At 38.6% G+C, this 121,896-nt stretch overlaps 2 protein-coding genes, 2 long non-coding RNA genes, 1 other non-coding gene and 2 pseudogenes across 5 annotated transcripts; 2 read left to right on the forward strand and 5 right to left on the reverse strand.

The window, feature by feature from the left end:
- Window positions 1-10,051: 10,051 nt before the first annotated feature.
- LOC122687044 (zinc finger protein 420-like) lies at window positions 10,052-36,736 on the reverse strand. Its single transcript, XM_043892468.1, is given in 6 exon segments — window positions 10,052-11,743; window positions 11,745-13,264; window positions 25,772-25,898; window positions 27,168-27,254; window positions 34,724-34,774; window positions 36,433-36,736. Coding segments are annotated over 4 exon segments (1,974 nt in total). The 5' UTR covers window positions 27,177-27,254; window positions 34,724-34,774; window positions 36,433-36,736; the 3' UTR covers window positions 10,052-11,425.
- Window positions 13,281-22,393, reverse strand: LOC122688446. The gene is made up of 3 exons (XR_006339460.1): window positions 22,257-22,393; window positions 17,081-17,165; window positions 13,281-16,691 (listed from the first exon to the last, which is right to left on the reverse strand). It is a non-coding gene; the product is annotated as an uncharacterized LOC122688446 (long non-coding RNA).
- A 19,732-nt stretch (window positions 36,737-56,468) lies between the features above and the next one.
- On the reverse strand, window positions 56,469-100,500 carry LOC122687439 (annotated as a pseudogene).
- LOC122692911 lies at window positions 62,272-62,378 on the reverse strand. The gene has a single exon (XR_006340725.1). It is a non-coding gene; the product is annotated as a U6 spliceosomal RNA (small nuclear RNA).
- On the reverse strand, window positions 82,596-100,545 carry LOC122687688 (zinc finger protein 345). Its single transcript, XM_043893241.1, has 3 exons — window positions 100,481-100,545; window positions 99,624-99,696; window positions 82,596-85,116 (listed from the first exon to the last, which is right to left on the reverse strand). Exon 3 carries the CDS (start codon window positions 85,036-85,038, stop codon window positions 83,578-83,580), a length of 1,461 nt encoding a protein of 486 aa, XP_043749176.1. The 5' UTR covers window positions 85,039-85,116; window positions 99,624-99,696; window positions 100,481-100,545; the 3' UTR covers window positions 82,596-83,577.
- Window positions 100,546-100,692: 147 nt separating this feature from the next.
- LOC122688419 lies at window positions 100,693-107,712 on the forward strand. Its single transcript, XR_006339444.1, has 3 exons — window positions 100,693-100,932; window positions 101,053-101,145; window positions 107,522-107,712. It is a non-coding gene; the product is annotated as an uncharacterized LOC122688419 (long non-coding RNA).
- A 4,058-nt stretch (window positions 107,713-111,770) lies between these two features.
- LOC122688396 lies at window positions 111,771-120,755 on the forward strand (annotated as a pseudogene).
- Window positions 120,756-121,896: the final 1,141 nt, after the last annotated feature.

Consider the following 121,896-nt stretch of genomic DNA (forward strand, 5'->3'; position numbering starts at 1 on the left):
GGATATTTGCATCCTATTCATTAGGGTTACTGGCTTTCAGGGTTTTTGTTTTTTTTTTTTCTAGTAGATTTTTTGGTTTTGTTTTTTTGTTGTTTTGTTTTTGGCTTTGAAATCAAGGTAATGTTGACCTCTTAGGATGAGTTTGTTAGTTTTCTATTTAATTCAATTTGTGGGAAGAGTTTAAGAAGTATTGGTGTTATCCTAAAATTCACCAGTTAAGCCATCTTGTCCTGAGCTTTTCTTTGTGATTGCTGATTTAATTGCTTTTTGTTGTTGTTACAGGCCTATTTATTGTTCTTGTTCAGCTGCTCAGTCATGTCTGACTTTTTGTGACTCTATGGATTGCAGCACACCAGGTTTCTCTGTTCTTCACTATCTCCTGGAGTGCACTCAAACTCATGTCCATTGAGTCAACGATGCCATCTAACCATCTTATCCTTTGAAGGGAGCCCTCAGGAGAAGGGCTCCTTCTCCTGCCTTCAATCTTTCCCAGCATCAAGATCTATTTCTTCTTGAACTGTTTTTTTGTAGTTCATGTGTTTCTAGGAGATTGCCTATTTCATCAAGGTTATCAGTATGTTGGTCTACAACTGTTTATAGTATTCCTTTCACTTCTGATTTTAGCGATTTTTTTAATTTTTAAATTTTTTTTATTTTAACAATTTAAGTCTTCTTTTGTTGTTTTTCTATTTAAGTCTTCTATCTCTATATATATAGTCATAGAGAAAGATTTGCTGATTTTGCTGTTAGTTTCAAAAAACCAGCTTTTGGGTTTATTGATTATTTTTATATAGAATTCTCAGTTTCAGTTCAGTCACTCAGTCATGTCCAACTCTTTGAGACCCCATGGACTGTAGCACACCAGGCTTCCCTGTCCATTACCAACTCCTGGAGCTTGCTCAAATTCATGTCCATCAAGTCGGTGATGCCATCCAACCATCTTATCCTCTGTCGTCCCCTTCTCCTCCTGCCTTCAATCTTCCCCAGCATCAGGATCTTTTCCAATGAGTCAGTTCTTTGCATCAGGTAGCCAGAATATTGAAGCTACAGCTTCAGCATCAGTTCTTCCAATGAATATTCAAAACTGATTTCCTTTAGGATGGACTGGTTGGATCACCTTGCAGTCCAACGGACTCTCAAGAGTCTTCTCCAACACCACAGTTCAAAAGCATCCATTCTTCGGTCCTCAGCTTTCTTTATGGTCCAACTCTCACATCCATACATGACTACTGGAAAAACCATAGCTTTGACTAGACAGACCTTTGTCGGCAAAGTACTGTCTCTGCTTTTTAATATGCTATCTAGGTTGGTCATAACTTTTCTTCCAAGGACCATGCATCTTTTAATTTCATGGCTGCAGTCACCATCTGCAGTGATTTTGGAGCCCCAAAAAATGAAGTCTGCCGCTGTTTCCACTGTTTCCCTGTCTATTTGCCATGAAGTGATGGGACTGGATGCCATGATCTTAGTTTTCTGAATGTTGAACTTTAAGCCAACTTTTTCACTCTCCTCTTTCACTTTCATCAAGAGGCTCTTTCATTCCTCTTCGCTTTCTACCATAAGGGTGGTGTCATCTGCATGTCTGAGGTTATGAATATTTCTCCCAGCAATCTTGATTCTAACTTGTGCTTCATTCAGCCTGGCATTTTGCACGATGTACTCTGCATATAAGTTAAATGAGCTGGGTGACAATATACAGCCTTGACGTACTCTTTTCCCAATTTAGAACCAGTCCGTTGTTCCATGTCCAGTTCTACCTGTGGCTTCTTGACCTGCATACAGATTTCTCAGGAGGCAGGTCAGGTGGTCTGGTATTTCTATCGTTGGAAGAATTTTCCAGTTTATTGTGATCCACACAGTCAAAGGCTTTGGCATAGTCAATAAAGCAGATATTTTTCTGGAACTCTCTTGCTTTTTCTATGATCCAACAGATGTTAGCAATTTGATCGCTGGTTCCTCTGCCTTTTCTAAATCCAGCTTGAACATCTGGAATTTCTCAGTTCACATATTGTTGAAGTCTTGCTTGAGAATTTTGAGCATTACTTTGCTAGCATGTGAAATGAATGCAATTGTGCAGTAGTTTGAACCTTCTTTGACATTGCCTTTCTTTGGGACTGGAATGAAAACTGACCTTTTCTTTTTTTTTCCATTTATTTTTATTAGTTGGAGGCTAATTACTTTACAATATTGTAGTGGTTTTTGCCATACATTGACATGAATCAGCCATGGATATACATGTGTTCCCCATCCCGATCCCCCCCTCCCACCTCCCTCTCCATCCCATCTCTCTGGGTCTTCCCAGTGCACCAGCCCTGAGCACTTGTCTCATGCATCCAACCTGGGCTGGTGATCTGTTTCACCCTTGATAGTATACTTGTTTCAATGCTGTTCTCTCTGAACATCCCACCCTCGCCTTCTCCCACAGAGTCCAAAAGTCTGTTCTGTACATCTGTGTCCCTTTTTCTGTTTTGCATATAGGGTTATCGTTACCATCTTTCTAAATTCCATATATATGCATTAGTAAACTGTATTGGTCTTTATCTTTCTGGCTTACTTCACTCTGTATCATGGGCTCCAGTTTCATCCATCTTATTAGAACTGATTCAAATGAATTCTTTGTAATGGCTGAGTAATATTCCATGGTGTATATGTACCACAGCTTCCTTATCCATTCGTCTGCTGATGGGCATCTAGGTTGCTTCCATGTCCTGGCTATTATACACAGTGCTGAGATGAACATTGGGGTGCACGTGTCTCTTTCAGTTCTGGCTTCCTTGGTGTGTATGCCCAGGAGTGGGATTGCTGGGTCATATGGCAGTTCTATTTCCAGTTTTTAAAGAAATCTCCACACTGTTCTCCATAGTGGCTGTACTAGTTTGCATTCCCACCAACAGTGTAAGAGGGTTCCCTTTTCTCCACACCCTCTCCAGCATTTATTGCTTGTAGACTTTTGGATAGCAGCCATTCTGACTAGCGGGAAATGGTACCTCATTGTGGTTTTGATTTGCACTTCTCTGATAATGAGTGATGTTGAGCATCTTTTCATGTGTTTGTTAGCCATCTGTATGTCTTCTTTGGAGAAATGTCTGTTTAGTTCTTTGACCCATTTTTTGATTGGGTCATTTATTTTTCTGGAATTGAGCTGCAGGAGTTGCTTGTATATTTTTTAGATTAATCCTTTGTCTGTTGCTTCATTTGCTATTATTTTCTGAAAACTGACCTTTTCTAGTCCTGTGGCCACTGCTGAGTTTTCCAAATTTGCTAGCATATTGAGTGCAGCACTTTAAAAGCATCATCTTCTAGGATTTTAAATAGCTCAGCTGGAATTCCATCACCTCCACCAGCTTTGTTCATAGTAATGCTTCCTAAGGCCCACTTGACTTCACATTCCAGGATGTCTAGCTTTAGGTGAGTCACCACACCATAGTGGTTATCTGGGTCATTAAGACCTTTTTAGTACAGATCTTCTATGAATTCTTCCTACCTCTTCTTCTTATCTTCTGCTTCTGTTAGGTCCATACCATTTCTGTCCTTTATTGTGCTCATCTTTGCATGAAATGTTCCCTTGGTGTCTCTAATTTTCTTGAAGAGATCTCTAGCCTTTCCCATTCTATTATTTTCCTCTACTTCTCTGCATTGATCACTTAGGAAGGCTATCTTATCTCTCCTTGCTAGTCTTTGGAACTCTGCATTCAGATAGGTATCTTTCCTTTTCTCCTTTGCCTTTAGCTTCTTTTCTTTTCTCAGCTATTTGTAAGGCCTCATCAGACAACCATTTTGCCTTTTTGCATTTCTTTTTCTTGGGACTGGTCTTGATCACCACCTCCCGTACAATGTCACGAACCTCTGTCCATAGTTCTTCAGGCAACTGTCTTATCAAATCTAATCCCATAAATCTATTTGTCAGTTTATATCTGCCCTAATCTTTAGTATTTCTGTTCTTCTGATAGCTTTGGGTTTAGGTTGTTCTTTTTGTTGTAAAAAGCTTGTTCCACATGTTGTAAAGTTAGGTTATTGGTTTGAGCTCTTTCTTAATATAAATGTTATAGCTATAAATTCCCCTCTGATTTGGATGCATCCCATAAGTCTTTGTGTCTTGTGTTTTTATTTCAATTTGTCTCAAGATATTTTCTAATTTCCCTTGTGACTTCTTATCTGATATATTGGTTAAGAGTACATTCAATTTCCACATTTTTTGTGGATTTCCCTCTTTCCTACTGCTACTGTTACTTCTAATAGTTTCATTCCATTGTGATTGGCAATTCTACAGCCCAACCAAAGCCAACAAACTTCCTTCCTGATGTACATAATTTGAACTGTAGTCCTTGGGCTACAGCAGCTTTAGGTGCCCACACATGAGATGTCAGTCACTTATGCCCTGGCAATTTCCCATGTCCCTTTCAATGCAGACACTGTTTTCTAAACCTTGTACCTGCACCTCAACTCGACCAGCTGCAATTCAGTTGTGTCCTAAAGGTTTGTCTCCTGCTTGCTCAATGACTATAGATCAGCTCTGGCCCTGGAAACCCACCAAAATTTTCCACCATCTAGTGGGGCTGAAACCACACCTTTTGTGAAATTTGAACTGAACCCCAGAGTTAAAAGATGGGACTCACCTTCAAATTTATCTTTCCTTTGATATTCTCCCTCGGCCTCTAGGTATTCTTCAGAGTTCTTTTGGGCTTCCCTTGCCTCAGTGGTAAAGAATCTGCCTGGTAATACAAGAGATGCTAGAGACGTGGGTTCAATTCCTGGGTTGGGAAGATACCCTGGGGAAGGAAATGGCAACCAACTCTAGTATTCTTGCCTGGGAAATCTCATGGACAGAGAAGCCTGGTGGGCTACAGTCCATGGGGTTGGTTGCAAAAGAGCTGGACACGACTTAGCAACTAAAACAACAGAGTGTTTTTATACCTTATAGTTACTTTTCTACCATAGTTTAACAATTCTTTATATTCCATCTTGGTCCAGAACCAGAAGTAAACTGTATCCACATTAAATATTTATTTTAACTGGAATTAATGATGCATTCAGATTTATTTCTATACTCATGGAAATTACTCTTTGAGCAAATGAGAGGAAAACTGTGTATCACTTCTGATGACATTTCACTTAGTCACAGGACCATAACTGGTAGGGGAGAATGGGAAAATTTGGGATAGGGCTTGGTAGCCAGGTTCCAAGGAAGAAAATGAGAATTTTGGAATTCTGCCAAAGTGCATCAACAAAATAATAATATACAGCTATAAGAATAATATACCACCATAAAAACAAACTCTTCATATCTGAGAGAATCTTCTGGACAAAATATATTTTCCAAGAATGCTACTAAAATATATCCCATCTTATATGCTTTCTTAAAACATGACACTCTCCCATTAAGATGTATCTGCCTGGTACAATCTCTGACATTGGTCTTAGCAATACTTTTTCTGATCTGTCTCCTCATGCAAGGGAAACAAAGGGCAAAATAAAACAAATGCTACTAGATTCAATTTAAAAGCTTTTGCACAGTGAAAGTAAAAACTATCAACAAAACAAAAAGGCAGACTACTGATAAAAGAAAATATTTGCAAATGATATCTCCAATAAGGGGTAAAAATCCAAAATATACAGGGAACCCATACAACTCAACATAAAAAAAAAAATCAACCTAATTAAAAAATGGACAGAGGACCCAAAGAGACATTTTTCCAAAGAAGACATACAGATGGCCAACAGACACATGAAAAGATGCTCAACATCACTAAGGGAAATGCAAATCAATACTGCAATGAGATACCACCTCACACCTGTCAGAGTAGCTGTCACAAAAAAGATAACAAATGGCCAAGTTTTAGCAAAAATGTGGAGAAAAGGGGACACTTGCACATTGTTGACTCGATTGTAAATTGATGCAGCTACTATGGAAAATATTATGGAAGCTCCTCCAAAAATTAAAAATAGAACTGCCATATGACCCAGCAATTTCACTTCTGAGTATTCACCCAAAGAAAAAACCACTAATTCAAAAAGATATATGCTCCCCAATGTTCACTGCAGCATTATTTACAAGCCAAGATGTGGAAGCAACCTAAGTGTCTAGTAATAGATGAGTGAATAAAGAATATGTGGTATATATCTATATATATTTATTCAACTCAGTATATATACTCAACGGAATTACTCATTTCATAAAAATGAAATCTTGCCATTTTAATAACGTATGCATCTAGAGGGTATTACGCTAAGTAAAATAAACACAAATACCATATGATTTCACTTATATGTAGAGTCTAAAAAACAAACAAAATGAAAACACTCATAGAGAACAAATGGGTGGTTGCCAAAGGGAAGAATGGGTATTTGGGGCAGGGGATAGGTGAAGGGGATAAAGAGATACAAATCTCCAGTTATAAAATAAATAAACCATGGGAATACAATATACATAAGGAATACTGTCAATAACACTGTAATAACATTGTATGGGGACAGATGTTACTAGATTTATCATGGCGATTATTTCATAATGTATGCAAATACCAAATCATTATGTAATATACCTGAAACTTAACATAATGTCAATTATATTTCAATAATAAAAAATGAGTGCTTCAGAAATTTTTTTGAGGGACTTCCCTTGGTGGTTCCGTGGGTAGGACTCCAAGCTCCCAATGCAGGGGGCCTGGGTTTGATCCCTGGTCAGGGAACGAGATCCCACATACTGCAACTAAAGATCTCATGTGCCACCACTAAGACCTGGTGCAGCCAATTTTTTTTTTTAAGAAATTAAAAAAAAAAAAAAAAAAGATGTAACTGCTTAAAGCAATGGAGAATGGCAGAAGTGAGATTATGTGACTTCCAAAGTTTCGTATGGAAGCATCTTTGTGGCATATTGTATTTTCCAAATATAGCACAATATATCTTATCCTACAAGCTCTATTTACTTTCTGATACTTGAGTTAAAACTGCCTCAACCAAAGGAGTATGATACAATGATGTTATGTGATTTCCAAGGTTAGATAATAATAATTGTTTGCACTTCCACCTTCTTTGGGATACACTTTTGGAACTCAAGTCACAGGTTAGGCAGCCACACAGAGACATCACATGTAGGTACTGTGGCCAACTATCCTGCGGTCCAGCTGACAGCCAGAATCAAATGCCAGGCATGTGAGCGAGTGAGTCTTTTGGTGATTCTAGCCTTTAGCCATCAGATGACTCCTAGCTTTCAAGTCACTCCACTTGAGATGTCACTGCCAAGTCTTATCCACAAATTTTTGTAGATGTGTGAGTTAAATGATTGTTGTTTTCTAAGTCAAGTTTGGGGCAGTTGTTAACACAGCAACAGAAAATTTGAACGATTGCCAAAGTAAGTGAAAAAGCAAAGCACATTTTTTAAAAAAGAATATATGTAATAGTTTATATATTTTAAAAACCAAATGAAGAAAGACCACATGAGGTATATATGTATATATTGTTTTCTTACATAGTTTCCTATGGACAATTTACATAAATGGATAACTTTCTGATGGGTTTGTATCATAGTCTAAGGACTGTTTGGGGGGTTTGAGTCAGACTGTGGCAGGCTAGGACTGGGTTTCATTAGCATAACAATTTCCTCAAAAACAGTAAGCTTTCAAACTAATTGCTACTGTTTAATGGCAATTCCAAAGATCTTGTGTACATATAGTTTTATGATTCTTTTTACTAGCCCCTTTGCCTTTTAATGTTCCTAATTATACAGTACATTAAAATCTCATTTTAGTGACTATTTCATATCTCTCTTCTTTTAAACCCCAAACTTATCTCTCATATTTCCAGCTAACCTTGCTCACCATTTCATGAATGCACTGAAAGGAGCAGAACAACACTTCTGAAGACTTCTACATCATTTACTCACTTCCCACCAACTGCACTCCATATTCTGCCATTTTATTGCCAGGAGTTAAGTCTCCCATGGTATCACCTAAATTAATCCTTCCATCCTCTAATCTTACTCCCTCTCACCTACACAAGGTCTTTGCTCCAGTTAAGTCTTTCTTCTTTGTCTTAAATCATCCACCCTTGCCCCTTATTGGATTATTCCAATCAGCATACAGAATTGCTATTACTTCTCCCATCCTGAAAACAAAACACTCCCATTCCCACTGCTACACTAATTATTAACTAATTATTATTTGTTTTCTTTTGCAGCACAACACCTCCAGTTATCTCTATACTCACTGTCTCCAATTTCTATTCTCTTATCAGGCTTTCATTTCACTCCAAAACAGAGACATCAGAAATAACCCTGCTCTTTTCAAGGTCAACAGTAACATCAATACTGCTAAATCCAACAGCCAATTCTCAAGCCTTACACAATTATGTAACTTGCCAAAGGTATCTGTATCTCTGATTATCCTTTCTTTGACTCAGTTTCATGTGGCTTCTGTAATGTCAGTCTCAGTTTTCCTTCCATCTCACTGGTCTTCCTTAGCATTTTTTTTTTTTTCCTTAGCATCTTTTATTGGTCTGTGCTTTTACCCATGAACTCTTCATGTTGGAACACACTGTGGATCAGTCTTTGCTATTCTTTCATTTACATGTAGGTCCTTAATAATCTTAACCTGCCTCCTTAATTTAAATAAACATAGGCAATGACTACTAAATTAATATAATCTCTAGACTAGTACAAGCTAGAATATCCAATTGGTTACTCAATAAAACTGGTGGAACTGTAGCTTTCCGCATCTCAGCAGATGGGAACATATATTGCCAGTTGCTTGGAACCAAAACCTTTGAGGTAATGTCACCTTGGGCTTTTCTCTTCCTCTCACAACTGACATCCTTTCCCTACACAGATTTTGCCTGCTCCATCATATTTAACATGTATCTATAATCCAATCACTTCTCACCATTGTTATCACTCTGGTCTGAGCCACCATCATTTATGTGAATTAATACCATAGCCTCATACCCACTTTTTTTTAACACAAGAGCAGCATGTCAAATTATGTCCTCTATTCAAAACTCTCCAAGGGCTGCCCATTTCCCTCAGAATAAAATCCAAAATGCTTACAATGACTTACAAGATATGGCCCTGTTATCTGACCTCCTCTATCAATCATCCCTTTACACAGACCTTTACTACAGCTTCCCCCATATTCCTCAAATATACCAGCAGAGTTCTACTGTGAGGCCTTTGCTCTAGCTTTTTCTGTCTAGTATGCTCTTCCCTTAGATAACCACAGACTTACTCCCTCACACCTTCAAATCTTGACTCAGATCTTTCCTTCTCCATGGTCTACTCTGGTCATTCTGATTCATACAGCAACAAATATTATCATATTCCTCCCAACTCCTTTTGAAAGGCCCCCCCCCCATACCATTTATGTTCTAACATACTCTACAGTTTATTATTCCATCTCCTTCTGCTAGAATTCTCATTAATATATCCTAAACACCTATGATAGTAGCTGGAATGTAGTAAATATGACTAATTTTAAAATGACTGGCTTGGGTGGGGAAAACATTTTAAAGTCTTTGCAAGGAGACTCAGTGTCCTTACATGGATGGGGCAATGGTCTCATTTTTTTGTTCAGACGCTACTGAAGACCACTCTAAAGTGGCTTCAGTTAGGAGTAGAGAATCAATTTTGTTATTTTGAATCCCACAAGTTACAAAATTAAGAAGTTACCATTAACCTGGATTGAGCACCTGCAGGCCTGAGACAGCATCTCTTAATAAAGCAATATTGCTTTCAATCTCTGCTAGCAGGCTCTCTCTAGCTAATTCTACACAGGATATCACTGAGAGAAAGCAGCAAAAAATACCCAACACACACACTCTGAGTCACTCCTACCATTTCCTCTAACATTAGAGCCTTAATTGGTACAAGACCTTTCTTGTAAGATGGTAAAGAGACTGCTCATTTCAGTTCTCTAGCCAGAATTGAGCATATATCCTCATTCCCCATCACTCTAAGTTAATAGCATATTTGAGATTTCTTTTACCCACAGCATTCCACTTTCAGGTACAAACTTTTATATGCATTGTAATTTTTAGTGTCAATAACAAAATGACAACAGCATCAACAAACAAGTTTAATTTTATATAAAGAAATACAGAAGGCAGGCAGACCCAAAATGGTATGGCTGTTCCATAAAATCAACATAAGTGCAGACATGTTCTGTATGTAATCCTGCTCCATCATCCTTAATACTCAGATACCATTCTCAAAGTTCCTACAGAATTGTCAGAGCTGCAGATTTAAATATCCACATTGTAGGCAGTGAAACAAAAAAGTGCAAAAGAGGAAATTATTTCTTAAGTGTCCTATTCATACAAACACTTCTTCCAGCTTATAGATCTGCAAGGGACGCTGAGAAAGTTTTTCAGCCAAGAATTCTATTACTGAAGAAAAAAGAATGAATTTGGGTAGGGAAATGGTCTCTGATACAGACTCACATCATTTTTCATTGCAAAGTAGCCTATAATATCAGTTTTTTTAGTTTAACTCAAAAGTTGTGCATTCAAATTTTTAAAAATTTCTTAGTAGAAAGATTTATTTTGGCTATCTTTTTTTTTTTTTCCTTTCTAAGTAACACTCTTACTTACTGGTCAGAGATGGCAGAAAATATGAGCTTTTGGACTTTGTTACAATTCAAACCTCTTCAACGATTCACTGATTAAATCTACAGAGTTCTTTTTTACATTATGAATTTCCTCTTATAGCATATGGGACAAGATGTAAATGAAAGCATTCTTGTATTCATTACAGCATACAGTGCCCTCCTCTCAAATAATCAAGGTTCAGTGCTAATGAAAGATTTCTCAATATTCATTATACTAATAAATGTCTTCTCGTGCAAATTATCTAAAATAACACGAGTAATATAATGATAGCTAATATTTGTAAGATGCTATGTTGAAGGCACTGGTCTAAGAACCTTACATTTAATAACTTATATAATACTTCTGGGAATCTTATAAGGAAGGTATTCTTCTTAGGTCTATCTGATAACTGAGTAAACCAAAGCAGCAGTTAATTATCATGTTAAACATCACAAAGAAAAGCAACTGAAAGAGTCAAGATAATTTTGAAAAAGACATATGTCTATGGCTAAAAGTCTTCCTATATTTACATGAAGAGAATTATTGTCTATTATAATTTGTTAAAGTTGAATAGGTTTCCAGTCATGACAGGTTTTTCTACATGGATTACATTAGCATTATCTTTCCCCCATACAAATTCACTGATTCTGAATTTTATGAAGCAAATGTGTTTACATGTTCACATTTTAAGAATTCTTGATGACAATGAATTAATGACCAGAGAAGGCTCTCTATATTAATTACAAGCATCAGGTAATTCATATATAAACTTGTGAGCCATGACTGAAGTCTATCCCACATTCCTTATATTCAAAAGATTTCTCACTGATATGAATTCTTTGATGTTGAGTTAGTTGTGAACCACGAGTAAAGGCCTTCCCACATTCCCGACACTGATATGGTTTCTCACCAGTATGAACTCTCTGATGTCGAGAAAGATGTGAGCTCTGAGTAAAAGCTTTTCTACACTCTTTGCATTCATAGGGTTTCTCACCGGTATGGATTCTCTGATGTAGAGTAAGTTGAGAACCGTGACTAAAGGCCTTCCCACATTCCTTGCATCCATAGGGTTTTTCTCCAGTGTGAATTCGCTGATGTTGAGTAAGTTGTGAACCACGAATGAAGGCCTTCCCACATTCCTTGCATTGATATGGTTTCTCCCCTGTATGAATTCTCTGGTGCTGTATAAGTAGTAAGCCACGAGCAAAGGCCTTCCCACATTCATTACATACATAGGGTTTCTCACCAGTATGAAGTCTCTGATGCTGAGAAAGATGTGAACTCTGCGTAAAGGCCATTCTACATTCTTTACATTCATAGGGCTTCTCACCAGTATGAATTCTCTGATGTTGAGTAAGCTGTGAGCCACGAATAAAAGACTTCCCACATTCCTTACACTCATAGGGTTTCTCACCAGTGTGAATTCTCTCATGCTGAGTAAGTTCTGAGCCACGACTAAAGGTCTTTCCACATTCCTTACACTCATAGGGTTTTTCACCAGTGTGAATCCTTTGATGTCGGGTAAGGAGGGAGCCACGATTAAAGGCCTTTCCACATTCCTTACACTGATAGGGTTTCTCACCAGTATGAATTCTCTGATGTTGAGTAAGTTGTGAGCCATGACTAAAGGTCTTTCCACATTCCTTACATTCATACGGCTTCTCATTGGTATGAATTCTCTGGTGTTGAGTAAGTTGTGAGCCACGGATAAAGGCCTTCCCACATTCTTCACATTTATAGGGTTTTTCACCAGTATGAATCCTCTGATGTTGCATAAGCAATGAGCCACGAATAAAGGCCTTTCCACACTCCTGACATTCATATGGCTTTTCCCCATTATGTATTTTCTGATGTTGAGAAAGCTGTGAGCCACAAATAAAAGCTTTGCCACATTCCTTACATTCATAGGGTTTTTCACCAGTATGAATTCTCTTATGAAGAATAAGTTGTGAGAGTTGTGTAAAGACCTTCCTACATTCTTTACATTCATAGAGTTTCTCACCAGTATGAAGTCTCTGGTGCAGAGTAAGTTGTGAGTTCTGAGTAAAGGCCTTCCCACATTCTTTACATTCATAAGGTTTCTCCCCAGTATGGACTTTTTGATGTCGGGTGAGTTGCGAGCTTCGAATAAAGGCTTTCCCACATTCTTCACATTTATATGGTTTTTCACCAGTATGAATCCTATGATGTAAAATAAGTTGGGAGCTCTGAGTAAAGGCCTTCCCACATTCCTTGCATGCATAGGGTTTCTCACCAGTATGAAGTCTCTGATGAAGACTGAGCTGTGAATCACGACTAAAAGCCTTCCCACACTGCTTACATTCATAGGGTTTTTCACCAGTATGAATACTCTGATGTTGAGTTAGGTGTGAGGCTCGTCTAAAGGCCTTCCCACATTCCTTACATTTATAGGGTTTCTCAGTAGAATGACACCGGGAATGTTGAGATAAATAAGCATGATGGTTGAAAATAGACATTTTGTCATATATGATCATTCCTTGACTGAAATATTCCTCCTGATTTTCTTGTTGCTTTTCCAATGTGCCTTTGACTTCCAAATAATCTCTGGAACTGGAGTTCTCAAGATCACAGTTTTCAAGTCTGGCACTCATTTCCCATTGGGATAATTCTATTTCATAAATGTCTTCTTTTGGAGATAACAGCTTGTTTGCCCCCCTTGAGGGCAAGTCTGAAAGGTAAGACAAAAATTTCTGTTGTCATTTCAAAAGAACTTCCATAGTAGCAAAGACTGTATATGAAAATATATATATGGAAATAATATCCATGGGAAGTAACCTCAGTGTTTTTCAAATATGGTGTACTACTTACCTTTCACATCAGAACCTGATATATATTTAGTTTTATAAAACAATACCTATTCTGTTTTCTATTCTATTCTACACTACACTATTTTAGTCATCTTTTTCCTCTCCACTCCACCTTCTCTCACACAGAATCAAAAACCACTAAACTGATTTCATGCCACAGTAATGTGTTGCTGGGGCTTCCCTGCTGACTCAGTGGTAAAGAACTCACCTGCCAATGCAGGAGATGTGGGTCAGGAAGATCCCCTGGAAGTTGAATTAATTACAAATGGCCAATGAGTTCATCAATCATGCCTATTTAATGAAGCCTTCATGAAAAACCCTAACAGAAGGGATTCAGAGAGCTTCTGACTCAGTGAATACACTGAAGTGCTAAAAGAGTGATATACCTGGAGAGGGTATGGAAGCTCTGCAACTCTTCTCCATACCTTCCTAAGGTATAAGCCTTACAGTTGGTGTTTTGTTTTTTTTTTCCTGTAATGCAAGAGTATGAGTTAAACTTTGATTGTCAAGGCATTCATTTCAAGCATGTCTGGACCAATAAACATGCTGCCAGCCACACAACTAGGTAAAGAGGCAGGCTGAGTCAGGCTGCATCCCCACAGTAAGCTCCTTTGTTTTAGAGACCTTAGTTGATTTCAATAACTGACCATCTGGGCCACTTGTTTTTTTATCTTCCCATGCTTTAGACTCCCAATTCCACCTTTTAAATTCACTAATGAATGGGCCTGTGAAATCCTCAACCCCAGTTAAAGCAGAACCCCAGGCTCACACACATGCCTGTGTACTGGCTGGCTCTCTTTTTCTCTCCTGTATTCTCTCTTCCCTAACAACCTCGCTGTGTGACCTCAGATGTGCTATGTAATTTCCAGGTCCTGTAAGTAAATAAACTTTTATTTTCTCAAAGTTTTCCTGATACATACTGCTGATACATACTTACTTGCAATCACCGTAAGAACTACAAGGGCTGGTCTGGCCACAGTATTGATTATTGATAGGCTGATTCCAACATAAACAGTAAAAACTAAGCATTTCTTTCATTTAGCTGCTCCTGAGTTGTATCCTTTATAATAAACTGCTAAGTGTCAATGTTTTTCTAAGATCTGTGAATCATTCTAGCAAATTATTGAACCTGAGATTTATAGCCACTGAGAAACCCTGATTTATAGCCAGTCAGTCAGAAGTGCCTGTGACAACTTGGAACTTGGAATTGTCATCTGAAGTGGTGGTCAATCTTATTGGACTGAGCCCTTAACTTGTGGTGTCTGTACTACTCTGCAGAGTTAGTGTCAGAACTGAGTTAACTGTAGAATACCCAGTTGGTGTCCACCAAGAACTAGAGAATTGCTTGGTATGGGAAAATTCACACATCTAGGATCAAAAGTGTTGTGTAAGTAGAAGGAAACAGTATCTTTCCCCCTTTTAGGACCTAATATAAACAGACAAGAAATAAAGACAGAGTAGACTGGAACATAAGATGGGTAGATGGGTAAAACCGATGACATGTTAACACATTACAATAAAATTAGAAATTACAAAAGCATGCAAAAAATATATAATGTAACTAAGATACTTCCATATGATTATCATAAAAGGAAAATGAAAGAAAACTAAAACTCACAATTTAAAACTAAATACCAAGAGCAACCTTGTGTGAAATCCCATGAGATTCAGCTAATGTACCACAGAAAACTTACAGCCTTAAATCCATTTATTAGAAAACAAGAAATAATTAAAAACAAGAAAATTAAGGTTCAACTCAAGGAGAGAAATAAAACAATTAGTTATCTAAAAATCAATAAACAAGTAAACTAGAATGCAGAAAGAATAGAAATGGCTAGCAAAACAACAAGTTAATTATTTGCAAACACCAATACATGATACAAAACTTTGACATGTAGGAAAAAAATCAGATTGGGCACAAATCCAAAACACTGGAAAAGAAAAGACCTTAACTCCCCCAAGTCCAAAGGAATTCAAAAGTGCTTATGACAAAAAAACTATATATAACTCAATAGTAAATTATAAAAGTAATGAAATGGATGAAAATAATTTTTAAAATGACCCATGAAGATAGAAAATCTGAATATACATCAATAACCACATTAGAATTTAAAATTTGAGTTCAATGTCTATGCTCCTAAAAGGCAGTAGATACTGATGACTGATAGTTTTACTGGCAAGATTACATATAACTGTTTTTGAACGTATAAAAATAGAGAAATCCACCCAAGTCATTTTACAAAATTAAATGAACTCAGGTAACAAAACTGGGCAAAGAAAGCTCAGGAAAACCAATCCAATATCACAAACAAACACAGGTAAATTTTCAAAAGTAAAATATTAGCAACAGAGAATCTAGCTGTGTAGTCTAATACATCATTACATCATTATCAAATAAGGTTTATCCTATAAACGCAGAAATAGTTCAACATCAGAAAATGTATTTTAAGACTGTATTAGAAACTCTAAGACCAAATGGCTTTTCCTTAACCTAATTAAGGGTATTTACCAGAAACCTATATAAACATATTTAATAGAAAATTTTAAAATTAAACATTAGAAGCACCCCCAATTAGTTTGAAAAACAAAAATAACTGTTTTCAAAATGTGATATACTCAAATACTCAGCTCCTTCTACTGATTAGTTTTCTTTTAATGGTACATATAGAAAAGGATCATACATTATATGTGGAGAGCAAATTATCAACCTAGAAATCCAAAATGATCCACTGAAAAACTATTAGATATTTTTGTAAGGCTATTATCCATTTATAGAGATGAATATTTCACTCTATGTATGTGTATTTATATCTATGAATTTTTTCACAGAACAAAATATTCCTATTTATAATATGAACAAAATTTATGAAGTACTAGGGAAATTACTTACCAAGAAATGTGCAAGATCTTTTAAAAAGGCAATGAAACTTTACAGAGGACATAAAGAAAAGTAGATATAGTATGTTCAAAGGTAGAAGGACACAATCAATACTGCAAGTATATGAACAGTGGTCAGATTTCACCAAAACACCAAGAAATGCTAGGTAATATATGACAAACATCCTTTTACAAGTATGCCACAGTTAAAAAAAAGTAAAGGAGATCCAAAGGGGGCAAAATGAAGAGATCATCAGAAGCCAGAGGTTAGCATGCTTTGAAGTCACAGCTACCCTTGGGACATTTGCTGACTTCACTTGCCTGTCTCTTAACGGTATGGAAAAAACCCAAGAGACAAAAAGGTCAAGGATTGGCACTGATTCTCTTCACAAAATCAGAACTGTCCAAGGCCTACAGAGAAAGGAAAGGAAAAAGATCCATCTGACCTCAAAGGAAAATGACAAGGAACATTTTTATCTTGCCTTAGACTCTCTATGAAATGAAAAAATGCTATGGATAATTCATCATTACACAAGAGCCCCCATGCTTGCAAGAAACTGAAGAATTAGACTGGTTTCACAGGAACTGTAATTATTAAATGATACATGTAATATAAATGCTTGAAATATATGGAAATATAAAATCAAAACGAGAGGAAGAGAATATATAGAAGAAATGACAAGTAAGATCTAAAGGAGAGGGAAAATAACAAAGTTCTAGAAATAAAGAAAGAAAACAATATAATCAATTATATTAAGATCTTAAGAAAATATCTTAGAGAGAAAATACAGATTACTTACAAAAGGAACAACAATGAGACAGATGGCAGACTTCTCAAGAGCAACAACAGAAGCCAGAAGACAGTGGAATAATATCTTCAGAGTGCTGAGAAAAAAATAATTTGTCAGTACAGAATTCTTTACCCACTTAAATCATCAGGTAAAAATAAAGGTGAAGCAAAACTATAAATGAAGAGTATTTACTAATAATTGGTCTTGCCTAATGTATTTCATAATAAAAAAAAAATCCCAGTAGGAAGGTATGATGGAAGAGGAACAATGTGCAAATAAAAGGATAATCATGTGAATAAATCTACAACCAAATACTACCACAATAAAACAAAATTAATGCCCACTGTGGGGGGTTAAAGGAAACAACTAAAATATTAGTCAACAATAACATATCAGATACGAAAGATTAATCAAAATGAAAGTATTCTAACATTCTTTATATTGTCCTGGGAGAAGGGAGATATTGTTACCTTTCTTAAGTTTGTATTTGTTAAGTGACACAAACAATAATGGTAATGATTCAATGACCAAAATAGAAATACTCCCAAAATATTTAAACTCATGTAATCATAAGTATATGTGATTCAATTTTTTATCTACAAATTGACACATATTTTTATGTCATGATTATCCAGTGTTCATCAAAGTGTAGAAAAAGAGTACAGTCACACACTGCTGGTACAATCCTGATAAGAATTTTGTGAAAATGAAATGTGTATTTGACATAGACATGTCAATTTCACATCTTTTTATAAATTTCTACTCTTTGCCACAGCAGCCATCAATTTATTTCAAGGTAGATAGCAAACACCCTCTTCCAACAACACAAGAGAAGACTCTACACATGGACATCACCAGATGGTAAACACCGAAATCAGACTGATTAAATTCTTTGCAGCCAAAGATGGAGAAGCTCTATACAGTGAGCAGAAACAAGACTGGGAGCTGACTGTGGCTCAGATCATCAACTCCTTATCGCCAAATTCAGACTTAAAGTGAAGAAAGTGGGGAAAACCACTAGACCATTCAGGTATGACCTAAATCAAATCCCTTATGATTATACAGTGGAAGTGAGAAATAGATTTAAGGGACTAGATCTGATAGACAGACTGCCTGATGAACTATGGATAGAAGTTCATGACATTGTACGGGAGACAGGGATCAAGACCATCCCCAAGAAAAAGAAATGCAAAAAAGCAAAACGGTTGTCTGAGGAGGCCTTACAAATAGCTGTGAAAAGAAGGGAAGCGAAAAGCAAAGGAGAAAAGGAAAGATATACTCATTTGAATGCAGAGTTCCAAAGAATAGAAAGGAGAGATAAGAAAGCCTTCCTCAGCAATCAATGCAAACAAATAGAGAAAAACAATAGATTAGGAAAGACTAGAGAACTCTTCAAGAAAATTAGAGATACCAAGGGAACATTTCATGCAAAGATGGGCTCAATAAAGGACAGAAATGGTATGGACCTAACAGAAGCAGAAGATATTAAGAAGAGGTGGCAAGAATACACAGAAGGACTGTACGAAAAATATCTTCATGACCCAGATAATCACGATGGTGTGACCACTCACCTAGAGCCAGACATCCTGGAATGTGAAGTCAAGTGGGCCTTAGGAAGTATCACTATGAACAAAGCTAGTGGAGGTGATGGAATTCCAGTTGAGCTATTTCAGGTCTTAAAAGATGATGCTGTGTAAGTGCTGCACTCAATATGTCAGCAAATTTGGGAAAATGAGCAGTGGCCCAGGACTGGAAAAGGTCGATTTTCACTCCAATCCCAAAGAAAGGTAATGCCAAAGAATGCTCAAACTACTGCACAATTGCACTAATCTCACACGCTAGTAAAGTAATGCTTAAAATTCTCCAAGCCAGTCTTCAACAATACGTGAACCGTGAACTTCCAGATATTCAAGCTGGTTTTAGAAAAGGCAGAGGAACCAGAGATCAAATCGCCAACATTTGTTGGATCATCGAAAAAGCAAGAGTTCCAGAAAAACATCTATTTCTGCGTTATTGACTATGCCAAAGCCTTTGACTGTGTGGATCACAATAAACTGTGGAAAATTCTGAGAGATGGGACTACCAGACCACCTGAACTGTCTCTTGAGAAACCTGTATGCAGGTCAGGAAGCAATAGTTAGAACTGGACATGGAAGAACAGACTGGTTCCAAATAGGAAAAGGAGTATGTCAAGGCTGTAAATGGTCACCCTGCTTATTTAACTTATATGCAGTGTATATCACAAGAAATGCCGGGCTGGATGAAACAAGCTGGAATCAAGATTGCCGGGAGAAATATCAATAACCTCAAATATGCAGATGACACCACCCTTATGGCAGAAAGTGAAGAAGAACTAAAGAGCCTCTTGATGAATGTGAAACAGGAGAGTGAAAAAGTTGGCTTAAAGCTCAACATTCAGAAAACTAAGATCATGGCATCCGGTCCCATCACTTCATGGCAAATAGATGGGGGAACAGTGGAAACAGTGGCTGACTTTATTTTTGGGGGCTCCAAAATCACTGCAGATGGTGATTGCAGCCATGAAATTAAAAGATGCATGGTCCTTGGAAAAAAGTTATGACCAACCTAGACAGCATATTCAAAGAAGGCACTGGCGACCCACTCCAGTACTCTTGCCTGGAAAATCCCATGGACGGAGGAGTCTGGTAGGCTGCAGTCCATGGGGTTGCACAGAGTCGGACATGACTGAAGCAACGCAGCAGCAGCAGCAACAGCAGACAGCATATTAAAAAGCAGAGACATTACTTTATCAACAAAGGTCCATCTAGTCAAGGCTATGGTTTTTCCAGTAGTCATGTATGGATGTGAGAGTTGGACAAGAAAGAAAGCTGAGGGCCGAAGAATGGATGCTTTTGAACTGTGGTGGTGGAAAAGACTCTTGAGAGTCCTTGGACAGCAAGGAGATCCAACCAGTCCATCCTAAAGGAAATCAGTCCTGGGTGTTCATTGGAAGGACTGATGTTGAAGCTGAAACTCCAATATTTTGGCCATGCGAAGAGCTGACTCATTTGAAAAGACCTTAATGCTGGGAAAGATTGAGGGCAGAAGGAGAAGGGGACGACAGAGGATGAGATGGTTGGATGGCATCACCGAGTCGATGGACGTGAGTTTTGGTAAACTCCAGGAGTTGGTGATAGACAGGGAGGCCAGGTGTGCTGAGGTTCGTGCGATTGCAGAGTCAGACACGACTGAGCAACTGAACTGAACTGAACAATCCTTTATATGTGTGATTTTTAGCTTGTTTGGCCCTGAAATCCTATGTATGAGAGTGAGGCATATAGTTTATTACAAGACCTCTGCAAAGCAGTATGCAAACCAAATATTATATGTGGAAAGAATAACTATGTTTTATTATTAATTAAAACAATTAATATCTAGTAAAATATTTAACCTTCCATTAAAATGTATAATTTTTCAAATATTACAATTACTGAAAACTACAAAACTGCATCTGCATTAAAATGAATAAAATGCATGTGATAAAAAATTAAAGATAACCAGTAAGAGCATATAAATGGTATATGTCTTCTAAACTAAAGAAGGGAAGAAATGGACTTAAAAAAATAACTCTACCCATCCCAATTAAGGAAAGATTTTAAAAGGAATCAAAGAAGATCAAGAGAGTAAGCCAAGGGAATTCCCTGGTGGTCCAGTGGTTAAGACTCTGTGCTCTCACTGTAGAAGGCACAGGTTTAATCCCTGCTGGGAAACTAAGATCTTGCATGCCACACACTCAAAAAAAAAAAAAAGAGTAAACCAAAAGCATTAAAACAGGAGAGAAATAAATCCAAACATATTCATATTGACAATAACATTTAAATATAAAAAATAAATTCTCAGATAATATCATATTACAGTAGTTACCAAACATGTCAGAACATTTATTTGAACAACCTAAGGAACCTTCAAAAAATAATATCAGTGTCCTGTACTCATTGATTTAATTGGTCTGGGGTGTGGCTTGGGACCTGAAATTTTAAGAGGACCCCTGCTATTTCCAAAGTGTATATAAGTTTGGAAATAATTTCTATATATTTTTCCAAAGTGGTTATGCCAGTTGATACCAACATCAGTAAGGTATAGAACTCTTAAAAGAAACAGATCTGCTCATGTATAATTCATATACCTACAGTTCATTCATTTAGCATACATGCAACTCAACAGTTTTTACTATATTCACAGAGTTGTGTGTGCAACAATCATCACAATCAAATTTTATAACATTTTTGTCACTTCAACAAGAAACCCCATATTGATTAGCAGCCATTTTCAACTTCCCCATTTTCATTTTTCTATCCACCCTCACCTCCCAGCCCCCACCCCAGTGCTGGGCAACGACTAGTACACTTTCTTTCTCTATGGATTTGTCTATTGTGGACATTTCATGTAACTGGAATCATATAAATAGTCTTTGTATCTGGCTTCTTACATTTAGCATGTTTTCAAGGTTCATCCATGTTGTATGTATCACAACTTCATTCTTTTTTAATTGCTGACTAATATTCCATTATAAGGGTATATCAGTTTTATTCATCCATTCAGCTGACAGACATTTGGGTCACTTCCATTTTTTTGCTATTGTGAATAATGAGGTATATAATACTTCTGCCTTAAATAGTTGTAAACACTTGACACTGTCATACTTCTTAATTTTTGCCAATCTAGTGTGTGTGAAACAATTATCTCACTGGTTTTAATTTGCATTTTCAGACTGCTAATGAGGTTAAAGTTTTTCATGATTATTGGCTATATGCATTCCCTTTTCCTTGAACTGTTTATAAATGCTTTTACCTTTTTCTTAACCATCTATAGAAGATTTTTATATTCCACATACTAATTTAATTCTTCTGAATATGCATTGCAAGTATCTTCACCAAATTCAAGGCTTATCTTTTATGTCTTTTTATAAAGAGAATAATTTCCATGCAGTCAAATTATCAATCTTAGAATGATTATTAATATTTTTTAAAAGAACTAAACAGAACCTTTAGAGTTTTCCTCCAAATCTGTTCCTTTATAAAAACCTTTTATTGCTTGTCATTTTTGTGATTCAGTTTATTTCTTCAAATATTTCACCACTAGTTTGTACTTACATTTAAAAATTCCAATATGTGAAATCATTTGCCACAGAATCTGTTGTTTCCTTAGATTATCTATCACTCACCTGTGACCTGTTTCCTTGTGAGTTTGATGATATTTGTGAGCTCATCTTTTGTTGATCTTAATTTGTGAGAATTTTAAAGCCCTCTTACTTTGCTTCAGAGACAATATGCATTTGCTTCGGCCAGGAATCAGAGGGCATCACCTTAGAGAATAAAATGTCAACTCTTTTTTTCTATTCTTTAACTATATTTCTTATTACTCTGTCATTCACTTTTCTTTAGATAAAATGTTTTCCTATTCTTCCTACAAAGTTAATGCCCACCCCAAGCCCTTTACAGTTACTATTAATACTCCATCTACCTGGAATACTGTTCCCCCTGACTCACGCCCTTATTTAGGTAAAGTCTTTCTTCAAATACTACTTTCTTAGAGAGATTTTTCCAAAATCTACCTAAAATAATGCACCCCTCCATTTGCCATTTAGTTATTTGCCTATTCTACTTTACCATTATTCATACTCTTTATTGCTACCTGCAATTGCTATATTTATTAAATAAATATATGTACACATACATATACACACATATTTTTGTTTCCTTATTTTCTTGTATTTCTCCCACAAGAATGTAAATTTCAGCAGAATAGGATCCTTGTTTAGATCATTATTTCTCCAGTGCCTACTACAGTCATTGGCAGAGAATAGTCTTCCCAATAAATAAATAAATTTTGAATAAACGAACATATTTTTTAAAATGGAGACAATAAATCTAAGTACAAAAAAGTCTGGAAAGTAACTGACCCTCACATTTATATAAAAGGGTTGTTATGGGGCGGGGGAAGGGGAGGGAAGAGGCAAGAGACAATTATATGCTAGTGACTTGAACAGTCCAAGGACGAAAGTCATTATTTAGGTAGGAAAATCACTTATTAAAGTTCTCATTGAAAATAAAATAAAGTTCTCATTGATATAGGCTCTGTTCCTTATTTTGCTATAGGAAAAAAATCAACTTTCTTTGACAATCACAGGTTCTTCCTGGGCTAATTTCCAATAAAAGGCAGTTCTAGCATATTCATTCTTTGTAAAATACGCAGTTCTTAAAATATGATATTCAACTACAGAACACAAATAAGATAATTTTTTTGTAATGGACTGTGTTCACTTGAATAATTAGTAAAATGCATTGATCCTCCGTCTCACTATATTAATTATAAGCTCTTCTGTTGTCAGAAAAACCATACATTTCTGCACCTATTTAAAAAAGTTATTAAAAAATATATTAAAAAATAGTTGCTTTGAAAGATCTAAATTGTAACAAGGAATCATAGCTTGCTTTTTTCTGGCAATACTGCAAGTGTCCCAGAATTCATTTCTCTCCCCTAATCATCAAGGAAGACAGAAGGAAGATAAGCAATTGTATTTAAAGGATAGAGGAGATAAATGTGCCCAATGAAACTATGGATGGAGGTTCACAACACCGTACAGGAGACAGGGATCTAGACCACCCCCAAGAAAAAGAAATGCAAAAAAGCAAAATGGCTGTCTGAGGAGGCCTTACAGATAGCCGTGAAAAGAGAAGTGAAAAGCAAAGGAGAAAAGGAAACATATATTCATTTGAATGCAGAGTTCCAAAGAACAGAAGGGAGAGATAAGAAAGTCTTCCTCAGCGATCAATGCAAAGAAATAGAGGGAAACAATAGAATGGGAAAGACTAGAGATCTCTTCAAGAAAATTAGAGATACCAAGGGAACATTTCATGCAAAGATGGGCTCAATAAAGGACAGAAATGAAAAAAAAAAAAAAAAGGACAGAAATGGTATGGACCTAACAGAAGCAGAAGATATTAAGAAGAGGTGGCAAGAATACACAGGACTATACAGAAAAGATCTTCATGACCCAGATAATCATGATGGTGTGATCACCTAGAGCCAAACATCCTGGAATGTGAAGTCAAGTGGGCCTTAGGAAGTATCACTATAAACAAAGCTAGTAGAGGTGATGGAATTCCAGTTGAGGTATTTCAAATCCTAAAAGATGATGCTGTGAAAGTGCTGCACTCAATATGTCAGCAAATTTGAAAAACTGAGCAGTGGCCCAGGACTGGAAAAGGTCAGTTTTCATTCCAGTCCCAAAGAAAGGCAATGCCAAAGAATGATCAAACTACCACACAATTACACTCATCTCACACGCTAGTAAAGTAATGCTCAAAATTCTCCAAGCCAGGCTTCAACAATATGTGAACCATGAACTTCCAGATGTTCAAGCTGGATTTAGAAAAGGCAGAGGAACCAGAGATCAAATTGCCAACATCCATTGGATCATCAAAAAAGCAAGAGGGTTCCAGAAAAATATCTATTTCTGTGTTATTGACAATGCCAAAGCCTTTGACTGTGTGGATTACCACAAACTGTGGAAAATTCTGAGATGGGAATCCCAGACCACCTGACCTGCCTCTTGAGAAACTTGTATGCAGGTCAGGAAGCAACAGTTAGAACTGGACATGGAAGAACAGACTGGTTCCAAATCGGGAAAGGAGTACATCAAAGCTGTATATTGTCATCCTGCTTATTTAACTTATATGCAGAGTACATCACGAGAAATGCTGGGCTAGTTGAAGCACAAGCTGGAATCAAGATTGCCGGGAGAAATATCAATAACCTCAGATATGCAGGTAACACCACCCTTATGGTAGAAAGCAAAGAAGAACTAAAGAGCCTCTTGATGAATGTGAAAGAGGAGAGTGAAAAAGTTGGCTTAACGCTCAACATTCAGAAAACTAAGATCATGGCATCCGGTCCCATGGGGGAATAGTGGAAACAGTGGCTGACTTTATTTTTTGGGGCTCCAAAACCACTGCAGATGGTGACTGCAGCCATGAAATTAAAAGACGCATGCTCCTTGGAAGAAAAGTTATGACCAACCTAAACAGCATATTAAAAAGAAGAAACATTACTTTCCAACAAAGGTCCGTCTAGTCAAGGCTATGGTTTTTCCAGTGGTCATGTATGGATGTGAGAGTTGGACAAGAAAGAAAGCTGAGGGCCGAAGAATGGATGCTTTTGAACTGCGGTGGTGGTGAAGACTCTTGAGAGTCCTTGGACTGCAAGGAGGTCCAACCAGTCCATCCTAAAGGAAATCAGTCCTGAATATTCATTGGAAAGACTGATGCTGAAGCTGAAATTCCAACACTTTGGCCACCTGATGCGAAGAGCTGACTCATTTGAAAAGACCCTGATGCTGGTAAAGATTGAAGGCAGGAGGAGAAGGGGACAACAGAGGATGAGATGGTTGGATGGCATCACCGATATGATGGACATGAGTTTGAGTAAACTCCAAGAGTTGGTGATGGACAGGGAGGCCTGATGTGCTACAGTCCATGGGGTCACAAAGTGTTGGACACGACTGAGTGACTAAACTGAACTGAATGAAACTATCCAATCTACTTCTAGCAATTTAAAACTATTCCTTTGAGAATAATACAAAATGCAGTTAATTACTTAAAAACAACCTTGAAATAATGGAAACGAAAGCAGCCATTCCAAAGATAGATCCTGAAATACTAGGGTAGATGTTCTTACCTAGTGACACCAAGTTACTGTAGTTCTCCAACATCACATCTCTATACAAACCCCTTTGAGCTGAGTCCAGGCAATCCCACTCTTCCTGAGAGAAGTCAATGGCAACATCCCTGAACATCACTGATCTCTGAAACAGAAACATAATAGTAGTTGTGAAAATAAAGAAAACACTTTTTTTAATGGAAGGGGAGATGACAGAGAGCTCTCTACAAAGAAGGGAACAGAGCAATTTGGCTGGGCAGTCTTTTACATGGATGAGACACTAAACAAATTGGTGCTTCTCAAGTTTCTTTTTATGCTTGTTGCTTTAGATAGAGTATCTATCTATGTTGCTGCATATAGAATATCTCATTATACACATAAATCTGGAAATTCATAAAGTAAATGCAACATCCCAATTAAAAAAAATAACACACAAAGTACCCTGTTCAACATGTATCTTATATACCATACATGCTCAATAAATGCAAGTTTCTCTTTCTTCTCCACGTAAGAAGGAAAAACATTTGGTAAATTTTTCTGTAAAATCTTATAAAATCTCCATAAGATTTGTATAAAATGAGATAATTTACTGAAACCTCAGGTTCATTATATTAATATCAGAATATTACATCATAAGCATTTGCCTATTACCAACAATTTAATAAATATTTAAAATAGGCTGTACAATAGCTCCATATAAAGAATATATCTGACTTAGTAAGTGTGCATCATTAAACACTTTAGGTTATATAAAAACCTCGTAAGCATTTCTTACTTCTGGGAGTTTATAAGTCTTAACAGCATCATCATATGAATAATGATCTTTCTTGTTAGTATTCATCACTTTAAAAACTCACCTTTTTCCTTATTCTAAGCAACAGAAAGGTGGTACAGATAATCTGAACTTACACATTCAAGATTAGCCCAACATGCTGAATCTCAAAATGATCCATGTTATTGGTACTGGTCAATCATGGATTCCCAGTAGATCCCTGATCCCTCTGTATTCAATCCCTAATCATGCTGCTAATCTTAAAAGCTCACAAAGCATGAGGTCTTGCTAAGTACAGACACTAAGCCTAGTCAAGAGCAAATCCTACCTTGTCTAACCAGGAAACTTAGGTCTAAGTATTTCAAAGTTTTCTCCTGTGTGGTGTGTAAACATCTGTGTCTCTGCCTTTGTTATATCAGTGCTCCCAGTCAAAGATGCTCATTGGATTTTTGCTTAAGTATGTGAGTATAAACTAGATTGGAAAGGCATACTTAGGGAAAATACTATCACTTATAACAATGGAACAAGCAGGAAAGCATATTCCTGAGTGGGGTGAGTCAGGAAGGAACTTTTCAGAATAAGCAATGCAAACATGCACATACTCTGTAAAAAAGTGATTATTTAAAGAGGGTACTGGTTTACCTGAGCCATGGTTTTTACAGCTGCGAGACATGGTTGATCATCTTCTAGATTCCTATTTTAGAGAAGCACAGTCTGGAAAAGGTAGTGCTGGGGAGGAAAAAACAAAACCATGAGCCCATGCTTTGTACAAAGCTCCATATGGATAAGTCAGAGTTATCTTTGTTGTTTTCCTCTTCCTGTCTCTTTCTACTATCCACAAAATACACACTAAGCAGGGGAGATACAGGTAGGTGATGGCTCTTACCCTGGCCAAACTCAATGCTCTCTCAATATACAAAAGAAAATATTTACAACTTCTCTGTTTCTAAAATGAAATTTGTAGGCAATAAGACACATTTATATACAGTATAGGAAATGGCAACCCACTCTAGTACTCTTGCTTGGAAAATCCCATGGACAGAGGAGCCTGGTAGGTTACAGTCCATGGGGTCGCAAAGACTCGGACACAAGTGAGCGACTTCACTCACCCGTACCAAAAATAGAGATAATGCCCACCTGTTACATTTTAATATGTTAATGATCATACACAACAACACAGAAGGCACAAACAGTTAAATACTTATGCTTACAACCACAGAAAACATGTTGTTGACATCGTTTATTTATAGTTGACATTTTAAAATAAAGGCCATGTGTGTGTGTGTGTGTCTGGGTCTGGGTCTGTAGAATCAAGGAAATACATTAACTACAAATAGAGACTTCTACAAGTATGTGATAATTGGCAAGTCAAACATCACAAGCAGTGTTGCCACCAGTGCTGTAACTTTTAAAAATGGTTTTTTAAAACTCAGTAAATTTCTGAATAAAACAAAGTACAATCTTTTATCAATCAAACTATGATAGCATTCCTGGAAGATTTAGCTAATAGTAAAACTATGCAATTAATAGTAAAAGAGAAATGTTGAACAATTTGAAAAGTATGTGAGAGGTTCTAGACCCAAATAATAATAAACACATTCCACCCCGCCCCCAGCTGTGGTCCTCATTTTGCAGGTCACTGAACAAATTTTTTTTGCTGTGCACTGCAGGACATCTAGATCAGAAGTTGGGCAAACTAATGCCCACCAACTATTTCTTAAAATAAAGCTTTACTGAAACACATCTATACTCTATACTCATTCATTTATATACTGTCTTTGGTGACTTCCACACTATAATGGCAGAGTTGAGAGCTGCAAGAAACCGTATGGCCCACAAAGCCTAAAATATGTACTGTCTAGCCCCATACAGAAAAGCTGTCAAACCTATGATGTAGATTCATGGTTTGCTCCAGTCTTTCAAAAGCCAGAAGCCTTCACCCTCAGTCCAGTTATCTTAACACTGACAAGCACCCAGTTATATTTCTAAAACATCCCTGCAGAAAAGTCACTGCCTCTATGGAGAATCACTGATACAGGTGCTCAACAAATAATTAGAAACTCCACTTCTTCCAGCTGCAATAGGTAACTGTGCCCATCATAACAATAAAAGAGAATTCTGGTGAAATGAAAATCACAATTAAAAATTCATCACAGAGCTAAAGACACAAATTTAAGTGAACTAATTAAACTCCAAAAAGTGCCAAGTTTTTCTTAAAAGACATATGTGGATGCTCCCATTCCTGGCAGGTTTAAACTAAATTTTGCTTACCTTAAAGGTAAATAATCCAATTATTTCAATAAAAGGACAATATCAAAACAAGACAAAAAGCAAATTCCAACTATATGCTATCTATAAGAAACACACTTTAAATACAAAGACACAGATAGGTTAAAAGTTAAATGGAGAAATATATATCATACAAACGCTAAGCATAAGAAAGCTGTGTACTCATATTAATATAAGGCAAAATAGATTTCAAGACAAACAGTAATACTGGAAATAAATGATAAATTTATCAAGAAAACATAGCCATCCTAAATGTGTAGAGACTTAACAAAAAAATATCAAATACTGAAAGCAAACTTGACAGAACTAAAAGAAGAAATAGACAAATCTACAATCAGATTTGGAAATTTTAACATCTCTCAGTAACTGATACAACAAAGATTTTTAAAAATTAGTAACAATATAGAAGATTTATTTAAAACTATCAGGCACTGTGATACAATTGCTATCATACCCAACTGTCAAGAACATCACACTCAACTGTCAAAAGCTGAGATGTGCTAGAGCGAGCTGAGCTGCCAGTTGTTAGAAAAGCTGAGGAAGACAACAGCCAGAATACAGTACCAGTCAAGCCTTTAATCTTTAATCACTTATTAATCAGCTAGTATAAGCAAGAGGCTAACCAAGAGAAAGTGCTGACTCCCCTACTGTTGTATTGAGTACCAAATCACAGTGGAGAAAAAGTATCAAGGTCTGCCTCCATATCCATGATACGGAACTCTTGGCAGAGGTGCCTGATAAAGAGGTACTGAAGGACTTCCCTGGTGGTACAGTGGATAAAAATTGCCTGCCCATGCACGGGACAAAGGTTCAATCCCTGGTCTGGGAAGGTTCCCACATGCCACAGAGCAACTAAGCACAGCGCCACAACTAAAGCTCTCTGCAACTAGAGAAAACCTGTGCACAGCAACAACCAAATAAATAATGTAAATGTATTCTTTAAAAAGAGAGAGAGATTATAATGGAGGCACTTGGGTTAGACAGGCAGGTGTGTGTAAGAGCATGACTGGCGAGGGGGCCTGAGTCCTGGACTGCAACTCCCTTAGGATAACCACAACCAAAGTACTAAAAATATTTTAAGTTTTGAGTCATTCAGAGTATATTTTCTGGTCTTGGTTCACACACAATTAAATCAGAAGCAACAATAAGAGTTCTAGTAGAAACTCCAAATATTTGCAAACTAAACACACTTTTAAATAACCCATAGAAGAAACCACAGGAAATTAGAAAATAGACTGAACTGAATGACTATGAAAACACAACTTATTGGAACTTCCCTGGAAGTCCGGTGGTTAGGACTCCACGGTTCTCTTACAGGGGGCATGGGTTCAATCTCAGATTAGGGAATTAAGATTCCATAAGCTGCAACTTACCAAATTTTGTGGGCTGTAGCAAAACCAGTATTTAAAGGAAAATTTATAGCTTTAAATGATAGGTAAAAAGGGAGGTATACCATCAGTGATTTAGGTTCCCATGTTCAGGAGCTGGCCAAAGAACAAATGAAGCTCAAAGTAAGAGGAAAAGAAATAAAGAAATAAACACAAAATCCACAATGGATTTAAAATGGATCCATTAAAATCCAAAATGGATTAATAGGGAATCAACAAAGTAAAAAATGTTTTCTTTCAAAAGATTAATACAATTGATAAGCTTCTAGCAAGTCTATGGAGAAAAAGAAATTACCAATATGGAGAATACACTACAGACTTCACAGGCATTAAAAGGATAATGCACCTCTATGCCAATAAACTTGACAATATGAATAATATGGACAAATACCTTAAAAGACAAATTATTAAAAGTCACACAAGAAGAAACAAAAAATAAACTGCCCCACATATATTACAGAAATTGAATTTTCAGTAAAACAAAACTCCCTGTCCACAGAGAGGACCCAGATGACCACCAGTAAATTTTACCAACATTTAAGGCTGATATAGTACTATTCTTTCATAAACTTTTTCAGAAAGTAGGAAAAAGAGTAAACATTCTTTTTTATATTTTTAGGCAAAAAACCCATAATACCAAACCTGACAAAAATATTACAAGAAAAAAAATTATAATTCAATATCTCTCATTAACACAGACACACGAAAAATTGTAAGGTAATATCAAACAGACTCCATTTGACTTTGGAACTGTGTTTCATATAAGACAAAATGAAATCAAACTGGAAAAAAAAATCCCTAAGAACCAAAAGCTAATTGAAACAAACTTATCTGTTCATAATACTAGCATGCTAAACACAGAAAGGAAGTGTTTATTTCAAGGAACTTTAAAATGTATACATTTGACATTCGATTCCAAGTGCAATATAACCTACAGATGAAATAACTATAAACTGTTTTTCAGCAGCTATACTGTTATTAATGATATTGGCATTGTTATTACTAAAACATTCACATTCTGAAATAATTATATCAGGTACACATATATTAATGAGAATGAAGCAAATATGTGATTAGCTTAATGTTATTAAGAATAAAGATTTCTAGAGTACAAAAAGAGATACAAATGTAAAAATTAAGAAAAACTATAACCTTTAAATTCATTGGAAATATCAGTATAAACTCAGGATCTATTTTTCTCCTTTTAAAAAATACATATGTAACCAGCTCTATAAAAACCTACAAGCAATAACAACCAGAAGCAATGAAAACTATTATCCTAACTGTGGCTTATTAAAACAGTTTACCACTAAAAGGAACCACAGCTCCATACAGAAGTGGCTGATTTCATACTTAACACAGGAAAATGTATTAGATGGGCCGAGAACATCTTGTTACACCAGAAAGTTTGGCATCTACCAAAGACTCCAAAAGCCATCATAAGGAATTCAAAAGGAGCCAAATCAGAAGTAGTAAAGAGGATCCCACTAATAAAAGATAATTTAAGTTTTAATAAGAATAACTGCTACAGACGGAACATACCAAACATATTGGCATCGACAAGTTCTTAATGGTAATTTAAAGGAAAACTATAGGATAAATTTTGAAAGATACTGAAAAATAATGAGATGTAAAATCAAGCTTTCATCCTGCTTTTCTTATGCCGTATTTTAGTTCTTCCACCAGGGACTAACCCTGGGCTTGGGCAGTGAGATCACCAAGTGCTAACCACTGGACCACCAGGGAATTCCCTATTCTACTTTTTTTGCATAAGCTATACTTCAGAGTAACTAAGACACTGATGACAGGATGGTTCCCTTTGTAGAAGTATCCCAGCTAATAAATGCAAAAGAAATGATAGAATTAGATAATATTCTGTAACTTCTGAAAAAATAATGGATTCTAAAGGAAAGATTATCAGTGGCTGCTAACATCATATAAAGGAAAACAACCAAATGTTATTCACTACTTCAGATACATACAAACACATACACTTATATATATATCACTTGAGAGAAAAGTAGAATAAAGGTAAGTCCAGGGAGTTATCTACAGAGAGAAGAAACAAGGTAAAAGGGACAGGAACGGATGCTAGACTTCTCTAAATTCACCTTGTTCTACAGTTTTGATTTTAGAAATATGTAAATATTTTATGTGATTTTAAAACAAAATTAAATCAAAGTGGTGGGAAGATAACCCCTAAAAGTAGAAAGCAAGGTGAAACAAAGGAGCCTGTGCCTCTCAAGTTGATGGTTTACCTATAAGAAAGGTGTTATTATAGGTGACTTAAAAAACACAGAATTTGATTATAGATCCTTTAGTGGGTTATGTCCTGTTGAACTACATGAAGTCTGGGCTGTTTTCTGTATTTATAAGATTAGTGAAAATGTTGACCTTGTTATTTTGAAACTCTTCCTCTCAATCCAAAAGGAAGCAGAAAAAAATGGAAAAAGAAAGAACAGATGGAACAAATATAAATGGCAAGATGACAGAGTTGACCCAAACTACCAATAACCACACTAAATACAAATAGGAAAAACACTCCAATTAAAAGATGGCTATTGTTAAACTGGATAAAAACACAAGATCCAACTAACTGCTGCCTACAAGAAATGCACTTTATCAGAACACAAATAGGTTAAAAGTACAGAAAAAGACTGGACCTTAAACAAAGTTGAGGCCAAAGAATTGATGCCTTTGGGGAACTGTGCTGGAGAAGACTCTTAAGAGTCCCTTGGACTGCAAGTAGATCAAACTAGTCTATCCTAAGGAAATCAACTATGAATATTCATTGGAAGTACTGACGCTGAAGTTCCAATACTTTGGCCACTTGATGTCAAGAGCCAACTCACTGGAAAAGATCCTAATGCTGGGAAAGATTGAAGGCAAAAGGAGAAGAGGGCGGCAGAGGACGAGATGGCTAGATAGCATAACCAGTTCAATAGACATGAATCTGAGCAAACTCCAGGAGATAGCGAAGGACAGGGAGGCCTAGCATGCTACAGTCCATGGGGTCGCAAAGACTCAGACACAACTTAGTACCTGAACAATAATAACATAGAAAAAGATATACCATGCTAACATTAATGAAAAAAGCTGAAGTGGCTATATTAAATATCAGATAAATTAAATGTTCAGAGCAAAGAATATTACCAGAAGAAACCATTTCAGAATGATAAAGGGGTCAATTCAACATCTGGACATACAGTCTGAAATATTTATGTAACTAATAATAGAGCTTCCAAATAAATGAAGCATAAACTGATAGAAATTACAGAGAAAGAGGTAAATCCAACTCACTCAATAAGAGTATAGAAGATTTAAGGGGGCTTCCCTGGTGGCTCAGGGGTAAAGAATCTACCTGCAATGCAGGAGATGTGGGTTTGATCCCTGGGTTGGGAAGATCCCCTGGAGGAGGACATGGCAACCCACTCCAGTATTCTTGCCTGGAGAATCCCACAGACAGAGGAGCCTGACAGGCTCTAGTCCATTGGGTTGCAAAGAGTTGGACACAACTGAAGCGACAGAGTATAGCACATAGAAGATTTAAACACTACCAATCCATCTGTCTCAGCAAGTATTAATAGAACATTACACCCAACAGTGGCAGAATACAGTTTTTTCAGTGCACACCAAACATTTATAGGAGAGCCCACACGTTCTGGGTCATAAAATAAATTTTCATAAATTTAAAACGATTCAAGTCATATGAACTATATTCTCTGAACATAATGGAATGAAATTAGAAATCAGTAGAAGAAAAACATCTGGAAGATCCTTAAAATGTTTGAAAACTAAATAAAGTGTTGTTAAATAACCCATACGACAAAGAAGAAAAAAGGCAAATTAGGAGGGATTGTGAACTGAAGGCAGAATAACTGAAATAAGATTACCAAGTGATAACTTTTAAGGTGGGCATATGATAGTTCATTACACTTTTGTGTATCTCTGAAAAATAACAAAAGTTAAAAAAGAATGCTGCTATGTCAGAAATAGCACAACAGAGCTCTTCCTTTTTAAATTTATGGATCTCAAGGTCCTTCTTCCTCAATTTAACCACTTCTAGAAAGCATCCACGGAGAGGGCAATGGCGCCCCACTCCAGTACTCTTGCCTGGAAAATCCCATGGACTGAGGAGTCTAGTAGGCTGCAGTCCATGGGGTCCCGGAGAGTTGGACACAACTGAGTGACTTCACTTTCACTTTTCACTTTAATGCTTTGGAGAAGGAAATGGCAACCCAGTCCAATGTTCTTGCCTGGAGAATCCCAGGGACGGCAGAGCCTGGTGGGCTGCCGGCTATGGGGTCGTACAGAGTCGGCCACGACTGAAGTGACTTAGCAGCAACAGGAAGCATCCATTACGATTAACTGCACATATATTCCTTGCTCCTAGTCTACAGAAAATTGCCTGGCCTCTCCATCATTTGAGAAGGCTTAGGTGGGACATTTCAAAAAGAAAAGATTCTTACGTCCTGAAAAAACAAAATCATTTCATGAAACAAAGAGGAAACATATACACACCTTGAAGCTTGCTTCTGACTGTACAACAGTCATTCTTCCTTCCTCTGGGTGCTACTCTCAGAGGGGAAAAAAAAAAGAACCATGAGATACTGGGCCTTTCTGAGGGTATACTCTAAATTAGAACCCCCACCCCATTACTACCCCTCACTTAATATAGAGGAAAATCTGAAGGAGACTAGAACAGTTCTGCACTTTATGGGCCAAGATCGCAGCCATCTTGGGCTAGAATCTGTTTCTGAATTCAAAGGTGTCTGTTGGAGACAAGAGTGCTACAGTGGAGTGTACAGTTTCCCAAGTCTCTGACTGACTCTTCTAGCACACTCTCTGGAAGTATTCCCACTCCTGGAATTCCATTACATTTCCCAGTGACCTGTTTTGAAGGTGCCATCAGTTCTAAAATTCTCATCTCAAGACCAGATCTGTGCTTTAGAAATAACTAATATTCTTGAATCAGGAGTTCAAATTTCTGACTTATTCCTTCCTGGCATTTTTCTGCATTCAAAACCCTGAAGGTTATAAGGTGAGAGGGCATCAGCAAGCAGTGGGGAAGTTACATCTTAAATCCCACAGCAAACTAAGGATAAATATGCAAAATGAAGCGCCACAGCCAATGTGTGAAAAGAGGGGAAATGAATCACTGTGATGAAAAGAGAAAGAAGTCATCCTCAGAGGACCACATGGGATTTTTTTTTTTTTTAATATTTATTTATTTGGCTGTTCCAGGTCTTAGTTGCAGCATGAAGGATCTTTAGTTGCAGCATGTGGGATCTAATTCCCCAACCAGGGATGAAACCCAGGACTCCTGGATGGGAAGCAAGAAGTCTTAGTTACTGGATCACCAGGGAGGTACCCACATTGGATTCTTGATCCACAGGCAGACTCAGCCCCAGAATGAATCCAGAAATACCAAGAAGCAATTTTACCTCTGTACCCAGCTAAACTTCCATAAGGTCACAGGCTATGAAACATACAAATGACTTACAGAGTCACACACAATCACACTTCCACAGTCTCACAGCCAGTCACAATCACCAAGTTAACGCTACATTGTCTGACCATCTAGTCTGAAAATCCAATCCTACACCGAACATACACATCACTCAAGCACATACAAGCACCCTGCTGGGGACACACACAGCCCAAAACAACCTTTCACAACAGCACTTACTCTTTTCACTGTCATTCAATCAGATAGTCAAAAAACAAAAGCAAGTACCAGTTCGAGGAAATAAGCAATCACAAACATCGTGTTACAGAAACACTATCATAACACCTCAAAGTCACAGGCAAACCCCAGTAACACACACACAACCTCAAAGTAACACAAGCACTTCCAAACAGCCTGTCACAACAACACTGTCGCACACCGCAGTCTTGAACAAACGGTCCACACACAATTATACTGTCACATAAGCACATTTCCACTCAGGTAAGCACGCGGTCAGGAACACAGTCAAAGCAGAACTACCACATCCTCAGAGTCACAAACAGCTCACACTCACACAAACCCTTACACACAAAACCACAGTAGTACACGCCCATTCGCCGATACGGTAACCAATACCAGGTTGCCTGTCGCGGGTGCGCGCGCGCGCGCGCGCACACACACACACACACACACACACACACACCAGCAGGAGACACGGCCACACACATTAATTCCAGTGACGCTTCCTCGGAGCGTTTCCGCCCTGGCGTTCCAGACATACCTCGACAGAGGGTGCAGTTCAGGGCCCAGGATCTGGTGCCCGGAATCCCTGCCCGGTTTCGGGTTCGCCCGCCCTGCGGGAGCCAGGCCAAACTCTTCCAGGGACGCAGCCCTCTCCCCATGCGACGTCCCCAAATCGCGCGAAAAAACGGAAATGAAGCCGCGTTCGGGACGCGGTGGCTCTGGGAAATGTAGTCCAACTCCGGGCAGGCTGTGGCTGGCCGGCCAGGACGCTAGGAGACCTAGTTCACTAACTCCCGGCGGGGCTCGTGGACCCCACTGCTGCTAGAACCAGTTCGCTCCAACTGCCGCGCCCCGGAGATTTCTGGGAGAGCCCGCCTGCGCTCGTTGCGCAGGCGTGGAACGCGCTCGGCTCTAGCCTTCGGGGCAAAGACTGCGGCCGCTATTGAGTGGTCTCGCGGGTCTTGGCCGGTCAGGAGAAAGTGGGAGAGGCAGATAGGGCAGGGAATCAGCTTGAGCGTCAGATTGACACGAGTCCCTGTGTGTCTGACCCTTTGGTGCAGGTGAATATGTGTGAGACATTGCGAGATATTTTCGGGTGGACTAGGAGTCCCTCAGTGACCTGTGTAGGATTGTGTTTTTGCCTGTGTGTAATTCTCTGTGCTGCTGGCTGTCAGGTGATTTGTACTAGAAGCTGCATAGTAATAGCATTTTATAACTGTGTGGTATTGTCCGAGAGATTAAGGGACCTCTTCCTTTGTAGTTTGTGTCCATAATTGAGAGTGGTTGTGTGACTGGTGATGATTTGTCTTATATAAATGTACTTTTACCATGCCTACATCTGAACGTCTGTAGGAGTGTGATTAGCAAAAGAACGTATATGTGATTGTGAAAAAACGATGGATGGTCAAATTATTTCTTCCTTGAACACCAATTTGATAATCTGGAAAAGGTCATCAGTTCATTTAACAAATAATTTAGGCCTGATTTTCTACTGGATCAAATACATGTAATTATGGGGAAGAATGCAAAATCAACTTAGTCGGCTGTTTTTTTTTTTTTTTTTAAGAAGCATATTTTCAAAGGCAACCTTAGGGTAACCGCTTTTTCCTCCGCCACAGCCCTTCAAAGTAGGCATTCATTCTCTTCTACTATTAAGGGGACTTTGTTGGGTAAGGTTGAGAGGCCATCAAGTTAATAAAACAATAAAATAACTTTATATACAAGAAAAATAAATTTCAGTAGAGTCCAGCATTAGTCAGATTTCCTGAATTCTAGGTCAAACCCTGTTCCCCTTTTCTATGAGCATGTGTGTGTTAGTTGCTTGGTCATGTCCAACTCTTTGCAACCCCATAGACCACAGCCCACCAGGCCCCCCCCCCCCCCCCCCCGTCCATGGGATTCTCCAGGCAAAAACACTGGAGTGGGTCGCCATTTACCTCTCCAAAAGAAACTATAGAAAGAAAGAGAAGTCGCTCAGTCGTGTCCAACTCTTTGTGACCCCATGGACTGTTGCCTACCAGGCTCCTCCATGCATGGAATTTTTCAGGCAAGAGTACTGGAGTGGGCTGCCATTTCCTTCTCCATTCTATGAGCATACCTTGACTCAAAGAGAGGAAAAAAACTGATATAGGTCTGTTGATAAGCCTGGGCTTGTTTTCACTTACTTCATGACCTCCTGTTCTTAAAAAAAAAAAAAAAAAAGATCATAAACTTGTGAACGTCCAGCCCAAAAGAGATGGAGCTGTCGTTTCATCACTCCTTGGTGAACAGAAGAGCAAGAACTAATAAAGCTTATCTGATTTTTAGGACCATTTACCAAATACTTTGATTTCTTCCCAATTTTGTGGAGTAGCAAGTTTGGTGACCAAGATTGTTGAGTGAATGAACCTGTGTGCTTGATCCAATATAGCTATGTGAAATAGAGATGGTCAAATTGCTCTGACTTAGAGTGGGTCAGAATGTCAGAGTGGACCAAAATTTTGTCAAGAGGATATATAGGAAACATGGTTTGTTTGTTTTTTTTAAAGAGGTGACACATTCTGGTTTCAAATTGGACAGACATGCATAGGTTTCAAGCCACATCTTGATTGTCTGTTGTCTCTTTTGGCTTTTGAGTAGTTGTGATGATTGCTTGTAAGAGAAAAGAGGTTATTGTTTAAAAAAACAGGAATTACTAACCTGAGATGAATAGATTCCATGTAGATGGATTTCTTATTGTATATTAAACTTAGGACATTTTGTATGTTTATAGATGTGATTTTTCTTTTCCAGAGAAAGTAGAGGCACCTTTATCAGATTCACAGAGGTACTTTGATGCCCCCAAAACTAAAGACCTTTAGAAATAAAGGTCACAGGAGCTGAGGAGGACCTTTTTTCAGCATACTATATGATATATTTAATATAAAAAATAGTATATACTTTTGGAAGGATATGCCCCTCTGTCAATGGTAACCTTTGAGGCAAGAAGCGAGGACTTACGGTCAAGGGGGAGAGTGTCAAAGAGGACTTTAGGTATTACTGATAATCTCTCTTTCTTCCTTACAAGGAAAACATATTACTCATGTATGTAAATTTTAATCTTAAAATTCAAAAGAAAATGGAGATGAAGAATTTGGAGCAAGAAATGAGTCAAGGAACCTAAATTTGTGGAAGAAGATAAAATCCAGAAAAACCATGACGGAAACTGCAGAGGGGAAAGAATACAGGCAATAATTTTTCATAAGCCCCAGGTGCCCTGTTTATTAGCTGACAGTTTCAGATTTACGTTATGGCCCAGACCCTCAAGGATTAGTTATCGCTTGAGCCCAGCAACTAAAGCCCTGTGGTAGTGGTTGCCCATGAACATTACTGATAAGTATATTCTTTTTCCTGGCATTGGGTCATTTTCTTTAAGACTCTTTATCAATGCTGGCAATAGATTAGGTTTATACCAGTACATATGAGTCAGGCATTTATTCAGTGATCTAAGGTTCTCAAGTATTTCTATAATTATTTTTCACTGTTTTTATTTTTAAAAATTTAAGCTATAGGAAAAGCAAAAGAATATTATGATGTACACTCTATATCCTTTACATAGATTCACCAGTTTTTAACGTTTTGCACCATTCTCTTAATCTGTCTGTGCTTATTTACATATTTTTGTTTGTTTTTTGCTCTATTTGTAACTGCAATATTATGAGTATTCAACACCATGAATATACATAAGAAATTTAATATTGATTCATAATATTGTCTAATATATAATCTGCTTTTACATTGTCCCAGTTGTTCCCCGATACCCTATATGTGCATTTAAAAAACTGATACATACTCTAAATCAAAATCACACATTGCAGTGGACCGGCTTTTATGTCTCACAGTTCTGGAGGCTGGGAAGTCCAAGACCACGATACAGGCAGATTTTGTTCCTTCTGAGAGCCCTTCCTGGTTTACAGATGGCCACCATCTTGCTGTTTTCTCACATGGTGAAAAAAGGGCCTATCTTTTTAACGTAGAGCAGTATTCCCTTCCAGAGAAGGCAATGGCAATCCACTCCAGTACTCTTGCCTGGAGAATATCAGCGACAGCGGAGCCTGGTGGGCTGCTGTCTATGGGATCGCACAGAGTCGGACACGACTGAAGTGACTTAACAGCAGCAGCAGCATTCCCTTCATTTGTTTTGTGTTTCACAATGACATTTTAAAGAATTGAAGAGGCTAGAACGTCGAGCCTAACATTCTGGATTTCCTTGTTTTGTCATGATTAGGTTACATTTAAATATATTTGACAAGAATACTAGAGGCAGTGCTGTATGCATCCTATTATATCACGTCAGTTCAGTTCAGTTGCTTAGTCATGTCCTGCTCTTTGCGACCCCATGGACTGCAGCACACCAGGCTTCCCTGTCCATCACCAGCTCCAGGAGTTTACTCAAACTCATGTTCACTGAGTTGGGGATGCCATCCAACTGTCTCATCCTCTGTCATCCCCTCCTTCTCCGGCCTTCAATCTTGCCCAGCATGAGGGTCTTTTCAAATGAGTCAGTTATTCGCATCAGGTGGACAAAGTATTGGGAGTTTCAGCTTAAGCATCAGTCCTTCCAATGAATATTCAGGACTGATTTCGTTTAGGATTGACTGGTTTGATCTTGCAGTCCAAGGGACTCTCAAGAGTCTTCTCCAACAGCACAGTTCAAAAGCATCAATTCTTCAGCGCTCAGCTTTCTTTATAGTCCAACTCGCACATCTATACATGACTGCTGGAAAAAACCATAGCTTTGACTAAATGGACCTTTGTTAGCAAAGTAATGTCTCTGCTTTTCAATATGCTGTTTAGGTTGGTCATGGCTTTTCTTCCAAGAAGCAAGCATCTTTTAATCTCATGGCTGCAGTCATCATATACAGTGATTTTGGAGCCCAAAACAATAAAGTCTGTCACAGTTTCCACTGTTTCCCCATCTATTTGCCATGAAGTGATAGGACCAGATGCCATGATCTTAGTTTTCTGAATGTTAAGCTTTAAGCCAACTTTTTTACTCTCCTCTTTCACTTTCATCAAGAGGCTCTTTAGTTCTTGTTCGATTTCTGCCATAAGGGTGGTGTCATCTGCATATCTGAGGTTATTGATATTTCTCCCGGCAATCTTGATTCCAGCTTGTGCTTTATCCAGCCTGGCATTTTGCATGATGTACTCTGCATATAAGTTAAATAAGCAGAGTGACAATATACAGCCTTGACGTACTCCTTTCCTGATTTGGAACCAGTCTGTTGTTCCACGTCCAGTTCTAACTGTTGTTTCCTGACCTGCATACAGATTTCTCAGGAGGTAGGTCAGGTGGTCTGGTATTCCAATCTCATTAAGAATTTTCCAGTTTGTTGTGATCCACTCAGTCAAAGGCTTTGGCACAGACAATAAAGCAGAAGTAGATGTTTTTCTGGAACTCTTGTTTTTTTGATGATCCAATGGATGTTGGCAATTTGATCTCTCTCTGGTTCCTCTGCCTTTTCTAAATCCATCTTGAACATCTGGAAGTTCTCGGTTCACGCACTGTTGAAGCCTGGCTTAGAGAATTTTGAGCGTTACTTTACTAGCATGTGAGATCAGTGCAGTTGTGTGGTAGACTCCAAGGAAAATTTGGCCTTGGAGTTTGGAATGAAGCAGGGCAAAGGCTAATACAGTTTTGCCAAGAGAATACACTGGTCATACCAAACACCCTCTTCCAACAACACAAGAGAAGACTCTACACATAGACATCACCGTATGGTCAATACCAAAATCAGATTGATTATATTCTTTGCAGCCAAAGATGGAGAAGCCCTATACAGTCAGCAAAAACAAGACAGGGAGCTGACCGTGGCACAGACCATGAACTCCTTATTGCCAAATCCAGACTTAAATTGAAGAAAGTAGGGGAAACCACTAGACCATTCAGGTATGACCTAAAATCCCTTACGATTATACAGTGGAAGTGACAAATAGATTCAAGGGATTAGATCTGATAGACAGAATGCGTGAAGAACTAAGGATGGAAGTTCATGACATTGTACAGGAGGCAGTGATCGAGACCATCCCCAAGAAAAAGAAATGCAGAAAGGCAAAATGGTTGTCTGAGGAGGCCTTACAAATAGCTGAGAAAAGAAGAGAAGCTAACAGCAAAGGAGAAAAGGAAAGATATACCCATTTGAATGCAGAGTTCCAAAGAATAGCAAGGAGAAATAAGTAAGCCTACCTCAGTGATCAATGCAAAGAAATAGAGGAAAACAATAGAATGGGAAAGACTAGCGATCTCTTCAAGAAAATTAGAGATACCAAGGGAACATTTCATGCAAAGATGAGCACAATAAAGGACAACTACCGAGTCCATGTGCAGCAATGAAGCCTGTGCACCCTAGAGTCTGTGCTCCACAAGAGAAGCCACTCCATGAGAAGCTTGTGCACCGCAGCTAGAGAGCAGCCCCTGCTCACTACAACTAGAGAAAAGTCTGCACAGCAATGAAGACCCAGCACATCCAAAAATAGATAAAAATTATATGTATAAAAATCAATGGGAGAAGGAAATGGCAACCCACTCCAGTATTCTTGCCTGGAAAAGTCCATGGACAGAGGAGTCTGGCGGGCTGAAGTCCATGGGATTACATGACTGAGCATGTGTGCACGAGGGTGGAGGGAGATGGGTTGGTAGCAATAAAGTGGTAGAACTAAAAAAAAAAAGAATGAGTGTAACTGCGTTCCAATAAAACTTTATTTACAGAAACAGGCAGTGGCAGGATTTAGCTGGGGGGGGTGGGGCCTGGCTATAGTTTGCCAGCCTTTGTTCTAGGATGTATATTATGAATGTTGTATCACTGAACATAGGGTATTTGGAACATGCAAATATTATCACCTTTACTAGACAGTGCAGTATTTTCCAAAGGAGATTTTTCAACTTTTATTCCTTACTAACATTTGAAATTGTCAGAATTTTAAGTTTAGGTCAATCTGGTAGATGGATATGAGATGAAATCTCATTTTGGTTTTACTTTGCATTTCTCTAATTAAGGTTAAGGTTTTATCTGGAAATATTTACAGGCCATTTGTCTAATATGAAATGCATATTAAAGTTATGTGCTCTTTTTTTTCTTAAATTGTTTTATAGAATTTTATTAAAAATATTCTGGATGTTTATCTTGTGTTAGTCATATGTATTGAAAGCTTGTCTTTTCATTCTCTAGGGAATCTTTTAATAAGTGGAAGTTCTCTAATGTCACATTTATTTAAAAATTTTTTAAGACTTGTTCTTTTTTGTGTGTTTTAAGAAATCAGTATCTTACACCAAGGTCTTAAATTTAGTCTCCTACGTTACCTTCTTAAAGGTTTATAGTTTTGCCTTCCACGCTTTTGGTTGTTATAAAATCTTTTGGAATCAATCTGTTTCTGAAAGATAAAGGTATAATTTATGTGTGTGTGTGTACACCAATTGTTCCAGAACATGAAAAGGCCATCATTTCCCTTCTTACTGACAGTCATAAATTAGATTAACATATATGTATGGAACTGATAGGGGAGGGTCTTTATTCAATCTGTTGATTAATTTATTATTTCCTGTAATATGTGCAAGATTTTGATTGTTGTTGTTCAGTCGCTCAGTCGTGTCCAACTCTTTGTGACCCCATGGACTGCAGTACTCCAGGCTTCCCTATCCTTCAGCATCTCCTGGAGTTTACTCAAACTCATGTCCATTGAGTCAGTGATGACATCCAACCATCTCATCCTCTGTCGTCCCCTTCTCCTCCTGCCTTCAATCTTTCCCAGCATCAGGGTCTTTTCTAATGATTCAGCTGTTCACATCAGGTGGCCAAAGTATTGGAGCTTCAGCTTCAGCATCAGTCCTTCTAATAAATATTCAGGATTGATTTCTTGATTAACATAGTTTTTGGTATATGATAACACAAAGACCTATTTGGGACCTTGTTAATCTCCAGTATATAGGTTTATTTTTTATTCTTATCTTTATTAGTCCCTTGTTTGTACTTTCTTTTGGTTTATTGCCATTTTCCCCCCACATTTTAAGTTGGATAATTAGGCAATTAATTTTTATGATTTTTTTAAAAAGTTTTAAGTATAGTTGATTTAAAACGTTATGTTGATTTCTGCTGTACAATAGTGATTCAGTTATATGTATCTTCTTTCTGTCTTGTTAGTTGCTCAATCATGCCCAACTCTGTATGATCCCATGGACTATAGCCTGCTGGGATCCTCTATCCATGGGATTTCCCAGACAAGAATACTGGAGTGGGTTGCCATTCCCTTCTCCAGGGAATACGCCTGACCCAGGGATTGAACCCAGGTCTCCTGCATCGCAGGCAGATTCTTTACCATCTGAACCACCAGGGAAGTCCTAATTATATGTCTACATATATTCTTTCTCATATTCTTTTCCATTATGTCTTATTACTGGATATTGTTATTTTTTGGCTGCACCGTGCAGCTTGCCAGATCTTAGTTCCACAACCAGGACTCAAACCTGTGCCCCTGCAGCAGAAGCATGGAATCCTAACCACTGGAGTGCCGGATAATTCCCTATTACAGGATATTGAATATAGTTCCCTTTGCTGTACAGAAGGACCATTTTGTTTATCCACTCTATATATAATAGTTTGCATCTGCTAATCCCAAACTCCCACTCCATCCCTCCTCTATCCCCCTCCCCCTTGGTAACCACAAATCTATTCTCTCTGAGTCTGTTTGGTTTGTATATCATTTGTGTCATATTTTAGATTCCATGTATAAGAGATATCACATAGTATTTGTCTTTCTCTTTCTGACCTACTTATTATAATAATTTTTGGGTCCATCAATGTTGCTGCAAATGGCATTGTCATCTCTTTTTATGACTGAGTTGTATTCCATTGTATACATGTACCACATCTTCTTTATGTATTCATCTGTCAGTGAACATTTAGGTTGCTTCCATGTCTTGGTTATTGTAAACATTTCTGCTCTGAACATTGAGATGCATGTATCTTTTTGAATTAGAGCTTTCTTGGGATATATGCCCAGGAATGGGATTGCTGGATCATATGGTAGCTCTATTTTTAGTTCTTTTTAACAAACCACCATACTGCTCTCTCTAATGGCTGCACCAATTTACATCCCACCAATAGTATAGGAGGGTTCCCTTTTCCCACAATTTCTCCATCTAGTGACAGATGTTAACTAGACTTAGTTTGGTGATCATTTTGAAATATATGCAAGTATTGAATAAACATGTTATATACCTGAAACTAAAATAGCACTTATGTCAATTATATCTAAAAAGAAAATAAAGAATTCCTACCTCAAGGTTTTTCCACTGGTCATGTATGGATGTGAGAGTTGGACTATGAAGAAAGCTGAGTGCCGAAGAATTGATGCTTTTGAACTGTGGTGTTGGAGAAGACTCTTGAAAGTCCCTTGGGCTGCAAGGAGATCCAACCAGTCCATCCTATAGGAGATCAGTCCTGGGTATTCATTGGAAGGACTGATGCTGAAGCTGAAACTCCAATACTTTGGCCACCTCATGTGAAGAGTTGACTCATTGGAAAAGACCCTGACACTGGGAGGGATTGGGGGCAGGAGGAGAAGGGGATGACAGAGGATGAGATGGTTGGATGGCATCACCGACTTGATGGACATGAGTTTGGGTAAACTCTGGGAGTTGGTGATGGACAGGGAGGCCTGGTGTGCTGCGATTCATGGGGTCACAAAGAGTTGGACATGACTGAGCAACTGAACTGAACTTCAAGGAAAAAACCCCCAAATTTCATGATGAAAAAACTCCGAAATCATTTAACAAAATTTATCAAAAAAAAGAAAAAATTTCTCAGATTATTTTTTGTATACCAGAATTGTTTTTAATTGTGTGCATCTAAGTATTAAGCATTCAATCAAATGTGGTTTCAATGAACTTCTCCAAGAAAGTATTATTTGAAATATTAATTTAAATTTTTTTTCATACTGGAAATAACCTGTAAAATGTATTTCTTTATTTGGGTCACCCTCAAAGAAGCTTGAAAAACATATCATATTCCAAAACCACACATTAAGATATTGAAAATGACTTGAGGCTGTGTCAAGTCATTTTTCCATCATAAATGTTTCTTGGAAAGATAATTCCTAAACTCTGGAATTAATCTAGAAAAGATAAATCTTAGACATTCTGGAAAGTGGCATTCCTTTGTATTCTTTTAACTGTATGTTAGATGTTATTTATATTTTACCTAGAGTATTTATTATCATTTACAGCAAAAATCTATTATTATCTGCTCCTGTTTGACTTTGAAACTAGGGCTATGCTACCAGCCTCACAGAATGATCTTCAAAAATTTTATTAGGGTAGTAGTGTTGAAAAATTTCAAGTGTAGAACTAATTGTACTAAATTTCTCAAAACACACAAACAGGAAAAGGTCTACTGGCTAGGATTTGGTGCCTTCACTGCCATGGCCTAGATTCAATTGCTGGTTAGGAAACAGATCCTGCAAGCCACGTGGCAGGGAAAAAACAAAACACAAACAAAAACACCCCAAAACAAAGACAAAACCCCACAGACTACTAAATCTCAACTAAAATGAAAGCTATCCCAAATAACCATTAAAGAAATTGAATTTGTATCGTAAAGCTCCCCCAAAAGAAATCCCTGGGCCCAGGTGACTTCACTGAAATGTTTTTCAAAAACATTTGAAGAATGAACACAAATTTTACACAACTTCTTCCAGAAAATATAAAGAACACTTCCCAACACATTTTATGAGGCCATTATTACACTGATTCCCAAATGAGACAAAGACCAGGGGAAAAACTCATAATTTTTGACACAAAAATCATCAACAAAATGTTAGCAAATCAAATACAGCAAGGAAGTTATACAACATGACTGAGTGAGATTTATTATAGGTATATAAGACAGGTTTGGCATTTTAAAAAATCAGTATAATCCACCATATTAACAGGTTGAAGAGGAAAAATACTATGATTAACTGCCTCAGAAAAAGTTCAATTGCTGCAGAAAAAGCATTTGATAATATCCAACATCCATTCATGATTTAAAAAACATAATACCTCAGGAAGTTAGGAATAGAGGGGAATTCCTTCTATTTAAAAAAGATCACTTACACAAAACCTATAGCTAACATAATACTTAATGGTGAAAGATCGAATGTTTCCTCCTATGCTTGCACCACTTTTTACTCAACACAGCACTGGAAGTAACAGCCACCAAAATAAGGCAAGAAAAGAAAAAAGGCATATAGACTAAAAGAAAAAAAACTGTCCCCACTTACAGCCAACATGATTTGTCTATGTAGAAAATTCCAAGGAATGTACTAAAAAAACAAGCTTTTAATAATTAATTAATCAGTTCTGCAGCAAGATCATAGATTACAAGATCAATATACAAATTATTTGTAATCCATATACAAATTTTATTGATATTATAATCTATGACTTTGCTGTAGAACTAATTATATTAATAATTTGTATATTGATTTGTATTACATATATGTACACACACAATTTGTATGTACTAGCGATGAATAGGTAAAAACAAAAACACCATTTATAACTTTTCCAAAGAAAATGAAACACTTATACACTTACATGTATGAGATGAGTATGCCCAAAATTGCAAGTCCTAATAAGAGAAATCAATGACTATATTAGTTATCTAGGGCTCCATAACAAATTACCACAAATTTAGTTTAAAACAACTAAACTTTATTTTCACACAGTCTAAAATCAAAGTATTGGCAGGGCCATGCTTTCTCTAAAGATCCTGGGGGATGATTCTTTCTTGCCCCTTCCAGCTTCTGATAGGTATTAGTAATCCCAGGTGTTCCTTGTCTTATAGATGCATCATTCCAACCTTGCTTTTCATTCCACATGGCTTTCCCTATGTGTCTGTGGTCACACTTGCCTCTTATAAGGATACTGGTCATTAGAGTTGTGCCTACTCTAATCCAGTACAATCGCACCTTAATTTGATTGTATCTGCAAAGTCTCTATTTCCAAATAAGGTTGTGTTTACTGGTACTGAGAATTAAGATTTGAATATTTTGGGGAACACAATTAAACCTACAATAAAGACCTAAAAATGGAGAGACATGTTCATGGATTGGAAGACTCAGGTAGTAATGACATCAATTATCACCAAATTGAAATTCTATTAAAACTCAGCAACTTTTTTTTTTTGGTAGATATAGGTTAGTTTATTCCAGAATTTATATGAAAAGACCTAGAATAGTTAAGTCAATTTTAAAAAGGTAAAGTGGGATGAGGATGAGTCACCCTACCCAATATTGACATCATATAGAATGACAATAAACAAGACAGGGTGGTATTGGCAGAGGGATGGGCACATAGATCGAGAGAAAGGAATAGACAATCCAGAAGGAGACATAAAACAAATATGAAGGCACAAAATCAATTTAATAAAGATAGCCTTTATATAACAAATAGTACTAGAACAACTGTGTAGTCCTAATGGTCCGGGAGCAAGCAATGAGAATGAAGACAGAACACGAAATCTGGTGCAATGCGTCAGGGGACCTGCAGCCTCTATTGGACTGAGGTGCAGAGTCCACTCTGAGTCCAGCTTTTATTCCTAATTGCAGACTGTAAGACTTTCTCACATCTTATCTTTCTCAAGACACATGCTGTGTTAATCATGTACTCCTAAATGTCATGGACTACACTGACATAGTCCAGATCTCCTTGTGTTTACCCCAGGCTGTTCCCTTCTGGGCTAGTCTTAGGAACAGTTAGCAAGTACATAGGCAGCGTTCATGCCTGGAGCTGAGCTGGTGTTCCAAGGTCCATGCTTTCATGAACCTAGTCATACTCCCTTCTGGGTCTGGCCTTGGGGTTTATAACAAGGCAATTATTCTTAAAACATGAAAGATAATCATTAACACAGTTTCTAACATGCTGTGTTTCCAGGTGCTGTTTCTGTGAAATTTCTCAAAGCTGTGAAAGTACATTAGGAATTCCCACTACATCTCTCCCTTTTTGTTTTTGCAGGAGTAGATATGCCATCAAAGCAACTTCTTTCTTCATCAGTTCTCCGATAGTTTCTCTCATGCATCTGAGGACTAGACACAAAACAGTTAAAAATATACATCCTGATATTATAGTACCAGCAATCTTCCTCCTAAAGTTTTAATCCACATCATGGCGTTAAGTATATGTAAGCTTTCCTCAATTTCTTCAAATAAATCAGTTTCCGGGAGTAATTATAAGTGAGCATTCTGCATATTAGAAATAGTAGCCTGTAATTGGGAAATATATAAGGATAGATTATTACGAATGGGTCCTCTCAAATGTTTAGATAATTGATACCAAGTATATGCACTTTGATTATACTTATGAGGTATGACACAAAATGAAGAGATATTCCTATCACACTTAAGATGAATTTGTAATTTTAAATTTTGTACTTCGTCCCCTAGTAGGAGAACTGCATTTTCTAAATCAGTCAATCGTTCATTAATTTCTTGGTCTATGTGGGTTTGATTTCCCCAGGCAGAACTTGCATTTTGGCGCCACTGCTGTACAAATGTAGTCGTTTGTATAGTTTCATGCAGTGCCATCCCAGCTACTGCTATGGTCGTGGCTATAGCAATAATTCCCACAATAGCTACTATAAAGAGTCCAATAAACCTTTTGGAACACTGTAGTACTTTCTTTATTACCTTTAAAAGAGCGTGTGTTTCAGGGGAGTCTTCCCAAGGTCTGAATTGACTTACTGGAAGCCATATTCCCAATCTCCTTCTTAATATAACAAATGAGTGATTAGAATTATAAAGTGAAGAATTTAAGCAAGTATATAATTTGCAATCCTGGCAAGAAAGTTCTTGTACACTTTCATTGATAGAAATTGTTCCTTTCAAGGGTACATAAGGATCTCTCATGCAAACCTGAATATAAAATGTCCAGTCTGTACTGGTATTAAATGTCAATGAATAGTTTTATTGGAATAATGTCCATCCCAAATTTGGAATTTTTTAAGACTTAAAGCCAATTTCCAAATCTCTCCTTGCCTTCTTCCTTGATCCAGTTGTGGGAGGGGAGGTGATGTGCCATTACCATGCCATATAATTGGATGATCTGAATTAGTGGTAATATTAGTATGGTCAAAGACTCTATACACCTGCCAACGCAGCCTTTTGTGAGGATTGCAGAACTGATTTTGATGAGAGCAATTAGAGACTGCATACCCCTTAGGGGTATTAAAAAGCAGAGACATTAGTTTGCCAACAAAGGTCTGTCTAGTCAAGGCTATGGTTTTTCCAGTAGTTATGTACGGATGTGAGAGTTGGACTATAAAGAAAGTGGAGCGCAGAAGAATTGATGCTTTTGAACTGTGCTGTTGGAAAAGACTCTTCAGAGACCCTTGGACTGCAAGAAGATCCAACCAGTCCATCCTAAAGGAGATCAGTCCTGAGTGTTCATTGGAAGGACTGATGTTGAAGCTGAAACTCCAATACTTTGGCCACCTGATGCAAAGAACTGACTCATTTGAAAAGACCCTGATACTGGGAAAGACTGAAGGCAGGAGAAGGGGACGACAGAGGATGAGATGGTTGGATGGCATCACCGACTCAATGGACATGAGTTTGAGTAAACTCTGGGAGTTGGTGATGGACAGGGAGGCCTGGCGTGCTGCAGTCTATGGGATCGCAAAGAGTCGGACACGACTGAGCGACTGAACCAACTGACTCACTGATTCCTTAGAGGACCAGTCCCATACAATTTCATAGGAACCCTTAATCAAAATTACTCCCTCAGTCCTATGGCAATTATCCCACTTAATACAATCTTGTTTTTCAGTCCACAGCTTGTGATGCTTGCATAAAGGCCTGTCTGATTTGGTGTCATTATTGGGTTCTGAGTTGTTATGAGCAAAACTCAGACCAGAGAGAAGATGTAACTGAACCTTAGTATAGTTGCTATTTAAAGAATTAGTGGAAAAAAAAAAAAAAGAATTAGTGGACAGCCAGGCATGCATAGATAATTTAAGACATCCTGTAGCTGGTCCTACACAAATTGGCCAAGATTCATACCTATAAGTAACACTGAAGGGAGTCCCTTCCTCTTGTTTAGAAAGAGGAAGGTGTGTATCTTCAGGTCCTGGTATCCAGGAAGAATCATTAATGTAAGTGGGGATCATAGAATTCCCCCAGTCAATGGGTTTTAGTAATGGAGGGTTAGGTATGTATGCCCAATAAGTATAATTTTTAGATCCAGCTGTTGCTAAGTGTATACTCACTGTGGTGGTAATAGGAGCAAACATGGCAACAGCCAGATTGTTAGAAGCGACAGTTTTCCCTTTGTTTTCTAAGATCTCTGATTTCTGTGTTAATCTTTTAGCTTGTCCCCAAGTGGGGATCTTGTTCCAATTTGGCGGCGGGAGGGGAATCGTTACGTTTGTTTCAGACTCAGACCCTTAAAACTCATTACCGGGGGACTCTACGTCCCATGCGAAGCATCTCTTCTATGGGAGTTCACTCATGATATGGTTTCAGATGACGCGAGGGAATCCAAACAGGTGTTTCTGAATCACCTGGCGAAACACAAGTGAAACCCCTTCCCCAGGTTATCAGATTCCCCTATGCCATGAGTGCATTACTGGATCATACCACCAAACAGCTAGTTTGGGGAAAATTTCTTTTTGTTCCTTTGTAAAATGTCATTCTGCTGCAGTGAAATCATTATCTTAAAGCAAAAAATTTACAGTGAATAATGCTTTATATAACTTTTGCTGTGGGAGAAGTGACATTCCATCTCCCCCTTTTTGTTTTTGTAACATTTCTTTAAGAGATATTATAACTCATTCTACAATAGCTTGTCCTTGGGGATTATAGGGGATTCCTGTATGGTATTTTATAGACTAAGCCTTTAAAAAATCCCTAAAAGCAGAACTAGTGTAAGCCAGGCCATTGTTTGTTTTTATATTTTGTGCAAGGCCCATAGTAGCAAAGTAGCTACGCAAATGTGAAATAACATGCCTTGTAGATTCTCCAGAGCAAGCAGTTGCCCAGATAAATTTTGAGTTAATATCAACCATGACATGCACATAAGCAAGCTTTCCAGAGGATGGAATCTGAGTTATGTTCTTCTGCCAGATCTGATTTGGCTTCAGGCCACAGGGATTAACTCCCCCAGCTTCTGTTGGAGAGGTGGTTATCACAACCATCTGACATGTAGGACAAGTCTGCAGAATGTTAAGCTTGAGCCAAAGTGACATGAAACTTGGTTTTTAAACATTTTGAATTACAATGTGTCAGGTCATAAAAGGCTGATGCCTCTGTAAAGACTGCACATAAAAGGGCATCGGCTTGAGCATTTTTTTCTGTTAAAGGCCCTGGTAAATTAGTACTAGCCCAAATATGAGAAATGTAGAATGGAAACTGTCAGTGTCTAACCACCTGTTGTAAATTTGTAAAAAGTGTATACAGTGTGGATGGGATAGTATCCTTAATAGTTGCTGTTTCTATATGTTTAGTGACAAGTACAGAATATTGAGAATCAGATAAGATATTAACTGCTAGGGGAATATTTTGTAATGCATGCGTAACAGTCAGAATTTCTGCTTATTGTGCAGAATATTCAGGTGTTTCAATAACTAGCATAAATGCACCTGTATATCCTGCTTTTCCTTGGCTAGTGTGCCATCTGTAAAAATGAGAGGAGCATATGGAACAGGGTTGACACTAGTAATTCTAGGCAAAATCCATCTTGTTTGTTTTAAAAACTGCAAGATAGGCAAGTCAGGATAGTGGTTGTCAATTTGTCCAACATAGTCAGCTAAAGCTAGTTGCCAAGATAATGAATTTTGAAGAGAAATGTTTTAATTCTTTGGAGGTTAGTGTAGTGCAAATAAGGCAGGGATCATGTCCAGTAAGCTGCTGAATACACTCTCTTCCTTTTAGAATTATATAATGGCTATCATATCTAAATAAGGGGTAACATTTTGTTTGTGAATTAGCTAAGAATATCCATTCAAGTATTAAAGGAGTTTGCATAATCAACCCAGTAGGGGAATAAGGGGTAGGAAAGACAAACAACTGGAAAGGCTCTAAAGGGTCTATTCTGTCTATTTGGCAGTTTTGTACAGCTTGTTCTATAATTGTTAGTTCTTTCTCAGCCTCAGGAGTTAGCTGTCAGGAGCTATTAAGCTCTGGATTTCCTCTTAATAGAGAGAATAAATGGGATAAAGAACAAGTTGGAATCCCTAAATTAGGTCGAATCCAGTTAATATCTCCTAGTAATTTTTGTAAGTCATTTAGAGTTTTAATTGAGTCTCTGCATACTTGTAGCTTTTGTGGTTTGATTGTAGTACAGGTGACTAATATTTCCTAAGTACTGAAAAGGTTCAGTGTATTGTAATTTATCAGGAGCTATATACAAGTCAGCACATTCCAAGCATTCCTTTAGCTTTAAAAACAATTCCTGCAGGTTATCAATTTAAGGTAAGGCACATAGTATATCATCCATATAATGAATGATATATACATGAGGGAATTGCTGCGGCACTGGGTGTAAAGCCTTGGCTACAAAATTTCGACAAATAGTGGGACTATTAAGCATACCTTGAGGTAATACAATCCATTGAAATCTTTTATGTGGCTCTTTTAAATTAATGGAAGGAACTGAAAAGGCAAATCTAGATTGATCATCAGGGTATAAAGGAATAGTGAAAAAACAGTCTTTGAGGTCAATAACAAACAAATGCCAATTTTTTGCAATCATACTAGGATTAGGTAGGCCAGGCTGTAAAGCACCCATTGGAATAATAACAGCATTAACAGTTCTCAGATCAGTCAGCATCCTCCATTTACCAGATTTCTTTTGTATAATGAACACTGGAGAATTCCAAAGGATAAAGGACTCAATAATATGTCCCTTGTTAAGTTGTTCATTAACTAATTCATGTAAAGCCTCCAATTTTTCTTGTTTTAGGGGCCACTGCTCTATCCACACAGGTTGATCAGTTTTCCAATTAAGAGGTATGGGTGTAGGTGGAGAAAGATTAACATGAGCAGTGGCCACTACTGAAAAGGGGGCAGCTTAAAATCTTGAGCAGCCAAAGGATAAATTCTTCCTTGTTGATTTTTGCCCAGTCCCAATCCTGGTATATAACCTTGATTGAACATAATTTGGCGACTGACCTCACTATATTGATTTGGAGCAATATGTATCTCAGCATGCCGCTGTTCCAAGAGATCACGACCCCATAGATTGATAGGTATATCAGCAATATAAGGTTAGATAGTAGCTGGTTGTTTATCAGGCCCTGAATAAGACAATATCATTGCACTTTTAGTCCTTATGCCTGTCCCAGACCTACAATAGATACTGGAGCAGGCCTAGTTGGCCATGCTTTAGGCCAATGTTGAGAGCAGATGATAGAAACATTGGCTCCAGTATCTATTAAACCTTGAAAGTTTTTGTCACTTATATTGACTTGACAAGTGGGTTTGGATTCCAAAATCTTTTCAGTGAGAAAAATAACAGCCTGGCCTGTGCTTCCAAATCCCCTGGAGCCCCGCTTTTTGTTTGAATGTCCTATACCCACATAAGGTAGAATTAAAAGCTGAGCAATTCTACCCCCTTTAGAAACCTTACAGGTAAGAGTGCTAGAGACCATAACCTTCAATTCTCCTTCATAATCATTGTCTATAACTCCAGTATGAATTTGAACTCCCTGGGAAATCGTCTCCAATATTCCTAATAATAATCCAATTGTCCCCTGTGGAAGCGGTCCAAATATTCCTGTTGAAATAATAGCTGATGTCTCTCCAGGAGTAACAATAAAATCCTGACTACTACTTATATCAAGGGCTGTGTTTCCTTGGGTTGCTGGGGATAATTCCCTGACATGGCATGGTAATTCTGACTGTTGTTGCTGACAGGAGTAGTTGGGAGACATTTGTGGAGTCTGAACAGGATAGGCTCCCTTGTTTGTCAGGGTTGGGAGCTTGCCCTAGAGGCCATTTCCCGAAAGTGGGGAGCCATCCTTATGAAATTTAGAATGCCATTGATTTGCCCAATGATTTCCTTTTTTACATTCTGGGCAGAGGCCAGGGACATTCCCCTTTTGTGAATTACCTTTTTGAAAGTTCTTTTTGAACTTACATTCAACTCTTGTATGTCTAGGTTTCCCACAATTAAAACAAGTCCTGGGGGAATTTAGAAACTCGTAATCCAGTCATAGCCTGAGCTAATAAATCAGCTTTAAAGGATTTGGTTCCCACTCCCTGGCATAGCTTAACATAATCATTCGAACTAGCATTTCCTTTAAAAGGGTTCATTACTTTCTTGTAATCAGTGTTAGCATTATCATAAGCCAACAATTGTAATATGACATCTGCCACCTCGGCATTTGTAACTTGCCCTTGGATTGCTTCTTGTAATCAGGCAATAAATTCAGTATAGGACTCCTTAGGCCCCTGGAGAATTTTTTGAAAGGAAACAGAAGTCTGGCTTTTTGACTCTATTTTTTCCCAGGCCCTAAAGCAACACCTTCGCAGTCGTTCTATAGCTTGATCATTCATACGTATTTGATCTTGCACTCTCCCCTGTGGACCTATTCCCATAAGTTATTCCAACAAAATAGGGATACTATGAGTCTGATTATGTGTAGCCAGAGTCTCAGCATGATCCTGCCACCAAGTACTAAATTGAAGAAATTCCCCTGGGTCTAACACTGTTTTGGCTAATGTCGACCAATCTGCTGGAATGAGGCAATTGCCCTCTGCCACACCCTGAATTATTCCCACCTTGAATGGAGAATTTACACCATAATTTTGTACCGTTTCTTTTAATTCCTTTAGGATTTTAAAAGGAAAAGATTCATGAATAACCTCGTAGATTCCATTAGGGTTGTTAGGATTGACACCAGGAGCTCTCATGAATAGTCACGGGAAAGGCAGTATGAAAAGCCTTCAAATCTCCTTCCCGTTGTGCTGGGAAAATTCCTTTCTGTATGGATGAAAGATGAGGAGTGGGCATAGACTCTGGACTGAAGATGTTCCCTGCAAAGGCAGGTGGGTGGTGAAGAAAAGGGGAAGGAGGCGGAGGAAAAAAATCCCTCATCATCTTTTTCAAGAGTCATCATCACCTTCATCAAAAGAATCAGAAGTCTGCAAAGGTTCCAGTACTGACTTAATTAACAGCCACATACTCCAAATAGAAACAGGGAGCGGAGTTCTTTTGCATGTTCTTTAACTCGGCTCCAACCTTTTCCCAGACTTCCAAATCTAAGGTCCCTATTGATGGGAACCAGCAGCAATATTTATCCACTGCTTGCAACAATTCTAATAATCACCCTTCACTAACAGAAGCTCCTTCTGCTTTCAAGAGCTGTCTTAATAAATAAATATACGGGCGACAGTGTTCTGCACTCTCAACATTTCCCATTTTAACCCTGATTAAATGCCTGAATGACTTACCAGCGGGTATTTTCAGAGGCCTCTCAACCGTCCCAGGTCCTGCATCACTGTAGTTTCTTTCTCTGGTAGCAGTCTTTCACTCTAGCCCCACGTTGGGTGCCAACTGTTGTCCTAATGGTCCGGGAGCAAGTGATGAGAATGAAGACAGAACACGAAATCTGGTGCAATGGGTCAGGGGACCTGCAGCCTCTATTGGACTGAGGTGCAGAGTCCACTCTGAGTCCAGCTTTTATTCCTAATTGCAGATTATAAGACTTTCTCAGATCTTATGTTTCTCAAGACACACACTGTCTTAATCACGTACTCCTAAATGTCATGGACTACACTGACATAGTCCAGATCTCTTTGTTTTTACCCCAGGCCATTCCCTTCTGGGCTCATCTTGGTAACAATTAGCAAGTAATTAGGCAGCAATCATGCCTGGTGCCAATCCAATGTTCCAAGGTTCATGCTTTCATGATCCCAGTCTTACTCCCTTCTGGGTCTGACTTTGGAGTTTGTAACAAGGCGATTATTCTTAAGAAAAACACGAGAGAGAATCATTAACACAGTTTCTTAATATATACTGTGTTTCCAGGTGGCTGTGATTTTTCAAGGCTGTGAAAGTACATTATTAGGAATTCCCACTACACAACTGGACACCCATAAGCCAAAACAAACAAGAACATGAAGCTAAAGTTTATAATATATGCAAATATTAACTTAAAATGGATCACTTAACTGCAAAACATAAAACTATGAAAACTTTAAGAAAACATAAAAGAAGGTCTCTGAGATTTGGAGCTAGACAAGCAGTCCTTAGATTTGACACCAAAACCAAGATCCCTAAAAGTAAAAAGTAATAAGCCAGACCTTATCAAAAGGTCTGCTTATCAAAAGGTCTTTTGCTCATCAAAAGACCTTGCTAAAAGTATGAAAAGATAAGGTATGCACTGGGAAAATTTTTTGCAAACTACATAGCCAACAAATGACTAGTATCATCTAGAATAAAGAAAGCACGCTCACAATCCAAACAGTTTTTTAAAAAAATATACAACTAAAAAATGAAGGAGTATAAGACAAAGTCATATCACCACAATGGGTAGAGATGGCAAAAAAGCACATCATAATGAGCCACTAGGGAAATTGAAATTACAACCACAAAGGGATTATCACTACACACCTATCAGAATGACTAAGATAAAAAGTGGTGAAAAAGTCAAATGCTGGTAGAGCTACAGAGAAAACTGGGTCACTCATGTTCCTGGTGGAAATATAAAATGAAAAAGCCACTTTGGAAAATGATTTGTCCATTTCTTGTAAGAGAAGCATTCATTTAAAACAACTCTCTTAAATGTTTATACCAGAGAAATGGAAATTTATGTTCATGTAAAAACTTATACAAAAATGTTCGAAAGCAGCTTTATTTTTAAGAGCAAAATACTTTTCTCCCCTTAGGGTTCCCTTTTAGTAAGAATTTTGAGTCAGAACAAAGTATAATTGCACATTAATTATATTAGAATGTTTTGTTCCAAAATGATTTATCTGACACTTAGTAAAAGTAATGAAAGATTTACCTTGTATACTGTATTTGTCTCTGGTGGCCCTGATGGTAAAGAATCTGCCTGCAATGTGGAAGATCTGGGTTTGATCCCTGGGTTGGGAAGATCCCCCAGAGAAGGGAATGGCAACCCAGTCCAGTATTCATGCCTGGAGAATTCCATGGACAGAGGAGCCTGGAAAGCTATTGTCCATGGGGTTGCAAAGAGTCAGACACGACTGAATAACTAACACTTCACTCTCACTGTATTTGTAAAGTCTCCTTCTCTTTTGAATTCTGTAGTATGATTAAAACACAAACTAAAAGTAATCTTTACTATAAAAGGTAACATTTACTAAGCATTAACTATGTAGTACACATTTCTGTAGGCTTTATATGTATTTACTCCTTTAAACTGCAGAAAACTATGATGACATATGTGATATCAATGTATTATTAAGGAGGAAACTAAAACAAACTGGGGTTAAGTAACTTTCCCAAAGAAACACCCAGACAGTAAATGGTAGAGCTCAAATGATACTGAACAAGACAATGATGCTGAACAAGAGAACCCTACCTTTTAGGGTTGAGCTTTCATATGAATCACTGTCTAGCAAAGATTGAAATATGATGGAAAGTAATTCTGCACTTATATTAATCTAGCCTTTTTAAACTATGAATTCTCTGAAGGTGAGTTACTCATGAGTTTAAATAAAAAAGGATACTCATATTCATAATTTGAGTTTTCTGATATTCCAAAGTCAAATGTTATGGATAAACATGGAAAGGATTTACTAAATTAATTTTTCACACAGTCTTTTTCCATTATGAGGTTTCTGATGTTGAGTAAGGTGTGACTGACATCTAAAGTCCTTACCATATGCATTACATTTATAAGGCTTCCCACCAGAATTAATTCTCTGATGTCAAGTTGTGATCCACAGTTAAAGGCCTTCCCATATTAGTTACATTTGTATGTTTCTCACCAGTATGAACTCTCTGATAGTAAGTTAGCTGTGAGCTACAAATAAAAGTCTTACCACATTCCTTACATTCATATGGTTCCCAGTATGAAAAATCTGATGTAGATTAAGTTGTGAGGCACAAAATAAAGATCTTCCCACACTGCTTACATTCCTAGAGATTCTCACCTGTATGAATTTTCTAATGTTGAGACAGTTGTGATCCATAAGCAAAGGCCTTTCCACATTCTTTACATTCAAAGGGTTTTTCACCAGTATGAATTCTCTGATGCTGAGTAAGATATGAGCCACGAATAAACGCTTTCCCACATTCCTTACATTCAAAGGGTTTTTCACCAGTATGAGTTCTTTGATGTTCAGCAAGGTGTGAACCACAAATAAATGATTTCCCACATTCTTCACATTCATACAGTTTCTCACCAGTATGAGTCCTCTGATGTTGAACAAGCTGTGAGCCATAGTTAAAGAATTTTGCACACTGCTTACATTCATGTGGTTTCTTACCTGTATGGATCCTTTGATGTTCAGTAAGTTGTGAGCCAAGGATAAAGAAAATCTCACAATCTTTACATTTATAAGGCTTTTAACCAGTATGAAATCTATAATGTGGAGAAAGCTGTGAACCATAACAAAAGGCTTTCCCACAGTCATTACATACATAGGGTTTCTCACCGGTATGAATTTTCTGATGTCTCATAAGTTGAAAGCCACGAATAAAGGAATTTCCACATTCATTACATATGTAGGGTTTCTCACCAGTATGAAGTCTCTGATGTTGAGAAAGATGTGAACTCTGCATAAAGGCCATTCTACATTCTTTACATACATACGGCTTTTTGCCAGTATGAATTCTCTGATGCTGAGTAAGATGTGAGCCACGAATAAAGGACTTCCCACATGCCTTATACTCATAGGGTTTCTTACCAGTGTGAATTCTCACATGCTGAGTAAGTTCTGAGTCACAAATAAAAGTCTTTCCACATTCTTTACATTCAAAGGGTTTTTCACCAATGTGAATCTTTTGATGTCAAGTAAGGAGGGAGCCATGATTAAAGGCTTTTCCACATTCCTTACACTGATAGGGTTTCTCACCAGTATGAACTCTTTGATGGTAAGTAAGGTGCAAGCCACAAAAGAAGGCCTTCCCACATTCATTACATTCATAGCGTCTTTCACCAGTGTGAATTCTTTGATGATAAATAAGTTGTGAGGCATGAATAAAGGCTTTTCCACACTCTTTACATTCATAAAGTTTCTCTCCAGTATGAATTCTTTGATGATAAATAAGTAGTGAAGCACAAATGAAGGCTTTTCCACATTCCTTACATTCATAGAGTTTCTTAGGAACATGAACTCTCTGATGGTGAGTAAGTTGTGAGTCCTCAATAAAGGCCATTTCACATTCTTTACTTTCATAGAATTTTTCATCAGAATGATTTTTCTGATGTTCAGTCTGTTGAAAGCCAAGGATAAAATACTTTCTTCATGCTTTACATTCATAGAATTTTTCAGATGAATGAATTTTCTGTTGTAATGTAAGGGATGTAGTCTGACTAAAATTAGGCATTTCTTCATAGATTACTAGTTGTCTAGAAACCTTTTTATTTCCTAGTTGGCTTTCAAACTGGTCTCTGCATTCCCTATCATTTTTAAAACTTTTGCAGTCACACTTTTGGCTTGTAAGTTGTTCTATTATTTCCAATTGAGATGCTTCTAGTTCATAAATTTCTCTTTTTGATGGTAGCTTCTTGGTTTCACACCTGGACTCCCAGTCTATAAGATAACAAGTAAACAAATGTTATTTTCACATTCCTGGAAAAATGAAATTTCTATGGTTATAAATAGCCGACTCAAACTGACTATCATAAAATGTCAATGGAACCAATGGAACAGAAAAGAAAAATCCAGAAATAGACACAATTATAATTGTAAATTTAGCCTACAATAAAGGTAGCAGCTAAAATCAGCTGGGAAGAGATGGACTCTTTCTTAATAAATGAAAGCAATAAACATAAGGATAAACATAGGAGACACTGAGAAAGATCCCCAGGGTTCTCCTTGTGCATGCTCAATCATTTCTGACTCTTTACAGACCCATAGACTGTAGGCCGCCAAGCTCCTCTGTCCATGGAATTTTCCAGGCAAGAGCACGGGAGTGGGCTGCCATTTCCTACTCCAAGGAATCTTCCCAATCCAGAGATTGAACCCTTTGTCTCTTGCATCTCCTGCACTGGCAGGCAGATTCCTGACCAATGTGCTACCTGGGAAGCCCAGGGTTCTTACTTGCTGCAAAGAATTAAACTTTCCTTCTCCCTTAAAATAAAAACAACAAAAAAGCCCACAACACAGTGTTAAGGATAAACATTAAAAAAAAAAAAGATGAAATTGCATCAGTACCTTAGACATTACATAGGATATATTCCAAATGGAACAGATGTCCTTACAAAAATGAAAACATACAAATAACTAGAATAAAACTTAGGAGACTTTGCTATAACTGAAGAATGGGAAAATTTTTCCAAACCATAACTTGATAAAAAAAAAAAAAGACCATATTAGAGTTAAAAAAAAAAGCATGTCAAAAACACATTAAGGAAAGTAAAATGACAAGCTGGGAAAAAATAGATAAGTAAAGCTATTTATACTTATGCTAAATCTATCTCAAAATTGTACTAGCAGGACTTCCTTGGCAGTCAGTGATTATGACTGCACTTTCGCTGCAGGGGGCACAGGTTCAAACCCTGGTCAGGGAACCAAGATTTTGCATGCTGCATAGCATGGCCAAAAAAACAAACAAAAAAATAATTAAAAAAATTTTTTTAATTGTACTAACAAAAGAACTCTGATGCATAAAGTCTTTACTGAAGCATAATTTGTTACAGAAAAAGAGTAAAAATAGCCCAACTGTCCATCACTAGCACTAGGTGGTTGGTTGAAATAATTCATGGTATAGCCACATCATGGAATACTATGAAGCAGTTAAAAAGGAATATCTCTTCATATTAATATGGAGTGCCGATTGAAATACACTATTAATTTTAAAAGAAATGTCAACAAAAGTATGTATAGTTATGCTCTTTGTTTTTTTTTAGGTATGGTCTTTTTATCTTTTTTTTTTTTTTTTTTTAATATATTGTAGTGGTTTTTGCCATACATTGACATGAATCAGTCATGGATTTACATGTGTTCCCCTTCCTGATCCCCCCTCCCACTTCCCTCTCCATCCCATCCCTCTGGGTCTTCCCAGTGCACCAGCCCTGAGCACTTGTCTCATGCATCCAACCTGGGCTGCTGATCTGTTTCACCCTTGATAGTATACTTGTTTCAATGCTATTCTCTCAGAACATCCCACCCTTGCCTTCTCCCACAGAGTCTAAAAGTCTGTTCTGTATCTCTGTGTCTCTTTTTCTGTTTTGCATATAGGGTTGTCAAAAATATGGAACGCTTCATGAATTTGCATGTCATCCTTGCACAGGGACCATGCTAATCTTCTCTGTATCGTTCCAATTTTAGTATACATGCTGCCGAAGTGAGCACTCTTTTTATCTTAGGAAGGAGAGAAAGTGGAAGTATAAATGTAAAATACACATTTGCTTTTATTTTTAAAAGGGGGGAGGCGTAAACCCCATGGGAAATGTGAAGAAGCCAGGGATAGAAGTCAGATTTCTTTGAATATAATCTGTTTTGGACATTTGACTTTGGTAGTACATAATTATATTGCATAATTATAAAACAAAATTAAATTACAAGAAAGCATAGCTTAAAAATTGAAAACAGCAACAAAAAATAAACCCATATTTAAAATTGGTAGCATAACCATACAAGGAAACTACCTCAAACATAGCAATTTGACTGTGAGATATACCCTATGAAGGGAATAGAAAATGGGCAAAACAATTATCTCAAATTGTTTTGAGTAATCATATTATTACTGGTAGTGTAGATCTTATTTTAGAGGCTTCCTGTATAATGTGGGATAGAGTAGGTAATCATGTGATATTCTAATCCCACTATTCTTAGTGTCCATGATAACTGGGACTCTTGGCATGAAAGAAAATAGATGCAGCTGTAAGATTTTTTAAAGGGTTAAATAAAAAGCCTATAATTTAGATTAGAATTGAATTGGTATGAACTCATGCTATAGTTTATCTTTAGGGGTTTTTTTTATCTTTAGTTTTTAAATTAAGACTTTATTTCTTAGAGTAGTTTTAGGTTTACAGAAAAGCTGAACAAAGCTCAGAGAGTTCCCACATACCCCCTTCTTTGCCCCTCCAGGTTTCCTTACTAGTAATAACTTGATATTTTGTGTTGGTGCAGTACATTAGTTAAAACTGATGAATCTACATTGATACATTACTTTATTTCTGTTCTCCCTAACTCCCCTTAGCCACACTTGTTTATCTGTTGATCCTCAAAAGCGTCAAACTCATTCCTACCTCTAACTTCCCCTACTATCTCTGCCTTAAACTAGTCTTCTTGGGAATTCCATGGCAGTCCGGGGGTTAGGACTCTTCGCTTTCACTGCCAAGGGCCTGTGTTCAGACTCTGGGGAACCAAGATCCCACAAGGCTCAAGGTATGGCCAGAAAACAAACAAAACCCAGAAAACTAAACAAAACAAAAACCTGTTGTTAACCTAGAATTTGCATGGCTTACTTTACTCATATCGCCCCTCAAATGTGAGCACCTCAGAGAGTCATCCTTAACCACTCTCTCTAAAAGAACACCCACCCTGTTACTTTGTGATTTTCTATGCTTTTTGTTTTTCTTCATAAAAGTCATCATTCTTTGTATGTTTTTATTTGTTACTATTGTATTTCTTCTGCTATATCAATGGGGATAGAGAATTTTTCTTGTTTACTGCTATATTCTCAATACTTAGAATACAGAGGGTATTTAAAAATATTTGCTGGATAGACTCTCATATAGGTGTCACCGGATCAGAAATATAAAATAGTAAAATGATTACCATTGGAAAAGGAAGGCAATCCCCTGTTTGAAAATACAGGAGAAAATGAAAGAAAATCAGGAAAGTAGTAAATGGAGCAAAACTGGAAAGAGGGCATGTGGGAACTCTCTGGGCTTTGTTCAGTTTTTCTGTAGGCCTAAAATTACCTTAGGGTATTCCTTAGGTAAACAGTTTTGTCCTCCAGGGCTCAGGATTTTTACTCCACAGGCCTAGGAGAAAAAGGCATTGGTTGGGTCTTTGAGAACTTCCAAGCTAATAACTCGAAGATGTGGCCAATTAAGCAACTGGCAAAAAAAAGTTAAAATTAAGCAATTTTAACAATGGTCTCCCTTTGCCTGATCATGAACTACTCACCTGGGCTCAGATCTCTTGTCACATCCTATACAACCTTCCAAGGCTCTTTCCCTTGCTCCAATAAGGAGAGCATGTCTGGCTTAGAAATGGAAACTCCTGTTTATAAGTGAAAATGGATATGGTTACACTCTGCTTAAAATGGAGCACATTGTTCAGCAAGTAACAAGGTCAATTATAGAAAGAGTAAGACGAAGGATCTATGAAGAATACAGAAGATACAGGTGCCCAATGGAGCTGTCCATTTCTAAGTCTATAAAGCACAAAAAATTTATTTGGGACTAGAGGTTTGAAATTCAGCTAGGCACTTGGAAACTTTTCTAAATTTCACAAAGAAAGGTTGAATTATTAGGAGCAGACAAGCTTACCCAGTGAGACCAGGTTGCTGTAGTTCTCCAGCATCACATCTCTGTGCAGATCCTTCTGTTCCAAGTTCAGGTATCCTCATTCCTCCTGAGAGAAGTCTATGGCCACATCCTTGAACAACACTAACCTCTGAGATGACAAACTCAGTGTTAATGGTAAAACAAAAAAATATTTTCTAAAAGTAATGAGAGAAGAAAAGTATCACATAAAGTGGTCAAAAGAGAAAAAAGTTTGCAATAAGGTTAAGTAATGGAAAGGAAATTATGTGATAAATGCAGAGCACCTACATAGTTTCTAAACATTCCTATTACTCTATTATAGCTTCTCATGAACAGTTATAGGAATGAACAAAAGCCAGGTGAGTAGAGTTTTCTGATTAAATGAAATACTGTGTGCAAGCCCATGCATGAGTGCTCAGTCGCTTCAGTCATATCCGACTCACTACAACCCTATGTTCTGTAGCCCACTGGGCTCCTCTGTCCATGGGATTCTCCAGGCAAGAATACTGGAGTTGGTTGCCAAGCTCTCCTGCAGGGGATCTTCCCAACCCAGGGCTCGAACCCACATCTCTTACGTCTCCTGCATTTGTTAGGCAGGTTCTTTACCACAAGCGCTACCTGAAAAGTCTGTGCAAGCACATAACACATGCAAATTCCCAAATAAGTTGCAAGTTCCTTCCTACCCTCTTCCCTTTAAAGAACTGAAAATAAGTAAGAGAAAGGATGGAAGGGAGGGAAGAAGGAGAGAATAGAAGAAAGAGGGAGAAAAAAGAAAAACAAACCTGATGGGCCCATTCTAAATATCCTTTTAAATATTTATCTTAGAAAATAATATTTCTATGTAATTTAAGGGTTTATTTCCAACTTAAGTCTCAGAATAACAGCAATAATTTTCTCCCTTGTCCTGGCAAATCCTTTCATAGACATAATTTTTACAAGGTGTATATATATATTGTATTATGATTGTAATCATTTTCTTTCCTTTTTAAAAAACACTTTATTTATTTTTGGCTACACTGGACTTTCATTGCTGCACTTGGGCTTTCTCTAGCTGTGGAGAATGGGAGCTACTCTCCGTTGTGGTGTGTGGGCTTCTCATTGTGGTGGCTTCTCTTGTTGCGGAGTACAGGCTCTAGTCAGATGGGCTTCAGTAGTTCCCAAACATGGGCTCAGTAGTTGTGGCTCGTGGGTTGCAGAGCTCAGGCTCAGAAGTTGTGGTGCATGGGCTTAATTGCCCCGTGGTATGTGGGATCTTCCCAGACCAGGGCTTGAACCAGTGTTCCCTGTATTGCAAGGTGGCTTCCAAACCACTGGACCACGATGGAAGCCCTGTAATCATTTTCTTTTCCTTCCTTTCCCTCCTCCCACCCCATGCAATGTACAGCTAATGGGATCTTAGTGCCCTACCAGAGACTGAACCCCAGCCCTCAGCTGTGAAAGTGCAGAGTTCTAACCACTGGACCACCAGGGAATTCCCTGCAATCATTTTCTTATTTTTTTTGGTATTTAGTTTGTATTCCTTCTCTAATGTCAGCTCCGTTTCTAAAATTCTCAACTACCTAATTCTCTGGCTCTGTTACCACTCATCATTGCTCACTGTACACATCGCTTATTCTGAGCAACAGAAAGCCAATGAAAGATGACCTAAACTCACATAAACATGGTCCTTGACTTACACATGTTATTCAGATTCAAAATGGACCTTGTCACTGGTATTCACCTCTGAGATATTCACCGACATGATACTCTCTTTGTTCTCAGTCCTGCATTTGATCACATTTCAATCTTAAAGCCTCACAGACCAAAGATCTCACCACATTCTGAGATAAACAGCAATTTCTATCTTAATCATCTAGAAAATAGAGTCAATGACAAAGACTGAATTTTGCATATGTAGTCCCATCTCATCAAACCACACTGACAGGAGAGGTTCTACTCTTTCCTTAATACATTTCCTGATTTGCAGAATGGATCCCAAATATGGCTAGAGAAGAGAGGGCCGGGGCTTAGTAAGGCAGAAAATCTGGAGGTAAGAATATTGAGCATTCATATCCTAGAAAACAAGACTATTTGATGAAGGGAAGGAAAAACATCAACTCACATGGGGCATGGCTTAGAATGGCAAATTATTAGTCCTCCTCTGGCTTCTTCTTGCAGAAAAGTGCAGAGTCCTGAGAAGAGAGTCAAGGAAGTAAAATGAACCACGAGAATATGCTTGGTTCTAAATAACTAAGTTAAAATAAATATTTCCTTCCCTTTTCATGGCACCTGGTCCCTTCCATGCCCCAATACACATACTGAGATTTGCAGAAATCTAAAAAATCAAATGTCTTCCTCAATACCAAAAAACACAGATATAGAATTAACTTATGCTAAAGCAGTACCCAATTCCTATGATGTTCTTAGGGTTCTCTGACCTGTCCTGAGTAGTTCACCTTTTCAGACTAGGGGGCCCTGATCCAAAATGTACCCAAGTCATGCCTGCTTCAAGGATACTGATGGGGCCCCCAGGCCTAGAAGTGCACTATATCCATGTAGGCCAAATCCTGAAACAAACACTTCACATAACTAAGATCTGCGTTATTTCCCCCAGGTCCAACACACTACATACCACAGAGTGCCGCCCTGACTTATTCTCATGTTTCAGGGGCAAGAAATATTTTGAGTCCAAAGTTTCATCCAGGCCACATGAAGTCACACTAGACTCATCCAGTAACCAAGGAACAAATCCAAAGCAACCTTTTATTTTTTCTTTTTAAATTAATTTTTAATTGGAGAATAATTGCTTTACAATGTTGTGTTGGTTTCTCCCGTACAACAATGTAAGTCAACCATAAGTATACATATATCCCCTCCATCTTGATCTTTATTTTTAATTGTATTTATTTATTTTGGTCATGCGGCTTGTAGGATCTTAGGTCCCCAACCAGGGACTGAAACCCAGGCCCTTGGGCGTAGAAGTGAGGAACATCCTTTAAGAGCAAACTGCCTGGAGACTTCCCTAGTGATGCAGTGGTTAAGACTTTGTGCTTCCACCATAGGAGGAACAGATTCAATATCTGGTGGGGGAGCCAAGAAAGGCATGCCACATGACTCGGCCAAAGAAAAATAACAAACTGGATATCTGTCTTTTTATTGTTGAGTTGCTATAATTCCTCACACACTCTAAAAAATCCAATTCCTTCTTGAACATGTAATTTTCAAATTTTGGATCCTACTTTGTAGGCTATACACCTGGGGCTTCCCAGGTGGCACTACTGGTAAAGAACCTGCCTGCCAATGCAGGAGACATAAGAGACGTGGGTTGGATCCCTGCGTCAGGAAGATCTCCTGGAGAAGGGAATAGCAACCCACTTTACTATTCTTGCCCGGAGAATCCCATGAACAGAGCAGCCTGACAGGGTTGCAAAGAGTCAGATACGACTATAGTGACCTAGTGTACATGCATTGTGGGCTATATTTTTACTTTGTTTACTTTGAAGCTGGTAAGTTTTTAATTTTGAGGAAGTCCAATTTATGTATTTTTTTTTCAATTTATGTATTTTTTTTCCCCTTTGGCTGCCTATACTCTTACATTTAGGTTGATGGTACATTTTGAATAAATTTTTGTGTGTGGCATGAGGTACGATGAGCCTGTGATAAATATTTCACAAGTGCTATCTTGACTCAACACTGATGTTATGGCTAAAAACTCTCAATTCCTCTTCACAGGAAGTTGGCTAAACACCCTCCTTATATTCTTCTCTTATCAAAGTCTAACACAATATAGCTTTGCTGGGCTACCCACGGATACCTCAGTAGCCTTGCCATTGTAATGTTAACTACATCCACCTTCTTCCACAAGCACAGGTATGACGCTATATGGATGACCTCCTCCTCCATAAATGGAGATTATTTAACATGCTCATTAAGGACATAAAAATACTCACAAAAGAGCTTACAAAAAAAAGTCATAAGCCATTGCCTCGTGTGGAATTCCTGAAAAGTACTGGTAAATCTGGACAGCTCTATCCCAGACACTGTCCATAAACTGCTGTGAAATCTCTCAGGACCCATAAAGTCTTTTAGTCTTATTCGGGTCTGGAAGCAACATATCTCCTTACTGCCAAATTTTAGTTAATCTCATTGATGCTGTTACTTACAAACCATCCCACCATGAAAAGGAACTCATCCAACAAAAGGCTCCACAATCTCTTCAAATTAAAATCAGCAGTCACTTCCTGTTAGTGGCCTCAGAGATTGCCTCTTTGTAGAGGCCACAGCAACCTCTCAAGCCTCTGGACCAACTATGATGTCCACCTACACGTTAATGATGCAATAAACTGCCCCCTTTGGCCCTATGCTGTACATCATTAGAGTGACAACTGCTGGCTAGATGCTAAGATCTCTTGGAAATTAAGGCTTTCAAACACCCTAAGCCTGGGAATCTCTGAACCCATATGCCCATTATGCCTTGGATCATGGAAGCAGCACTCTCAAAAGCTCAGCACAAGTACTGAGGCCTCCTTGATACATCCTGTAGGTGTAGCCAAATTCTAGCCCTCTAGAATATTCCATCTACAGGAGGGACTGGTCTTCCCTATCCTTAGTCCCTTGCTGGATGTGATGGTGCTAGAGGAAGTCACCACTCCCCCAGAGTCCTTGACTAGGAATCCACCTGGGATTAACTGAGTAGACAACAATGGGAGTTCACAGACTTTCTGGACAGCACCGCCACCATCACAAGTGATGGAGGTCAGTGGGATGTTGCTGCTTTCCATCCCTTAACTAGGATGTTCCCCATAAAGGACAGGACCCAAGGGGCAGAACAAGTGGTCAAACTTTAGGAAATCATCTTTGCACAAATGTCGTGACCAACAAATGGTTCTATCTGCATATTTTTACAAACTCTTGGGGCACTGCTTAAGAGTTTCCCCTTTAAGTGTAAAGAAATCTGGGAATCTCTTGTCTTACAGATACTGAAACATAAATCAAAGTCACATATCTTTGCATATACAAGGTCCTTCCAGGACAATCCTGATTCCCTTCAGAGTTCCAGACATTACCGACAGTGACCAGTGCACACATTTCACTTCTCAAAATACACAGTGCTGGGCCGCTGGGAGAGGCATTCAATGGAACTTCCATTTCCCAATAGGTCCCAGGCAGCTGGTTTAATTAAGAGACATAATGGTCTCTTTAAACAGCTCCCTTTTAAATGGCAGTGTGTAAAAGGACCCCCACATGTGTCTCTCACTTACCCCAAGCCTTAATCTCTCCTAATATAAGGCCCATTGGCTGACTCACATCTAAAAGAAACTTTAGGAAATTTCCTTCACTATTTTCTATATTTAGAGGGGAATATGTCTCATCCTCCACACACATGAAGACATCACATGTGAGCTCTTTTAATAATGTCTCCCTCTATTTTTATGGATTTTTCAATACTGCTGTCATTTCATCAGGGCTGGAAGTCAGATAGAGGGCACATACTCTCTTCAGACTCGTTAACTGTCCCATGGGAGAAGCATCTGTCCACCTAGTATGTGATCCATTTGAGCCTAACTTTCCCTCCCCAGAAAACCTTCCCCACTATTTGGATTATAAAGGGTTGAAAATTAATCTGAGCTCACTTTCTGATCTGTTCCAGGAAATTCAAATTAGTGCTCCTAGGTTAAGTCTCTTAATCTACAGGAAATATGGAAAAACATGTTAATGATACAGTGGGAAACCATATGGAACAAATTACCTAGTTTCTTCAACAAATACATTGCAAGTAGAGAGAGACAAAGAAGGAGAATAAGAAATCATGGTTTCTAAAAAAGACTTTATTAGGAGAGTTATAAATGAATCACAAAACATGGGTCTTATCTGAACCCAGATTCAAAGAAATCTCAAAATTTTAAAAAGTTATTTGCACTGTTCAGTTCAGTTGCTCAGTGTCCAACTCTTTGTGACCCCATGGACTGCAGCATGCCAGGCTTCCCTGTCCATCACCAACTCCTGGAGTCCTCCCAAACCCGTGTCCATTGAGTCGGTGATGCCATCCAACCATCTCATCCTCTGTCGTCCCCTTCTCCTCCTGCCATCAGTCTTTCCCAGCATCAGGGTCTTTGCAAATGAGTTAGCTCTTCGCATCAGGTGGCCAAAGTATTGGAGTTTCAGCTTCAACATCAGCCCTTCCAATAAATATTCAGGGCTGATTTCCTTTAGGATGGACTGGTTGGATCTCCTTGCTGTCCAAGGGACTCTCAAAAGTCTTCTCCAACACCACAGTTCAAAAGCATCCATTCTTTGGCTACTCAGCTGTCTTTATAGTCCAACTCTCACACCCATACACGACTACTGGAAAAACCACAGCCTTAACTAGACGGACCTCTGTTGGCAAAGTAATGTCTCTGCTTTTTTTATATGCTGACTAGGTTGGTCAAAACTTTCCTTCCAAGAAGTAAGTGTCTTTTAGTTTCAAGGCTGCAGTCACCACCTGCAGTGATTTTGGAGCCCTCAAAAATTAAGTCTGCCACTGTTTCCTCATCTATTTGCCATGAAGTGATGGGACCGAATGCCATGATCTTAGTTTTCTGAATGTTGAGCTTTAAGCCAACTTTTTCACTCTCCTCTTTCACTTTCATCAAGAGGCTCTTTAGTTCTTGTTCGCTTTCTGCCAAAGGGTGTGTCATCTGCATATCTGAGGTTGTTTATATTTCTCCCGGCAATCTTGATTCCAACTTGTGCTTCATCCAGCCTGGCATTTTGTATGATGTACTCTGCTGCTGCTGCTGCTAAGTCACTTCAGTCGTGTCCAACTCTGTGCGACCCCATAGACGGCAGCCCACCAGGCTCCCCTCTCCCTGGGATTCTCCAAGCAAGAACACTGGAGTGGGTTGTCATTTCCTTCTCCAATGCATGAAAGTGAAAAATGAAAGTGAGGTCGCTCAGTCGTGTCTGACTTGTAGTGACTCCATGGACTGCAGCCTACCAGGCTCCTCCTAACATGGGATTTTCCAGGCAAGAGTACTGGAGTGGGGTGCCATTGCCTTCTCCGGATGTACTCTGCATATAAGTTAAATAAGCAGGGTGACAACATACAGCCTTGACATACTCCTTTTCCTATTTGGAACCAGTCCATTGTTCCATGTCCAGTTCTAACTGTTGCTTCCTGACCTGCATACGGATTTCTCACGGGACAGGTCAGGTGGCCTGGTATTCCTGCCTCTCTCAGAATTTTCCACAGTTTATTGTGATCCACACACTCAAAGGCTTTGGTGTAGTCAATAAAGCAGAGATAGATGTTTTTCTGGAACTCTCTTGCTTTTTTGATGATCCAATGGATGTTGGCAATTTGATCTCTGGTTCCTCTGCCTTTTCTAAAACCAGCTTGAGTTATCTGGAAGATCACGGTTCATGTATTGTTGAAGCCTGGCTTGGAGAATTTTGAGCATTACTTTACTAGCGTGTGAGATGAGTGCAATACTGCGGTAGTTTGAGCATTCTTTGGCATTTCCTTTCTTTGGGACTGGAATGAAAACTGACCTTTTCCAGTCCTGTGGACACTGCTGAGTTTTCCAAATTCGCTGGCATATTGAGTGTAGCACTTTCATATTTGCCCTGAGAGGAAGTCTAAACATTAACTGGACATCTGATTATTATTGTTTACTTTAAGGGAAAATAATGGTATTGTGATTAAGTTTTTTAAAAGACTCATCATTCACATACATACTGAAATATTTATGCCTGAAATCATACATATTTGAAAAATGAAGGCATTTGCTTCAACATAACACTGGGGTGGACAGCCTGTGTGCATGCTAAGTTGCTTTAGTCGGGTCCGACTCTTTGTGACCCTATGGACTATATAGCCCGGCAGGCTCCCCATCCAAGGGATTCTCCAGGCCAGAATACTGGAGTGGGTCCCTCCTCCAGGGATCTTCCCGACTCAGAGATCGAACCCTTGTCTCTGACATCTCCTGCACTGGCAGGCAGGCTGTTTACCATGAGCACCACCTGGGAAGCCCCTGGGGTAGGCAGAGGTATAGATTAAACACGAGTGGCTGTGAGTCAATCATTACCAGAGATGAGCAAAGGATGGTACATAGAGGTTCACTAATATTTTGTCTATTTTTGTATAGTTTGAATTTTTCAAAATAAAAAGTTAAAATGCTGATCATGGATCAGTGAATTGATTTTACTACACACACACAAATACGGTAACAACCCCATGGTTTGAAAGGCTCTACAACAGCACATTAATAACTTCCTAAAGTTTTCTAACAACTAGCAAAGTACCTTGAATAAACATAAAATCAGAAAAAATTAATTAGTAAATTGATGACACAGCCTCTCTGAGGGAAAATATAGCAAGAACTTTTATTTATTTTTTTCATTTATTTTTATTAGTTGGAGGCTAATTACTTTACAATATTGTAGTGGTTTTTGTCATACATTGACATGAATCAGCCATGGAAGCAAGAACTTTTAAATTTAAAGTTCACACATAAATAGGCCCAGAAAGTGGCGTTCATCCTACTAACAAACTTATCAAATGAGCATTTACACAAGGATATTTATCCTATCACTGTTTACAATAGCAAAAGACTGACAAACACTTGAAAGTTAATAAGGGTCAGTTTTTTAAATTATAGAAGTATGAAATACAGTTCAGCTATAAAAAAAGAGTAACCCTTCATATAGTAATGTATGTAGAGGATCCCCCTAGAAGTACTCAAGAAACTGGTCACACTGTTTGCCTTTGAAGTGGGAAAACTACACGACAAAGGGCAGAGCTGGGAGGGAGAATTCGCTGAACACTCTTCTGAACGTTTTAAATACTTAAAGTATCATCTCTTAACAAACCTGAGAAGAAAATACTAAAAGAAAGGCTTCAAGTTTCACTCTGTGGGATTTATTGTATTTCTTCAGAATTCATAGAAGAGGACTAAGCATACAGGCGGTATTAAAATATTTGGCACATGAATATGGGTACCTCAGGTTAAAAGGAGAGATGTGGAGTGGAACAGCTTCTCTGGGTCCATTCCTCTAGCCCTCCCCCAACCCTGATTACTCTTTGGAATAGCAAGGCCCAAGAACCAGATCACTGAAAGGATCCTTGCTGTGGATTTTCAAGACATTGAAAGATAAATCCTGAAAATCCAGAAAGCAATACAGAGACAAAAAAGACAAAAACAACTTACTTTGGATAAAATGCTTGATTGTCCAACTGCTCTTCCCTTTGTCTCTGGTCACCCGTGTAAGAGAAGTTGGTAAGAATTAAAGAATCTTCAGACACCAAGCCTTTCTTTCAGCCCAGACTGACTTATTAGAAACGACATCTTCTACTCCCCTTGCCACACCCCCATGCTCCTGTTTTGCTCAAAGTTTTAATTTCCATTTCAGGGTCAAAGGATTTGTTAACAAAAGAAACCACTCAAACAATTTCAATATTTAATAGAGAATTATCTAACTTACTTTCAATATACAATCCTTAAAAGAAAAAAAAAGAAACAGAAACAGTAAAACTGTAACAGCATATACATCATCTATGTGGAGTTCACTAGCATCCAGAACCAAACAGCACGGGGAAATCCCCTGTAACAGTAATCTGGAGTCGCAGTTTCGAAACAGTCCCCGGCAGTGCGTTCAACCCATGGGTGAGAATTCAAAACTGCAGTTCCTGCTTATAATTTCCGCGGAAAACTGATACATCATGTTTGCTAGCAAGTTGCAGCTCTGAAACTCAATTAATCTTTTTTACAATGCTGTTTATCTATCTAGCAAGTCAAAGGATTTCGTTAACCCGGGGTGTGGTTGGTTAGATTCCCTCCAAGGGCTCAAAATTCCCAAGACCCGCTCCCTATCTTGTTTATAGGGCCCCTCGGCTTCTTTGGAACAATCGGCGCACTGCGGAACAGGCACGTAGTAAGTGCAGTGTGCAGGCAGGTCCGAAGCAGGGTCAGAAACCCGCTGTGCTTTCTTGTCTCTTTAGTCTGAACAAGACTACTTCCATTTAATTTCCCTGACATCACCCCATTCCTGAGTTAAAATAGACACTCAGCAGAAAGTTGGTGAGTGACTTGAGCAATGACGCCCTCCCTTTCCGGGAACCAGAGTGGAAGTGGAGAATCCCTACAGTTTCACCCGGTGAATTACCGAGGGGCGAGATTTGAATCTCACTACCTCCGTTTCTGTTTCTGGCTCTAAAATTCTCATTCTGCGATCAGGTCTCTGACTTAAAGACAAGTTTCTTTACCTGGTCATTCGCTGAAGACACAATTACCACTCTCGCAAGTGTTCACACAGAAAATCATGCAGTCTCATAGGCACATCACGTTACACACACACAGGCGCACACAGGTCGCTGAAGACACAATTACCACTCTCGCAAGTGTTCACACAGAAAATCATGCAGTCTCATAGGCACATCACGTTACACACACACACACACACACACAGGCGCGCTAACGCCTGAGGCTCTAGGCACGGCCGGTCTCTGCACCGCGGCTCAGACAGCTCCTCATCTTCAGCTTCCCCTGCGTCCTGCAGGATCCCAGCGGACCAGGAAGTTTCACACTCTGCCCTCCCCACGCCGCAGGACCGCTCAACTGGTTTAAATACAGCAGCGCTGAAACCGTGGTAGGAAGTGACGTAACACCCGCGGGTTTCTGGAAAATGTAGTCCAACACCGAAAGACCCGAGAGAGCCTGCAATCCAGAGCCCTCTTCGAGCCATCCTCGGTACCGTAATCCTGCAAGGGTATCAGGCACGACCTGTGGGTCCTCCGCCGACTCCCGAGGGTGGAGGAGGGTGGGGGAGAATCACTCCGCTCGGCCGCAGTTCAGACTGTGAAGAGGACCCTCCATGGTCATTCTGGAGGGAAGCTTATTTCCGCCATGCGGACTTCTGGGACTTGTAGTGTGTTTAAGAGCCCCAGCTCCACGAGTTGGTGATGGACCGGGAAGCCTGGCGTGCCACAGTCCATGGGGTCGCAAAAAGTCGGACTCGACTGAGAGATTGAGCCCTAGAACTAAGAGCTCCAGAGGGCAGAGTGGCATCGGCCTGTTCTTACAGTCCCAGGTTGGGCGGGGCTGCGATGGGTGCCGCCAAAGAATACTAGAGTCCGAAGGTCCTCGCAGGTGGAGGGGAAGATAGGGCAGATTTTGAGGAAACTGCAGAGGGATCCCCAGGCACTAAGCGCAGCCTGGGCTGTTGTAGGAGGGCATGAGACGAGTGACCCTTCATTGCTGGTGTGAGTGCATTTGCTTCAGTTTGTGACCTTGTTGGGGGGAGGGGCGGTTGGTGGTTGTGTAGCTGTTCCTGAGTTGTTTTTTTTTTTCCATTGGACGATAATTGCTTTATAATATTGTGTTGGTTTCTTCCATACATCAACACAAATCAGTCATAAGTATATATATGTCCCCTTCCTCTTAACTCTCTCTACCCAACCCCTTCCCCTTCCCACCTGTTTGGGTTGTCACAGAGCACCAGGTTGAGGTCCCTGCCATCCTAAGCAAATTTTCACTGGTTATCTAATTTTACATATGGGTAATGTGTATGTTTCAATGCTACTCTCTCAATTCATCCCACCTTCTCCTTCCCCTGCCTGAGAAAGTTTTTTATGATTTAAAAAAAAAAAAAGTGTTTAAATACTCTTTGAACATAACATGAAAAAAAAGTGCCCAAATCATTAAAGTAGAGCTGGGTGAATTTTCTTGCATTTCTTTTCGTTTTTGGATGGTTTTGTTCATTGCCTCCTGTAGAGTGTTACGAACCTCTGTCCATAGTTCTTCAGGCACTCTGACTACCAGATCTAATCCCTTGAATCTATTTGTCACCTCCACTGTATAATCATAAGGAATTTGATTTAGGTCATAGCTGAATGGCCTAGTGATTTTCCCCACTTACTTTAGTTTAAGACTGAATTTTGCTATAAGAAACTGATGATCTGAGCCACAGTCAGCTCCAGGTCTTGTTTTTGCTTAAATCAAATCCCTTACAATTATACAGTGGAAATGACAAATAGATTTAAGGGATTAGATCTGATAGACAGAGTGCCTGAGGAACTATGGATGGAGGTTCATGAGAGTGTACAGAAGACAGTGATCAAGACCATCCACAAGAAAAAGAAGTGCAAAAAGGCAAAATGGTTGTCTGACAAGGCCTTAAAAATAGTTGAGAAAAGAAGAGAAGCTAAAGGCAAAGGAGAAAAGAAAACATATACCCACTTGAATGCAGAGTTCCAAAGACTAGCAAGGAGAGCTAAGAAAGCCTTCCTCAGAGATCAATGCAAAGAAATAGAGAACGACAACAGAATGGGAAAGACTAGAGATCTCTTCAAGAAAATTAAAGATACCAAGGGAACATTTCACGCAAAGATGAGCACAAAAAAGGACAGAAATGCTATGGACCTAACAGAAGCAGATGATATTAAGAAGAGGTGGCAAGAATACATGGAAGAACGATACAAAAAAGATCTTCTTGACCCAGATAACTGTGATGGTGTGATCACTCACCTAGAGCCAAACATCCTGGAATGCAAAGTCAAGTGGGCCTTAGGAAGCATCACTACAAACAAAGTTAATGGAGGTGATGGAATTCCAGTTGAGCTATTTCAAATCCTAAAAGATGATGCTGTGAAAGTGCTGCACTCAATATGCCAGCAAATCTGGAAAACTCAGCAGTGACCACAGGACTAGAAAAGGTCAGTTTTCATTCCAATTCTAAAGAAAGGCAGTGCCAAAGAACGTTCAAACTACTGCACAATTGCACTCATCTCACATGGTAGCAAAGTAATGCTCAAAATTCTCCAAGCCAGGCTTCAACAGTACGTGAACCATGAACTTCCAGATGTTCAAGCTGGTTTTAGAAAGGGCAGAGGAACCAGAGATCAAATTGCCAACATCCACTGTACCATTGAAAAAGCAAGAGAGTTCCAGAAAAACATCTATTTCTTCTTTATTGACAATGCCAAAGCCTTTGACTGCATGGATCACAACAAACTGGAAAATTCTGAAAGAGATGGGAATACCAGACCACCTGACTTGTCTCTTGAGAAATCTGTATGCAGGTCAAGAAGCCACAGGTAGAACTGGACATGGAACAACAGACTAGTTCCAAATCAGGAAAGGATTATGTCAAGGCTGTTTATTGTCACCCTGCTTATTTAACTTACATGCAGAGTACATGATGCAAAGTGCTGGGCTGGATGAAGCACAAGCTGGAATCAAGATTGCTGGGAGAAATATCAACAACCTCAGATATGCAGATGACACCACCCTTTGGCAGAAAGCGAACAAGAACTAAAGAGCCTCTTGATGAAAGTGAAAGAGGAGAGTTAAAAAGTTGGCTTAAAGCTCAACATTCAGAAAACTAAGATCATGACATTCAGTCCCATCACTTCATGGCAAATAGATGGGGAAACAGTGGCAGACTTAATTTTGGGGGCTCCAAAATCACTGCAGGTGGTGACTGCAGCCATGAAATTAAAAGATGCTTACTTCTTGGAAGGAAAGTTATGACTAACCTAGACAGCATAGTAAAAAGCAGAGACATTACTTTGCCAACAAAAGTCCGTCTAGTCAAGGCTGTGGTTTTTCCAGTAGTCATGTATGGATGTGAGAGTTGGACTATAAAGACAGCTGAGTGCCAAAGAATGGATGCTTTTGAACTGTGGTGTTGGAGAAGACTCTTGACAGTCTCTTGGACAGCAAGGATGTCCAACCAGTCCATCCTAAAGGAAATCAGTCCCAAATATTTATTGGAAGGACTGATGTTGAAGCTGAAACTCCAATACTTTGGCCACCTGATGGGAAGAGCTAACTCATTTGCAAAGACCCTGATGCTGGGAAAGACTGATGGCAGGAGGAGAAGGGGATGACAGAGGATGAGATGGTTGGATGGCATCACTGACTCAATGGCCATGAGTTTGAGTAAACTCTGGGAGCCAGTGATGGACAGGGAGGCCTGGCGTGCTGCAGTCAGTTCATGGGGTTGTAAAGAGTCGGACATGACTGAGCGACTGAACTGAACTGATACGATAGAGCCTCTCCATCTTCAGATGCAAAGAATGTAATCAATCTGATTTTGGTATTGACCATTTGGTGACATGAATGTGTAGGGTGTTCTCTTGTATTGTTGGAAAAGGGTGTTTGCACTGGTTTGTGTGATTATTGCATTCTCTTGGCAAAACTCTGTTAGCCTTTGCCCTGCTTCGGTTTTTACTCCAAGGCCAAACTTGCCTGTTACTCCGGGTATCTTTGGACACCCTACTTGGACAAGCCCCCAAGATGAAAGGTTGTTGCTGAGCCATGAAAGACATCGAGATTCTTGGCCTCCAGAGGACAGGCATTTAATCTGGGGCCAGTCATGAGGCTTGATGGCTCAGAGTTTTTGAGTGACAAAGTTTTATTAAAGCATAAAAGAAATAGAGAAAGCTTCTGACATTGACATCAGAAGGGGACAGAAAGAGTGCCCCCCTGCTAGAGTGCCCCCACTAACAGGCTGGTAATTAGAGAAAGGAAATGTCTCAAAACTCAGAGAGTGGCACCAGGTCCCTCACCCACAACATACATTTGAGATAACATTGGCACAAGATGAGTCATCCCAGGCCATAAAATGATTGACATGAATCTTGAAGAAAGGCAGGTTTCCAAGCAAAGATATAGTCTCATTAATATAGCTTAAGAGAACATTTCCATGAGTAAAACATACTGGTTTGTCAAGTACGTTCTGAGACTTAGACGAACTGACTTGAAGAAAGACAGAGTCTAGGGTAAATACATAGTTCATTAACAAAGCTTAAGAAAAACATTTCCATAGAACTGCCATATGACCCAGTAATCCCACTTCTGGGCATACACACCAAGGAAACCAGATCTGAAAGAGACACGTGCACCCCAATGTTCATTGCAGCACTGTTTATAATAGCCAAGACATGGAAGCAACCTAGATGCCCATCAGCAGATGAATGGATAAGGAAGCTGTGGTACATATACACCATGGAATATTACTCAGCCATTAAAAAGAATTCATTTGAATCAGTTCTAATGAGATGGATGAAACTGGAGCCCATTATACAGAGTGAAGTAAGCCAGAAAGATAAAGACCAATACAGCATACTAACACATATATATGGAATTTAGAAAGATGGCAACGATAACCCTATATGCAAAACAGAAAAAGAGACACAGATGTACAGAACAGACTTTTGGACTCTGTGGCAGAAGGGGAGGGTGGGATTTTCGAGAGAACAGCATCAAAACATGTATATTATCTAGGGTGAAACATTTCACCAGCCCAGGTTGGATGCATGAGACAAGTGCTCGGGCCTGGTGCACTGGGAAGACCCAGAGGGATCAGGTGGAGAGGGAGGTGGGAGGGGGGATCGGGATGGGGAATACATGTAGATCCATGGCTGATTCATGTCAATGTATGACAGAAACCACTACAATATTGTAAAGTAATTAGCCTCCAACTAATAAAAATAAATGGAAAAAAAACAAAAAACAAAAAAAAGAAGAAAAGAAAAACATTTCCATGAGAAAAACACATTGGTTAGGTCAAGGTTTGAGAAAAGTTAAGTTCAGGTGGAACCAGGTGTCAAGGCAACAAAGAATTTTAAAAGAAACGTCCTTTTAAATTTGTATAGAGAAGGGAAAAAAATCTTACACTTGTAGTTTGTTTCCTCCTGCTGCTTAAGAGAGAGAGAAAAAATGTCTGACACTTGTAGCCTATTTCCTCCAGTTGGAGACCCCTACCCTTCCTGCCTGTAACTCTCTCATGGTGTTAGGGAGTGGTCTCATGTCATTCTTTTACATGTAGCTGTCCAGTTTTCCCAGCACAACTTATAGAAGAGACTGTCTGATGCTGAGAAGGATTGAAGGCAAAAGGAGAAGGGGGTGTCAGAAGATGAGATGGTTAGATAGCATCTCTGACTCAATGGACATGAATTTGAGCAAACTCTAGGAGATAGTGGAGAACAGAGGAGCCTGGAGTGCCACAGTCCATGGGGTCTCAAAGAGATGCACACAACTTAGTGACTGAACAACTTTCCTCCATTATATATTCTTGCCTTCATTGTCATAGAGTAGGTGGCCACAGATGTGTAGGTTTATCTCTGGGCTTGCTATCCAGTTCCATTGATCTATATTTCTGTTTTTGTGCCAGTACCATACTGTTTGATCACTTAACTTTGTAGTATAGTCTGAAGCCAAGGAGCCTGATTCCTCCAGCTCTGTTACTCTTAAGACTGCTTTCACTATTTGGGGTCTTTTGTGTTTCCATGTAAAATGTTAAAATCTTTTTAATTCTGTGAAGAATGCCTTTGGTAATTTGTTGGGGACTGCATTGAATCTGCAGACTGCTTTGGATAGCAGAGTCATTTTCATAATAGTCATTCTTTCAATACAAGAATGTGGTATATCTCTCCATCTATTCTTGTCATCTTTGAGTTCTTTCGTCAATATCCTAGTTTTCTGAGTATAGGTCTTTTGCCTCCTTAGATAGGTTTCCACCTACATTATTTTATTCTTTTCAATGTGACGGTAAATGGGACTGTTCCCTTAATCTCTCTGATCTTTTGTTGTTAGTGTATAGGAATGCATCTCTTGCTTTTTCAATTGAAATCAGTCCCTCTGACTTTTATTTTGCTTAACTTTCTCTGCCTCTATAAATTTAGATGAAAGTTACCTATTGCAGTCTTGAAGGGATGTTCTTATGTGAGAGTATCCCTAGAGACTCTGCAGGTACCCAGTGCCTTTGTTTGGAGAGCTGGATTTGTCATGGACACAAGTAGTATCTTTCTTTAGGGTGTGCTGACAGCTGTCACTTTGGTAGGAGGTGGGGTTGGAGATGGAGGGGCTAGAGCTGGGGCTGGGAGTGAGGTGTCCTCTGCTCAAGAGCTGTCACTGCCCTACTGGTGGCAATTTGATCCCAGGTTGTTGGGGCAGAAGTCCTGAGGGTCAGACCCAAGCTAGTTCTGTTTTAAGAACCACACCCCTTGCTTCAGGCTGGGGGCCCTGGAGTGAGGGGGCCCTGCATAGGTGCTCAGCCCATGTCAGCTACATAGGTCTGAGCTGTCTCCAATGTGCTGCCCATGTACACACCAGCAATTGCTTCCCTTGCTCTTATTTAGATAAAGCTCTGAGTGATGGCAAAGTTCACCTTAATCTTTCCAGTGCAGTCAAAGGTATTTTTTTTTCCTTCCCTATTTCTTCAACAGAGTGCTGGAATCTCTCCTCAGGAAATCTGAACATCTACAAAGTGTCTCTCACCTGTGGGTGTCTGCTGAAGTCAGCACTCTCCAGGTTTACCTTAAGTGCAGCCAAGAAGGACTGGGGCCAGTTTATAGACTCCTGTTGGTTCAACAGCCCATATACCAAGAACTATCTGCCTATTACATGATATACACAGGTGGGTGAGACTCCTCTCAAGTCCACTGGGCTATAGTGCTGGATCCCACAACAACCTCAGAGGCAATTAGTTTGTGGATATATGCCAAGTTTACTTGTGGGCATCTTATGCCACTATGAGGCTAATGTTATTTTTCAGTGTTCAGATTTTTATGAAAGAGCTATCCTATTTTTTAAAGTTTTATGATTTATTTTTTGCCTTCTTAAATTTACATTCTTTATTCTTAATTAAGATGAATTATTCTTGTTCAATAAGGGATACATGTTGATCAAACTTTTCCTATGTTCACTTACATAAATGTCTTTTCCTCATAATGTCTTTGATGTTGAGTAAGGTAGAGATCACAGTTAAAACTTTTACCATAAATAACAAAGACTGAGAAGATAACAATGATGATGGCTAAATTAACCAAGTATTTATTATGTGATAGGCACAACTGTAGAATCCCCACAGTTTGCTTCAGAACCACACTAATTATGCCCACAGTACCATAAACACATCACATATGCACATAAAAGGATCTGGAAGAATAAGCAAGTTAGTTAATGCTGGGGAAGTAACTAAGTTCAGGGATGTTAGCCAAAGGGAAGTAAGATTTTACAGATGATGTATAAATAATGTAAAGCAGAAGAGATCCACACATTATCTTTAAAATGAACAACAAATAAAGCAGACACATTCAAAAGGAGCCAACAAAGTAACGCTTTATGATGAAAAATTTTTTCTGTATTTGACAAAAATAAGGATTTGATAAAAACAGGTAAGTACTTTAATGCCAGAGGAATTGTAACAATATATTTACAGAGAAAGAATATTAAAAGCTGGTTATAGCATGATAACACTTCTTTCAAAAGCAATGTCAGATATAATCTTAAAGGATTTGCTTCAAAAATTTGACATTGATTATCTATGACTGGTAAGATTACAGATAACTATATCTATTTTTAACTCATATCTACATTTTTATGTAGGAAAATTGTTCTGCAAAAAGAACAGTATAAAGTTTATAAAAGAAAAATAAAACAACCTTCTAAAACAAAAAGTACATATCCATAAGACATTAAAGGATATGTAAAAGTAACCATAACTTAACACAAACAGGGTGAAAAACAGATACAAACACAGATATGCAAATTTGAAAACAAATACTGAAGTGATATTTAAGCTTTATATGTATAAAAATATACTATCAAACAACAATAAAAATATAAAAATAGATATGGTTATTGAATAAATGATATTAGTATGAGAAATGGGGGAGAAAAAAAAAGGGTAAATTTAGACCCTCAATAATAATTTAAAATAATTGAAATGGATCAGTAATTCTGTGTAATACACACAAAAATAAGAACATTAAAAAGAAAGTAGCAAAATTAGCCCCTGAATAAATTCCAATGTTTAAAATGAAGGCAATATACAATAAAAGATTTTTCAATGTTTAATATTCACAAGTGTGAATTTTCTAAAAATAGTGAAGGAATGAGTTTAGATTAAAATCTTCAAATATTTTATTCAGATTGGTTAAAAAAATTTTTTTTCTATATGAATTTTCTCAGACTGACTAACTGGTAAAGTATAAGTAAGATATATATACTTTAATTATATTTGTGGGGATTCTCACTAGTATGAATTTTCTTATTGTATGCTTCCTTAACTATATAATTCCAACTTTATGGAGTTTCCAATTCACAGAGCTTCTCACCAGCATTTTTCTTATGTTGTTGAATTTCTGAATCCCTCCCCAAAGCTTTCCCACATCCCTTACATTCATAAAGCTTCTCAGCAGTATGCATTCTCTGATGCTGAGTAAGGGTTGAGCCAGGACCAAAAGTCTTCCCACATTCCTTACATTCATAGGGTTTCTGACCAGTGTGTATTCTCTGGTGCCGATTAAGAGCTGAGCCACTACTAAAGGACTTTCTACATTCTCTGCATTCATAGGGTTTTTCACCAGTGTGAATTAGCTGGTGTTGGATAAGTTTTGAGCCACTACTGAAAGCCTTCCCACATTCCTTACATTCATAAGGTTTCTCACCAGTATGAATTCTCTGATGTTGAGTGAGGTCTGAACCACTACTAAAGGCCTTCCCACATTCCTTACACTCATAGGGTTTCTCACCAGTGTGCATTCTTTGATGCTGAATAAGTTTTGAACCACTTCTAAAGGCTTTCTCACATTCCTTACACTCATAAGGTTTCTCACCAGTGTGAATTCTCTGATGTTGAGTGAGATCCGAGCCACTATTGAAAGCCTTCCCACATTCCTTACACACATAAGGTTTCTCACCAGTGTGAATTCTTTGATGTCGAGTAAGGGCTGATCCAAAACTAAATGCCTTCCCACATTCATTACATATATATGGTTTCTCACCGGTATGAATTCTCTGATGCCGAGTTAGGGCTGAACCACTACTAAAGGCCATTCCACATCCTTTACATTCATAAGGTTTCTCACCAGTGTGAACTCTTCGATGCTGAGTAAGGTTGGAACCACTGCCAAAGGCTTTTCCACAATCCTTACATTCATAAGGTTTCTCGCCTGTGTGGATTCTGTGATGCCGAGTAAGGGCTGATTCAAAACTAAAGGACTTCCCACATACCTTACACTCATAAGGCTTTTCACCACTGTGAATTATCTGATGTCGAATAAGGCCTGATCCAAAACTAAAGGCTTTCCCACATTCCTTACATTCATATGGTTTCTCACCAGTGTGAATTCGCTGATGGTGAGTAAGGTTTGAGCCACTACCAAAGGCCTTCCCACATTCATTACATTCATAAGGTTTTTCACCAGTATGAATTCTTTGATGGTAAGCAAGATTTGCACCACTACCAAAGGCCTTGCCACATTCTTTACATTCATAAGGTTTCTCACCAGTATGAATTCGCTGATGTCGAATAAGGACTGATACAAAACTAAAATCCTTCCCACATTCCTTACATTCAAGGAGTTTCTCATCAGTATGAATTCTCTGATGCTGGGTATTGAAAGTGGGCATGTCTTCAGGAGTAAATATCATTTGACTGAAATGTCCTTCCTGAGATTCCTGTTTTCTCTCAAACTGGCTTTTACATTCCCAATCACCTCTGAAACGTGAGTACTCAATGCTGTTTTTTATAAGTCTTTCCATTATCTCCCACCAGGATGATTCTATTCCATAAATATCCTTTTTCAGAAATAATTCTTGGTCTCAACCTTGATTCACAGTCTGAAAGAAAATATAAAAACATTCACTTTTTGTGTGTGTGTTCTGGGAGAATTAAGCTTTTATAATAGATATGAAAAGACTTAAACTCATTTTCATAAAAAGTAAATGGCTTATATAGTTCTCATTTATGACTGGACACTTTGACAAACAGATAAGGAAACAGAATGAGAAGAAACACTAGAAGGTGAAAGACTTATTTAGGAAAACAGATTAAGTCAATCATTCCTAAATAGTGATATAGATAAAAATACCCTAAAGAAGTAGGGAGCTCAATAATTATAAATATGTCCAGGCCCTATCCCAATTTTATTAGAGGATAAAACTAGTGTCATATACATTTTAAAATGAGCATAATTGTCATTTCACTCATTTCTGAGGGTTGATTAGAGCTTTAAGTAACTATACTAGGAAGGAAAATTCTAAGATAGATGGTCATAAATTGCATCCCTCAAGGAGACAGAAGAGAAAGTTACTTAGATATAGCAGCATCTTGATGAAAGATTAATGAACTGAATAAGTCTGGAATTAGCAATAAAGAGGAAAAATTCTTTTGTGGTTAGAATATAGTTGTTTATGCCATTTGATAAAATCCATGTTTACTTAGGAAGTCTATGAGGCTAATCTTGGGAGAACAATAAAGGGGATTTGCAAAGGCCACAGCCAAGTAATTGAGAGTGTAGTTCTAAAGTCCCAGAAAAGGAATAAGATAGGAGGTAATGGGATACTTTTGGAAAATTACAAGGATGAGTTCTCTGAACACCAATCATTATTGAAATGATTCTGAAATCACATATAAGGTATTTACACAGTTGTATAAAATAATGCCACCGTGTTTGGTAGCTATTATTTTGGAAGACCTAAAGGAGACCTGGAAAAGGATTCATACATCAATTAAGACCTTGAACAAATAAACAACTCAAGTCCCCAGAGGTAAAAATATTTCAGCTCCAGTCTTTTCCTGCATTACTCAAACAACAAGCTTGTTTAGATGAGGTCTAAATATGTCTTGGTGGTAAGCTGCTGCTGCTAAGTCACTTCAGTCGTGTTCAACTCTGTATGATGCCATAGACGGCAACCCACCAGGCTCCTCCATCCCCAGGATTCTCCAGGCAAGAGCACTGCAATGGGTTGCCATTTCCTTCTCCAACGCATGAAAGTGAAAAGTGAAACTGAAGTTGCTCATTCGTGTCCGACTCTTCACGACCCCAGGGACTGTAGCCTACCAGGTTCCTCCATCCGTGGGATTTTCCAGGCAAGAGTACTGGAGTGCGTTGCCATTCCCTTCTCCACTTGGTGGCAGGACATATATATAAACATATCTCAGGTGGCACCAGTGGTAAAGAACCAGACTGCCAATGCAGGTGATGTAAGACATAGGTTTGATTCCTAGGTTGGGAAGATCCCCTGGAGGAGGGTATGGCAACCTACTCCAGTGTTCTTGCTTGGAAAATCCCATGTACAGAGGAGCCTGATGGGCTATAGTCCATAGGGTTGCAAAGGGTCAGACACGACTGAAGTGACTTAGCATACATGCATGCAGCCCTCACTGGGGAGTCAGAGCTTCAACAAATGAATTAGGGAAGAGGGGACACAATCAAGCACATAATATTCACTAAATCAAGGGTCATAGGAGCAGAGTGATACTGCTCTAACTGGAACCATGTTCATATAATCAAATCAACAAGAATGTGTTAAAATTAATTTAAAAAATCAAACAGATTACAAACAGGAACAAATGAACCTAAAAGTATGTCGAATGAATAACACAGCCACACTGAAGGAGGGGATTAAAAAATGAATTCAAATAAATTTTAACACAGAAGTATTTTAACTATGTACCCTTATTCTGAAGACAAAGAGAACTATAAACAAATACTGAGCTCCACTTAGTAGGTTTGATAGTTACTATAGTATAGGTTAGGAAATCTAAAACTATTTTTGTTATATTATAGAATTGAACAAATTAGTAAATATAATGAGGACAGTGAGAGTTAGGTTTTTAACTACTGGAGAAGGGAGATACAAATCTGGGACAGGATTAAGACCAGACTGAATACTGTAGTCCTATCACCCAGATCTTGGTTTCTAAATATTCTTTACAGCAAGAAACCATTCTGTTTAGAGAAATTGTTTACTTCAAGCTGGAGCTAGGAGAGTAGTTAGAAATAAGCCTGTAACATCCTGGGCCAGAAAGAGAGGAAATGCTCAAAGAATCATGGGGAAAGTCAAAAGTACACAGAAGCCAGCATGAATAGACCCCCACTGACCAAATCTGGGACAATTTGAGTATCAAAATAAATGGTAATGGATCACATAACACACTGAGTAAATGAAAATCTACAAGTACATACTGATGTAACAAATGAATAAATAATTAAGGGATAAGGGAATGCTCTCCTTCACAGTCGAATACCAAATAATTAATACAGACAAAATCATGGAGATTTTAAAATTCTACCATCTTGAAAACATCATAGTAATAAAGGAGCCAGTCAATAATGGATAAAGGATCCCACACATCAATGGATGCTAAAAGTTGTGGGTAAAAGTTTGGTGATGAGGTATTTACATAGTTTCAATGTATCTCTCTGCTATTAATTATAAATTAATTAGCTGTTAATTACAAAGAGATAACTACTACCTTTACAGTGAAGACACATAGTAGATACCACCATAACCAGTCATCAAAGTTAATATGGAACAAGTCAATATCACATACTCCCTTCTATGATGTCCTGAGAAGGAAACAATCACTTTTGTGGTATTCCTGCCACAAAATTCATAACCTGAATGTACTTATGAGGAGCCATAAGACAAATCCTAATTAAGTGACATTTTACAAAATAAACTGCCTATCCTCTTCAAAAATGTCGACATCATGAAATGCCGACATCTTTAATCTTCCAGGTTAAAGACTAGAGAGAGACATGATAAGTAAATTCAATGTGTGATCCTGGACAGTGAATCAGGGAGAGAGGGTGAGGGATGAGGGTAGGATGAACTGCTACAAAGAATATTATTGGGACTAGAAAAAAATTTGTATATTGACAGTAATGCACTGTTGTTAAAATCTCTTATTTTAGTGACTATATTATGATTATGTAAGAGAATACTCTTGTCCCTAGGAAATAACACAGTGAAGTGTTTAAGGGTAAAGGGGCAAATTCTACAATTTATTCTTAAATAGTTCAGATAAAATGTGTGTATTATATATTTGTGAGTGTGCGTGCATGCATATATAGAGACAGAGAACAACTGCAAATGCACACAGGAATGATAATACAAATGGAACAAAATGTAAACTACTGGTGATTCTGAGCAAAGAGTACCCAAGAATCCTTTGTATTATTCTTGTAACTTTTCTGCAAGTTGAATAAAGATTTAAATTAATCAAAATTTAAGTTATCCAAACAAAGTAAGACACAGTCCTAAGTAATTCTCATGTTAAATGTGAGCCTAAATAGAAATATAAAATACCTAGAAATAAAGTGAAAAGGAAAGTAATACATATAAAAAACCTGGACAGAGGAAAACTACCCCCCTCAAAATAAGATTTAATAACATTAAACTCCTTTAAAAAAACTGATTTGAATTCAACACTGCAAGAAACTAAAAAAAAAAAAAGGAAAAAATTAATGAAGATAAAAACAGAATATAAAAATGTTAAAATACGTAAGATTCAGAAAACCCAAACCTTGCTTTTGAAAAGAACATGAAGATTTAAACATATATGTATGCCATTTCCTTTAGGTATTGTCCTAGAACACCACTAAAATGACCAAACAATGATAGTTTCATAATGTTAACTCCTGGCAAGAGCACAGGTATGACAGATATTACTGATTGCCTCCTTCAACATCATCCCTCTCTTACTTTGCTACAAGAATTTTTTTCCATAAGCTCCAGAAAATGAGTCATGCTTTGTCTAAGCCAGTGGTTATGAATTCTGATTGCTATTAGAATCAACTGGATAGCTTTAAAAAAATATTCTAAAACTTGAACCCCACTCCAGACCAATCAAATCTTAATGTTTGTCTAGTCATCTTGTATGAGCTTAAGTCATTAATTGTCAACTGTGGCAGCACACTAGAATTATCTGATGATCTTTTATTTAAATTTTTTTTAATTTATTTTTTGGCTGCCCTGGGTCTTTGTTGCTGTATGCCAGCTTTCCCTAGTTGCGCTGAGCAAGGGCTACTCTCTAGTTGCAATGCATAGGCTTCTCATTGCAGTGACTTCCCTTGCTGTGCAGCAGAGGCTCTAGTCAAGTGGGCTTCAGTAGTTGCAGCACAACAGCTCAGTATCTGCAGCTTGTGGGTCCTAGAGTGCAGGCTTGGTAGTTGTGGGCACAGGCTTAGTTGCTCCACAGCATACAGGATCTTCCCAGACCAGGGATCGAACCTGTCTCCTGCACTGGAAGGTGGATTCTTAACCACTGGACCACCATGGAAATCCCTGGTGATCTTAATTTTTTATTGGATAATTGGAGGATAATTGTTTACAGTGTGTGGGTTTGCTGGTTTCTGCTGTGGTGGTGGTTTAGTCTCTAAGTCGTGTCTGATTCTTGCAACTCCATGGACCATAGCCCGCCAGGCTCCTCTGTCCGTGGGAATTCCCAGGCAAGAATACTAGAGTGAGTTGCTATTTCCTTCTCCACCTGGTGATCTTTTAAAATTGATGATTTCCAAGCTCTATCCCAAACCAGTTAAATCAGAATTGCTAGAGGTGGGACCCAGACAGGAGTAACAAAAGTTAAGAATAACCAGCTTAAATTAAATGAAATAATTAACCCTCTATTCTATTTGTTGCAATTGTGTCTTTCTGCCTTATGGAGACAAAAGTAACCTAAATGGCAGTGGAAAAACAGGGCTGACAAAGGGTATACTGTGAAGTGAATAAGCCACTGTGAAGTTTAACTTGGAGATGTTTACTGAAGTCTAAAGTATGTGTTCCCTGGGCTAAAGTATGGGCTTCCCTGGTGGTTCAGTCTGTAAAGAATCTGCCTGCAATGTGGGAAACCTGGGTTCGATCCCTGGGTTGGGAAGATCCCCTGGAGGAGGGCATGGCAACCCACTCCAGTATTCTTGCCTGGAGAATCCCCATGGACAGAGGAACCTGGAGGGCTGCAGTCCATGGGGTTGCAGAGAGTCGGACACAACTGAGCACACAGATCATACAAAGTATGTGTACTTTTTATCTCCATAATTTCACTATTAGTATATACCTTAGAGAAGACATGTACATAGATGTTCACTGGAGCAATGTTTGCCACAGTGATTTAGCTATATAAAATCTAAATCTCTAAAAACCATAAAATCATTAAACATACCACAGTATTATAAAATATGGCCTTACATAAAGTAATCAAAGTGAGATCTATACTTAAATGAACAATTCTCCACAAAGAATAAAAAAGTAGGCTTCAGAACAGTAACAATAACTGTTGTTGTTTAGTCGCTAAGTTTTGTCTGACTCTTTGCGACCCCATGGACTATAGCAATCCAGGCTCCTCTGTCCTCCATTATCTCCTGGAGTTTGCTCAGATTCATGTCCACTGAGTTGATGATGCTATCTAGCCATCTCATCCTCTGCTGCCCCCTTCTCCTGTTGCCTTCGCTCTTTCCCAACATCAGGGTCTTTACCAATGAGTCAGCTCTTCACATCAGGTGGCCAGAGTATTGGAGTTTCAGCTTCAGCATCTGTCCTTTCAATGAATATTCAGGGTTGATGTCCTTAAGGATTGACTGCTTTAATCTACTTGCAGTCCAATCCAAGGAACTCTCATGAGTCTTCTTTAGCACCACAGTTCTAAATCATCAGTTCTTTGGCACTCAGCCTACCTTATGGTCCAACTCTCATATCCGTACATGACTACCGGAAAAACCACAGCTTTGACTTTATGGACCTTTGTTGGCAAAGTGATGTCTCTTTTTAATAAGCTGTCTAGGTTTGTCATAGGTTTCCTAACTACTAAATGACACTAAGTAAGTGGTTAGGCCCTGTTTTAAGGGTTTTACATGAACCAACTCAATCCTTGGACCAATCTTATAGTGCAGTTACTTTCCACATTTTGCAGGATGTACTTATAATTCTTTTTATACAGAAATATTTTTCAATTAAAAACAGTACCACATACACATTTACATGTGTATGCGTTTTGGGGGGGACATGCCTCGAGGCATGTGGGATCTTAGTTCCTCAACCAGGGATCAACCTAGATGCCCTGCAGTGGTTAGGAAGTTTAGAGTCCTAATGACTGGACCACAAAGGAATTACCCATGTATATGCATTTTTAATAGGATAAATAATTAATTGATAACAGCGGCTACCTTTGGGTACTTTGGGTAGATACCTCAGTTAAGTCTCTCAGTCGTGTCTGACTCTTTGTGACCCCATGGACTGCAGCACACCAGGCTTCCCTGTCCATCACCAACTCAAGGAGTTTACTCAAACTCATGTCCATCGAGTCAGTGATGCCATCCAACCATCTCATCCTCTGTCATCCCCTTCTCCTCCTGACTTCAGTCTTTCCCAGCATCAGGGTCTTTTCCAATGAGTCAGTTCTTCACGTCAGGTGGCCAAAGTATTGGAGTTTCAGCTTCAACATCAGTCCTTCAAATGAATATTCAGGACTGATTTCCTTTAAGATTGACTGGCTGGATCTCCTTGCAGTCCAAGGGACTCTCAAGAGTCTTCTCCAACACCACAGTTCAAAAGCATCAATTCTTCGGCGCTCAGCTTTCTTTATAGTCCAACTCTCACATCCATACATGACTACTGGAAAAACCATAGCTTTGACTAGACGGACTTTTGTTGCCTAATGTCTCTGCTTTTTAATATGCTATATAGGTTGGTCATAGCTTTTCTTCCAAGGAGCAAGCGTCTTTTAATTTCTTGGCTGCAGTCACCATTTGTAGTGACGAGCCTGGGTAGGTTCCTAGGATTGTGCATTGTAGTACATGGATATGAACCTCTTCATAACACAAAATTTTTTATAACAAAATTATTAGTTACATGTATAATAATTTAACTAAAAATAAAATTTAAAAAGGAAAACACTAGCATTCAGCCTAAGAGCTGCTCATTGTTTATAATGGCAATAATTTGTAAGTAAACCATGTTTAAAAAAGGGAGCTGGGTAAAATGGTAACATGATGAAGCCATTACAACTCATGGTAAAGATAAATGTATAACAACATGGTCAGTTGTTCACATTGTATTTTGGCATGATAAAGATGGGTTACAAGTCAGTAGCCAGAATGTGATCACATTTAGAAAAGAATTCTAAGTATTGACAGCAGTTGTCTTTAATCGACAGGATTACAGATAACTTCTGTTACTTATTTGTGCTTCTCTGTAGTTTTCAAATTTGTTGTAATAAATATTCTTTTGTAATGAAAGCAATAGCAAATACAGCTATCTTCAGAATAGTGATATATTTGAGCAGGTATTCAAAGATTAAAAAAAAAAAGAAATGATCAAAACATGGCACAAGTAAAGCACAGAGACATAAATTTTAAAAATTCAAATAGATAGGGACTTCCCTGGTGGTCCAGTGGTTAAGATTCCACCTTGTAGTGCAGGGGACTTGGATTCAATCCCTGGTCAGGGAACTAAGATCTCACATGCTGCGTAGCAATTAAGTCCACATGCCGCGACTACCAAGTGCTCTGGAGCCCATACGCCACAACTAAAGAGCCCATATGCTGCAACTGCTGAACTACTGAGCCCACATACCACAACTGGGCACCACAAGCTGCAACTGGAGAGTCTGTGTGCTGCAAGAAAAGATCCTGCATGATGCAATGAAGATCCTGCATGCTGCAAATGAGACCCAACGTAGCCAGATAAATACATTAAAAAAAAATTCAAATTGATAATACAAACTATTTAAATAGTTTAACAACAAGTAAGCAATGCACAACGTAATGTACCACTATTATGCTAAGTGAAGTAAGGAGGACAGAGAAAGAAAAATACTGTATGAGCTCACTTATATGTAGAATTTAAACAAATAAACAAAAACCAAGTTCATAGATATAGAGAACACACTGTTGGTTGCCAGAGATGGGGTCGGGGGTGAGTGGAATGGGTAAAGGAAGTCAAAAGATACAAACTTCCAGTTATGAAATAAGTCTTGGTGATACAATGTATAGCATGGCATATAGTTAATAATACTGTACTGCATATTTGAAAATTGCTAAGAGAATAAATCTTAAAAGTCATAAGAAAACACAATTTTTATACTATGTATACTGATGGATATTAGACTCACTGTGGTGATCACTTTATAATACAGTTGACCCTTGAATAGCATGGATCTGAACTGACTAGTTCCACTTATATGTGTTGTTTTTTTCAGTAGTAAATACTACAATGCTACAGGATCAGAGTCCCTTGGACTGCAAGGAGAGCCAACCAGTCCATCCTAAAGGAAATCAGAATATTCATTGGGAGGACTGATGCTGAAGCTGAAACTCCAATACTTTGGCCACCTGATGCGAAGAGCTGACTCATTGGAAAATACCTTGATGACTGGAAAGATTGAAGGCGGTAGGAGAAGGAGATGACAGAGAATGAGATGGTTGGATGGCATCACCGATTCGATGGACATGAGTTTGAGTAAACTCCGGGAGTTGGTGATGGACAGGGAGGCCTGGCGTGCTGCAGTCCATGGTGTTGCAAAGAGTCAGACATGACTGAGCAACTGAACTGAACTGAATACGATCTGTGGTGGATTAAATCTGAGAATGCAGATACCAAAGACCCACGGATATGGAGGAACAACTATAAGTTATATGAAGATTTTTTAATGCAGAGTCAGTGCTCCTAACCTGAATCATTACGTTGTATACCTGAAACAAATATAATGTTATATGTTGATTAAACCTCAACAACAACAAAAAAAGATCCTTCAAGACCTACCCAAAGACTTTTGGGCAACCACTTTATACCATAATTGATTTAGAGATCCCAAGAATAGGAAATAAAGGAAAGGGAAGCTAATATTTACTGAATTTCTGATGTGTACCATTGGCATCACTGACTCAATGGATATGAGTTTGAGCAAACTCTGGGAGATGGTGAAGACAGGGAAGCCTGGCATGGTGCAGTCCACCGGGTCACAAAAAGTCAGATACGACTTAGCAACTGAATGACAACCAAGTGTTTTACACAACTTTCCTTCTCAACATTGAGAATGAGAACCTCTCAATCACAGGTTAAACAGCTCACAGGTGGTGTAGCTGAGATCAGAGACCACATTTGACACTAGAGCCCATAATTTTTACACCATGTTACAGAGACTAGTGTAAGTAAAAAAAAAAACCTTGAGGGATGGTTTGTTTCTTTTTTTCTGATGGAGTCTATATTTAAACTAAAGTGATATTGATAATAGATGACAAAGAGGCAAAGGCAGAAATTAACTGATAGAGGATAGTTGTGGAGGGGGGTTGGTTTTGAGGAGATTGGGAAAGAGAAGTGGAAAGGGTATTTAAAAAAGAAATATAATATAGGGAGAACAGTAAAAGGAACCATGCACAGCAGACTTGATTGGACCTGGATGTTATTAAAATAAAAATATTAAACAATACATATCTGATTCTAAGTCTATATCTCATTTTTATATCCCTCACTTCAAAAATGTATTTGAAGAGGCTAAGAATAAAAGAAAAAAAAAATCATACACAAAGGTCATACATCATAGGTACTCAATATCAAAACTCTGGCTAAGATGTGCTATAATTGATCATGTGTGAAGTGCTCAAATTCCTGGCAGTCAATGCATAAGGGAAATACTATATACAATGGATTAAATTCTTCCTATTTGAGAAGTACTATTTTAGGAGATAAGCAAGACATTGCTGAAAAACATGTAAAAGATGTAATATCAATTGAGAGGTTAATGTTATTATTAGAAGATTTCTCAAATTTATACTCACATGATTATAGATACAGTGCAATCCAATCAAATCCCAAAAGATGTTTGAGTGGAACCAAGCTATTTCAAAAATTTATATGGATAGGAAAAGAACACAAACAGCCAAGATATTCTTAAGGAACAAGAAAGTAAGAGGATTTGCTCCAAATATTATTCCAAAGTCACAGTGAATACTTAACAGCTATCTTAATAGCATAGTATTGTGAGGGGAGACAAACAGAGCAATAGAACAAAATATAAAGTCCAGAAACAAGACGTAGCCATAATGTATGCTAAGTTGCTTCAGTCATGTCCTACTCTTTGCCACCCTATGGACTGTAGCCCACCAGGCTCCTTTGTCCATGGACTTCTCCAGGGAAAGAGTACTGGAGTGAGTTCCCATGCCCTCTTCCAGAGGATCTTCCCAACTCAAGGATAGAACCCACATCTCTTATGTCTCCTGCATTGGCAGGCAGGTTCTTTACCACTAGCACCACCTCTGTAATTATAATGACACTGCAACTCAGTGTAAAAAAGATGAACTTTTCAATAAATGATACTGGAGCAACTGGATACCCATGTGGGGGATAAAGTGAAATTGAATCCCTACCCTACACTAATCAATTCCAGGTAGTGTAAAGACAGAAATGTTAAGGCAAAAACCTAGGGAGCTTTTAGAAGCAAACACAAGAAAATCTTCATTACCTCAAAGTAGCAGAAAATTTCTTTAAAAAGCACTAACTACTGAAAAAGATTTCATCACATTGAAATCCAAAACCTCTACTCACCAGAAGGCATCAGAGTGAAAAACCAAGCCAAAGCAGAAGATAATTTTTGTCACATATGCAACTGCCAGTAAATTAAAATATGCATGCACACATGTGCGCCCAGTGACTTCAGTCATGTCCAACTCTTTTGCATCCCCATGGACTGTAGCCTGTCAGGCTCCTCTGTCCATGAGATTATCCCGGAAAAAATACTGGAGTGGGCTGCCATTTCTTCCTTCAGGGGATCTTTCCGACTCAGAGATCAAACCCACATCTCCTGCATCTCCTGCATTGGAAGGTGAATTCTTTACCACTGAGCCACAAGGGAAGCCCAAACTAAAATAAATACAGATGATACATAATATATATATTATGTATATCGATTACACACACACACACACACACACACATATTCAATTGCTATAAATCAGTCAGAGAAAAACAACCCAATTAAAAATTGGCAAAATATGGCTGATTCATATCAATGTATGACAAAACCCACTGGAAAAAATAAATAAATAAATAAATAAAGGAGAAATTGAAAAAAAAAAGATTTTAAAAAAATTGGCAAAATATCTGAACAAATATTTTGCAAAAGGGAATATCTCCTGTAGCTCATACAATAAAGAATCTGCCTGCAGTGCAGGAGACCTGGGTTAGATCCCTGGGTCAGGAAGATCCTTTAGAGAAGGGAAAGGCATCCCACTCCAGTATTCTTGCCTGGAGAATCCCATGGACAGAGGAGCCTGGTGGGCTACAGTTCATGGGCTTGCAAAGAGTTGGACATGACTGAGCGACTAAGTACACGGGTGGGCAAGAACTGGTGTTCAATTTCACTGATAATACAGGCATATCAATGAAATGTGATAATACTAGATATTTAATTGGCAAAAGTTTTAAAGTGTGACAATGCCAAGGGCTGACATGACTATAAACAAAAGGAACCTTTGTAACTGCTGATACAAGTAAAAAAACTTGCACAGTATCTTTAGAGACCAGTTTGGCATTGTCCAGTAAAACTGAGGCTGTACAAACCCTAGCCCTCAACAACTGAATTACAATTTTATTACATATTAAAGAAATAGAAGCACACATGTCCCAAAATATCTGCACGAAACATTCACAGTCACACTGCTTATAACACTCAAAAACTATAAGCAAGTCAATCATCCATGAAGAATAGAACAGATTATTAAATCGATACTATTATACAATGAGACAATATGTATAGAGCAATGGAAAAAATGAACTATAGTTATGGGAAATATGAATGAAGCTCACAAACATTTTTAATGAAAAAACATAAAAGGATGTCTCTTCATACAAAGATAGAAAATGGACAAAACTAACTTATGTGATTTTGGAATTCATATCAAAGCTCTAAGTGAAAGACAAAGAAATGATCACAGTGGTTATCACCAGAAGGGCATAACTGTTTATGACTGTGGAGGGGTACATCAGAGGCTGCTTTACAGATGGTTGTATTCTTTTTCTTGATTCCTTACATGGGTCTTTATAATTATTTGCACAAATGGGTGTTAAATGCCATTTCTATATATAATTTGAAAGAATGAAGACATAGGCATTCAAATAAATATGCACCTAAAAATGTTTCAAATATTAAATAATGTGGGAAGATACTGAGAGGGTAACAGGCAGGAAGGCTAGGGGCCCCCAAGTGGAGGATATGCACGTATCAGATGTTTTTTTTCCTTCTTTATACAAAATTAAAAGGAGGTTTATTTTAAAATTCTGTGTTGCCATGATGACACCTGGTTCCACCTGAGCTTAACTTTTCTGAAACCTTGAGCTAACCAATGTGTTTTTATTATGGAAATGTTTTTCTTAAGCTATGTTTAATGAACTATGTATTTACATTAGACTCTGTCTTCCTTCAAGTTGGTTCCACCTAAGACTCAGAACCTATAATGGCTCAACAAATCAGTATGTTTTACTCATGGAAATGTTCTCTTAAGCTATGTTAATGAGACTATGTATTTCCTTGGAAATCTGCCTTTTTTCAAGATTCATGTCAAATGTTTGACATCTTGGGGGCTCGTCTGGGATTCTTCAGGACAAGGTAAGGATGCTTGGAGCTCTAGTTCTTTGTTCTCCTAGCAAACACGTTTTCTGCTGTACTTTACTAACTCTATGGTGTGCTTGTGTGTGTGACTGATTGAAAGAGACACATGTGCGAACCAAGAGCTGTGTCCTAATCTCAAGTTCCACAGTGACCTCACACAGCTTATGGCAGAAACCCTATTGGGGGATTATACCGACCTGCTAATGTCAAGAGGCACCCAACGTCTCCTCCAGGGGAGCAGCCAGGGATGGATGAAGCGTGTGAACCAAACTCTCCTCTCTCAGTCAAACTTTCTAGTCTCTTTGACCATTTCATAACTTTCTGAGAATTAGAACTACTAACCTAATCTGTTGGATCATAGACTTTCAAGAGATTTGTGATCTACGCTGTTACTGTGTACTGTTCCATAGGTCCCAAACTTGAAGAGCCCCGAAGATGAAAGGTTGTTGTTATGAGCCGTGAATGATGCTGGGATTCTTGGCCTCTGGAGGAGAGGAATTTGTTCCGGGGCCAGTGACAAGGCTTGATCGCTCAGAGCTTTTGTGTAATAAAGTTTTATTAAAGTATAAAACAGATAGAGAAAGCTTTTGACATAGACATCAGAAGGTGGCAGAGAGAGTGCCCCCTTATATACCTATTGAAAGTGAAAGTGAAGTCATGTCTGACTCTTTGTGACCCCATGGACTGTAGCCCACCAAGCTCCTTAGTCCATGGAATTGTCCAGGCAATACTGGAGTGGGTTGCCATTTCCTTCTTCATATTAGCAAGCTGCTAATTAGATAAAGGAAATGTCTCATAACTCTGAGAGTGGCAGGCCATTCACCCACAACATGCATTTTTGAGATAGCATTGGCACAGGGTGAGTCATCCCGGGCCATAAAATGATTGACCTGAATCTTAAAGAAAGGCAGGTTTCCAAGCAAATACATAGTCTCATTAACATAGCTTAAAAGAACATTTCCATGAGTAAAACATATTGATTTGTTGAGCCATTATAGGTTCTGAGTCTTAGGTGGAACCAACTTGAAAAAACACAGTCTAAGGTAAATACATAGTTCATTAACATAGCTTAAGAAAAACATTTCCATAAGAAAAACACATTGGTTAGCTCAAGGTCTGAGAAAAGTTAAGTTCAGGTAGAAACAGGTGTCATGGCAACACAGAATTTTAAACGAAACCTGCTTTTAATTTTATATAGAGAAGGGAAAAAAAGGTCTGACATTTGCAGTCTATTTCCTCTGCTTGGGGGACCCTAGCCTTCTTGCCTGTTACCCTCTCAATACTTAAATATAATTTTATGTTAAAATGTATGCTACAAATGATAAATACTGAATAAATTCAATTTTAAAAACCACATTTAAAAAAAATAAAATAAAATAAAAACTATATTTTATATGTGTACATAAAACATACTGGGGAGAAATTGTCAAAAAGGTAGCATTGGTTTTAACTGGAAATTTAGTTTTCTTCATTGAGGATAGCTGTATGTTTTTAATTAAAGATAATTTCACTTTTATAATAAAAAGGTTTTTTAAGACAGCTTAAAGAAAAATCATTTGACAAATGAGGAAAAGAAAGTCATGTGTGTGGATTGGGGTTTAGAGCAAATCACATTTCTCAAAGGAAAAAAAATTCCATGGATCAGGTCACCTGACAGGCAAGAAATTTTCAAGAGAAGGAAAGCAAGTCATATCTTGACAAAGAGGATCTGGGGAAACAAGGGGAAATGATAAGCTACCTTGCAGGTGCCTTGTGGATGTTCAACAGGCATTCTTTACTCCACTCTGGAAGACTGTGCAAGTAGAGCAGAGCTGGGGAGGGAGAAAGGAGTCAGGAAAAATCAGGTTCTTCTGGGAGTCCAAGTCAATCTACCACCTACAGATATTAGCCCAGAAAAGGCTTGTGCGTCCTGCTCAATACCAGCAGAACAGAAGCGCAGGGTCATTTGCAGTTCTGGGCAGACTCTGCCCCTGGGCTCCAACTCCTGGGAACAGAGCGCTGGAGTCACAAAGACACAGACAAAGGCGTCTCACACCTACAGTGCTATATGGATATATAATCATACAAACTCACTCATACCACGGGGCACTCAGGCACCCCAGAGGGCCAGTCAATCATATACACTCTGGAGGCAGTCAGTCACGATCGCAGTCAAAGGCACCCCCAGGTGACACCTATCATGGGGACACAATGACAACAAATTCAGACGCACCCTACCCACCAACAATATCACAAACACACCCCCAAGGGGAAATATTAGAAATCTCACAGTTAAGCCACCCCACGCCCACCGCTCAGCAAATGTTCATAAACACACACACACAAAGTGGATACACAGCTTTGCAACCGCAGTCAAAGAACTTCACACTCACAAACAGTGCCACACCCAGTCACAAAGTTAAACCCCATCACACATGCACCATTATAACTGCAAATCAAGCCCGCCTCCCCGCCTTTACAGTTTGGTACAGGGTCACACAGACACAGAGACACAATCACAATCACACACACACTCCTCACAATCTCCCCTTCCCAGCTGGCTGGCTCCCGTTGAGACCGGAGGTTCCAGACACGCCCAGCTCCAACCCATCTCACCTACGATTCCTCAGGTCTGTCTGGTCAGTACCGCTCCACTGTACTTGAAACAAACAAGAGCCCAGCAGCTCCCACAGCACCCAGAGGCTGTTTGCCCCTACCCGCCAGAAAAACCCGCCCACTCCTCAGGAGAAGGTCTGCTTCTCGCGGGAGGGAGCACCAGGCCTAGAGGCCTCTGGGAGATGTAGTCCAGAGAGAGAGAGACAGAGCGAGAGAGAGAGCGAGCGAGCGAGAGAGAGCGCGAGAGCGAGAGAGAAGCTGCTAAAAGCTATCTCCAATTCATCCTGAGTCCCCCGTGGCGAGGAACCTGGACCTGGCAGCGCACCTGAGGCTTCCGCGAGTCTCAGCTGACAAAGATTCCATGAGCAAACTTTAGTCAAGCTGACTCCACTGACTCCATCACCCTGCCCACTGGCTATAAACTCCCAGCGACTGTTATATACAAAGTTGAGGTAAATCTCTCTTCCCTATTGCAATAGTCTTTAATAACGTTTTCCTTATGTGTTTAACTTGTTTGGTGCAACTTTTCTTTGACACAACCCAGCCTCAAGTTTCTGTTGGGGCTCTCGCAGGTTTTGGCGCTCACCCTGCAACATAGTGAGCCCCACGGCATCCCGGGAAATGTAGTCCAGGACTTCGCCAACGGCGGGACGGACTCGGCCAAGGTAAACTGCGTTCCCTAGGCTCTGAGGTGGGGCCTGGCCTCAGCTAAATGCAAGGGAGGCTGCTCAGGGTTACGCTTTGATCTGGGAGCGCTCAGATTGCCTTGAGGCAAGCTGCTGAGGAAAGTGTTGGGGAGCCAGAAGAGAGAACCCGAATGTGGAACATGAGTGTCTGGGACCAAAGCAGCCTCGGGAGTTTAAAGAGGAGAAATTCACAAGTCCAGTCACATGAGAGAGTGGGCAAAGGAGGGTCCCAGTGTGAGACCATGATGAGATTGCGAGTGTGACTACATTTAGGGGTTAGTTGAATGAAAGAGAGACTGCGTGCGGTGAGGGAGAGGTAGGATCAAGATTATGAGTGGTTTTGTGAGGATAGAGGGTCATATTGTGGGCTTGTGTGGTTGGGAGTGTGTGTGTGTGTGTGTGTGTGTGTGAGAGAGAGAGAAAGAGAGAGAGAGATCACAAGATTGTGGGTCACTGTATGGGTGGCTGAGATAGTGGAAAAATCTGAATCCTTTCAGCCTCATTTCCTCTTCAAATGGAGATATTTGATCAAAAACAGAAGTAGTGACATTTGAAGATATTTGGATAAAGAGCACTGTATGCAGAGAACACAACTAAACAAAAATGCCGTGGGTTAGCCATATGCCTCTCAATGGACACAAATTTGAGCAAACTTCGGGAGATAGTGAAGGACAGGGAAGGCTGACAGGCTGCTGTTCATGGGGTTGCAAAGAGTCGGACACAACTGAGTGATGAACAACAACAACAAGCCATAAGCCTGGTATATTCAGTGAGCAGCAACTAGGACAGTGTGACAAAGTGGAGAGTAGTAAATGAGTTGAACAGCTAATGAGAAGACTGATTATGGAGAATATTTTAGGAAGTTTGGTTAGTCTTAGTGAGATGTAAAAGCAATAGTGGGTTTTGAACAGAAGAGTGGCATGATCTTATATTTAAAAGAAATCATTTGGAGTGCTGAGTAGAGAGTAGGGTGTAGGGGGACAAAAAAAGAAGAAGGGAAACTAGTCAATGGGCTGGTGGAACAATCCAGGTAAAAGATAATGGTGAGTTGGTCTAGGGTGATAGCAGTGGTAGTTATGAGAACTAATTGGATTCTAGATACATTTTGAAGATAGAGCTAAATGGATTGGGTAATAGATTTGATGAGGGAAATGAGAGAAAAAGAGGAACCTAGGCCAATCCCTGTATTTTTAGATCAAGAACCCAGAATTGTCATTTATTGAGATAAAACGAGAATGAACAAGTTTTAGTGGGTAGGTCATTGGTCTTTGCTCTGCTAAACCTCTGAGATCACTAAGGCAAGATGAGAATTCTATGGAAATCTATTAAGATAAAACTAATATAGTAACAGGTTGTTTGGGATTAAGTGGTGGCATCCTAGAGATATGTCCACATCCGAACTCCCAAGACCTGTGAATGTGACCTTATTTGGGGGAAAAAAGGGGGTCTTTACAGATGTAATTAAGATAAGGATCTCTAGGTGAGATTATCCTGGATTATCTGGATGTGACTTAAATCCACTTACAATAAACAGAAGATGAGAAGACATAGAAGAAGGCCATGTGAGGAAAGAGGCAGAGACTGAAGTTAAGCAGCAACAATCTAAGAACACCTGAAGTATTCCCGATTTTTGCCTTGTGTTTTGGGAATGTCTTGATTTTTCTTGGCTTTTTACATACTTTGTAATTTTTTTAATGTTGTTGAAAGCCATTTGTTTAGGACAGTAGTATGCAGAAAAAGGGTAACATAGCAGAGCTGAGACAACTTATCCTTTAAAGGCCTGGTTGAAGTTTGGCTCTTGATTTACAACTAGAACTTAAAATTTTGAGAAGATTCCCATTATCCTAATTGATAAGAATGGCTCACTAAGTCTACAGTGTTTGTTCAAACAATATAATTTATGCTAAATACTTGCTTTCCTTCTGAGAGGCTGAAATTCTGGTATGTGCCAGGCACAGCCTGCCTATGCAGTCAGGCCCCAATGAAAATACTAGATACTGAGTTTCTAACGAGCTCCCCTGGTTGTTACCATTTCGCATGTACTGTCACAGCTTGTTCCTGGGGAATTAATGGCTTTTGTGACTCCACTGGGAAAAGGATCCTTGGAAACATGGGGCTGGTTTTTCCTGAAGTTTGCCCAGTGCACCTTTTCTTTTTGCTGATTTTGCTTTGTATTGTTTTGCTGTGAGTTCTCCCAGTGAATTCTTGAACTTTGGAGGGAGGGTTGATCTTGGAGTCTGGCAACACCATAGAAACTGAGGAAAATAATTTTTATACCTGAATTGGCATATATTTCCTTCTGCAAAGCCTTTAGTGTGGAGTTTTTTTGTTTTTTGTTTTTTTTTTTGAGAAAAATAGATGAACATTAGCACCTTCTGAGGAGCTTCCTTCCCAGAGGCCTAGGTTTTAAGAGGATTTCAAGCAATGATGAATCCACGCCAGCAACCCAGGTAAAAGGTTTACATTCAAAATTAAGTTTTATTCTTTGTAATCACACATCCAGAAGGCATTATTCAGCCAAACTTGAACGTTTACCTCAACCCCTCACCTTATATTTAAAAAGGAACCATCCCCCTTCTCCTCTTTAAGACAAAGACACACCAGAGAGTCGCATTAAGAATCGCTTAAGTGTAAAGTTAGTGTGGAGTTTTGAGTTAATCTAGTTAGGAGTTTTAACAACTAAGCAAATTCATACGGTTTGATTGTATTTATGTAAATTTCAAAGATAGATAAGTGAGAAATCAAGATGTTATTATATTAACAAGATAGTGGTCAGTTGGTGTCTTGGGGTCAGAAATGATCACAGGGGTTGGGCATTTCTTCTTGAGGTAACAACAAGGTACCAACATACCAACATTCTCCTCTTGTATGGCATTACCCTGAACTTACACATTCTATGTACTTTTCTTCAGGTATTTTCCATTTCACAATTAAAATATTTAAAGATTACCGATGATTTTGAAAATATGGAAAGAATTACTCCTCCATCAGAAAGTTTAGACATATATCTAAATCATAAGCACAGTTCAAGAGGGAGGGGACACATGCATACTTATGGCTGATTCACGTTGTACAGCACAAACCAACAACATTGTGAAGGAATTATCTTTCAATTAAAAATAAAAAATAAGTGATAATCTCATAAAAAAGGAAGCAAGTGAAAAACAGCCGGCAAGTATTAACTTCAGCAAAAAATAATAGCTCAGACATGAATAACATTTACGAAATACTAATGCAACCATGAAAATTAAGCCACTTTAAGGGTAATTAGAACAAGGTAAGTGTTTGCTGTTGTGAAGGATACTGGAGGAGGTGCTCCCATGGCTTCTCAGACAGGGGACATTCCTCCCCCCTCGCCCCACTGGTGCCCCATAAATCCTCCCCTTCATCCAACCCTCAAGCCAGGGCTTGTAGGATAAGTGTCCACCCGTCCAGGCGGAGACTCAGGACATTTCTGCCAACCAATGTGTCAGACGCCCAGGAGGCGAGCTTGTGAAGAGAACTACACCCTCCTTCCAGAAGTATTTACACAGCTCTGGACTACATTTCCCAGGGGGCATCGCGTTCACGGCTACTTTCCATCGAAAGATCGCGTGGGCTTCTTGTCCTAGTTCCCACAGAGGGGCACCAGTTTGTGGAGGAAGAGAGGCGCGGAGTCCTCAGTTGAAACTTGCGTTCTAGACGCGGCCTGGAACTGGTTGACGCTTTGCCACAGATATGAGGCGATGTGAGGCCGATGGTCTCGGCCGAGCGAAGGGATAAGGTCCAAGGCCAAGGTCTGTGAATTGAGACCTCTGGGCTTTTAAAAGGTTGTCCAGGCTGCAGACCACATTTCCCAGTGTCCACCGTACCCGAGGCAACATTCTGTCCGCACACTCGCCGGTTCAGGACCATAGAAGGGATCGCCCGCGAGTCCCTGAGGAACATCCACAGCTTGAGGGACTCTCAGAGTCGGGTGAGTCTAAGACCCGGGAGCGGAGTGAACCCTGAGAGGCCCAGGCCGCGAGGGCAGTGAGGGGCTAAAGTTTTCAGAGTTCGAGGCTTTATCAGCAATGGGATGTGGGAGGGACGATGGTGGGGGAGTTGCGTGTGTGTATCCGCGCGCGCTAGGGATCCTGGCAGCGAACCTTGGGTGCTTGTGTGAAATTGGTGCAGGAGCAAGGTGTGGGAACCGTGGAGGGATGTGTGTGTGTGTGTGTGTGTGTGTATAGTGCAATGGGGACGAGAGTTGTATGTGATTGTAATGGACCTTTTAGATGTGACTGTGCACGTGTATGGTTGTGACTGTCACCAAGTCGTGAACGTGTGTGTAAAGGTGGTAAATGTGGCAGCAGTTGTGGGGCCAGAGACAAGAAATTCAACATTGCGGTTAGTAACCTTCACAGTCTTTCCTGAAGGTGTGGGGAGTAGTTTCTGTAGGGCTGCTTGGATTGGAGTAGGATAAGGTAAAATGAGGCGAGAGGAATGGGAAACTGTAGACCACATATTCGAAGAGTTTTTCTGTGAATATGAGCAAAGAAATGAACAGCAGCTGGGGAGGGAAAAATAACAATTTATCAGTATGGTAGCGGAAATGAGCCATGAGAGAAGTAAAAGCGGTTGTACTGGTAAGGAGTAAGCCAGGCTCATCTGTAGGTGTCCTGAAATTGCAAGAATAAAAGAAGGGTAGTAGCCTATGGGCTCCCCTGGGTAGTTCAGTGGTAAACAATCCTCTTGCCAATGCAAGAGACACGAGTTGGATCCCTGGGTTGGGAAGATCCCCTGGAGAAGAAAATGGTAACCCACTTCAGTATTCTAGCCTGAAAAATCCCGTGGACAGAAGAGCCTGGCGGGCTGCAGGCCCTGGGGTGGCAAAAGAGTCCACTGAACAACAAATCGCAACTTAGCAACTGAACAAATAGCATTGCACAGAGTAAGCCATGAGCTCAAGTTTTGAAAAAACAAAGGGAAAGAAATACCCTGTACTTGGTAGATGTCAGCAACAGTATGGCTGTTATGGGAGTTATATATGGTCCCTTGGCATGAAATTCAAAGGTAGAGCTTTTGTGGAGGAGGAACGGAGAAAGTCTGAAAGTAATAAGAGCAAGGAGGACACCTGCCCCACTTAAAGACCCAGTGGTAAGAGGCTGTTGCGGGGCGGGGAAAACATTGAGAGGGCTACAGGAGTCCTCTGGAGAAAGCCAAGTTTCTGTTAGACCCAGAAAGGTGAAAGGATTGTTCAGGGAAGTGATTGAAGATAAAAGAGGGGTTTGTTACTCTGAATTCCAGGGGGCAACTAGAAAGTCTCAGGAATTGAGGGATGAGAAAATGGGATGTCTAACTGATGGGGAATACAGTATCTGTAAAGAGAGATCACCAACGACCCTAGGGCTTATTACAAATATGGTGGGCATAAACACGGGTACAGAGGATACTGATGCTTATTCTGATTGGATTCACAGCTGTGATGGAGAGGTAGTATTGTGGTAGAATGAGGTGGACTTTTGAGTATTCCCTTGAAAAGAGGGAAGTCGAGCATAAAACATTTAAGAATGGTTGGAGTAGACAGAATAATGTCCCTGCAAAGACGTCCCTGTAATGTCCCTGGCCAGAACCTGGGCACCTATGAATATGTTAATTACAAGGCAAAAGGAACTTTGCAAGTGGGATTAAATTAAGGATTTTGAAGTGGGGAGATTATCCTAGACTATCCCTTTGGGCCCAAACTAATCACTTGGATCCTTAAAGTCAGTGGAGTTTTTCCAGCTGAGTTTAGAGTTGCAGGGAGATGTGATCACAGAGGAATGGTCGGAGAGATACAAAGTTGCTGGTTAGATCAAGGAAGTTAGCCTCAAACCCAGGAGTGTTGGTGGCTTCTCAGTTCAGTTCACTTCAGCTCAGTCACTCAGTCGTGTCCGACTCTTTGTGACCCCATGAATCACAGCATGCCAGGCCTCCCTGTCCATCACCAACTCCCGGAGTTTACTCAGACTCATGCCCATCGAGTCGGTGATGCCATCCAGCCATCTCATCCTCTGTCGTCCCCTTCTCCTCCTGCCCCCAATCCCTCCCAGCATCAGGGTCTTCCAATGAGTCAACTCTTCGCATGAGGTGGCCAAAGTACTGGAGTTTCAGCTTCAGCATCAGTCCTTCCAATGATCTCCTTTCGGATGGACTGGTTGGATCTCCTTGCAGTCCAAGGGACTCTCAAGAGTCTTCTCCAACACCACAGTTCAAAAGCATCAATTTTTCAGTGCTCAGCTTTCTTCGCAGTCCAACTCTCACATCCATACATGACCACTGGAAAAACCATAGCCTTGATCAGACGGACCTTTGTTGGCAAAGTAATGTCTTTGCTTTTTAATATGCTACCTAGGGTGGCCTCTAGGAACTGGAAAACCTAAGGAAATTAATTCTCACCTAAAGCGATTCGTGGGGTCGCAAAGAGTCGGACTCAACTGAGTGACTGAATTGAACTGAACTGAAAGCCTGCAGAAAGGAACACAGCCTTGCCAACACCTTGCTCTTTCTTAGCCAAGTGAGAACCATGGCAGACTTCTATCTAACTGTAAGGTAATTAAGTTTTATTGTTTTAAGCCACTGCATTTATGATTGTTTGTTACTCAGTAGTAGAAAACTAATATTGTGGTATAGTTTCTTAGACTCAGCATCATGGAAGTGTTTGAGCCATGTGTCATGAGGGGAACTCAGCACTTATTGATAAAATTTAGGACTTTAGGTAAGGCACATAGGCCCCCTCTTGTACTGTTTTGCTGCATTATGATATTGAAATTTAGTGAATTTGTCTTTGTGATCTAATATATGGTCAGTCTATAGGTATTTGTTTTGCACTTGATTTATCTTTTTTTTATCTTAAATTGAGAAAAATATATTAAAATTCATTTTAATATGACTTATCAATGAAATTAATTATCAGTGAAATTTTATCTTGCATCAGCCTGTAACTTCTGCTTTATGAAAGTTCCACTGTTAGTTGATATATAGATATTCATAATTATTATATGTTTATTGTGAATTGTAAACTTTAGTATTTTAGCATCCTCAAGATCATAGCCCTTGGTTATTTTGTTTGTTTTCATTTGCCTTGTATATATTTCTTCATAATTTATAAAATAAATCTTTTATTCAAGTTTATCATATATATGGGCAAGTGTATACACAATGATGCAAACAACCAATAAAACCAAAACGTACACCTTGAATCACCACAAAGGGAACACCCATGTAATAAGCACCCAGATCAAGAAATAAACCATTGCCTGCATTACAGAAGCCCCTGTTGTGCTCCTGTTCAGTCAGTAGATTCCCCAAAGTAACCACCATACATCAGTTTTGTCTGTTTTTGAACATATGTATATGTGGAGTCATACAGTATATAGCATTTTGTGTTGACTTCTTTGTTCAACATTATGTTTGTGAGATTCATCCATATTGTTTTATGTAAATTTAGCTTACTGTTTGCCTTGCTAAATGCACTGGTATTCCATCACATGAATATACCAACTATATTTGTCCATTCAACAGTTGATACACAGTTGGTTGACATTTGGCCTGTTTCCAGATTTGGACTTTCATGAATAATGATGTTAGGAGCATTCTTCCACTTGTCATTTTATATTCATATGTATTTGTTTCTTAGGTCTATTTCTAGAGAAACTTGCTGGATCATAGGGTATGTGAATCTACTTAAGCAGATACAATCCATTTTCCAAAATGCACAAAATCAGTACTCCAATCAACAGTTTATGCAAGTTTCAGTTGCTTCACTTTCTCATTAACATGTGGTATTGTCAGACTAAAATTTTTGCCAATATGGTGGATATATATGCAGTGGTATTGTGCTGTGGTTTTCTTAACTTATGACTAATGAAGTGGAGTGCTTTTGTTTTAATGCCTCTTGACCATATCCTTCCCAAAGGATATCTTCCTTTGGCAAATGCCTGTTTAAGTCCTTTGGCCTTCCTTTGCAAAGTGTCTGTTCACATTTTGGGGAGCTTGTCTGCCTTTTTACTGTTGATTCTTAGGAGTTCTTTGTTTAGAGTTCTGTAGTTTGGATATGAATCTTCATCAGCTGTGTGTATTGCAAATAATATCTCCCAGTCCATTTTCACTCCTTTTCTGAGAAATTACTTTTTAAAATGTAGTCTGAAAAATATATAATCTGAATTAATTTTTTCCCTTTGTGGTTTGTGCTCTCTGTACCCTGTTAAGAAATCTTAATTCTCTCTTTTGATTTGTATTCCATCTCTAGAGGCCCTGCTTAGTTGCGAGTTGAATCACTTCTTTTTTTTTAATTAATTTGATTAAAGTGTAGTTGATTTCCAGTGTTGTGTTTATTTCTGCTGTACAGCAGAACATACATATATTCACATTCTTTCCCATTATGGTTTATCATCAGATATTGAATATAGTTCCCTGTGCTGTGCAGTAGGTCCTTGTTACTCCATCCTATATATATAATAGTTTTCAACTGCTAATCCCAAACTCCCAATTCTCTCCTACCCTCCCCCACACCCTCTTTGGCAACCACAAGTCTGTTCTTTATGTCTGTGAGTCTGTTTCTGTTTTGTTAGATACATTCTTTTGTGTCATATTTTACATTCCACATATAAGTGATACCATATAGTATTTGTCTTTCTATTTCTGACTTACTTCACTTAGTATGGTAATGTCTAGGTCCCTCCATGTCTTTGCAAATGGCATTTTTTCATCCTGGAAATGGTTGGGTAGTATTCCCTTGTATATATGTATGTACCACATCTTCTTTATCTATTCATCTGTTGGTGGACACTTATCTTTTTTCCATGTGTTGTGCTCTTTGTAGTTTATTCTTCATGTCTGAAGTGGTTTTGCCTATATTCTTTTTCATTCTTGAATTCTACTAGCTTTCATATGTGGTCTGCCTATCACTTCCTTCTCTTTCCTGAAATCATTGTACCATTTGTGCATGTAGTTTTGCTTCTGAGCTGTGATTGTACCATAAATTCTTAAAATTCATATTGAAATGTTGGGTAATAATTTTAATCTTCTCTGAAATTTTTAGTGAGTTTTCTTTATACGTGGGGAATTGGGGCACTCTTCAAACTTTTATCTAACTATATTTTTGGACACGGTGTTTCTAATTTTGTTTTTGCAATGTGATTTTTTTTTTTTTTTTTTTTGGTATATGTGTCACTGGCACTTTCCTACGAAAAGGAAAATGGGGCAAAGGTTCTGCTCAAGAGTTCCTTCCTCTGTTTCTGCAGCAGGAGAGTTTCTTTAAAAGCTAGCGCCTCTGAAGAGTCAGGCCTTCTTTGTTGTTCACGACCTAACCTGGTTCAGGAAGATTCCTACTGTCAGCTCTGAGTTCCACAGTGTCTTCTTTGCTGAAATTAAAAAAATATCGTCAAGCTCCCAATTCAATGAAGCTAGCATTACCCTGATTCCAAAGCCAAGCAAAGCCTATCTTGTATAAATATGATACAAAAATCCTCAACAAAATATTAATAAACCAAGTTCAGCAATGTATAAAATGAATTATACAACATGACTGAGTGGATTACATCCCACATATGCAAGGTTATCTGAACATCCAAAGATAAATTAATGTAACAGCTGAAGGATACAGGATTTCTTTTTGAGGTGATGAAAATATTCTGAAATTGACTTGCGGTGGTTACACATATGTTAATTTGCTAAAAAAAGAAAAAAAAAACCACTGAACTGCTTACTTTAAATGCATTAATTGTAGGGTATATGGATTTTATATCAGTAAAGCTGATTAAAAAATAAAAGAATACAGCCTGTGTATTTTGAATTTTTCCACCTTGAATCCCTCTGTCATCTCCATGCCTCTTTTTACTACCTCCACCATTAATCACCTCCTTTTCATAGCATTTCTACTCACAGAAACTCTCCTTCAGCATGGTCTGCTCCTCATAAGAATGAATATTTCTTATGTCTTCTTTGGGAAAACTTCTGTTTAGATCCTCTACCCATTTTTTGACTGGGTTTTTGCTTTTTTTATATTGAGCTGTTTATATATTTTAGAGATCAATCCCATGTTGATTGCATTGTTTGCAGATGTTTTTTTCCCATTCTGTAGGTTGTCTTTTCATTTTGTTTATCGTTGCCCTTAGTTTTGTCAAGAGAGTGCTTTAGATGAAAATGAGTCAGTATGTTTTATATACTTTGGTTGGACATGGGGGAGATGAGAGGCCACTGTCAAACAGGAAGTACACAGGAAGGCCCTGGGCAGATGCTCGGGGCTCCCAGTTTGGAGAATTCCCCCGGCGGATGTCTAACTTGGGGTCTTTTTTGTTAAAGGGGCTATTCAGAGCAAGTCAGAATGGCCTTATCTCATATTCTGAATATTCTGATCCATGTCATGATTTAGCATAACTGATTGGACTGAAACTTCATCCTGCTGTAGTTTAGTCTCTTGAGTTTTGGATAGGGCCAGAATTTCTGCAGATTCCCTCTGACCTTCCTTCAGGGAATAAAATGGTATTCTTAGTCCATTTGAAAGCTCCAAGGAAAGCCTGACCTCTTAGGATTCCTTCCCTCTAGCTCCACTGTCTCAAGACTGCTTCAACAACAGGAGGAATCCAGAAAACTGAGTGACTCTTGGATTTTAAGCTATGGTCCATGTGAGTTGGAATTGCTTCTCTTCAAAAATTTGACTATTTTTAGTAATAATACAGGGCTTCCCTGCTGGCTCAGATGGTAAAGAATCTGCCTGCAATTCAGGAGACCCAGGTTCGATCCCTGGGTCAGGAAGATCCCTGAAGATGGGAATGGCTACCCACTCCAGTATCCTTGCCTGGAGATTTCCATAGACAGAGGAGCCTGGCGAACTACAGTCCGTGGGATCGGACATGACTGAAGTGACTTAGCATGCACGCACAATTATAGTAAGATAACCATTTATATTACATCATGTAAATATTTTTGTTCCTTATCCTTAAACTGCTTACCTGACTCACTATTCAACATGGTAAGTGATATTTGTGAAACAGTTTAGTGCCTTCTCTGTATGTCCCTGTTCTCTCCAACATGGCATTCAATACCTCTTGTGACCACTTGTGAAAGAATGAAACTAGAACACTTTCTAACACCATATACAAAAATGAACTCAAAATGGATTAAAGATCTAAATGTAAGAACAGAAACTATAAAACTCCTGGAGGAGAACATAGGCAAAACACTCTCCGACATGAATCACATGCCAGTCAGGATGGCTGCTATCCAAAAGTCTACAAGCAATAAATGCTGGAGAGGGTGTGGAGAAAAGGGAACCCTCTTACACTGTTGGTGGGAATGCAAACTAGTACAGCCGCTATGGAGAACAGTGTGGCGATTTCTTAAAAAACTGGAAATAGAACTGCCATATGACCCAGCAATCCAACTTCTGGGCATACACACCAAGGAAACCAGATCTGAAAGAGACCCGTGCACCCCAGTGTTCATTGCAGCACTGTTTATAATAGCCAGGACATGGAAGCAACCTAGATGCCCATCAGCAGACGAATGGATAAGGATACACCATGGAATATTACTCAGCCGTTAAAAAGAATTCATTTGAATCAGTTCTAATGAGATGGATGAAACTGGAGCCCATTATACAGAGTGAAGTAAGCCAGAAAGATAAAGAACATTACAGCATACTAACACATATATATGGAATTTAGAAAGATGGTAATGATAACCCTATATGCAAAACAGAAAAAGAGACACAGATGTACAGAACAGACTTTTAGACTCTGTGGGAGAAGGCGAGGGTGGGATGTTTCAAAAGAACAGCATTGAAACATGTATATTATCTATAGTGAAACAGATCACCAGCCCAGGTTGGATGCATGAGACAAGTGCTTGGGCCTGGTGCACTGGGAAGACCCAGAGGAATCGGGTGGAGAGGGAGGTGGGAGGGGGGATCGGGATGGGGAATACGTGTAAATCTATGGCTGATTCATATCAATGTATGACAAAACCCACTGAAATGTTGTGAAGTAATTAGCCTCCAACTAATAAACTTCTTGTGTCCTAATATTTTGACAGAGTACTGAAGGAAGAGAAATATATTCCCTTAAAGGGAATAGTAGAGACTTTTAAAGATCAAACTATGGCTCCTGAGTCATTCTGCTGTGTACCTGAAACTATCACAACATGGTTAATTGACTGTACTCCAATATAAAAGAAAATGTTAAAAGACAACAACTGTGGTTCATCAAAGTGGAATTGAGTGACTAAAAAGGACACACTATATGAAAGCTTTTATTTACCCTGTATGATGGGGTGTTTCAATTTAGGAAAGATGAGAGTCAGTGTTAGTTGGTATTCATTTTAGTAGTGGCACTTTGTCATGCTTTTAGATAGAGGATATAAGAAGAGGTTGAGTTCAGAGAGATGTGGGATCTTGCCAAGAAACCAATGAGAGGTTAATATCATTAGGAAGAAGTGCAGATAGTCAGCTACTTAGCTGATAGCCTAGAAATTTTATACATTCGCCACAGAAGATGGAATTCAGTTACGGAGTACATCTCTTAAGAATCCTTTCAAATTCAACTAATAGAAAATTCAAATAAAAGAAGGTGAAAGAAAAAGAAAAACACCACTTCTCTCATACAATAAATCTGGAGTTAAGTATTCCAGGCTGGTGTAGCCTCTTGGTGGTATCAACAAAGAACTCATATGATACTTGTTTTTCTGGGCTGCCATCCAGTTGTCTTGGTGTTTGTTACAGGAAGGTCTTAACATTGTTGTGACTGACAGCAGGAGATTTTAAGAGCATATAGGCACTTGGCTTCAGGGACACTAATTTCCCTGTTGTTTCCCCCCCTACCCTAGAGGCAGCCAACTCCAGTTTTTGCTGAATGTGTATCCCTCTTCCTACAGTGCCCTTTTCCATCTTTTCCCTGCCTATCTAAAAGATTAACTTCACCATTGATGTTTGGGTTTGTCATTTCAGCAGCTGATGTTCAGTGATGCAGCTGTAGATTTCTCTCACAAGGAATGGGAGTGCCTGGACTTAGAACAGAGGCATCTGTACAGAGATGTGATACTGGAGAACTACAGCAACCTGGTCTCACTGGGTAAGCTTCAGAATTTCACCCCAGAGATCCCTGATTTCTACATTGTGAATTTTTGGATTGTCTTTCAAGTGTCTCAGGGGATTTCTGACCTATTTCTGGGGAAATGGTGTGTGCTTTGTACATTTGGCAATAAGTCATCATCTTTGGGAACCTCCATCTTCCCCATCCTTTATTCCTTTTTCTTTCCCTTCCTAGTAACTAAGGACTTAGAAAACCCTTACCAGGTGGTAATTTCCTCTTTCTTATTTTTTGACCAGGACTTTGCTTTTATCAGCCAGAAGTATTCTCTTTATTGGAGGAGGAAAGAGAGCCCTGGATGGCTTTGAAGGATGAGACTTGCCCAGGTGAGTGAGGGCTGAACAAGGAGGCCATCACTGCAGATAACAGCCCCAAAGTTTAGTGAGGCAGCAGCATCTCTGTAATATTGGTCTAGAGTTTCCTCCTCAGAGGCCAAAAACCTGTGGATAAAGGCCTGAAACCTAGAAATAAAAGTAACCTTTTCCATGTGAAGTTCCAAATGAATCTTCTCTTCACCTCCAAATACTACTCCATTTCAGTGCTCTCATTTTTCCTTCATGTTACAGAAAGGTAGATGCCATTGTTTTTCTCCAGTGTCACTGGTTTAGGGTCAGTTTCTTCCCATTTCTCTTTTTTTCCCCCTGTTTAGATATTTTTAAATTTCTTCACTCACTAAAAAAATACTTTCAACTCTATTTTTCATTTTACCTGTTACCTCTTGAATTTCTCTTATTTTGCATAGTTTTTGCTTGCTGCTGCATTTCCTTCATTAATTAATTCTTTCTTTTAAGTAACGTTTATTAATTTTTCTAATTTCATTTTAGGTTAAGAAGGGTTAACAAAGAATCTATAATCAATTAAGAAATGTGGTATTCTTTTCTGTGACTAGAACAATTTCATTAACTTCTGCAAAGCAGTCTCTATATTAAGAGAGGGCCTCATAGGCTGCTTTGTTATGGTTTCTGGTTACAGTGAAGAGGAAATGGCAAGAGAGAGGTTAGGGCTAATGAAAGACAATAAGCAGAGAATACAGTGTCATAAAAAGCCAGTCGTGCCTATCGAAAGGAAGCAAGGGGTATATTTGGCAAGAGGATGGTAATTGGTGAATTTTCTATTATGGGCAAGCATTAGATTGAAATAATTTTCTCTTGAAGCTTCCTTTTTATTTGAAATATCAAGGAAGGAAATTTATTTCCTTTTTGGAGTCATGTTGTGGCTTAGTTGGTAAAGAATCTGCCTGCAATGCAGAAGACCCAGGTTCAATCTGTGGGTCGGGAAGGTTCCCCCGGAGAAGGGAATAGCAACCCACTCCAGTATTCTTGCCTGGAGAATTCCATGGACAGAGGAGCTGGTGGGCTGTAGTCCATGGAGTCACAAAGAGTCAGACATGCCTGAGTGTCTAACACTTCTAAATTTCTGAACCTATATTGATGTGTTTCTTTAAATTTAATTAATTAATTTATTTATTTTTGCCTGTGCTGAATCTTTGTTGCTGCATGGACTTTTTACTAGTTGCAGTGAGCAGGGTCTACTCTTCGTTGTGGTGCACAGGCTCCTCGTTGTGCTGGCTTCTCTTATTGCGGGTCACAGGCTCTAGGGTGCAGGCTTCAGTAGTTGTGGCCTGTGGGCTAATCTTTGCGATTGCCGGGCTCTACAGCACAGGCTCAGTAGTTGAGGTGCGTGGACTTAGTTGCTCTGCGGCACGTGGGATCTTCCTGGATCAGGGACTGAACCTGTGTCTCTTGCATTGACAGGCGGTTTCTTAACTGTTGGACCACCAAGGAAGCTCGAACATAGTTATTTTTAAACTCTGTCTCATAACTCCAATATCTAGAATTCCTACAGATCTATTTCTGCTCTCTGTTGTTTCTATAGTTTCTGCATTCATGTTGTATGGTTATTTTAATTTTGTGCTACACTTATCTGCAAAATGTGAAACTAATGAATAGGTTATCTTCCTTTATAGAGAACTCTGTATGCTACAAAGTTCTGAAACATTTTTGTTGTTATCTCAATCCATTGCCCTCCTTGGTCACTGGGATAATTTGAAACTGATCTGTAGTTCGTGTGTAGGTCTGCCTCTCTTTTACCCACATACCTAGGTTATGGTCCTTGAGTTATAAGTCAGCATGAGAGATGTTTAGGACGCCCCCTGTAGACCAACCCTAGATACCAATCTCTATTACTTTAGTCTTGAAAGATGTTATATGTTCTATCAGTCTCTAAGTCAAATGACCCTGTTGCTGGCAGAGATTGAAGGCAAAAGAAGTGGGCAGCAGAGGATGAGATGGTTGGATAGCATCATCAACTTAATGGACATAAATTTGAGCAAACTCCAGGAGATAGTGGAGTACAGAGGAGCCTGGATTGCTACAGTCCATGGGGTCTCAGGGAATCGGACACGAATGAGCGACTAACACATGGAGTTGCAAAGAGTCCGATATGATTTTGATACTGAACAACAACAAAGCCAAATGCTAATACCAGTACAATTTCAATAATAGAAATTGGATAAGCCCTTCAGCATATTCACATAGTAGTAGTTGTAGTATTTTTTTGCTTTGTTCTTCTAAAATATTTTACCAGTAAGTTTGATATCCCATGGAGGTTTGGTAAAGGTCATCTGGGAAAGAGCTTGAAGCATAAAATCAAATGGAACAGCATTGCTATAAAATCAAGAAATAAACAAAAACACCTTATTTGGGATCATCTGACAAATGACTTGGCTAAGCCCAGTGGAGAAAATGAGCAAGGCAAAGTATTTAAATGTGCAAAGACAAATGAGTAAGTAGGTATGATTTTCCATTTCTCTGAACTAGCATAGGTATGCTTTTGTTTGCTTTTACCTGTACAGAAAGTGATATAGAATTATGTGTACTCATTTCAGTAGAGATGAAAGGGATTAGACAATGAGATGTATTATCAGTACTTTGTTATCACATCATCCCAGTTGTACTTCCTGGTTCCTGATTTTTTTGGTATTACCCTTTACTCCATCCTTTGGCTCCCTTTGCCCTTCTTTGACCTGTAGTATATATATTTTTTAACAGAATTATTTTTTTAATGCCTAATGTGCTAAATGTTGATTATACCATACTGGGTAAAATAGTCTTAAGTCTTTAAATTGATATCTCATGATTGGTATAGTACCTGAACAATCTTTTTTTATTGTTGAACTCCTCAGATGAATTTGACCTGAATAAAACTGTATATCTAATCACCTGCCTTGGCTTTTTTAGTTCTTTTAAATTTCTATTTATTTATTTCCCTTTTTAAAAATTGTCCAAAATGTATGGATTTGTTAAGCTATTCACATTTCATATGCTCTGTTTATTTTAGGATTTATTCCTATATCTACATTGAAAACCTTAATTCTTTCTGAACAGAAAAACAGTATGAATTTATCTTCTTATCTTTCAGACATACAATCCAGGTGTCAGACCAAGAAGTTATCACCAAAAAATGGCATTTTTGATAGAGAAGTATCTCAATGGGAAATAATGGAAATTTGTAAAAAACATACCCCTGAATGTTTATGTTTTAGAGGTGATTGGCAAAGCAAAGGTCAGTTTGAAAGACAACAGGAAAATCAGGAAGAATGTTTGAAGCAAGTTATACTCAATTGTAAAAAAAAGTCCCGCTTTTAACCAGCACACAGCTTTTAATCTTCATCAGAGATTTATTTATTTATTTATTTATTTATTTTTCATCAGAGATTTAATACAGGAAAGAAACTGAATGAATTTAAAGATTGTAGGAAAGCCTTTTGTTCTAACTCAGACTGTATTCAACATCAGTTAATTCACACTGGTGAAAAATTTTGTGAAGATAAGATATGTGAGAAGACCTTTTATATTGATTCAGAACTTACTCAATATAAGACAACTTATACTTCTAAGAAAACATATGACTGTAAAGAATGTGGGAAGACTTTCAGTTTGTGTTCAAGTCTTAACAGTCATAGAATTCATACTGGTGAAAAACCTTTTAAATATAAAGAATGTGGGAAGGCCTTTAAATTTCATTCACAGTTTAGTGTCCATAAGCATATTCATACTGGTGAGAAATATGAATGTAAGAAATGTGGGAAGGCCTTTAGTTGTGGCTCAGACCTTATTAAACATCAGAGAATTCATACTGGTGAAAAACACTATGAATGTAATGAATGTGGAAAGGCCTTTAGTCAGTGATCACATCTTACTAAACATCAGAGAATTCACAAAGGTGAAAAACCTTATGAATGTGAGGAGTGTGGGAAAGCTTTTACTCGTGGCTTACACTTAATTAAACATCAGAGAATTCATACTGGTGAGAAATCTCGTGAATGTAAAGAATGTGGAAAGGCCTTTATTCGTGGTTCAAATCTTGCTCAACATCAGAACGTTCATGTTGGTAGGAAAACCTTTGAATGTGAGAAATGTGGGAAAGCCTATATCTGGAGTTCACACCTGACTTAACATCAGCGAATTCATACTGGTAGGAAGTCTCATGAATGTAAGCAATGTGGGAAGACTTTTGTATGGGCCTCATACCTTGCTCAACATGAGAAAATTCATAATGAAAGGAAACCCTATGAATATAGGGAATGTGGAAAGACCTTTCTTCATGGTTCAGAGTTTACGCAACATCAGAAAATTCATACCGGTGAGAGAAACTATGAATGTAAGGAATGTGGAAAGACTTTTTTTCGTGGTTCAGAACTTAATCGACATCAGAAAATCCATACTGGAAATAGATCATATGAATGTGAAGAGTGTGGAAAAGCCTTTCTCTGGAATTCAGAACTTATATGACATCAGAGAATACATACTGTGAGGAACCTTATGTATGTAAAGTCTGTGGGAAATCTTTTATCTGGGGTTCACAGCTAACACTGTGAACATAGCAAAATTCATAATGATGCAGAACCCTATAAATGTAAGGAAAGTGGCCAGATCTTTAGTCACCATTCGTATTTTGCTGAACAGAAAATTCACAATGATGAGAATCTCTATCAATGGAAAGATTATGGGAACACCACTGGTCATGACTGTGACTTTGCTCAATACCAGAATATTTACACTTTTGAGAAATCCTGTGAGCATAAAGATTTTGAGATGGCATTTTCTCCAGGCTCTCACTTTATTTCACTCTTGTGAAATCTTGTGATATAAAAATGTAAGAAAAATCTTTATTCATGTTAATTGTTAATTGACTTCAGTTAATTCCTTTTTTTGAGAATGCCTGTAATGTAAAAAATATTGGAAGATCTTTTCAGAACATACAACACACTCAACAAAAGGAATTAGAAAAAATTCCTAATGCAATGTATATTAAAAGAGGAAAACATTTATTGAGTAGTCATCAATTATAGGCTATCAGGGTAAAGCCATACAAATGAGATGCTGGTGTGAATCCTTTTGAATGATTCTTAAAAGATTCTCCACATCATTTTATGCTGCATAGACTTAAAGCCCAAATCATGTAGGGAAACTTTGCATTACTGCTTAAATCTTGTTGCACTTCCCCGAATCATACCAAAGGCAAATTTGTCTTGAAATTAATCTGGAAAAGCCTTGAGCTATGTCATACAACTTATTTGGCATGTCTTAGTTCTGGTGCCTTTTACCTCCTAATTTTTTGGGCAACAACTTATTTCTGTGTCTGTTTGCTTACTTATTAGATTGTAAGGGTTAAATGAGTTTGATGATTTAAATGACTTAATGACCATCTTTAAGACTAGTATTAGACTATTTCTGTGAGAAGAAAACCTTAAGAGTATAATAATTACAGACAAATGTGCCATTTGTATGTATGTCTTATTGAAGAGCAGAATTTTAATTCTGAAGACCAGTAAAATCTAATGAAGCAAAACAAGCTTTGATTCAGTATTAATTTCATTTGCTGCATAAACTCATACTATAAAGAAAGCCTTATGGTTTAGTGAATGGGGTTGTTGAGTGCTCAGTATTTTTTTAAGGCATTTGGAAATGATTTGTTTCTAACAAATTTCTAAAACCAAGTGTCATTATCCATTTTATCACCACAGTTAAATTTTGGAAATTAGAAAATAGTGGAATGAATTCTGATCTCTTAGAAGTTGAGTACTACATATATAAACAATTCTCAGATTAATAAGTAAATCAAAAGTGAAATTATGGCTATTTGGATGTGAATGATAATGAAACTCCTGTAAATAAAAATCTTAGGAATGTAACCATAGACTTCTCAATGGAAATTGCTTTATGTATAAAACCAAGAAGATTGAGGGCAGTTTATTTCTTGTCACCACTGTATCTCTAGCTCTTAGAACAGTTCCTGTCGTATTGTTGGGTCCAAATATTTGTCAAGTTAAATGATGATTACTGAAGCTAGAATAAGAGCAAATGCCCCCGAGTAAACTGATGAAAATGTTTAATGAAAATAATGCCAAAATCATGGAATAAAGAACAAAGGTTTTTTATTTTAAAACTGAATGTTATGTATTGTATTTTAAAATATATATTTATTTAATTTTTTTATTTGGCTGCACTTGGTCTTTTCCTTTTTCCATTTATTTTTATTAGTTGGAGGCTAATTACTTTACAATATTGTAGTGGTTTTTGCCATACATTGACATGAATCAGCCATGGATTTACATGTGTTCCCCATCCCGATCCCCCCCTCCCACCTCCCTCTCCATCCCATCCCTCTGGGTCTTCCCAGTGCACCAGCCCTGAGCACTTGTCTCATGCATCCAACCTGGGCTGGTGATCTGTTTCACCCTTGATAGTATACTTGTTTCAATGCTGTTCTCTCTGAACATCCCACCCTCGCCTTCTCCCACAGAGTCTAAAAGTCTGTTCTGTATATCTGTGTCTCTTTTTCTGTTTTGCATATAGGGTTATCGTTACCATCTTTTTAAATTCCATATATATGCGTTAGTATACTGTATTGGTCTTTATCTTTCTGGCTTACTTCACTCTGTATAATGGGCTCCAGTTTCATCCATCTCATTAGAACTGATTCAAATGAATTCTTTTTAATGGCTGAGTAATATTCCATTGTGTATATGTACCATAGCTTCCTTATCCATCGCACTTGGTCTTGTTGTGGCATGTGGGATCCAGTTCCCTGACCAGGAATGGAACCCAGGGCCCCTGTATTGGGAACATGGAGTCTTAGACACTGGACCACCAGAGAAGTCCCTAAAACAAAAGGTTTTGTATTTTAAATCAAAATGTTTCTTTGAAGAAAACTTATTTACTAGACTTTTACAGTGCCTCCACATTATAGGAAAGGAGAAATGTGATATAACCATTATGTTTAGAGGAATTTTTAAAGGTCATGTAAATATATGTAAACTACTAGACACAATTTTTTAAAATAGAAAATTAAGTTTATTTTCTAGGAAAACATCTTAAATGATTAAAATTTGAGAGTAAATGAAAAGGGCTAATTGGAAAAAAACATTTTTTAAAAAAGTCATGTAGGACCAGATAATTGTACAGGCTACCCTCTGAAGGAACAGAAAATCCTATGGAAAAGTTGTTCACTCATGCAAAAAGACTACCATAATTCTGATAATAAAATTAGATGTAAAGTAGCCCTTGAACAAGAAATTCCAGAATAATGCCACTTACACATGAAAAAAAAATATGATAGTCAAATGATATTTACTCAA

The sequence above is a fragment of the Cervus elaphus genome, chromosome 4 (assembly GCF_910594005.1).
Source record: "Cervus elaphus chromosome 4, mCerEla1.1, whole genome shotgun sequence".
Taxonomy (NCBI): Eukaryota; Metazoa; Chordata; class Mammalia; order Artiodactyla; family Cervidae; genus Cervus; species Cervus elaphus.

Bases quoted from the DNA above. Each gene is read 5' to 3' on its own strand.
- LOC122687688 (XM_043893241.1), bottom strand. From the start codon at position 85,038: ATGGAAAGACTTATAAAAAACAGCATTGAGTACTCACGTTTCAGAGGT.